Source organism: Camellia sinensis, chromosome 1, assembly GCF_055761805.1.
Source record: "Camellia sinensis isolate YWXY chromosome 1, ASM5576180v1, whole genome shotgun sequence".
In the NCBI taxonomy this organism is placed as follows: domain Eukaryota; kingdom Viridiplantae; phylum Streptophyta; class Magnoliopsida; order Ericales; family Theaceae; genus Camellia; species Camellia sinensis.
In genome coordinates, this window is record NC_138961.1 from 72,539,389 (window position 1) to 72,683,567 (window position 144,179).

The window sequence follows — 144,179 nt, forward strand, 5'->3', positions numbered from 1 at the left end:
ATTTTCCTTATTATATAAAATAAGGTTCATAAATTAAAAATGCTAATATAATTTATAAAACACAATTTACATAAAATAAACTATGGTAACTCAAAACATACGTAAAACATATAAGGGTAAATTACAAACACCTCCTCGAGGTTTGGTGAAAATACAGATTCCCCCCTGAGGTTTGAGAAATTACATCCCGCTCCCTTAAAATTAATACCTTACTCTTTCCTTCCACTATCAAAGACCAACATATAATTTGCCCAACATATAATGGTAACTCAATGTATAATATAACTCACCTTAAAATTAATACATTACTCTTTCCTTCCACTATCAAAGACCTTCTTGATTTTCAGTATTTTTTTTTTCCCTTTCTTAGTTTGTTTCCCTTATTCTCTTCAGAGCACCCCTTCTTCTTTTATACTAGGAAGTACTACTTGCTCAGCAAGTTTTGGGACACGTAGCCACACCACGTGGCCTTGCCATCATTATGCACTAAATTCAAGCTTATCCCTCAAATGAATAAGTTTAAATAATTACATTACTATATTTTTTTTTTAATACAATGACCCTGATGTAAATAAATTACACTTTATTTTATTTTACTCTTACAAAATATTTAATTAAATATTTAAGGTTTTTTCTCATTTATAATTAAACAATACGAATATAAAATTTAAGGGGCAACTTAAATTTGCGGGCACTTGCCACGACCCGCTTACCCAAGGGTTAAACATCGTGATGGCCAGTAACTAAAGTTACCTGCGGGCAATTCTTGAACAAATTACCAAACGGGAGCGGAAAAAAAATATTTAAGTGAGGGTACCAAAGTAATCATTGGAGCTTCTAAATTTATAACAAAATTTATTGACCAAAAAGGCCGATATTTACATGTGAAGAATAGAATTATAAATACTATAAAAATGATGTGTGTGTCTATTCCGCAGCCCCATGTCTAAGACTCTCCAAAAGCTATTTCTGAATTGCATTGTTTTCCGAAAATTAGTAAACAGCTATAAACACATAGCAGAGTGAGCAATATTATACTAAGGGCATAAGGGCATAAAATTCACTATGAATAACTATTAGCTAAACAAAGCTTGACATTAAAATACAAAGTATATAATACAGAGATCATTTGATATATAATATAGAAAATCATATAAACAAAATAATCATAACCACGGTACAGAACGAAACATAACAGATGTATAGACTCAAGAGGTGGCTCGTACAAACTCTAGAGGTGGCTCCCACCATAGTGTAGCACTTAGTTTCGTACAGCACTTTGCTCCACACTATAAATCATAACCACGGTACAGAACAGAACAGATGTATAGACTCAAGAGGTGGCTCGTACAAACTCTAGAGGTGGCTTCCATAATAGTGTAGCACTTAACTCTGTACAGCACTTTGCTCGATACCAAAAATCAGAGTGTTAGTGCATCCATGACAGACAGAAGGTCACAAAGTGACTAATCAGAGGGCCAATGGTTATTTAAGTCCCCAAGGCATGGGACCTCCATGATGGTACTTATAAAATAATTACTCAAAACACATTTTAATAAATAATTATATTCATAGGTTTTCCTTATTATATAAAATAAGGTTCATAAAATAAATAATATAATTAAAACACAATTTACGTAAAATAAATTATGGTAGCTCAAAACATACGTAAAATATATCATGATGACTCAAGGTATAATATAACTCACCTTAATATCAATTCTATTTTTTTTCTTTTTTTTTTCTCTTTTTTTTTTTTTTTTTTTTTGCATTTTGAGGCCTTCCTCCATGTTGCCTCTCCTTCTCACATTCATTGTTTATTATTGTTGGCTTGTGCTTATTCATTCTCACCAATCTCCTATTTATAGGAATGGTGAGCAAAGCTTACACCATTGATCATTTGCCACGTAGCAACTCAATAGATATCTTACTTCTAGACTTGAGTAACCCCCAAGTAAATTAAATATCTTATTATATTTTGGCCCATAAATTAAATTAATTACACTATTGACTTAAATAATGACCTCAACACATAATATTTGTACTATGATCCTAAAGTTTCTTAATTATAAAATTACATACAAATTGCACCTTGATCCCAATTAATCGTATATATAATTATATTCTTCTCATTTATAATTAGATAATACTAATATAAAATTTAAGGGACAACTTAAATTTTTGGGTTGTTACAATCTTCCCTCCTTTTAAAAATTTCGTCTTCGAAATTTGTCATACGTGTAAGTTAAGGGTTAAGTATCATAATGGCCAACAACTGAAGTTACCCCCGGCCAATTCTTAAACAAATTATTAAACGCGAGCAGAAAAATATTTACATGGGGGTATTAAAATAATCATTGGGGCTTTTATTTTTATAACAAAAATTTATTGACCAAAAGGCCGATATTTACATATGAAGAATAGAACTATAAATGCTAGAAAGTACTTTGTGTGTCTATTTCACATCCCCGCTTCTAAGACTTTCCAAAAGCTATTTCTGAATTGCGATGAGTTACAATGATTATAGGTTTTTGGGTCAAAATGAGAAATAATGGATGACTTTAAAAACTTTTCATTGGTTTTGTGAAAAATTATAAATTTGAACCCACTTCTAAAGAGTCAAAATGATTTTTTTTTTTTTTTTTTTTTTTGTCAAATGCTACGGAACATATAATAAGGAATTTTTTTATTTTTTTGTAATTGTTTTTTTTTCTTCAAATTATTTAGCATATACATGAAAGATATGCACAATTATATATAGAGTAACAAATAACTCATCTTAGCTACACAAATAATACAACCTATAATCTAGCTCAACGTTTCCCCCATCCTATTTGTGCATGTTTCTTATGCTCCAAAGATTTATTATTATTATTATTATTATTATTATTATTATTATTATTATTATTATTATTATTATTATTATTATTATTATTATTATTATTATTATTTATTAATCATCAAATATTTATCAAAGTGCGCAGCGCATAGCTTACACATATGACAAATTTCGAGGATAAAATTTTTAAAAGGAGGGAAGATTATAACAACCCGAAAATTTAAGTTGTCCCTTAAATTTTATATTAATATTATTTAATTATAAATGATTTGAAAAAATAATTTTAACTTTATATTATTATTCGAAATTATTTTCTGAGTATTATGATATTTTTATTATATTTTTCTCTATATTTTTCCTAGACTAAAATACACTGAAATATAATATTTTCTATACAACAAAATACTTGTGCCCCAAGCAGTCTTGCTCCGCACGCCTTCTTGACTATATATAGCTATCCATCAACAGCATCCTCATCAACACTCTTAATCTCTCTCTCTGCCTCTAATTGTTTGGTTTATATATAAAACTTTGAATTTAGTTTGGAATGTTTAATGAGTCGCAATGAACGAAAGGTAAAAGTTGGAATTAACATTAAGATGAGTTATATTATACCTTGAGTCACCATAATATATTTTACGTATGTTTTGAGTTACCATAATTTATTTTACGCAATTTGTGTTTTATAAATTAGATTAATATTTCGATTACGTTGATTATTTTCTAAACTCTATTTGCTTAAATTGAAACCCATGGATATGTTTGTTTAAATTTTATTAATTATTTGACACTGATTTTATAAGTAATTATTTTTTGTAAGTACCACCACGGGAGTCCCATGTCTTGGGAGACTTAAATAACCATCGGCCTCTGTCTGTCATGGATCCACTGACACTCTAATTTCTAGTGTGGAGCAAAGTGTTGTATGAAACTAAGTGCTACACTATGGTGGGAGCCACCTCTAGAGTTCGTACGAGCCACCTTTTGAGTCTATATATCTATTCTGTTTCATTCTGTACTGTGGTTATGATTTCTAGTATGAAGCAAAGTGTTGTACGGACCTAAATGCTACACTATGGTGGGAGCCACCTCCAGAGTTCGTACAAGCCACCTCTTGAGTCCATACATCTGTTTTGTTCTGTACCGTGGTTATGATTTCTAGTGTGGAGCAAAGTGCTATACGAAGTTAATTGCTACACTATGGTGGGAGCCACCTCTAGAGTTCGTACGAGCCAACTCTTGAGTCCATATATTTGTTCTATTCCATTATATATAATAGTGTAGCTCAACTTTTCGTGCTCCTTTCAAAAAACGAATAGCCTTACAGTTCGGACTCCACTTGTGGTTTTGAATCTGATTTCACAAGTGCAATATGAAATAGTGAAAACACAAAAAGAGTCCAAATCTAGCAATTCTTTTTGGAAAATCAAAGTTTGAATCAAATGCCAAAAATGGACTACTTTGCCAGATTACAGAGTCGCCACCTAAATATTTTTGAAAAATTTAGGAAACCCAAGACTCGTGCCAAAGGCCATTAGTCTGTCATCACCAAAGTGTCTCAGCTCGAGAACCTAGGTGCGAGAGAGGAAGGTCAGGAATTGAGCACCCCACTCGCCCAATGAAAGATTGGCCTCTACTACTCATGATGTGTTTCTTATTTACATTATATGCTCTTGTTCCGATTAATTAGACTAATATTACATTACTATGTATTGCACACAAGTATAGACTAATTTTGCAAGATTTGGAACATTTTATTTCACTGTTTGTTTTTGAAAAAAAGGAGTTTGTGAATATGCCATTTGAAAAGGTGGGCTTAAAATGGACATTAATCAAACTATCCCAATTCAAGCAACTAGCCTTCATCCATAGGCATTCAAGCATTTAATCATTTAAGCACTTAGCCTCATGGCAAGCATGTTAGACATGGCAACACTCATGCTCATGCGATATGCTAAAGCGAGTAAAGGCTCACCTAGTACTCCAAGCCAAACAACAACAAGCTAATTAGAAAACATGCATGTCCCTAATCATTGCACCATGACTATGCGATATGCAACTAATAGGCTTGGCTACTAATTTATGACATGTGAATCAATTTGCTAACATGCGGTCTAAGCACATATTCAAAGAATTATTTAAATGACAATGCAAGTTTGAATGATGAACCCAGCCTCGGTGCATGCAATACAAGTGGATGCAAGGCATGAGAATGCTAATGAAACGTGATGCTCTATACTAACCATCGTAAGTGAAAAAATAAAATGGAGAAAGACATACAAATTATTACAACGTTTGATCCCTCATGCAGGAAGGTGCGAATCAATGTCCGAAAGTCCGAATTAAACTAATTATTACAAAGTCGAATGGATGAATAAAATATGCTAAGCTAATTAACTAGCTAATTATGCTATCTATGTTATTACAATGAATAACCAAGATTATTACAACAATTACAAATAGACAATAATGAATAATTACAACACTTAATAATTAACGAGACTAATTACAACAAACAACGTTAAATTAGTTAATTATAATAATCATAATATAAGCGAGGATACGCAAGAATTGCATGCATGCACATGCACATGCACAATGTTCAAGAACAGCCCTGTCTGCCCCAAGCTTGCTCTGTTTCACCTCAGCCACTGCTCTCTGTTCTCTACAAAAATACACTGCTGACTAATCTTTGAGGGCCGGCCGGGCCTTCCTCAATGAAGCCCGGCCAGGCATAGAGAAGGCCGGTCGTGCCTCAGTTTTGTGCAAAACTCTGTTCTGTGTTCGGAAGTGAAAATAGTGCAGACAGAGTTGTTCAAGCTCTATTTGTCCCTTTCTTCCTTCGCTGTCATGGAAAAGCCTCGAGAGAAGGTTGAAATTGATTCCAAAGCCATCAATGAGCAAATTGATTGCTTGATGATCTCGGATACAATTTTGGACAAAAATCAATGAAATGCAATGAATATGACCATCCCTCCCTCTTGTCATGGAGTGAACTCAAAGAGGGTGGTAGAAACGCTTCAAGAATCATCAAAATGCCATGAATTAGTGCATGATCACTCTTGACTCGATAAATTTGGCACAACGTCCGGCCAAGTCTAAGCAGTTTAAGCCATTTTCTTTATGTGTGTTGATCCAATTTTAAACCAATTTGTTTAGTCATTGCCATTCATTAGTCCATTTGTCCATGAGGATGTTAAAATCCGCTAAACAAGAAGTAATGTCAAATGAGAGGTTCTTCTAAAACATGAGTGAAAGACTATATCGTTGACAATGAATCTCCGAAAAGATTAAGCCATTAAGTAGAAATCTCTCTTACATGTTTTGAGCAACCTCAATCGGTTGAAATCATTCTCAAGAATGAAAGAGATAGATGGTTAGATGATTTGTTAGAGTGAGACTCTTAACATGAAAAGTAAGTAAAGGAAAGTTTAGAACAACATTCAACAAGTTATGTATGCTAATTCATGAGACAACAAAGGAACTTAGCTTGAACCAATTTAAAAGGCTAGGATAGCCCTAAAACAGCCCTTAATAAATGAAAAACATAGGCTTAAAGCTCACAAAAAAAAAGGGTTAAAAGCCCACAAAATAAGCCTAAAAGAAGCTAATCAACAAAAGAGGAAACAAGGCTAGTAAACAAGAACAATGAGGGGGGCTAACCCCTCCATTTTTGAAACCCCAAAAACATGATTTTAGCCCTTTTTTAACTCTGAAAATCAGTGTAGAGAACAAAGGAAAAGAGTGGAAAAGTAAGAGTTTGAGCTATAGGTAAAGATGTAGAAAGAGCAAACTCTCTCTACTCTTTTGATAGCTCTCCAAACCCAAACTTAAACACTTAAAATATGATCAAAACAACACAAAATGATAAGAACTAGATAGCAAATAAATGAGTTGAAAGCAAGAGGGAAGAACAAGCTTATACCTCTCAAAGAAATTAGCTCTTGCTTGTGATCCAAACTAAGTATCGACACACCCTCAAGCTTGAATTAGGCTTCTCAAAGATCAACCATGGCTCTAAGATGATGAGACAAGGTTGTGTATGGTGTATGGAGATGACATAAGGAAGGTAGGCTAACTCAAAGGTTGCTTGCCATGGAAGAAGGAGGAGCTCTCAAGGTGTATATAAGCTTTTTAGAATTTTTTTCAACCTCCAAAATAGCGGCTGGACCTCGTTTTTATAGAATTTGAGCTCAAAAAGTGATAAATATCTTCAAAAATGGACAGCTGGCAGGCTCCCGCCCAGTACAGTGTTTCTCGCCAATAAGGCCCGGCCGGCCATTCATAGCCACGGCCGGCCTTCACTGAGGCATAGTCAGGCATGCATGCCCTTCCCTATTTTTTGATTCAAACTCAACTCAGGTTGGCAAAAGGTCCAAAAATGAGACTCGAAAATTCAAACAAGGTAAATGGTAACAATTTGAGGTTATTTTGAGAGCCTGACTGAATCCAAATTGCTATGAATTCAAAGCACACAATTCAACTTTCATCAGTGAGTGTATCGAACCAAGCGCCTAAGTCTTGCGGGCGATCAAAATGGGGTGTCTACACGTGGTTATGATTACTTTGTTTATATGATTTATGTATTATATGTCAAATGATCTCTGTATTATATACTCTGTATTTTAATATCAAGCTTTGTTTAGCCAATAATTATCCATGGTGAATTTTATGCCCTTATGCTCTTAGTATAATATTTCTCACTCTGCTATGTGCTTATAGTTGTTTACCAATTTTCAAGAAACAATGCAATTTAAAAATAGCTTTTGGAGAGTCTTAGACGCGAGGCTGCGGAATAGACACACACAACACTTTTATAGTATTTATAATTATATTCTTCATATGTAAATATTGGCCTTTTTAGTCAATAAATTTTGTTATAAAAATAGAAGCTCCAATGATTATTTTGGTACCCTCACTTAAATATTTTTTTCCGCTCGTGTTTAGTAATTTGTTTAAGAATTGGCCGGAGGTAACTTCAGTTACTGGTCATCACGATGCTTAACCCTTGGGTACGGGGAGTGGGTCGTGACATATACACGTGTATATAGAGTGTGTAACTCACACATTTATTCTCCATCAATTTTGTGCATTACTCCATCAGTTTTGTAGGAGTAATTGGCTGCATTTCTTACCAGCCTTCATGGCTAGAAGCTCCTCCTCTCTTCCTCATTGTGTATAAAAGAAGACCATCCTCTTTGGTTGGAGTTGTGAGGCCCCTGACTTTTTTGTAAACCTTATTAGGTCCCTAAATTTTGAATTATTATAATAAAGCCCTTAGTTCATCGATTAATCGCAAATTAGCCCTAGGACTGAAAACGCATCACGGGCGAATCCATACAAACCATAATCGATCCTGGAAGCTTAGAAATCACTTCTAACACTCTAATATTAACTACTTAACTCTCAAATTTTAGATTAATAGCTCTAAACCTTAACTTTCAATTTTTACTGCCATCGTTCGATTATTTACCTTTAAATTCAAGTAAGATAATACAAACTGAATTATTTTACACTTGAAATAGATACTTTAATTGAATCCAAGCCCGCACATTTTTATTAAATCACAAATTGACCCCAAACAAGTACTATTATATATTTATATATATACACTTTTACCCAAAAATCTTTTTTTATAATATATTTTACAACTTTCAAGATTTGTACAAAATATATATATATATATATATATAACATGTCCATCAATTCACCATCACATGGCTAGCCATCATACCCCCCTAGACTATAATCATTGTACTTTAAAATCTCTTGAAATCTTGGAGCAATAATGACTTTGGTACCTATAAAGATTTGCTATATATATGTGTACTTCTAACTAGAAGATATTTACATTAGTCCTAGACCTAACTAGATCATAATTAAATACATCATTAAGGTTCTAATCCTCCTCATTTCATTACATTTAATGTGAAGCCCCGGAAAAATGTATTTTCCTTAAAGCCCCTCAGTTTCTTAAACTATTTCGAATCTTGCCAGATAGCATTTTTAATTTTTGTCGGAACAGGAATTTCACTAGCCGGATTAGGTTCCCTAACCTAATTTAATTTAATTCTACATAAGTAAGGTTCCAATACATGAGTTTAATTCCAAGCCCTCACTTCTTTATTTAAATTCTAAATTTACTCCAAACTAGTACTTGTACCTTGAACCTTGGTATACCATCAATCTTGCAATATATATATATATAGGTATATATACACCTTGAGGGATGTGCCTAGGACCAAAATTAATTATAATAACAACCCATCACACTTCCCCAAGACTATGATTAAGATATTCTAGAGAAATACAACCTAGTGACCTATCTAGGATACAAAATCCAAGAATTAGTTTTATTACAACTAGAGGTGTCCTAAACCAATGGAACACACCTCCTAAGTCCCTTCCATTTCCTTAGAATCCAAGCAAAATCCTAACTTTCCATCCAATTCCAACTAAAGGGCTTTTATGTCCTTTTACCCCAAATTTGCCTATATATATACCACACCCTCCCTAGCTTGCAAACATACACACAACACACTCACTCACACACATTTTGGTTAGAGAGAGAGAGGAGAGCAAGGAAGAGGAGTCTAGAGGAGGAGAGGGAAGAAGAAGAGATTTTCTTGTGCAAAGCTAGAAGGTAAGCCACAAACACAACTTCTCTTTTATTTTCCTTCTTTCAATACATGTCTCTAAATAATGTGTTTCATATCTGTCATTAAAGATTTCTTATGTTAAAAATACTAAGATTTGAGTATTGATTCCATCTCTCTTGTATTTTCCCCATTTTGGCACAAACCATCTTCTTTTTGTACGAATCTCTCAACTTTTCAAGGGCACTCTTTCAAAAAAAATTTCTGAGTTAAACATGTGATAGTTAGCATATTTTCCTCACAAAAGAAATGAAACTTTCCCATGGTGGAACCCCCTTTTTATAAATTTTCTTGTTTTGGGCATTCTACCTTGAAACCTGTTTTTGCAGTCAACTTTCAAAAATTCCAGAAAAATGTACAAAAATATTCTGAACCTATATTTTATGTCAAAACCTTCCTTTAGAAGTTAGATTTCAACTAAAATTTGTCTCATCAAAAAACATTGAGCGGTTTGCAAGAAAATCAAGTTTTCGTAACAGTCGACGGATCTGGACAAATTCCGGACAGCACTGGACTATTTTTTAAATAACGTAAAATCTGGAAAAGTAATCCCATTTTAGAAAAATGTTCTAGAAACTAGATCAAATTCTCTACGAACCATAGGAAAACCGAGTCCGGTGGATGAACCTAAGTAGTCCTTCCATATTAACCTTCATGTGATGTTAAATCTGGAAATTTGTTATGTTTGGATGTTTTATACCCTTGTATTCATGAAAATGTTTCATGGCCTATTATCATATCTTGGCATAATGTTGTATGGGTATGTTATGTTAATTATCTTCTTATCTTGAGGAGGCATGCTTATGTGAATTTTATTTTATCGTTTAGTTGGACTAACCTTGACTTAAAACACTTAATTCAACGGGAAACCTAATTGGGTGGGTATTGGGTTTTCGAACATTTGAGTAATGAAAATATGAGAATATGTGGTATGTGGTATGATGGGATGCGTTCCCTATTTAAAAGTTAAAGTCTTGCGCAAGTGGTTTTCGGAACCCTTGAACGGAGCGGTTGTATTCGGACCCTAGGTGGTTTGGTGTAAGGAGGGATTCGGGCAAGGCCCTATTTTACCGTCTCTTTTGAGGCCCTGCGGTTGGCGCTACACGGTATATAACCGTTGGTAGGCATCTGAGGTTAGGTCTGCAACAAAGCAGCAAAAGAGGGGGCATACCGAATAATCCGCGTCCGATTCTTGTGGTTGGGAGGACGAAATCTCTCTGGGGGATTTCTAGTTTGCTAACATCTAACTAAACCCTTATTTATTTAATTGAGTATCATGCTTTATTACTTGATGTTATGGTTATGACTATGTATTGGACTGGGAAAAAGGGGTAGGGTGTGTGTGTGTGTTTACTGGGCATTCAAAGCTCACGGCGTATCATGCCAGGTGACGAAGCGGAACTCATAGCGGAAGACGACGAGCCGGAAACCTTTGAAGACTTTTGGCTATCTTAGGAATACTAGAAATTTCCTTTTTGTTATTTTGTAAGACTCATATGAAGTTTAAAACTTTCTTTTTGGGATGTAATGTAATGGAACAATCTTTTGAAACAAGTATATTGTGGTTATTATGTATTTATATTCTATGTATGAACCTTATCGTTGCTTATGAGACCTTGTGTCAATGCCTTGTAAGATCTGTCAAAAAGGTAGTGCGTTGCCTAAGAAAGCTGGACTTAGAAGGGAGGCTATTTTGACTCCTCCGGCGATCTGGGATCTTACTTGGTTATTGGCCATAGGACTCACTAGTGACTCTCCCTTGACTGCAACCCATAGTGTAAAATCGGGGCGTCACAGTAGTATAGAAAATTCTTTCATCTAAAGTGATAGTCGGTTTGCTCCTAAATTATTCTTCTTGTGTGAGAGAGTGTTGCCGTTTTCAGTTCCTCGGAACTAATCAGAAGGTGCTTTTACATTAGTGGGTTTTAAACCGCCATATCTTGGGAGACAGACGCCGACGTACCTCCAGCACCTATGGTGAGGTGGCGAATTTGTTTTAAGGAGATTATAATATCACACAGGTTTCAGTTTGCTTTCTTTTACAATTTTATTTTGTTGAATATTTATGTTCATCATCATGTTGTTTAGTTTTATGTTTTTTTGATGTGTAATTTAAATTATTAAATATGAATATGTTTTTTATATTTAAATATCCAATTTGTACAACAATATTTGGTCGTAATCTTTGTTTAAAAAAATAGTTTGGCAGTTAATTTTACTTAATAATCAACTTTTGGGACATTAGCAATGTTCTAGAGGATGTGGGTTACAGTACTCAATTCTGTATTCTCTTTGTAATAATGCTTCTTTGATTTATATGAATGAGCCTCTTTAATGAATTTTTTTTGAAGATAGTTTGTCTTCTTGTTGCTTCAGGTATATTGGCCTTGGATTTTTTTTTTTTTTTTTTTTTTTGGTCTCTTCTTCTTTTGAGATTTTGTATATATGGAAACAAAAATCATGCCCCACTGTAAATTACACATGTTCCACTTAGGTACTAATCTATATGCCAAGCAACAACATATTGGCTCAAAAGGCTCTTGTTAGATAGGTTAGTTTACACTCTGGAGCCCATTTACATGAATGAGATTGAGAGAGTCAATATGGTCTAGTCTCAGACTCATTAACATATAGGTATGTCATGTCTTGAGAACTTCTTGGCCATTTAGGATTACTTGCTTTTGTTGAATATTTCTACTTTAGTTTGCCTTACATGTGCTTCATTGAATCAAACCAAATTTGAAGGCCAGGTATTGCAGATTTATTTGCTAGATTAAAAAAGTAGAGTCATACATTTAAATAATGGGTATATCTGAATTATGATATGGCATTATTGTTTATTATGTACTCATATGTGTATGATACTTGCAAATATACAAGCAATCGCATGCTTATATTTTTTATTTTATTTTATTTGTTTTGGTTCATTTGCAAGTTGATAGCTCTGATCTTTTAAGTCAATAGACCACTTATCATGAATTTTCTATTTTTCCTTATCTATCCAATTAATGTATTTGTGATGCTGTTACCCCTACATTTAAATTTCAAGTCTAGTTGATTAATTCAAATTCTAAAATCCTATGGACCTTTTAGAGACTTTTTTTTCCCCTCAATTTTTGCTTTCTTTAATTTTGAACAAACGAGTAAGTTTATTCTTATGTTTCTAGTAGCCACTGAACTAATTTATTTTTTCATTATTCAGGTCAGAAATTGTTTGGAGATATGCAAAATATGGTCAAAGAAAATAGAACATTCAAGAACTTTGAATTCTTCTTGTTTTTTTCATTTTTTGTAATGAGATTTTTATTGGGTAATCATAGTAAAAAAAACCTTTTATTTCTTAACTTTCTTTGTATATATTTTTATAACATTCGACTTTTATTTATGAAATATTTGAGATTATTAGTTATTTATATGAAGCAATTGCATGCTTGTATTTTTTATTTTATTTTATTTGTTTTGGTTCATTTGCAAGTTGATAGCTCTGATCTTTTAAGTCAATAGACCACTTATCATGAATTTTCTATTTTTCCTTATCTATCCAATTAATGTATTTGTGATGCTGTTACCCCTACATTTAAATTTCAAGTCTAGTTGATTAATTCAAATTCTAAAATCCTATGGACCTTTTAGAGACTTTTTTTTTCCCTCAATTTTTGCTTTCTTTAATTTTGAACAAATGAGTAAGTTTATTCTTATGTTTCTAGTAGCCTCTGAACTAATTTATTTTTTCATTATTCAGGTCAGAAATTGTTTGGAGATATGCAAAATATGGTCAAAGAAAATAGAACATTCAAGAACTTTGAATTCTTCTTGTTTTTTTCATTTTTTGTAATGAGATTTTTATTATGTAATCATAGTAAAAAAAAAAACCTTTTATTTCTTAACTTTCTTTGTATATATTTTTATAACATTCGACTTTTATTTATGAAATATTTGAGATTATTAGTTATTTATATGTGGTCAATTTTGTGATTCAAAGGATAGTTAATAAATGTGATCTTATACATTATTCAAATGTGTACAAATAATATTGATTATAGTTTAGATATTAGTTGTGTTCAGATTTTAATCACCGTTTATATGTTGTGATTGATAGTCGCATTTTGTAGCCCAAGACTTTTTTATCACACGCACTAACCGTGATGAAAAATGGTTTTAAATCTCATTGCTAATCACTGATTACTTAAGTTCAATCTCAGGTTTTATTGGTTATTAATCACACTTAAAATTAGTGATCTAAATATTTATTATTACGGTCAAAATACGTGATAGAATTATCTTTTAATAACGGTCAACAAGTGTGATCGAAAATGACCCCTGACAATCACACTCTCAAAGATCACGCTTTAACAAAATAAAAATACTTGTGATTAAATAACATACATCACACTTAAAATTCATGATATATTTATGATTTTGTAGTAGTGTTTGTTTGTTCACTTTCTTTCTTGTTATATTATGTGTTTAATTTTTCTTTGAATAAAAAATTTATATTATATTCTTTTACTGAAGTACCTTTATTGTTGGGAATTGTGTTGTACAGAAACTCCTGTTTACCACTCAGAAACTCTTGGGGATGCAAACGCGTAGACATGTGTTTATATGTTTGATTGTGGGCATACCAAAACTTGTGAACTTAGTTCAAGGTGTAGGAATGTTCGATTTATGACTTCTAAAACAAAGAAATAACTGTGTGTGACTTAGAGGAATCACCACTGGTTCGGATCTTGCCCCAATGAAGATGACTTTTACTAAATTTGCTAGGTGCTAAACTATAATTGAACTTTCATTGATTGACAAATGAGGTACAATTGACTAATATAATTGAGCTTAGAAGCCAAGTTAAGTCACAGCTATGAAGCTATGATAGATAAAGCTATGAAGTTAAAATAAATGTATTGAAAGACTATTAGTCAAGTTTTTTGGTCGGAGACCCTTTGAATGTTGCACTTAGAGCTCTTTATATAGTGTTGAAGAAGTTCTTATTTTTGCTTAGCTGCCAAGAACGTGGTAGGCTCTTCTGGTGACATGGGTCTTTAATCCTTAGCTTGAAGCATGGTAGGCTCTTTTGGTGACATGTGTCATTGATCCTTAGCTTGACCCCCAAGAATAGGAATGGTTTTGACCTCCATGGATAATGCCTATTTTTATAAATTTGACTTGGTCCATCAAGCTCCTTGAAGCTGCCATGTGTCTCTCAAGAATCAAATTTGAATTTATTTTGCATGATTTAGGAAAAATGCTCATTTGGATTGATCCTCAAAGCCTCTTCTTTTGATGTGTATGTTTATCCATAAGAAACTCAAAAATCCAATCTTGCATCATTTAAGTTCCTTGATTGTAGAATATTGTTGATCTCACATATCTTCATAAGCTGACACGTGTCCCATAAAAAACCCCATTCACTACAAAAAAAATTGTTTTTTGCGACGGCAAAACGCCGTCGCAAATAATCCAAACGCCGTCTCAAAAGCTATTTGCGACGGTATTTTTTTTTTTTGCGACGGCACGTGGGGGTCGCAACAAGGGGGGTTGCAAAAGACCTTTAGCGACGGCACTTGCCGTCGCCATTGTTTTTGTGACGGGAATATCTCTTTTTTGCGACGGCAGATTTCTGTCGCCATTATGGATGAAGATCTGGGCTTTTTTGCGATGGCACAATCATCCCGTCGCTAAAATAGATATTTGCGACGGCAAAATTCCATCGCAAAAAATGCCGTCGCAAGATATGTCGGCGTTAATGACTATTGGCGACGGCAACTTCACCGTCGCTAAAGCCTTGTTTCTCAAATAAATTCCACACCTTTTGCAACGGTATGGCTGCCGTCGCAAAAAGTCTGGCACAGTTTTTTTTTTTTTTTTTTTTGCGACGGGGTGTTCTGCCGTCTCAAAAAAAATTAAAAAAAAAAACCCTGTTTTAGAATTATTTAAAATATAAAAATAACCTGTAATGTTGGCAAATGATATAATAATATAAATACATAAATAAAATAACTAATGTTGGCAAGTGAAAAATAGCTAAAAAAAAATCAAAAAATTACATAATAATATAAATCCATACATAAACAAAAGTTGGCAAATGATAAAAATTCCTAATGTTGGTCACATAATACATACATAATGTTGGTCACAAATTTAAATAACATAAATCAAAATCAAAACCAAAAGTTTTCATCTTGATTCTTTCGTGAGTTACAAAAACAGAAGTTGGTCATAATCTTTACGCGCCCACATTCCACACGAAGCAAACTGCTACTCAGGAAATATCTGAAAAAAACAAAATAAAAATAATTAATAACAATATAATGGTGTTAATATTTTAATTACAGAAAAATATAAAAAAATTAACTACCATATAATTAGAAAGATTGTTTAGTGAATAATTTTGACTAGAGGAACTAGTTTGCTTGAAGTGAAATCCGGCTCTAACTCCCAAACCGGGAACCCGATTCGAGCCCCGTCTTCTCCCACAAGTCTCCCGTGCCTAGGCGGTCGTGTGTGCCAACTTTCGTGCTAAACCGACGCCGTTTGGTGATTTTGGGGCGTTAACTCCTCGAATTCAAGTTTCTTAAGGAACTAGTTTGCCCAAAGTGAAATCTGGCTCTAACTCCCAAACCGGGAACCCGATTCGAGCCCCGTCTTCTCCCACAAGTCTCCCGTGCCAAGGCGGTCGTGTGTGCCAAGTTTCATGCTAAACCGACGCCGTTTCGTGATTTTGGAGCGTTAACTCCTCGAATTCAAGTTTCTTCAAGAACTAGTTTGCCTAAAGTGAAATCCGGCTCTAACTCCCAAACCGGGACCCCGATTCGAGCCCCGTCTTCTCCCACAAGTCTCTCGTGCCTAGGCGGTCATGTGTGCCAAGTTTCGTGCTAAACCGACGCCGTTTGGTGATTTTGGAGCGTTAACTCCTCGAATTCAAGTTTTTTAAGGAACTAATTGCCTAAAGTGAAATCCGGCTCCAACTCCCAAACCGGGAACCCGATTCGAGCCCCGTCTTCTCCCACAAGACTCTCGTGCCTAGGCGGTAGTGTGTGCCAAGTTTTGTGCTAAACCGACGCCGTTTGGTGATTTTGGAGCGTTAACTCCTCGAATTCAAGTTTCTTAAGGAACTAATTTGCCTAAAGTGAAATCCGACTCTAACTCCCAAACCGGGAACCCGATTCGAGCCCCGTCTTCTCCCACAAGTCTCTCGTGCCTAGGCGGTCGTGTGTGCCAAGTTTCGTGCTAAACCGACGCCGTTTGGTGATTTTGGAGCGTTAACTCCTCGAATTCAAGTTTCTTAAGGAACTAGTTTGCCTAAAGTGAAATCCGGCTCTAACTCCCAAACCGGGAACCCGATTCGAGCCCCGTCTTCTCCCACAAGTATCTCGTGCCTAGGCGGTCGTGTGTACCAAGTTTCGTGCTAAACCGACGCCGTTTGGTGATTTTGGAGCGTTAACTCCTCGAATTCAAGTTTCTTAAGGAACTAATTTGCCTAAAGTGAAATCCGGCTCTAACTCCCAAACCGGGAACCCGATTCGAGCCCCGTCTTCTCCCACAAGTCTCTCGTGCCTAGGCGGTCGTGTGTGCCAAGTTTCGTGCTAAACCGACGCCGTTTGGAGATTTTGGAGCGTTAACTCCTCGAATTCAAGTTTCTTAAGGAACTAGTTTGCCTAAAGTGAAATCCGGCTTTAACTCCCAAACCGGGAACCCGATTCGAGCCCCGTCTTCTCCCACAAGTCTCCCGTGCCTAGGCGGTCGTGTGTGCCAAGTTTCGTGCTAAACCGACGCCGTTTGGTGATTTTGGGGCGTTAACTCCTCGAATTCAAGTTTCTTAAGGAACTAGTTTGCCCAAAGTGAAATCCGGCTCTAACTCCTAAACTGGGAACCCGATTCGAGCCCCATCTTCTCCCACAAGTCTCTCGTGCCTAGGCGGTCGTGTGTGCCAAGTTTCGTGCTAAACCGACGCCGTTTTGGTGATTTTGGAGCGTTAACTCCTCGAATTCAAGTTTCTTAAGGAACTAGTTTGCCGAAAGTGAAATCCGGCTCTAACTCCCAAACCGGGAACCCGATTCGAGCCCCGACTTCTCCCACAAGTCTCTCGTGCCTAGGCGGTCGTGTGTGCCAAGTTTCGTGCTAAACTGACGCCGTTTGGTGATTTTGGGGCGTTAACTCCTCGAATTCAAGTTTCTTAAGGAACTAGTTTGCTGTAAACACCCCATTTTTGACCGACCTTAAGACTCACCGATTGAGCGCTTGGTGATATTACATAATGTGCTCGTTCAGAAGTTTTAGAGTCGCGGCCATGAGCCCTGCCTCCGGATTTCTGAACCCTCTTCTGTGCCTTGTCTCGGTTTGCGAACCAGACTCGGTTTTCTCTGTTTCTTTTCCTGAGGGGGGGGAGAGGTCCCGTAGACCATCTCCCAGTGGCCGTGGGCTACATTTTGTGGCCGCATGCTGTTTTGCCCATTTCGGAGTCCAGTTTCCGGTTTTTCGGGACCGTTGGCCGTGTGCCTCGGTTCGGGACCGCCTAACCATCTCCGTTTGTTCTATTTTTTCGGCATACTTCTTATTTACTGCCTTTTGAGGGACACTGGGGTCTGAGAGACCCACTTCGTGCCCGAATGCCACTTTCGGTGCTTACTAGGCAATTTTCGGGGCCTCGAACTGCGCGTTTTGGCCCCCGAGCATTCGTTTTGCATCGATTTTTGTTCATTTTTGGCAGGTAACTCTGTTTTATCACCAGGAAGACCGTAGAAGGGTGGGAGGCCAGCAATTGTCTCAACAACCAGTTTTTACTTCTCCGGCGCCCTCCGACGCCCGTTTTTCTCACTTCCGAGCTGATGTTGAACAACCTGGAGCCACTTTCTTGAACTTTTAACCACATACTTGTGTTGTACACACATGGGAGGACCCTAAAAGTTGGTGGCCGGCCACTAATTCCATTTGACCCTTTTGAACCCCTCCTTCTGAGCCAATGTTGAACAACCTGGAGCCACTTTCTTGAACTTTGAACCACATACTTGTGTTGTACACACATGGGAGGACCCTAAAAGTTGGTGGCCGGCCACTAATTCCATTTGACCCTTTTGAACCCCTCCTAAAAATGGCTTGTTCTCTCTCCTGTTTTAGAGTTTCCAAATTCGAACCACAGGGTTGTGAAGAGGAGACCTAGGAGGCCACCTTTTTGTGGTGGCCGGCCACTAAAGCAATTTGACCTTTTTGACCCCTAGCCGGCCGGCTAGGGAGGGTGGCCGGCCGGCCACCTGCAGCTCCAAAAGGTGGCCGGCCATGTTCCTTGCAACACACACTTTACAGCTGTATAGCTGTATCCCCCAGAAAATATCTCAATCCGGGGGATATTTTTTGAGGGAAAACTTACCTCCTTTTCCCCCACCTTTACACCCTCTTTTTGTTCCTTATAACCAGCTGCAAGCATTTGTATTAGGGGTTAGAAAAAAAATCCTTTGAGCCTCTTGCATTATATCCCCTCTCCTTCTCTCATTTTCTACCCTAAAACACCCAAGTTTCATCCCCTTTTCTTCACTACCACCTAACACTACCACCACCACTCCATTTCCAGCAACAAGGAGGGCTTCTCAACTTGGTCCAAGAAGCAACCAAAGAGTGGTCTACAAGGGTGAGTTGTCATTCCCCCCTTTTTGAGCTTATTTTTGTAACATTTCTTAACCATATATGCTTTTCGCTTTGAGCTCCGGCCATAACTGAAAGTGGCCTTATTTTGAGCTCTTTTTCACTTTTTCTTAAGGGCTCAACCCTATTTGAGCCCCCCATCTTGCACTTGCTTCAATATCTTCCTTAAATGCTATTTTCTTGCATGCTTTGGCAGCCTATTATGCTTCGGTTTTTGGCCTTTTTACAGCCCTGAAAATAGTCTTATTTTGCTCCATTCTTCATGTTTTGTTAAGGGCCTTTCATGGTTTGGGACCTCCACATGCTACTTCATGTTATATCCCTCCTTGGTCCCCTTTTCTTGCATGTTTTGGCAGCCTATCATGCTTCGGTTTTTGGTCATTTTACAGAACGAAAAATAGTCTTATTTTGGCCCATTCTTCATGTTTCATTAAGGGTCTTTGGCTGTTTGATGAATATTTTGTATACTTTGTGTTATAGCCATTTTTTAGCCTCATTTTGCATTGCATTTCTAGCATGTTTGTATACTGTTTTGGGGTTTTTACAGTTCTATAAATAGTCATATTTTTGGTCCCTCTTCAATGTTGTAGAAGGGAATTTTTCAGTTTGGGCTTTTCATATACCACTTGCCTCTTTGGCCACCTTTTGGCCCTTTTTCTTGCATAAGAGCTTAGCCATATCTATGTTTGTTTTTAGGGTTTTTACAGTTCTATAAAGTGGCTTATTTTTTGCCCCTCTTCAATGTTGTTGAAGGGCCCTAACCTATTTGGAGTTAGCAGCTGTGAGTTGCTTCATAATCTCATGTTTAGGGCCATTTTTGCATGCCATTGTTGCCCTATCTTTGCTTGCTGTTTGGCCATGATTTGTACTGTAAAAATGCTTATTTTGAGGCTGCCTTGCTTCTTTCTTTTCATCTCGTGTACCAATTATGCATGCTTTGTATAGCTGTAGTTCATTCTATGCGCCTAATTTGCATTTCGGGAGAGATTCCATGCATCGGGTGTGTTTTCGCCTCATTTCGGGGCTGTTTTCCCCCATATTTCAGTGCTGAAATTCCATTAGCATGTCTATATGTCATTTCCATGCTTTTGCATTGCGTATGCCATTGCCTCGGTTTGCGTGCCCGTGTGCACGCATTTCGAGGCACTTCATTTTCATCTATCGGCCTCTTATGTGAGTGTGGCTGAGGCTCTCTCATGTTAGTATAAGTCCATGTTGCATTCTATATGCCATTTCCATGCCATTGCATTGCATATACCATTGCCTCGGTTTGCGTGCCCGTGTGCACGCATTTCGAGGCACTTCATTTTCACTATCGGCATCTTATGTGAGTGTGGCTGAGGCTCTCTCATGTTAGTATAAGTCCATGTTGCATTCTATATGCCATTTCCATGCCATTGCATTGCGTATGCCATTGCCTCGGTTTGCGTGCCCGTGTGCACGCATTTCGAGGCACTTCATTTTCATCTATCGGCCTCTTATGTGAGTGTGGCTGAGGCTCTCTCATGTTAGTATAAGTCCATGTTGCATTCTATATGCCATTTCCATGCCATTGCGTTGCATATACCATTGCCTCGGTTTGCGTGCCCGTGTGCACGCATTTCGAGGCACTTCATTTTCATCCATCAGCCTCTTATGTGAGTGTGGTTGAGGCTCTCTCATGTTAGTGTAAGCCCATATCATATTTCTCTATCATTTGCATTGCGTATGTCACTTTCTCGGTTTGCGTGCCCGTGTGCACGCATCTCGAGGCATCTCATTTTCACAGCATAGTACATACTAGGTTGTATCTTAGATCGCATTCATGCATTTCCTCGGCTTGCGTGCCCGTGTGCATGCATTTCGAGGCATGTCATTCCATAGCATTGTGTATGTTAGGATTGTATCTTAGTTGCATTTCATGCATGTCATGCATATTGCATCGTGCTCGGGATAGGAGTTAGCCCGGGCACGGGAAACGAGGTACATTTCGTACTCCGAGTGACGGAATGTGTCTCAATTCCCTAGTCACCGACACTCCGGATCATCCATGATGGAGTTAGGTTCTTGTTGTGTTTATACGTGCATCCATTCTATATTGAGTTGTGCAATTCGACTCCTCGGCCATCATGCCTCGGTATGCGTGATTGGTGGCACGAGGATCGAGGCATGCATATATTTGTGAAAATACATTGCTATGCCCCTTTCCTGCTCTCTGTTGCAGCAAAATGAAGAATCAGCAACTTTTTGGGACTTGGCACGCGTTTCAAGAATAACTGCTAAACAGAGGCTGATTGGGGCATCCCGGTGGATTTCCGCGCAAGGCAGCCCAGACATGCATCATTCATCAGAAGCAAGGCAGTCCCTGGCTTGCATGCCAGTTTTACAGTTTTCTTAGTTAATTTGTTAATTAATTAGGAATTTGTATATTATTCGGACTGTAATATTTGGACTGTAATATTCTTTTATTCGGGACTGTATTATTTATTCGGACCCTCTGCGCGAGGGCACAACTGTAATAAGTGTGCGTGAGTGTGATGTATGTCTTCCAACCCCACGTCTTTCTTCCCTTTTATTTATCTGCTTATGATGGTTAGATTAGGGCATATTTCAATTAGCATACAGTATGACAGCATGTTTGCATCATTCATCTGTATTGCATGCACCGGGCTCGGCGCATCATACTAACTGCATTGTACTTTCAATTCCAAATTGAATACATGATAGTTGTAGCATTTCATATGCCATCTTAGAATAGCCGAGCCTGCTATAGTTGTATTTTGCATGTGTTGCATTAGGCATTTCTGTATACTTAGGATTCATGCATGATTTCTAATGAGTTTCTGTTTTGGCTTGGAGTACTCGGTAAGCTTTATGCTTTAGCATCCTTGCATGCGTGTGAGTGACTGCCATGAATAGCATGCTTACCATGAGGCTATGTGCTTACGTGATATAACTGCCTGAATGCCTGTGGGTGAAGGTTGGGTTGCTTAAATTGGAATAAATCATCAAATGTTTTTTTTTAAGCCTACTTGCGAGTAACGAACCATCTTTCAAATAAACAAGCATGAAATGTTTTGTTCCAATTCAGGCGACCCAGTCTATACTTATTTGCTGTGTGCATCACATAGTAACCTAGGCTAATAACCGGAATAAGGACACACAAAGTTTTCAAAAATTAATATCATGGTTAGTAGAGGCCGATCTTTGATCGGGCGAGCGGGGGTGCTCACGAAGTGACCTTCTCCAATCGTACCCAAGTTCCCGAGCCGAGGCAACTTTGGTGATGACGGACACGTGGTCTTTGGCACCGAGTCAGGGTTTCCTAAATTTCCCATTTTAAAAACATTTAGGTGGCGACTCTGTATCTGGCGAAGCAGTCCATGTTTGGCACTTCTTTCAAAAATCAGTTTTCTCAAAACGATTTTCCGGATTTGGACTCTTTGGTTCAGACTTAGAACCGTGGCAAATTTGAGAGTCCTGAGCTGTAGTGACCCCAATATGAACAGAACGGGAGCTCACCCTCCCGGGGCGTTCCGGGGACGTCTACAGTTTTCTGGCGACTCCGCTGGGGATTTAGAGAACTTGACTCGAACTCGTGATATCTGTTTTTGACTACACTTGTGTGATTCTTTGCATTGCATTTGCATTGGTGCGCCTAGGACACCGTGTTTGCCATATGTTATTCCTGAACGGTTTGCCGGAGGCTTGTCTTGTCAAGGCATGACCATAAGGCTGACCGGTTGTGGGCTCTGCCAGTGTGGGAACACAAACCCCGGTTTTACCGGGGTACCCTCTTTGACCATTCGACCTAGTGCATATTCGGATCCATAGTGACCATTCCAAACTAGGACAGGTTGCTTACCCGTTTATAGGTTGTTTGAAACCGCTGTGTGCGTAGTGAAACGCTAGCTCCTGACAAAATATGACAGGGAAACCCTACCCCAACATAGGGGTGTTTTGGCTCTCACTTATCTGTTATGTGCTTTAGAGTGCGTCTCTACAGGAATGCATGTATCAGTATATGAGTTTGGGCATCAGGCCTGCGGGCATCAGTTCAGTATTGTCAGTATCAGGCCTGCGGGCATCAGTTCAGTATTATGGGTATCAGGCTTGCGGGCATCAGCCAGTATTTGAGAATTAGTTATCTGCGGGTATCAGATTCTGTTTTAGGGGACAGTGATACAGGGATAATAATCAGTGTTTGAGGACAGTGTGTATTCAGCTTATTAACTGTGTGTTATGCCCGGCTGTGTGTCATGCATTTTATTTTAAGCTGTTATGCTGTCCGTTTATCTGTTTATTTATTTCCTTTTCGCTTTATTTATCTTTTGCTAGGTCAGTTCTAGCACAATTGCTTCCAACCCAGCAAGCATTCCCCAAGCACTTTGGACACGAGGTCGTCGACTCAATCGATCTGAGGATCTAATCGACGGACAGCCAGTGTTCCATTCTCTACCCCCCGTTACCAAAAGAAAGCCGAAAAAGCGCAGTGTGTCAGAACAGAGGTTGTCAGAGCAGTGGGTTACTTCATCAGAGGACTATAGGACTGAGGTCTCAATTACTGCTGTAGAAATAGACATACCAGTTAGACAGATGGATCAGCAAAATACATCAGGGATGGAGGCTCTAATGCGCCAGATGCAGGAGAGCATGAGACAGATGCATGATGATGCCGCCCGTCAAGCGGAGTTCTCCAAACAGCAGGCCGCGATCATGGCCCAACAGGCCGAACTAATCACCAGACTGCAACAGCAGAATGCGGCATCTGCTTCACACCAAATTCCTCCTCCGGCAAGGGCTCCATTACCTGAGCAAACGCCTACTGTTCAGAACGCTCCGCCAAACACCCAGAACGCTGTGCCAAATCTCCAAAACTTATAAGAGGACACGAATCTTCCAACGGGGCCAGCTCCGCCCCCGCTTCCGCCACAACTGTCCAAGGTCCATACACCCAATCACCCGGACTCTCCCTTCGAGTTCGAGGTTGATCATACAGCTCTGAAATTGAGCAAACTTGAGAAGCTCTTCAAGAAATCCCAAGGGGTCAAGGCTATCCCGGATATCGAGGATGGATATACCGACGTGGCCGTAACATTGCCCGATAGGTTCAAAATGCCTTAAATTGACCGCTTTGACGGGTCCGGGGATCCCATGGTCCACCTCCGACTGTTCTCAGACATCTTGCGGCCAATGGGCCTAACACGACCACAGAAGCTTTCATTATTCGGCCGAACCCTGTCAGGTGTGGCCGCCCACTGGTACGCAAAGTTAGAGGATGAAGTGAAGAAGAATTGGAATGAAATGGCTGAGGCCTTTGTCGCGCAATATTCGTACAACACTCAGATCGAGATTACAACTCGTGATCTCGAAACGACAAGGCAAGAGCCCAAGGAAAATTTCTCGGACTTTGTAATCCGATGGAGGGCAAAGGCGTCAATGATGACTCTAAGGCCCACGGATAAGGACCAAATCCGGATGATTGTGCACAATCTCCACCCAAAGTTGATGCAGAGAATGATTGTAATCCCCTTTCATACTTTCTCAGATTTACACGAGATGGGGGTGCAAATCGAAGATGCAATGAAACAAGGTCTGTTTGACCACGATAGGGAACAACCGAGGAGGACTTTCAACCGTAACAACAATGCGGGCCCGAGTGGCGCTACAAATACAAGAACCTCGGAAGTCAGTATGGTCACCACCACTCCCCCTCCCCCTCCAAGGCCCATGGCTGCCACACACAAACCACCAGATTCCAACCTCGAGGCCAAAGAACCTTCACCCCATTATATATGCCCCTGTCCAAAGCTCTAGGGGTATTGATCAGGAAAAAGCATTTGAAACCCCTGGAGCCGAAGCCACTACCGAATCCACTCCCTCCCTCTCATGACCCAGCAAAGTACTGCGCGTATCACCAACAACACAGTCACGACACCGACCGTTGTTTCAGATTGCGTCATGAGATCCAAGATCTTATCGACAAACAGGTGATCGCGCCTCCCGATAAACCCAATGTCACAACCAACCCTCTTCCACCACATAACCAAGCTCCCCCTCCCAACAGAATCAATTTTATCCAAACTGGGGTCACATCTTACGATCCCAGTATCTATATCACCCCATCCCACCTACCCAAGCCGGAGGTGTTCCTCCCCGATTGCACTGACTTCTTATGCATGGTGGACATCTCCAAAACCCAACCAGAACCGACGGTGGTGACCGTCGAAGATAGGGCAGGGCAGATTTCGGGAGAGAATGAGATTGTTGAATCTGGGACTGGACAGAGTTTTGCTGGGGGAGCCTATGATCCAAGCGAGTACATCCTATCAACGAGCCGAATTGGGCTAGGTATAGAATTGCCAGAGACAGGAGAGCTGTGCATGATCCGGGGGGATGGATCTGGGCTAGGGGCAGATGATCTGACAGCCGTAGAGGAGGACTTTGCCAACCTGCAATTTTTCGATGACCAGGAACCGGGGGATGCGTCAATCAACTGGTTCGACTATGAGGAATCGGCGGAGGCCACTGGATGGCTCGAAGATCAACCAGATGAAGTGGGGGAAGCCCAACCAGAACAGAGCCCGGCAGGGGCAGGAGTATCAGCTGTGGCCGGAATGGCCGGAAGTCAAGTTGTATCGCCGGAGAGCGCCGGTGTTAAGAATTCCGCTCGAGACTTGGGCATTATGGATACAGGAATTGTTGAACAACCAGCTGTACCAACGCAGCTGGAACAAGAAAAGTTTGAGGAGGCTGAGAGAATTAGGAAAGCTAAAGGCCCTGAGGGGACTGAAAGTGCTGTGTGCACGAAGATAGAGAATGCTGCGAGCATGTGGGCAGGGAGTACTGCGAGTGCAACTAAACCGGAGCCAGACAGGTGTCTGTTGGCTGCCGACGGAATGTGGTGGGAAGACGATGACTTATGTCTTGCCCACACGGATGAAGACTGGGGAAATAATCAATCGGATGACACTTGGTACCTCGATGAGGTTGACCATATGACGAGAAGTGGGCGGTACTTCAAACCCCCACACCTGGACCAACCTGAGGCATCCGGGAAGGATAGAGAAGCGGAGAAACAGAAGGAGAAGCAGATTGAAGAGGAAGCTGTGCTGAAACAGTTAAAAAAGATACAAGCAGACATCTCCATCTGGGGACTGCTAATGGCATCACGAGTACATAGGGAAGCTGTCCTGTCTGCTATGGACAAGTCCAAACTCTCCATAGACACCACGCCTGAACAGCTGGTTGGGCTGGTTTTTCCGGGAGGAGGTTCCCCGGCATTAACCTTTTCGGACAAGGAACTACCGCCTGAGGGCACAAATCATAAAAAACCTCTCTATATTTCTGTGGAATGTAGAGATAAGTGGATACCGGTGGTACTTGTTGATACCGGGTCTGCGATTAATGTCTGCCCGACCAGAACGGCATATGCAATCGGGTTGAAGCCCGTGGACTTCGTCCCAACTACTCAAGTGATCAGAGCATACGACAATACCAGCAGAGAAGTGATGGGGACTGTTAAAATTCAAACCAAGGTTGGTCCAGGACAACACAGCATTGAATTTCATATCTTGGACGTTCCCGCAACCTTCAACCTACTTTTAGGGCGACCGTGGTTGCACCAGGTCAAGACAGTCTCTTCCACTCTACATCAGATGCTAAAGTACCCTCACAGGAAAGGGGTAGCGATCGTTTTTGGGAATTCATCAATCCATCTGCCGCCGGAAGTGTCCACACCTGTCTTGGAGATCGAGCACGGCACGGAGGATGTGTTTTTATCGGGGTTCACTTTGGCCGAGGCTCGAGTGGTGCAGAATGTCATGGCTGTGAATGAGGGTATGTACGTCAGTGCTCAATCTGTCTACCTCATGAACAAGCTACAACATATCCCCAGAATGGGATTAGGCAGAAGCGACCGGAAGGGCGTCGCGGTATCGGCCGAAGTGCCACACAACCCTCACACCTTTAGACTGGGTTATCTGCCCACCAAAGAGGACTGGGTGAGGAAAGGGAAAGAAATGGCCGGAAGGGCCAGAGCAAAGAAGGCTGGAAAGCCATTTGAGTTAATGCATAGGCCCATCTGGGGTACCCTAAATGGACGCTTCGTCCGGGAGGGGGAAGACTTTCCATTATGCGGCTTCCCAGAACCATGGCTGAACGCGGAGAGGAAGCGCGTGCCTGGTTTTGAAATCTTCTTCGACTTACAATTACTTGGGGATGACGTTGCCGAAGCGCAGACAGACCCACCAACTGAGGTTGAGCAGTGTAAAGCAGTAGATTCTGAGAGCACCGAGCTTGAAATGGGGGTAGCACTGGCTTGTCTACTTTCAGATCCTCCGATCGACCAAGAGTGCTTGGGGGATAACTCTTCAGTTTCCATGATTGGAGATGAAATAGCTGCGGGCTTTCCAGCGCCGATCTTGGATGCATCTATCGCACCTTCTCTCATCTGGCAATATGAAGAAGGCTTTTTATCTAGCAGCCCTGGGTCAGGTAATGAGCCGGAATCTGATTCCACCGAATCTTGTGCGTCGGAATCAGGTTCCAGCTCGGCTGAGTCTGAGTCCGGTATTCCTGGGGGTGATAACCCGGATGCCACAGTCCTGTCTAGGTCGTCATTTTCATTTTCTTTTGAGTCTGTTGTAACAGAGGAATCCGACGGCTTGGAAATATTTAATGAGAATGATGTGGATGTGGTTTCTGAGTATTTCTCTGTGCCTTTGATTTATTGCTTAAATCAGCATTTTCAAAATTTTGATGAAAACAACGAGGGAGAAATTCCTCCGGTTTTGCAACGGTTAATTGATTAAGAGCAGGAAAGATTTGTTAAACCCTTAATGGATGAAATCACTACCGTGAATGTTGGTACTGAGAAGGACCCGCGGCTGGTCCAGATCGGGTCCACGTTGTCTTCGGAGGAACGCGAGCGCTTAGTCGCTTTATTAAAAGATTTCAAAGATGTTTTCGCGTGGTCCTACGAAGACATGCCTGGAATCGATCCTGAGATCGTACAGCACCGGATCCCTCTTGACCCCGAGGCCCGACCTGTCAAACAAAAACTCAGAAGGATCCGCCCGGACTGGGCTCTCAAAATTAAGGAAGAAGTCACCAAGCAAATTGACGCAGGTTTCCTGCTGGTATCCGAATACCCAACTTGGTTGGCCAACATTGTTCCGGTGCCAAAGAAGGATGGCAGAATTCGGGTCTGTGTAGACTTCAGAGATTTGAACAGGGCCAGTCCGAAGGACGACTTTTCCTTGCCACACATTGATGAATTGGTGGATTTCACGGCAGGACACGCCTTGCTTTCGTTTATGGATGGTTTCTCAGGCTATAATCAGATAGTAATGGCACCCGAAGACCGAGAGAAGACTGCATTCACTACCCCGTGGGGTACATATTGTTATAGAGTGATGCCATTTGGGTTGAAGAATGCTGGAGCTACTTATCAACGGGCAGCAACTACAATATTGCATGATATGATCCATAAAGAGGTCGAGGTGTATGTGGACGACATGATTGTCAAGTCCAAAGAAAGAGAAGGCCACTACACCGCCTTACAAAAATTCTTTCAAAGGATCAGAGAGTTTCGGCTGCGATTGAACCCCCAGAAGTGCACGTTTGGTGTTACAGCAGGGAAGATGCTAGGGTTTCTGATTACACAAAGGGGCATCGAGGTCGACCCTTCCAAAATCAAGGCCATCTTAGAAATGTCACCACCAAGGACTGAAAAGGAGGTGCAAGGCTTTCTAGGTAAAGTGCAATTCATAAGACGGTTTATCTCTAAATTAACCTTGACTTGTGAACCACTTTTTGGTCTCCTGAAGAAAGGAAAGAAATTCCAATGGGACGGCCGATGCCAAGCAGCTTTTGAACAGATCAAAGAGTATCTACAGAACCCGCCCGTGTTGTCACCACCAGAGCCGGGGAGACCGTTGATATTGTACCTTTCGATAACTGAGACTACCATGGGCTGCATGCTCGCGCAGGAGTCAGAAGACAAAGTGGAAAGGGCCATCTACTATCTGAGTAAAAAGATGCTGGATTACGAGACCCGCTATACACCGCTGGAGAAGGCTTGTTTGGCCTTGGTATGGGCTACCAGGAAGCTGCGGCACTACCTGTTAGCTCACTCTGTAATGTTGGTTTCACGATTGGATCCCATCAAATATCTTTTCGAGAAACCAGCACTTACGGGTAGGCTAGCTCGTTGGCTGCTGTTGCTCTCCGAATTTGATTTGAAGTATGTAACGCGCAAGTCAGTAAAAGGAAGAGCGGTAGCAGAGTTCCTTGCCGACCACCCGGTTGAGGGGGATGAAGCGGTTGAGTACCTATTCCCAGATGAAGCCATTCTGCACATCGAAGATGAAACTTGGACGATGTACTTTGACGGAGCGTCAAACCAGTATGGGTATGGGATAGGGGTGTTGCTGATAGCGCCTGACGATTCCCGTATCCCTTTAGCATTCAAGCTCCGGTTCAAAGTCTCGAACAATGAAGTAGAGTATGAGGCATGTATTGCTGGCCTGGAAGCAGCCCTAGAACTAGGGGCAAGACGGTTGGACGTCATTGGGGACTCAAACCTAGTTGTATCTCAAGCAAAAGGAGATTGGAAAGTCAAGGAGGAAAGGATGATAATTTACCACCAAACCTTAGATTTGTTAATTCCTCGGTTTGAGAAGCTAAATTTCACCCACCTCCTAAGAGAGAACAACAGGTTCGCAGATTCACTAGCAACTCTATCTTCTATGATAGACATCCCGTCCGGAGTCCGGATGCGTCCAGTCATTATTGATCAAAAGGTTGCGCCAGCATACGAGTCGATTTCCGCCATAGATAAGGCTCAAGACGGCAACCCCTGGTATTACGACATCTGGAACTTCTTGGAAAAGGAGACGTATCCACTAGGGGCAAATGCCAGGGATAAGAGGGCCATCAGAAGAATGGCTGCTCAGTTTATCATCTGCGGAGGTAAGCTGTACAAAAGAGGTCATCTGGGAATGCATAAGCTCTGTGTAGAAGCTGAAGAGTCGAAGCGCCTGATGGAGGCCATCCATGGAGGGGAGTGCGGTGCACATATGAATGGAGTAATGCTGGCCAGAAAGATCCTCAGACAGGGCTACTACTGGTCAACCATGGAGGAGGATTGTATTAGTTTTGTTCGGCGATGCCACAAGTGTCAAATTCATGCAAACCGCATGAACATCTCGCCGTCAAAGCTGTACAACATGACTTCGCCATGGCCTTTTTCAGTTTGGGGAATTGATGTGATCGGAGCTGTTACCCCGAAGGGGTCAAACGGGCATGAGTTTATCCTGGTAGCGATAGATTATTTCACAAAGTGGGTCGAGGCCCAATCATACGCAGTGTTGAAGGCGTCGCACGTCGCAAAGTTCATCAGAAACAACATCATCTGTCGCTACGGGGTGCCAAACGAGATAATTTCAGATAATGGTTCCCACTTCAAGAAAGAAGTGATAGACTTGTTGGAAAAATACAACGTGGCTTTCCATAAGTCATCTACATACCGACCGCAAACCAACGGAGCGGTCGAGGCCGCCAACAAGAATATCAAACATATACTGCAGAAGATGGTGGGAACCTACCGGGATTGGCCAGACAAGCTGCCATTTGCTCTGTGGGGCTACAGGACTTGAATCAGAACTTCTACTGGAGCGACTCCGTATTCATTGGTCTATGGAATGGAGGCTGTTCTACCCATCGAGATTGAGGTTCCATCGTTACGAGTATTGGCTGAGTGCCAAATAGCCGAAGCAGATTGGCAGCAGAGCAGATTTGAAGAACTCATGCTCTTTGATGAAAGAAGACTGAAAGCACTGTACCACATCCAAGGCTATCAACGCAGAATTGCCCGGGCTTTCAATAAGAAGGTTAAGTCCAGGAATCTGAAAGAAGGAGATTTGGTGCTCAAAGACAACCGAGCTCCCATCCACGACCCAAGGGGCAAGTTCAAACCCAATTGGACTGGTCCTTACATCATCAAAGCTATCTGGTCAGGTGGAGCTGTGGTTCTGATGGATCTAGATGGCTTGGAGTTCTCACAACCGATCAATATGGACAAGTTGAAGAAATATTACCCTTGAGAGGCTTGCTAGGCCGAAAACCCGAAAGGGCGACCTAGGCAAAAGTCAGAGCACAAAAATTAGAAAATATAAAAACTGAGCTCGCAAGGTTGAAAACCCGCAAAGGGCGGCCTTGGCAAAAGTTAGAGCGCAAAAGGAGAGTGAAAATACTCGAGTGAACCTTGGCCTGAACTACGTAAGGCTTGATTCCCATCTTTGGGATACGTAGGCAGCTTCACATTGAAGTTCAGCCATAAACTTTTCCCCGATCAACTCTGTCCATTTTGATCATCTCAGTCATCTTTATCCATCAGCATTTATCGCGATCTCCGGTACAGTGCTATTCAGACTAGGGGCAACTTTCCGTTGCCATGAAGTGCCGCATTGTTCTTCAGACTAGGGGTAACTTTCCAGTTGCAGGGATCTGGGGTTGTGCATCTCAGTGACAGATCTTCGGCGTGTCCAGTTCTGATCCACATTGAAAATAGTTTTGAAAAGTTTTAATAAAAGTCGACTTTGTTCAAATTAATCTTTTTACGACTAAGACCATTTTTGGACCAAAGCGGAAAATTTTCAATACCACAACCTTCAATTTCATTGATTTCAAAACAGAGTTCTCCTGCTCTTGCATACAATCGAGGTTGCTTTTTTATTACATTCATAAAGAAAACTTGAAAATACTAATAAAGCAATAAATTTGGGGCATAGTTGAGTCAAGTATCTCTGCGCCCCCTTCCAGAGCTGGACGAAGCATCTGATGCCAAGCTAGGCCCAACCTGCGCCTCCTCGTTGAGCCAATCCAAGCACTCGTCAGACAAAGTGCAACTGAAAGTGGGAGCAGGAGCCAGGAGCTCTCTAGTCCTCCATGCTGTGGCATATCGGGCAAGCTGTGCACCTCGGACCGGGAAAGCAGCTAGGTACTCAATCCCCTCCAGTGGGCAGATCTGATCGTGACCAAACTGGTACAGGAACCGGAACGGAAAATAGAATACGCAGTGGGTTAGACCAATCAACTGGATCCCAATCAGCCGGGACATATTATAGCTCATTGCCGGGAGGTTGAGCCAAGGACAACGCCAAGCAATGCGGTCTGCGGACAAATTGCACATCCAATCAAACCACCACCTTTCGTCAAGAGCATTGACTAGGCGCTGCCGAAAGAAGTAACCTCGAGCTGAATAGGCCGGGCAAGAGTCCACAACCTGCAATTTGTCCATTAACCATACCTGGGGGAGCGATGGAAAATGAGAGAATAAAGAACAGAGAGATGTACGATGAGAGAAAAGTAAGACAAGGGTTTTGTGAGAAAAACCGAGCCTGAGGGTCGAGTGATGTGAGCAAATATATATGTAAGGTTGGGTGGGAAACATTACCTGCAGCAGCAGTGGACTCCCAGCAAACCTATTCGCCTCCCGGCGATAGACAGAATCTAAACCCATCAGCGTCTCGGCCAAGGTCATAGCGATGCAGCTCTTTCCCTCTCTCAAGCCTTGGGCAACTTCAATCAGGCGAATGCTAGCTCCACCGAAGCCCGAGGAAAGCAGAAAGTGAGACAACAAACACAAGCAGAGGGCGTGTTGCCGAAAACCCTGCCAATAATGGTTGCTGCGGTCACCGGCGTCGGAAAAACGATGGATCAAGCCGAGGATGTCCAGTTCCCCACTGCAGATCAGAGATCGAGCATCATGCGCCGTGAGCCCACACATCCACCCTAAAGCCTGGGCATAGCCAAAACGGAGCTGGGGCAAGATCACTTCAGAGCATTCAGACTCCATCAAAACCTGAAAATCTTCGAAAGTGGGACATACCTCTTGGCCGCCGAAGCTAAAAACGTGCGTCACTGGGTTCCAAAACCTTGCCGCGACATGGAGAAAAGGGAGATGTAGCGGAGTACGGCTCAGCGTGAATAGTGCATTCAAACCGAAACCCCGGAAGTTCAGCTTTTCCGAGCCATCTAGAGAAGAGATCCAAGAAGTGAGATTTTCCGCAAGAAACGCCTCCATCTTTGTGTAAAACTAAGATGAAATGAATGTTCCCGAAGTTGAGGCTTTTATAGAGGGAAAAACACTATTCACGGGGACACGTGTCAAAAACTAAGTGGCTGCAGGAATAAGTGGCCGGCCGGCCACCTTTTCTGGCTGGCCGGCCATTTGCTTTTTACAAAACTGGCTGGCCGGCTCCCCCTCTCCATAAAATTGGCCGGCCGGCTCCCAAAGGTGGCCGGCAATGCTCCAGTGTATCTCCTTGGCCCTGTTTTACCCTTCGAGGGAAAGTTTCAAGCATTTCCATGCAACGGGAGAGTCAAAGGCCTTCATTTCCCTCTGTTTCGGATGCGTTCCGGTGCCCAGATCGTCCGAAGTACACTTTGTTGTTGTTGAGTTTTGATTATCGAGTTGTTGTTTTGATTATCGAGTTGTTATTTTGCTTATCGAGTTGTTTGTTGAGCGGACGTGTTTCACGTTTTTGAGTCATTGCTCTCTGTTTAAGCAATCTTTGTTTAAGTCTTGTTTATTTGCGTTGTCAACGTTATTGTATTTTGATTATCGAGTAGTAAACTTGCTGGGGTTCTGTTATATCTTAGTAAGTTGAGTTGCTTAGTTTGTTGCGTCGGTTCACTACCTGACTTGGTGATTACACAATGCACATTCCCATTCAATTTTATTTTTTTGCGAAATAAAATGATTGCGATACGATGCTAAAAGTTTAAAATACAAACACCTTTTCAAAAGCTGTTTCATTCCATCATGTTTTACAACGAACAAAGGTACAAGTTTTACAAAAAATAAAACTGCCTAACAATGTGCAAAGTGCTACAAACTACTACCAAAAAGAAAAATAAAGCAGGAAACAGCAGCATCAATGTCCTCGGGAGCGGGAATGAGAAGCACTCCTCATCCTTTTCTACGGGACAACCTCTGCACCATCATCATCATCCGGGTCGGAGCTGTCGTCCTCAGGATCCCCCTCAGCCTCGCCTCTGTTCCCCGAACCAAGACCGGAGCCCCCCTCCTCAGCAGATGTCTCTGACTGGCGGTCGGTAACCTCCTCCTCCTCCTCCTCCTCCTCGAGTTCCGCCTCTACAACGTGTGCCCTGCGTCTGCGGGAGGACCCTCCTCGAAAAGGCCTGGATGGCCCAGCTCCTCGGAAAGGCCTGGATGGCCCAGCCCCTCGGAAAGGCCTGGATGGCCCAGCTTCCTGAAAAGGCCCAGATGGCCCAGCTCCGTAAAAAGGCCCAGATGGCCCAGCTCCCCAAGGAGGCCCAAGTGGCCTGGCCCGCGGCTGAGCATATACAGGAGGCATCTGAAAATGAAAAGTTCAATACATCAGTTCAAATATGAAAATCAGATACGAGTACAGTATGTGAGTGGGGTGTGTGTCGGATGTGCTCTACAATATAGAAGAATGCTCAAAACCAGTGTGTCATCAGAAGTGTGATGAATACAAGAAAAATGAACGGTACCTGCACACCCATAACGGATAGGTGTGTCTCTCTCCGAAGGACCATGCCCTCAAGTGCGGCCATCACCCCGAGAATCTCGTCCACATACTCAACCGGAGGCTGCAGATACAAAGGCAAAACTATCAGTAAAGGAATGAATGTCCAAGTACCCGACTGATAAATCAAAGCTATAAATCATACTGGTGGTGAATCAGGATCCCTGACATATCTATGGTCAGGAAGTGGAGGCTCTAGCGGAATCGGGTAAGAAGTCCCAAAACGCCATCCCGTCAACTCGGACGGCATGTCCGGCCATCCAGGATGAGGATAAGTCGGAGGAGTCGGAGGAACCGATCTACCCCCACCTCTCGATGTACCAACCCTACTAGTAGAAGGGGCGTCTGCAGCCCGAGCCCGGGCCTGGCTCGAAGATGACGTACCAGCAGACCTCGTCATCGGGGCGCAAGCCCCCGCCAGTGGAGGCATCAAATATGTATGACGGTAAGTGGCATAGTCCCCCTCCTCGAGGTGCAACAGGGCATCACTACCCAGCATACCGCCGACTATCTCCTGGTGAGAGAGCCTATCAGCAATCCGCATACTGACTGGGGGTGCTGCGGGAGGGTCCTGAGAAGTATACCCCCATACCTGACGCAGAAAGCGTTCCCCCAGAAACCATGCTCTACCAACAGGTCCTTCGAGCAGGAACCTGTACTGGGAGGTACCCGATCCTCCGGGATACTGAAATTGGAGACCATCGCCCAAGGGTGCCCAAGGCTGCCATGTAATCTGCGGATAACAAGTGAATAAACCAATCAGAAATCAGGAACGTGCAGGGAAAATCAGAGATAAAAATGGGAAGAACTGAGGGTTCTGAAGTACCTCTGATGGGCGCACAGTGTCAAAATACTGTCGCAGATAAATGAGAGTCTCTCGGGGTCTCGGCCGGTGCGGGCCCTCGAACACCAGAGAATATGGGGTCATGGGGGGCCCTGCCACCTCCAACTCTGGGGCTAATGCTGGGAAGTATACGTAGACCCATAGCTGAGAAAAGCAGTGCAGAATGTAAGTACAAAGTGCTGAGAGCAAAATACAGACTGTAAAGGGCGCTGTGTGTGCAATGTACAAGTAATGAAGAGCAGAAATGTAAATCAAGGGGACAGAAAAGTACCTCCCAGGCTCTCCAATAACCGCCAAGTAAGTCTCCCCGCCCGCGGGAGGTCGCGCTCATATAGTAGTAAAGGGTAGCCAGGCCGGTGCCACCCCAGTCATATCGACTGACCTGTGATAGGTCAACCAGAGCGCTCAGCAGGTATAGCCCGACTGTGTTCCCTCTATCGGCGAACAGGGTAGTCCCGAAGAGGAACATAAGGAAACCACGGGCGTACTGCTCCGTCTCCTCAGGAGTCTCGGGCACCATCTCCGCCCGTCGGAAGTGGGAAGAGAACCAAGTATATCGGACTCTCCCAGAAACCCTGTCAACAGGCGGGCGAGCCCCCAGCAGATATGTCCAAGCGGCCTCCCACTCGCCCATGTCCACATCATAGGGGATGGACCAACCTCCTATGTCCAGGCCGGTCAACACAGCAAAGTCCAAAGGGGTCATAGTCATGTCCCCGGTGGCAGAGAAATGAAAGGAGTTGGTGGTGTCCCACCATCTCTCTACCAGTGCCGCCATCAGTGTCCTCCTGGCAGGACAACGTGACAACCCAATGCAGAAGGCCCCGAACCCTGCCAAGTCTACTAAATCCCGGACAGCCTCCGGGAGCTCAACATACCAGTCCCGCGCGGCGGTGGAGCCATACCCCCGTACACTGCGAGAACCAACCTGCATTCAGAATGAATATATGTGTCAGTATAAAATGAATGAGCTGTGTGCCAATGAAATGAATGAACTGCGTGCTCAACTCTCAATTAGTGTGGGCTGCGTGTTCACTATCAATCTGGGCTGCGTGTTCAGGAAATTTATGTTTGGGCTGCGTGTTCAACTTTCAATCAGGGTGTGCTGCGTGTTCACCTTCAATATCTCAGTATTTGGGCTGCGTGTTCAACTCTCAATCAGTGTGGGCTACGTGTTCACTATCAATCTGGGCTGCGTGTTCAGGAAATTTAAGTTTGGGCTGCGTGTTCACTATCAATCTGGGCTGCGTGTTCAGGAAATTTAAGTTTGGGCTGCGTGTTCAACTTTCAATCAGTGTGGGCTGCGTGTTCACTATCAATCTGGGCTGCGTGTTCAGAAAATTTAAGTTTGGGCTGCGTGTTCAACTTTCAATCAGTGTGGGTTGCGTGTTCACTATCAATCTGGGCTGCGTGTTCAGGAAATTAAAGTTTAGGCTGCGTGTTCAACTTTCAATCAGTGTGGGCTGCGTGTTCACTATCAATCTGGGCTGCGTGTTCAGGAAATTAAAGTTTGGGCTGCGTGTTCAACTTTCAACTAGTGTGGGTTGCGTGTTCACTATCAATCTGGGCTGCGTGTTCAGGAAATTAAAGTTTGGGCTGCGTGTTCAACTCTCAATTAGTGTGGGCTGCGTGTTCACTATCAATCTGGGCTGCGTGTTCAGAAAATCAGAGTTTGGGCTGTGCGTTCTACTCTAAGTCAGTGAGTGCTATATGTTCACCATTTTAATTCGGGCTATGTGTTCGACAAATCAGTGTTTGAGCCGTGTGTTCACCTCTTAACTAATGTGTACTGTGCGGTCGCAATCAATTAATGAGCCGAGTGTTCAGAAATTCAAGTGTTTAAACTACATGTTCAGGAGGCAAGCAAAGTACTATGTCATAAGCTAAACTGTGTGTTCAAGCATGGCAAAGGCACGAAATGTACGAAAAAATGCAGAAAATGAAGTAAATACCTCTTGGGCCTCATGGGAGAGGTGATGCTCTGGCTCTCGGAGAAGTAGATCCCCAGGTGCTCGCTCATCAAAATCAGTGAAATGACGAAAAACGGCACGAGGAAGGACATGTGCTGGCGGAGCGTACCTCCCGGGAATAAAAGGTCGGACCCTCGGGGGCAAAGTCATGGGATCAAAATCATCCCCAGCACCTGGAAAACCTCCACCATGAGGAGAGTGACCAGCCATTTTCAGAAAATCTGCAAAAGGAGCAAAAAATGAGCAAAAATGAGCCAAAATTGGAAAAAGTCAACAAAAGTCAACTCTCAGGAAATAAAAAGTCAACAAAAGTCAACTCCTGAGAAAATCTTCCAAATATTGAGACAAACTCACCTCAAGTGGCGAAAATGAGAAAAGAAGCTCCGAAACCAAAATTTAACCAGTTCAAGGGGCTTGAAACTGAATATTTTTGCGAAAACAACTTGCGTGGGGCGTTGGAAAACGCGTATGGAACTCAGATCTGGAGAAGAAAGTGGTGTAGGAGGCAAGAGAAGAGAAGATCTCGGCTACATTTATAGGCTCAAACTCTTGGGATGAAGGAGCATAAAGAAAGGAGGTGAAAGGACCAAAATGCCCTCGGATTTCGGCAGATGGCCGGCCGGCCACCTTTTCCAGCCGGCCAGCCATTTCCTTTTTGCAAAACTGGCCGGCCAGCCATTTCCTTTTTGCAAAACTGGCCGGCCACCTCCCATCCCTCATAAAACTGGCCGGCCATGTCCCCCACATGCCCACCTAGCTCTCTGCAAATTTTGAGAAAGATTGGAGTTCCCGGGACCTGAAAAAGTTCAAGGAAAGTACACTTCCGGTCGCGAAATTGCTCCGCCGGAACTTCAGCTTCAAGTTCTGACATGTGTCTCATCATTATTCATCAAAATCGAGATGTATCCTTTTGAATATGTTGTAGTCTTTCCAGGAAATTGAATCGAAGGCCGTCATCGAAGTCGCCTTCGCCGAAACACACGTTTCCTTGCTCGTCATTTCGTAACAAACGGGCACCCTGATTTAGGCTCGTTTTGCACTATCATGCACATAACTTGCATTCTCATGAGCATACTTGCATTATTATGCACATTTCTTGATGTTGCCATACTTCTGTGCTTGAGCATGCATTGTCACGCACGTTCCTTTTTCGCATCGCGATGCATTCACTTGCCGACACTGCGTGTGTCAAACTTTCAGAATCACATTGAATATATGTTGTTAGCATATTGTGCTTGTTGAATTTCTCTCTTTTACAGGCACGATATTGTATGTACGGTTCATTTGAGGCTGGTGCGACCAGACGAATCGCGCAGGTATCGTACCTTCTCCGTGTGAGACGCGACGAGAATTGAACAATTCTTCACATTCTTAACTGCATGAAATGTAGTTGTTGCTTTGCATTCTTGCTTAAAACTGTTGCATCTATTTGCGAATACTTGCTTCATTACAGCTTGCTGCATTTGCATGATCATTGAGTTATGTTCGGCTTCTTGCACATCGCTTTGCTTTTTGCCCCCCTGCCTGCGGGCACATCTCTGTTTACTTTGTACGCTTGTCTAAGTCTTCGGCCTTGTCAAAAATGGGTCGTCTCTGGGCTTTGACATTCACTCCCGTCACTTGTGACTTCCGAGTTCTGTCAAAGAGGGGCAACTGTAGACACCCCATTTTTGACCGACCTTAAGACTCAGATGTCACCGATTGAGCGCTTGGTGATATTACATAATGTGCTCGTTCAGAAGTTTCAGAGTCGCGGCCGTGAGCCCTGCCTCCGGATTTCCGAACCCTCTTCTGTGCCTTGTCTCGGTTTGTGAACCAGACTCAGTTTTCTCTGTTTCTTTTCCTGAGGGGAGGGAGAGGTCCCGTAGACCATCTCCCAGTGGCCGTGGGCTACATTTTGTGGCCGCAGGCCATTTTGCCCATTTCGGAGTCCGGTTTCCGATTTTTCGGGACCGTTGGCCGTGTGCCTCGGTTCGGGACCGCCTAACCATCTCCGTTTGTTCTATTTTTTCGGCATACTTCTTATTTACTCCCTTTTGAGGGACACTGGGGTCTGAGAGACCCACTTCGTGCCCGAATGCCACTTTCGGTGCTTACTAGGCAATTTTCGGGGCCTCGAACTGCGCGTTTTGGCCCCCGAGCATTCGTTTTGCATCGATTTTTGTTCATTTTTGGCAGGTACCTCTGTTTTATCACCAAGAAGACCGTAGAAGGGTGGGAGGCCAGCAATTGTCTCAACAACCAGTTTTTACTTCTCCGGCGCCCTTCGACGCCCGTTTTTCTCACTTCCGAGCTGATGTTGAACAACCTGGAGCCACTTTCTTGAACTTTGAACCACATACATGTGTTGTACACACATGGGAGGACCCTAAAAGTTAGTGGCCGGCCACTAATTCCATTTGACCCTTTTGAACCCCTCCTTCTGAGCCAATGTTGAACAACCTGGAGCCACTTTCTTGAACTTTGAACCACATACTTGTGTTGTACACACATGGGAGGACCCTAAAAGTTGGTGGCCGGCCACTAATTCTATTTGACCCTTTTGAACCCCTCCTAAAAATGGCTTGTTCTCTCTCCTGTTTTAGAGTTTCCAAATTCGAACCACAGGGTTGTGAAGAGGAGACCTAGGAGGCCACCTTTTTGTGGTGGCCGGCCACTAAAGCAATTTGACCTTTTTGACCCCTATCCGGCCGGCTAGGGGGGCGCCGGCCGGCCACCTGCAGCTCCAAAAGGTGGCCGGCCATGTTCCTTGCAACACACACTTTACAGCTGTATAGCTGTATCCCCCAGAAAATATCTCAATCCGGGGGATATTTTTTGGGGGAAAACTTACCTCCTTTTCCCCCACCTTTTCCCCACCTTTACACCCTCTTTTTGTTCCTTATAACCAGCTGCAAGCATTTGTATTAGGGGTTAGAAAAAAAATCCTTTGAGCCTCTTGCATTATATCCCCTCTCCTTCTCTCATTTTCTACCCTAAAACACCCAAGTTTCATCCCCTTTTCTTCACTACCACCTAACACTACCACCACCACTCCATTTCCAGCAACAAGGAGGGCTTCTCAGAGGCTAAAGGTGCTGCAACTTGGTCCAAGAAGCAACCAAAGAGTGGTCTACAAGGGTGAGTTGCCATTCCCCCCTTTTTGAGCTTATTTTTGCAACATTTCTTAACCATATATGCTTTTTGCTTTGAGCTCCGGCCATAACTGAAAGTGGCCTTCTTTTGAGCTCTTTTTCACTTTTTCTTAAGGGCTCAACCCTGTTTGAGCCCCCCATCTTGCACTTGCTTCAATATCTTCCTTAAATGCTATTTTCTTGCATGCTTTGGCAGCCTATTATGCTTCGGTTTTTGGCCTTTTTACAGCACTGAAAATAGTCTTATTTTGGTCCATTATTCATGTTTTGTTAAGGGCCTTTCATGGTTTGGGACCTCCATATGCTACTTCATGTTATATCCCTCCTTGGTCCCCTTTTCTTGCATGTTTTGGAAGCCTATCATGCTTCAGTTTTTGGTCATTTTACAGAACTAAAAATAGTCTTATTTTGGCCCATTATTCATGTTTCATTAAGGGTCTTTGGCTGTTTGATGAATATTTTGTATACTTTGTGTTATAGCCATTTTTGAGCCTCATTTTGCATTGCATTTCTAGCATGTTTGTATACTGTTTTGGGGTTTTTACAGTTCTGTAAATAGTCATATTTTTGGTCCCTCTTCAATGTTGTAGAAGGGAATTTTTCAGTTTGGGCTTTGCATATACCACTTGCCTCTTTGGCCACCTTTTGGCCTTTTTTCTTGCATAAGAGCTTAGCCATATCTATGTTTGTTTTTAGGGTTTTTACAGTTCTATAAAGTGGCTTATTTTTGGCCCCTCTTCAATGTTGTTGAATGGCCCTAACCTATTTGGAGTTAGCAGCTGTGAGTTGCTTCATAATCTCATGTTTAGGGCCATTTTTGCATGCCATTGTTGCCCTATCTTTGCTTGTTGTTTGGCCATGATTTGTACTGTAAAAATGCTTATTTTGAGGCTGCCTTGCTTCTGTCTTTTCATCTCGTGTACCAATTATGCATTTTTTGTATAGCTGTAGTTCATTCTATGCGCCTAATTTGCATTTCGGGAGAGATTCCATGCATCGGGTGTGTTTTCGCCTCATTTCGGAGCTTTTTTCCCCCATATTTCAGTGCTGAAATTCCATTAACATGTCTATATGTCATTTCCATGCTTTTGCATTGCGTATGCCATTGCCTCGGTTTGCGTGCCCGTGTGCATGCATTTCGAGGCACTTCATTTTCATCTATCGGCCTCTTATGTGAGTGTGGCTGAGGCTCTCTCATGTTAGTATAAGTCCATGTTGCATTCTATATGCCATTTCCATGCCACTGCATTGCATATACCATTACCTCGGTTTGCGTGCCCGTGTGCACGCATTTCGAGGCACTTCATTTTCATCTATCGGCCTCTTATGTGAGTGTGGCTGAGGCTCTCTCATGTTAGTATAAGTCCATGTTGCATTCTATATGCCATTTCCATGCCATTGCATTGCGTATGCCATTGCCTCGGTTTGCGTGCCCGTGTACACGCATTTCGAGGCACTTCATTTTCATCTATCGGCCTCTTATGTGAGTGTGGCTGAGGCTCTCTCATGTTAGTATAAGTCCATGTTGCATTCTATATGCCATTTCTATGCCATTGCGTTGCATATACCATTGCCTCGGTTTGCGTGCCCGTGTGCACGCATTTCGAGGCACTTCATTTTCATCCATCGGCCTCATATTTCTCTATCATTTGCATTGCGTATGTCACTTTCTCGATTTGCGTGCTCGTGTGCACGCATCTCGAGGCATCTCATTTTCACAGCATAGTGCATACTAGGTTGTATCTTAGATCGTATTCATGTATTTCCTCGGCTTACGTGCCCGTGTGCACGCATTTCGAGGCATGTCATTCCATAGCATTGTGTATGTTAGGATTGTATCTTAGTTGCATTTCATGCATGTCATGCATATTGCATCGTGCTCGGGACAGGAGTTAGCCCGGGCACGGGAAACGAGGTGCATTTCGTACTCCGAGTGACGGAATGTGTCTCAATTCCCTAGTCACCGACACTCCGGATCATCCATGATGGAGTTAGGTTCTTGTTGTGTTTATACATGCATCCATTCTATATTGAGTTGTGCAATTCGACTCCTCGGCCATCATGCCTCGGTATGCGTGATTGGTGGCACGAGGATCGAGGCATGCATATATTTGTGAAAATACATTGCTATGCCCCTTTCCTGCTCTCTGTTGCAGCAAAATGAAGAATCAGCAACTTTTCGGGACTTGGCACGCGTTTCAAGAATAAATGCTAAACAGAGGCTGATTGGGGCATCCCGGTGGATTTCCGCGCAAGGCAGCCCAGACATGCATCATTCATCAGAAGCAAGGCAGTCCCTGGCTTGCATGCCAGTTTTACAGTTTTCTTAGTTAATTTGTTAATTAATTAGGAATTTGTATATTATTCGGACTGTAATATTTGGACTGTAATATTCTTTTATTCGGGACTGTATTATTTATTCGGACCCTCTGCGCGAGGGCACAACTGTAATAAGTGTGCGTGAGTGTGATGTATGTCTTCCAACCCCACGTCTTTCTTCCCTTTTATTTATCTGCTTATGATGGTTAGATTAGGGCATATTTCAATTAGCATACAGTATGACAGCATGTTTGCATCATTCATCTGTATTGCATGCACCGGGCTCGGCGCATCATACTAACTGCATTGTACTTTCAATTCCAAATTGAATACATGATAGTTGTAGCATTTCATATGCCATCTTAGAATAGCCGAGCCTGCTATAGTTGTATTTTGCATGTGTTGCATTAGGCATTTCTGTATACTTAGGATTCATGCATGATTTCTAATGAGTTTCTGTTTTGGCTTGGAGTACTCGGTAAGCTTTATGCTTTAGCATCCTTGCATGCGTGTGAGTGACTGCCATGAATAGCATGCTTACCATGAGGCTATGTGCTTACGTGATATAACTGTCTGAATGCCTGTGGGTGAAGGATGGGTTGCTTAAATTGGAATAAATCATCAAATGTTTTTTTTTAAGCCTACTTGCGAGTAACGAACCATCTTTCAAATAAACAAGCATGAAATGTTTTGTTCCAATTCAGGCGACCCAGTCTATACTTATATGCTGTGTGCATCACATAGTAACCTAGGCTAATAACCGGAATAAGGACACACAAAGTTTTCAAAAATTAATATCATGGTTAGTAGAGGCCGATCTTTGATCGGGCGAGCGGGGGTGCTCACGAAGTGACCTTCCCCAATCGTACCCAAGTTCCCGAGCCGAGGCAACTTTGGTGATGACGGACACGTGGCCTTTGGCACCGAGTCAGGGTTTCCTAAATTTCTCATTTTAAAAACATTTAGGTGGCGACTCTGTATCTGGCGAAGCAGTCCATGTTTGGCACTTCTTTCAAAAATCAGTTTTCTCAAAACGATTTGCCGGATTTGGACTCTTTGGTTCAGACTTAGAACCGTGACAAATTTGAGAGTCCTGAGCTGTAGTGACCCCAATATGAACAGAACGAGAGCTCACCCTCCCGGGGCGTTCCGGGGACGTCTACATTTGCCCAAAGTGAAATCCGGCTCTAACTTCCAAATCGGGAACCCAATTTGAGCCCCGTCTTCTCCCACAAGTCTCCTGTGCCTAGGCGGTCGTGTGTGCCAAGTTTCGTGCTAAACCGACGCCGTTTGGTGATTTTGGAGCGTTAACTCCTCGAATTCAAGTTTCTTAAGGAAATAGTTTGCCTAAAGTGAAATCCGGCTCTAACTCCCAAACCGGAAACCCGATTCGAGCCCCGTCTTCTCCCACAAGTCTCTCGTGCCTAGGCGGTCGTGTGTGCCAAGTTTCATGCTAAACCGACGCCGTTTGGTGATTTTGGAGCGTTAACTCCTCGAATTCAAGTTTCTTAAGGAACTAGTTTGCCTAAAGTAAAATCCGGCTCTAACTCCCAAACCGGGAACCCGATTCGAGCCCCGTCTTCTCCCACAAGTCTCCCGTGCCTAGGCGGTCGTGTGTGCCAAGTTTCGTGCTAAACCGACGCCGTTTGGTGATTTTGGAGCGTTAACTCCTCGAATTCAAGTTTCTTAAGGAACTAGTTTGCCCAAAGTGAAATCCGGCTCTAACTCCCAAACCAGGAACCCGATTCGAGCCCCGTCTTCTCCCACAAGTCTCTCGTGCCTAGGCAGTCGTGTGTGCCAAGTTTCGTGCTAAACCGACGCCGTTTGGTGATTTTGAAGCGTTAACTCCTCGAATTCAAGTTTCTTAAGGACCTAGTTTGCCTAAAGTGAAATCCGGCTCTAACTCCCAAACTGGGAACCCGATTCGAGCCCCGTTTTCTCCCACAAGTCTCTCGTGCCTAGGTGGTCGTGTGTGCCAAGTTTCGTGCTAAACCGACGCCGTTTGGTGATTTTGGGGCGTTAACTCCTCGAATTCAAGTTTCTTAAGGAACTAGTTTGCCCAAAGTGAAATCCGGCTCTAACTCCCAAACCGGGAACCCGATTCGAGCCCCGTCTTCTCCCACAAGTCTCCCGTGCCTAGGCGGTCGTGTGTGCCAAGTTTCGTGCTAAACCGACGCCGTTTGGTGATTTTGGAGCGTTAACTCCTCGAATTCAAGTTTCTTAAGGAACTAGTTTGCCCAAAGTGAAATCCGGCTCCAACTCCCAAACCGGGAACCCGATTCGAGCCCCGTCTTCTCCCACAAGTCTCTTGTGCCTAGGCGGTCGTGTTTGCCAAGTTTCGTGCTAAACCGACGCCGTTTGGTGATTTTGGGTCTTTAACTCCCCGATTCAAAAAACGTCTTCTCCACAAGTCTCTCTTTAACTTAGAATGTCTAAATTATGCAAAGATACATTTTAGCTTAGAATGCAAAGATACATTTTATACCTGATCTTCTGGTGGTGGGGTATATGGATTCTCATCTTCTGCAGATTCCCTAAATGCCCGGTGGCCACTCGATGCATCAGGAACCTATGATAGTCAATACATAATGTGTTAATCATATTCGAATTTTATACATAATCTTGTGTGAAAATTGAACTATCAAACAATTTAATTTATATCGAACCCGTCTGTTGGGATCCACACTCGCCCCCTGTGACACTAAGGCCATCATCTCAGCTCTCATCTGCTGTAAATGTGTAGAGAACTCTGCTCGCAGCTCCTCCCTCAACTCATCCCTTAGCTCTGCACGAACCTTCTGCCTGATCTGATCAATAGTCGATGGCTGGGGTGTTGACTGTGATGGCCGAGCACCAGCTTTATACACCGCTCTCCGAGGCACAATTCTCCCGTATGTGCGACAATATCCATGTCCGTCATGACCTATCAACTCATGAAAAATGGCATTCCTAGCCTCCAATGTCCGACCATCCTCATGTAGCATAGAGAGTTGACGATTAAACTCATCCTGTATTGAATAAGACATACAAGTATATGCCAAATTAAGATGGTTGACACACAAAAAATAAACTTTAAATACAATCAAAGGTGTTTGGAAACTACCAAGGTCTGAATAACCTCTGGGTCATCTACTCTACGTGTCATAAGCCAAACATTCATCTTATCAGTAGACTCCCCCTTACTGGTCATCTGCATTTTTTTAGAAATATGAAAATTACAATCTAAATAATTTGTAAATATACAATGTTTATTTATATACAAAAATAAAACAATCAAATGTAAACCTCATGCCGTATCTGAGAGAAAGTAGTACGCCCTGTGGCATGAGCTATGCCGTGAGCTCGTCGATTTTTAGCGTTCCTACTTGCAATTTTCTATAACAGGTTCGACAAATGTGAGTATGTAAATATGATTTGTATGTTTACATATCATAAATATAACTTATTTGTATACCTCAACATCGGAAGTACGCCAATACTCCACAAGTTCTTCCCACTGACTTGGCACAATGTGCATAGGAACATCATCCTTCAGATTAGGATCAGAACTTCTAGGCTTGAAATACTTAGCCTTAAGCTTGTTCTTGTGATCCTTTCATATGTTGTTGCAGTTTTTCATGCAGATTGGCTTGTACTCCTCTGGACATATATTCAAATTGTCCTATAAAACACAATTTCAAAGTTTAAATAATAATAACACAACTTTGGAATTCGAATTTGTGGACAAAAATATACTTTTACCTTCACATCCTTCCAGATAGCATCAATAATATCATCGGGCACATTGTTCCAGTCAAGAAAAGTAAGAGGAACAATGTTACCATTCCGCACAATAATGCCAAGTTGAGTAGTTAACTTAGCCACGTTATCCCCTATTGGGCAGTAATTTCCATCAAATTGTATGTCTAGCTTTTTACCAGTACCCTACTCTTTAATGCCCTTGGCACATCCTCTACCACACCTAGTCGAGGTTGATGAAGAACTAACATGACCTGTGAGATACCATAACAATAAACAATATGCAATGGTAATAAACAAATGCAAATTTAAATAATGTGAATACAAATCATATCAAATAAACCTGAGGTGGGCTGTGAAGAAGTCGAAGGGTCTGCAAAATACAATGAGAATAAACAAGTTATATATAATGAGCATAAATAAATGTATGCTTCAATAATTTTCATACAAATCAAAGCAAATTTATATACCTGCGGATGGCTCATAAGCTGATGATGATAGCTGCTGTGGTTCCACTGATGGTGGACGCACCGATGGTAGGCGTGGAGGCTGAGTACATGGTAGCTGTTGTGGTGCCACTAAAGGCCCCTCCGATAGTGGCCGATGTGATGCCTCCTCTGATGGTGGTGCTACTGATGTCCTGTTATGTAGCACATCAGACATCATGCGCCGGGGATGATCAGGCTTCCTCTTCCTTCCCATAATAATCTGTAAGCAATATAACATTAATTGACATTAGAAACATAGACAATGATTTGTCGTCAACTATAATATGACATTAATTGAACTAATACAATTACAAAGATAAAGTAAATTACGAAATTGATGATTAACTACAACCTTGGCCTTAATTGAATTACTAATGTTTCCACCACTATCAGCCTATTTGAACATCAACTGTTTCCCCTTTTGCGGCTTCCCTCACCCAACCAACTTCTTCATCACGAAGCATTATATTTTCGTCCAATTGTTGGCTCATGTATGGCTCGATTTGTGGATCAGTCGAACTCATATCAAATAAACCTCTTTGAGACATCTTCACCACGACTTGCCAGTCTGGTTGTAACGGGTCTGCAACATACCAAACTTGCTCTGCTTGGGACGCCAAGATGAAAGGTTCATTGGTAATTCGATCATCTCGGTACAACAAATGATTGAAGTTCACCAACGTGAAATTGAAGACATCTTCTTTCTTTCCGTGAATGTTGTCAATCCAATCACACTTAAACAACACATGTTTCTTCTCATTGGAATATCGAATCTCAACAATATCTGTCAATTGTCCATAATAGTACACAGACCCCACACGAGGATTCTTGTCTTTTCGACTAGCATAACTTATGGTATCTGCCTTCAAAGCTACACCACAATTTTGTGTGGCTCGACGATCATCCATGGCCTTTACTCGATACCGAAACCCATTCAGTATATACCCGTTGAACCACCTTGCCAAGTTATGAGGACCATTTGCCAATAGAATAATCTCTTCAGAAAATATGACATCAGTAGTCCTTCGCAAAGTTTGGACCTATTTAACACGAAAATGTAAAATTTAAAATGTAGTTCGACTTAAGTAACTAGAATCTATAGAGTTAAATACATACGTGTTCCTTGAACCAAGTGTGAAAAGTTTCAAAATGTTCACGCCGAAGCTGATGATCGTCAACACGAGGCATTTTGAGCTTAAGTACTTCAAGGTGTTCGCTGTGTAAATTGAAATTTTAGCAATACAAAAAATTTTGTAGAAAATTCAATAAAACATAATAAAATATTGAGTGAGTGACTTAACCTACTTTATGAATGGTTGAACCGCGCCTGTATTGAATAAGATGTACCGATAAGCTTGTACCCAAGAAGTATTATCAAGATAAAAGCTTGTGTTTTCACCAATAGCATGACCCAAATTATCAGCACCACTATAGTTCCTCACGGGTCGACTAGATTTGGTTTCCACATCATTGAGATATTGTGCACAAAAATTCATGCATTCTTCCATAAGATATCCTTTAGCAATTGATCCTTCAGGATGAGCTCTATTACGCACGTATTGCTTCAAAGTAAGAAGATACCTCTCAATTGGATACATCCATCGAAACTGAATCGCTCCACCCAATAAGGCTTCATCAGCTAGATGTATAGGCAAGTGCTCCATTATATCAAAAAAACTCGGAGGAAATATTTTCTCTAGATGACAAAGTGTTATAGCGATACGATCTTGAATATATTGCAAATCCGTCGCACGATTCACTTTTGAACACAATTGTCTAAAGAAATTGCTCAATTCAATCAAGGGTTCAATTACATTCTTCGGTAACGATCTTCGAATAGCCAATGCATCAGAATATCACTATCGTGGCTCTTAAGACCCCCAATACTTCTATCATGTGAGCGCACACGACGTGATATATTGGATGAATACCCGTCGGGAACTCTTACTCCCTTCAACACTTTCAAGAACAAATCTTTCTCATCCTTGGTCATCGTGAATTGTGCTGCTGGTAAATAGGCTTTATTCGACCCTCTTAACTGCAAATGTAGGGGTTTTCTAATATTCATATCTTGTAAATCACGCCGAGCATTAACACCATCCTTCGATTTTCCTGCAACCCCTAATATTGTCCACAACACATTGTCACAAACATTCTTCTCTATATGCATCACATCGAGGTTGTGTCTTATTAGATTGTGCTCCTAATATGGCAATTCATAAAAGATACTCTTTTTCTTCCAACTGTGGGTGCGATGTCCAACTTTCTCCTTCTCTACCTGTCTCTTATGCCTCTCCTTAAGGTCATCCCTCTTGTATTGGGTTAAAATACCCTCAGATTCTAATTGTAGCAACATCTCAGTTCCAGACAACAATTTGGGTTTGAGTCGGACTTCCCGACCACCATCAAATGATACTTTATCCTTCCGGAATTTATGGCCAGTAGGTAAAAATCTGCGATGACCCAAGTATGATTGTTTCCTACTATGCTTCAACCAACACGATGTAGTTTCCTTATTGCAACAAGGACATGCATATTCGCCTTTAGTGCTCCATCCTGACAAGTGTGCGTATGCAGGAAAATCACTAATTGTCCACAGTAAAGCTGCATGCATTTGAAACATTTGATTTGTTGATGCATCAAATGTTGACACACCCTCATTCCATAGTTTTTTCAACTCCTCAATCAACGGTTGCATATACACATCAATCTTGTCACCAGGTCCTTTTGGGCCGTCAATAAGCACGGCTAAAATTAGAAATGGTTGCTTCATGCACATCCATGGCAGCAAGTTGTATGGAACGAGCACAACAGGCCAAGTGCTATGAACTATGTTCATCGTTCTGAATGGGTTAAAACCATCAGATGCTAAGCCAAGCCTTACACTTCGGCAATCATTACTGAAGTCAATATTCCGACGGTCAAAATCTTTCCATGCAAGGGAGTCAGCAGGATGCCTGAAGACACCATCATCAGTTCGTTCCTCTACATGCCATCTCATTAACTTGGCCGTCTTGGATGACATAAACAACCTCTGCAACCTTGGCTTTAAAGGAAAATACCTCATCTGTTTTGCAGCTATTCGTTTGCCACCTTTGTTAGGACCATTTGAACCACCATCACCATTTGATTTCCATCTACAACTGTTGCATATGACACATTTATCAAGATTGGCGTCCTCGTTTCGAAACAACATGCAACTGTTGGGACATGCATCCCACGTCTCATACGTGAAGCCCAAATCTGTTGTGACCTTTTGAGCTTTATAATATGAGTCCGGGAGTTTCACACCCAACGGGAACGCCTCATTCAATAACTCAAGCAGCATGTCAACAGACTTGTCTGTCCACTGATTAAGCACCTTCAAATGTAAAAGTCGAACAATGAATGACAAAGATGTGAACTTCTGACAACCCGGATACAATTCACTTTGTGCATCTTGAAGAAGTTTGAAATACTTTGCAGTCTCTGCATTTGGACCGAGCTGGGGTTCAAATGCATGGGGATCAGGCCCCTGTGGTTCATTACCCTCAACACTTGTACCGGCATGTGGATTTCCCATAGCCCTTTGTATCATTCCAATCATATCATCCCCAATGTCTAAATTAGCTAATGTTTCATTCTCTCGATTACCATGCAGAGATACGTAAGATTCCCCATGATTAATCCAATGTTTGTATTTTTAAAAAAAACATTCAAAATCAGATGCTCCCGTACACCCTCTCGTACAAGATAGTATCGATTCTCGCACTTCCTACACGGACAACTGATCATCGAACCTTCAACCCTATTGGTGTAGGCAAACAAAAGGAATTCATCAATCCCATTAATGTATTGGCTCGACATCCTATTTGGCAAATCAATCCAACTCTTATCCATCATCTGTACACATCCACAAAAATATCTCATCAAAGTAACTCTAAATATAATACCTACGTATTCATGTACCATGATACCTATCCGTCCAATTTCTCTCAAATAGGTAGGTGGTCTTATCCCAGTTAGTTATTTACCGATTTGAGGGGAGAACATAAAAAATGAAATACTTATCCCAGTTAGTTCAATGCAAGGTGAATTACAAGTCCAAGAGAAATTGGAAAAACTAGACATAAAAGTGGAAAATTATAGATGGAGATGTAATAGACAAGCATTGAAAAGAGAATTTATGTGAACATGTTTGGTTTACGATAATTTTCCAATAACCTCCATTGGTTGGCAAAGATTTTTTTGCTTTAACTCTCCCACATGATTTTTCAACAACTTTTTTTGGTGAAGTAAAATTTCACTCTTAATATCACCGTAAACAAACAAAAGCAACAAATTCAAATGCGAAGACAATTTAAATCAACAAAATAGAACAAAATATTTCAGTTGAGCTTTAAATAAAAATCAATGAAATATTTATATTATTTCAACACAAGAAATTTCTCTCACCTACACTATGCCAAACACAGTGCAATTTAAGGCTAAATCAAAATTTTCTATTTTTCAGTGAAGTTTCATTCAGTTGTTTCAGTGAGATTTCTTTGTGTTTTGAATTACTCAATCAATTCATTTCAAATTCATTAATAAGTTTATTTATGTAATTCATAACTTGGTGAAATTTCTATTTGACAGTGAAAATCAACTATCATAGAGTGAAGTTTTGCATTGAAATTTCACTATCACTGTGAATATTAATTGTGCAAAAATGAAATCACAATATTTTGATAGAAAAAAAAATATATATATATATATAGAGAGAGAGAGAAAGAAAATAGAACAAAGAGATATATGGAGAGAAATGTATACAAATCCAAACTGGCAAATATATAAAAAAAAATATATATATATATATATATCTATATAACAATGGAAGGGTTAGTTTGAATTCAAGGATTGAAAATATATATGTGTCAAAATTTGGACCTTTAGATTGCTTCAATCCAAGGGCTGAAAATATCTTACTCTTATTTGTCCTATTTAGACATTTCAATGATTGAGATCAATTACAATCAAGATCTAATGGTTCAAGATGTCTCTCACCTCAGCTCAAGATAATGTGGCTGGAAATCTCTCTCTCACGTGCTCCTCTCTGCTCAAATCTCTCTCTCTTTCAATTTTCAAATTTTGAACACACACCTCTCTCTCTTTCTCTCTCTCTATCAGAGCCCATTCCCTTGCTGGAGACCCAAACCCAATCTTCATCTTCTTTCAAGGAGAATCTATCCTCCTTTCAGAAGCTCCTTGAAGAAGGGGTTTTTTTATGTTTCTTTGTCAAGGGTGAAAACTGAAGACTGTAGGACATTGAAGAAGCTTGCATTATGTAATTTCACAAAATCAAAGTGGGTGGAACAATATAATCTGCTCAAGGTTTGAACTAATTTTGAAGAGAATGAATATTTTGCCATGATTTATATTTGTAAATGACTGTACAACTGTATTAATACTAACATTCTATTCTGGTTGTAGGATGTAAAAGGTAAAAGTAGTAATGGAGGGTCAGTAGTTCCGGGAGGACCTAATGCGATTGTATCTGGTAGTTCCACAAGTGTAAAGAGATCACGTGACGGCCAATTTCAAAATTTTCCAGTTTAGACCATATGTTTCTTTGAGAGTAAATCATTAGATGGTTTAGAGTCAGTTTACACAACTTCCTATTAAAAAAGAAATGCAGTTAGAGGTTGAACCGCAAAATGAGTTTTAAAGTTGAATGAGTAGACTTAGTTTTTGTTATTTAAATGAGCAAGTAGAACATAAAGGACAAAAGGATTATGCATAAGTTCATAATTTTTTTGTTCCAAACCGTAATCATGAATTTTTTTTGCTCTTTTCCTAAATAACATAGACTAATTCAATTGTGTTGGTTGTGTAAAATGATAATTGAACGGAAATCTAACTTGGCAATTATTTGCATGATTTTTCTCAGAACATCTTTTGGTATACATTGTATTTAAACTTATTTTTATTCATCTTAACAAACTTATTCAAGAGAAGGTGGAGCTGAATATTCAAGAGAAAGAGAATATTTGACAAAAAACATAATTTTTGACATAAAAAAATTATTTTTTATTTTTTTATTGATAAATTAAAAATTGTTTATCAATCCCATCTCTGATTTTTATTTTTTATTTTTATTATATATTTTTTGAATAAGGGAGAACAGTTTTTCTTTATTTATTTATTTATTTTTAAATTTTACATTTCGTTCGAATGGCTGTCCATTTTTTCTTCCATTTAATTTTTTATTATTATTATTATTATTTTTTTTTTTTTAATTGTTGGGTTTTGATTGTTGTGAAATAGGATGATGAGTGACTATAAGGTGGAGAAGTTCTATGTGGATTTTCATTGACCCAAACAGTAAATCATCTATACCCATCTCTGATTTTATGTATTTACTTATTTAATTTTATATTTTTTAAATAAGAGAGAACGATTCTTTTTTTTTATTTTTAATTTTACATTTCGTTTGAATGGCTGAGATTTTTTTATTTTATATTTTATATTTTTTGAATACGGGTGAACGATTTTTTTTTTTAATTTATTTTTAATTTTACATTTCATTTGAATGGCTGAGATGATTCCTAATCAATATCTAACGGTTGAAGTATGTGCAGTGATTTTAGGATTGGATCTGTGTTCTTCTTTAATTTTTAATTGTTGTTGGTCTTGTGATGATCTGGGCATTGTGAGTGCATATTGTTGTTGTTGATGATGAATGATGATGAAATAGATAAGATACATGTATAAGACTTGATCTGTGCAAAGTAAATTTTTGTAACTAAAATTTGTACATATAAAAAGCTCTGATTTGTCCAAATTGATGATCATGATGAAGAGGTCGAAGAGTGTAGTAAAGAGGTCGAAGAAGTACTTGGAAGAGGCACATACAAATCTGTTTTATTTTTAATTTTTAAATTTTATATTTCATTTGAATGGTTGCCCTTTTTTTTCTTCCATTTAATTATTATTATTATTATTTTAATTGTTGTGTTTTGATTGTTGTGAATTAGGATGACGAGTGACTATAAGGTGGAGATGTTCTATGTGGATTTTCATCGACCCAAAGACAGTAAATCATCTATACCCATCTCTGATTTTATTTATTTATTTATTTAATTGTATATTTTTTGAATAAGGGAGAACGGTTCCTTTTTTTATTTTTAATTTTACATTTTGTTTGAATGGCTAAGATTTTTTTATTTTTTATTTTATATTTTTTGAATACCGGAGAACTTTTTTTTTAAATTTATTTTTAATTTTACATTTCATTTGAATGGCTGAGATGATTCCTAATCAATATCTAACGGTTGAAGTATGTGCAATGATTTTAGGATTGGTTCTGTGTTCTTCTTGCAGATTAATTTTTAATTGTTGTTGGTGTTGTGATGATTTGGGTATTGTGAGTGCATATTGTTGTTGTTGATTTTAGGATTGGATTTGTGTTCTTCTTGCTGATTAATTTTTAATTGTTGTTGGTGTTGTGATGATCTGGGTGTTGTGAGTGCATATTGTTGTTGTTGATGATGAATGATGATGAAATAGATAAGATACATGTATAAGACTTGATCTGTGCAAAGTAAATTTTTGTAGCTAAAATTTGTACATATAAAAGGCTCTGATCTGTCCAAATTGATGATCATGATGAAGAGGTCAAAGAGTGTGGCAAAGAGGTCGAATAAGTACTTGGAAGAGGCACATACAAATCTGTTTTATTTTTAATTTTTAAATTTTACATTTCATTTGAATGGTTGCCCATTTTTTTTCTTCCATTTAATTTTTTATTATTATTATTATTATTATTATTATTATTATTATTATTATTATTATTATTATTATTATTATTGTTGTTGTTGTTGTTGTGTTTTGATTGTTGTGAAATAGGATGATAAGTGACTATAAGGTGGAGAAGTTCTATGTGGATTTTCATCGACCCAAAGACAGTAAATCATCTATACACATCTCTGATTTTATTTATTTTTTTTTTAATTTTATATTTTTTGAATAAGGGAGAACGATTCGTTTTTTATTTTTAATTTTACATTTTGTTTGAATGGCTGAGATTTTTTTATTTTTTATTTTATCCTTTTTGAATACGGTAGAACGGTTTTTTTTTTAAATTTATTTTTAATTTTACATTTCATTTGAATGGCTGAGATGATTCCTAATCAATATCTAATGGTTGAAGTATGTGCAGTGATTTTAGGATTGGATCCGTGTTCTTGCAGATTAATTTTTAATTGTTGTTGGTGTTGTGATGATCTGGGGTGTTGTGATGATCTGGGGTGTTGTGGTTGTTGATTTTAGGATTGGATCTGTGTTCTTCTTGCTGATTAACTTTTAATTGTTGTTGGTGTTGTGAGTGCATATTGTTGTTGTTGATGATGAATGATGATGAAATAGATAAGATACATGTATATGACTTGATCTGTGCAAAGTAAATATTTGTAGCTAAAATTTGTACATATAAAAGGCTTTGATTTGTCCAAATTGATGATCATGATGAAGAGGTTGAAGAGTGTAGCAAAGAGGTTGAAGAAGTACTTGGAAGAGGCACATACAAATCTATTTCGTTTTTAATTTTTTGATGTTTTTTCTATGATGATGAACAAATAGGATTTGGTGATTATGTTGTTGATTAACAGATAGGATTAGGTACGTGCTTGGGTATGATTTGGATTGGTGTTTGTGTTTCCAAATTGGTGAGCAACTTTGTATTTGTGTTACGAAGATAAGAATTAAAGGAGATGTGAGGTTGCTAAAAAATTAGTAGAGCAACTTTATTGAAATATTTAGGTGGGTTGAAAGAGTAGTTTTTTTTTTTTTTTTTTGGGGACTCATTTTGTGGTATGGTATACAATCTGATCCTTCGGTTTGAAATAATAATTGATCCTCATGAAATGGTTTTCAAATGGATTTTAACACATTCTTAAGTGATTTTTCAAATGATTTTTAATGTTTCATTGTGTTGGATTTGTGTTATTTATTTATTTTTTTTTTTGTTGATTAGGTTGTTTTTCTACGATTTCGGTTTCGGTTTGTGTTTGTGTTTCTAATATTTATGTTTCTAAGATTTCTGTTTGGGTTTGTGTGATTAGGTATGCAATCAATGGAACCACTGAAAAAGTTGGAAACAAAGCTTAAGAGACACAAAGTATTGGAACAGAGCATTAAAAATCATTATGTTTCTTTTCAATCAAAGCCAAAGAGACATCAATTTGGGTTTGTGTTTCTAAGATTTGGGTTTGTATTTGTGTTGTCAGGCGAGGGTCTTGACATTGGTTTGTGGGACTGTTGACATTGGTTTGGGTCTCAACATTTTCTTTTTTATTTATTTTTTCTTCAACCCGTATGTCTCTCACGGGTCATTATTTTTTTTATTTTTTTTTATTTTTATTTCTATAACCCAATTTAAATTTTCATTTATAATTCATGGACTATTTCTTCATTTGTTAAAGACTGGTGAAGAAATTGAAAAGAAACAGAGTAAGGAAAGAGATAGTAGTTGGTTTTCTTAATTGTGCTACACATTCAAATGCTTGGCCACTATCATATTTTTATTTATTTTATGTGCTATTCAAATTGTGTTGATATATTATTATTATTTTTCAATAGGAATGCAAAATGTGTTGATATATCATTATTTTTTTCAGTAAGAATGCAAAAAAATATGTGAAAGACAGACCCCGCAAAAGACTGATGGCTACTTTTTTCTACCGACAAATTGCTTGGATTGTTAATGGTATTTATTTATTATTTAGTAAAATACGTAAAAGATCTCAGATTGTTCAGATTGAAAACATGCAAATAGTTTAGATTAAAAATAAATCAGAAATTTAATATTTAAATTTCTAAAATTAAAAACTCAATAGTTTATTTTTTATAAGTATTAAATTCTAAGTTTTATTTTTTATTTTTGGTAATTTTTTCTAAATTTTAATGATACCTAAAATTATTCAAACAAGATTGGCTTATGTGTGGTGGCAGCATACAATGTTTCTAATATATTCATATTCCCCAGGATTACTTAAATGTTGAGGATGCATTAAATTAATTAATTAATTGACATTATACGTAAAAATGATAACTGTATTTTAATCCCAACATTATTTACACCGTGCCTTCAAGCACGGGCATACACTAGTATATATATATGGAGAGATATATGAACATTGAGCAACAATGGAGGTTTGGACTGATAAGGGCACAAATCTACACAGCTATATATTATGCACAAGGGAAAACAGAAAGAGAGAGAAGCTGCTTCACGTGATTAGAGGGAGAGAGAGAGAGAGAGAAAGAGAGAGAGCATACGCTGAGTGAGATCGCTGTCGTCGTCGCCAGTCCGGCCCTCGCTGTCGTCGTCGCCGCACCACCGCACCACCCCTACCTTGGTCGCCGTTCGTCGCTTGTCCAGAGGGGGAAAAAGTTCGTCGTTCGTCGTTTGGAGATTTCGAACATTTAGGGATTTCGACCCAAATGTGACCGCCAAGATGAAAGGGAAGAGTGGCAAATGTTTTTCACTTTTTGCGACGGTAAATTTTGCCCCGTCGCAAGTGATAACTTATTAGAGCTAACGACACCGTTTTAATAACCTTTTTTGGCGACGAAAATTTTGCCGTCGCAAATGAACCACTAATTTTCGTATTTTTATCCCTATCCGTGTAGTTTTATTGCCGACAGTAAAATGCCGTTGCTAAAGATCTTATTTGCGACGGTACAAAACGCCGTCGCTAAAAATCATTTTTTGCGACGGTAATCTCGCCGTCGCAAAAACTTCCGTGTTTTTTAGTCCCTTTTCTTGTAGTGATTTGACTTGAGTTGGGAAAAAATAGTTTCACCGTTATAGCATTGTAGTTGATTTGCTCAATCTTTCAAATCTCATGCAATCTTCATCCATAACAACCACTTAGCAACTAATTAGGAGATGTAACGCCCTCAAAATAGTAACATTAAACCCATCAAATAAGACATTCATTGACATATGAGATAACCACAATCTTTATTACAACAGAATTTCATTACAAAAGTATTACATGTTAACAACAAAAGCAAATGCCCTATGGGCTTACAGCTTTCCAAGTTAACACTTGGTTACAACAAAGGAGTACTAACTCATACACATTAAGCCCTTGGCCTGAATTTACATGTAATACATCAAAAAGTAAAACGACAAAAGTATGTCCGCCTCTAGCCTCCCAAGCTATGTCCTTGGAGGTGGCATGCTACCTGCACCTGAAAATGATATTCCCATATAGGGTGAGCCACAGCCCAGTAGAAATACACTAAACCAACCATGAACAATGACTAAAATATTAGCAATTGATAGATGGCCAACACTGATACATTCACATAAATCACATATTTATGTCATACGACTTATGATTCCAAGTTACTTTTCATTTTCCCTTTTTCAACGGATAAGCATATAAGCACTAACCACATTCTCAACAGATATGTATAACAACAATATCCACATTCTCAGATAAGCATATAAGCTACGTCCACATTCTACAACAGATATGTACAACCACAATATCCACAGATAAGCATATAAGCTATATCCACACTTCACAAAGATAAGCATATAAGCTCTATCTTCACTTCTTTAGACAAGCATATGAGCTGTATCTACGGAGTTCATCCCCTATCTTCTCCCAACACTATCCGGTTTAGAGGTACATCCCCTATCTTCCCCTAAACCGCGGAGTACATCCCCCATCTCCTCCTCTACACATAACGTATACAAACACATTGGTTCTATATACAATCACTCAATACATACAGTTAATGTATTCTATCAACCGTCAAATTCCATGACACATTCCATTGATTAGTTTCCGTTTGCCTAATCATCATGCATTGTCTACAACAATCACGACTATCCTCCACCGATAGCCCAAAGCAGTTATTTCTAAATAGAAAATAAATGCACAATGGATATTCAATCAACATTTCATTTCCTCATTTCTCACAATTAATTATCCCAATTAATTAAACAATGTAATTAGGTTGTTATCCATAATTACCATTTCAACCCTTAGGTCCCATTTTCATCAATGATTTAACATTTATTCCATTTCTCTATTCCAATCATGCATCTAGGTTTATTATGAATAAAACCCCAACTTTTGTAAAATTACACAAAAGCCCCCAAACTTCCACAAAATTACCAAACCAACCCCAACATCTCAAAATACTAAAATTTAAAGACAAAATCCATAGAGAGGAGTAGGATATCCCTACTGTAGACGCGCCCGCGTGGGCCTCATGCTACAGTTCGGACTCTCGATTTTGTGTCGCGGTTCTTAATCTGAACCAAAGAGTCCAAATCTGGCAAATCGTTTTGAGAAATAGATTTTTGAAAAAGTAGTGCCAAACATGGACTGCTTTGCCAGATACAGAGTCGCCACCTAAATATTTTTTAAAATGGGGAAATTTAGGAAACCCTGACTCGGTGCCGAAGGCCACATGTCCGTCATCACCGGAGTTGTCTCGGCTCGGGAGCTTGGGTACGATCGGGGAAGATCAGCTATGAGCACCCCCTTTCGCCCGGTTCGAAGACCGGCCTCTACTAACCGTGATATCCGATTTTGAAAACTTTATGTGTTCTTATTCCAATTATTAGCCTAGAATTACTATGTTATGCGCGCAGCAAACAAGTATAGACTAGATTGCCTAATTTGGAAATAAGCATTGCATATCCGTTTGTTTTGAAAATGCTTTGGAATTTGCTACTCGCAAGTAGGCTAAAACACGGATTTCAATGAGTTTTTCCAACTCAAACAATCCAACCTTCACCCACAGGCATCCAAGCAGTTTATAACACATAAGCATCTAGCCACATGTTTAAGCATGCTGACATGGCAACATTCACACTCATGCAATATGTTAAAGCGGAAATACTTACATCGTACTCCGTGCCAAAACAAAGAACTCGTTAGCAAACATGCATGATCCAAGTCCATGTTAAGTGCCTAATGCATCGCATACAAAGTGTTACTAGAATAGGCTCGGCTATCCTAAACATGGCATGTAAGAATGCACAACTATCACATATTCAGTTTAGAATTTGAAGTACAAATGCAGTTAGCGTGATGTACCGAGCCTAATGCATGTAGTACAAATGCATGAATGCACGCATGCATAACATAAGGTATGCTAAATTAAACGTGCCCTAATCTACCATCATAAGCAGGTAAATAAAAGGGAAGAAAGACGTGAGGTTGGAAGACATACACACACTCACGCACACTTATTACAGATTCACCCTCACTCGGAGGGACCAAAATAATAATACAAATTAATTAACTACGCAAGCTAATTAAATATTACAAATTGTTTAATTAATTAACAAATTAACTAAAATAAAGAAAAACAGTAAACCGCCTCGGGGCGAGGGCCAGATGCAACACATGCTCGGGACTGGCTCGGAATCGCACTGCCATGCATAGTTTGCCTCTGTTTTCCTTGCTCTGCTCCTCTGAAAACTGCCAAAGTCTCAGGGATGCCTCTCAGGACACTGGGGGATATCATCGGCTGAGCAGAATTTCCACCGGCAGTAGCATTTAGTCACCGGCACAAAATAGATCCACCGGCCATCGATTGACTGCCGGTCGGCACTAAATACTGCCGGCCGGCAATAAATTCCTGCAGAACCTGCAACTCACAGCAGCAAAGGACAAAATCTTGCATGGCAATGCAATTCAAGCAATTTATGCACCCATCACATTCCTTATCATGTTAATGACTCAAAGGAGGATGTGCCCCAATTCTCGGACCACCAATCACACATTTCCATGCATGATGGCCCAAAGAATCAAGTGTGCAACTTCAATTTCAAAATGCATGCAAACCAAATAAACACACAAGGAGGCCTAACCTCTATCATACTCATCTCAAGAGGCAAGGTGATGCATGCAAGATGCAATGCAACTTAGGCATACGAGCTAAGGATGCAACATGCCGATACAAGCAAACATGCAAGGTGAGCATGCAAATAAGCAAGAGATGGTCTTAAACATGAATTAGGCAGCTCTAGTTAGGCCCAAAACAGTAGCCAATAATGCCCAAAATGGATGCTAAACACACATGCACACATACACATGTTATGGTCCAAACCTTAGGCACAAATTGAACAACCCTCAAACACATTTGAAAGGGGGAATCATGGACTAATTAGCATGCAACATGAGCATTGAAAATCATGTTAGGATGGTGCCAAACCAAGCAACAAGATAAGCTAACATTCACATGCAAAATGATCCAAATGTTCAAAGTAAGCCAATGAGGCATTGAACTACACTGAGTAAGACCAAACATGGCATGAAAGGAAGGACCAAAATCAGAGGTTTAGCATGTTAAAACAAAGCTAAAGGACTACTTAGATGGCATCTAAGTGACTCAAAAACAAAGGCATGCATAAACACCAAAACATGGAGCATTGCTACACAAGCTTCCAAAGCATTAAAGAGGCATGCAAGGCAATCAAACAAGCATGGAAATGGGACTGAAATAACATATAAAGTGACCTCAAATCACCAAATCGATGCAAAGATGTCATGCTATACCTTCATATGCTCAAGGCCAACAAGCCCAAATACAAAGGAGCTATACCAAGCATGCCAAAATCAACCCGAACAACCTAGGACAGACCTAGAACATGGCAAAACATGCACAAAATCTTCACAAGACTAAGCCTAAAACATGCTCCAACAAAGGCTAACAACCTAAGGCACATTAAGGCATAAACATGGCATTACAAGGCAACTATGCTAAGCATGCATGGAGTACCAAAACCAACTTAAAATCATGTTATATTATGGATATATAAGCATGAAAAACAACCTAAACATGCTCAACACACACTCAAGCATAATGCTCTCTCAAGAGGCCAAAACATGCCCTTTTCAAGGACAACAAGGAGAGGGGGTGGCCCTCTCCTTCTTGGGACTTCAAGGCATCATCTTCACCACTAAAATCCTTCAAGATTTCAGTGGTGAAGAGACCCCAACACCAAAATCCCGGAGCTAGCACAAAATGGCCTAAAATGAGGCCTTTCAAGGCTTAAGGGGGGGTCAACCACCCTCAAACAACAAAACACTCTTAATAAACAATAAAGAGGGCTTAAAAACAGAACTTTTTTGTATTATACAATAAGCACAAAAACAGCTCTAAGATAGGTAGAAAATCAATGCAAAAATGGGGAAAAAGGAGACTAGGTTCTCACCCTTGAAGACCCCTTCACAAATGGTGCTCCAATGGCCTCCTTTAGCTTGAATCCAATGCCAAAACTTCAAAACCAGTCCCTTAGAACCTCAAGAGCCAAAGGAAGGTGAAACACTAGGTGTTTGTGTGCAATAGTATGAACTAAACACTATTTCACACACACAAGAGGGAAAAAAAAGAGAGAGATAGGATGTGTATCTAATCCTAACCCTAAAACCAGAGCTTGGTCTATGTTTTTCTCCCCCTCCAATGTCCAAAATCTCCAACCTTTTTTAACAAGAGAGAGCCTCTCTCTATATATCTTGTAAAGCTTACAAGACAAGCTAAACTAGAGGGCCATCCCTCCATACACGTGTATGGAGGGAAAGTCACTGCAATACAGCTGCCTAAAAATATCTCAAAAAGCAACTGCACAGTAACCGGCCGGCCAAAAATGCCATCTTGGCCAAAAAGAGTGCCGACCGGCACTAAATAGTGCTGACCGGCAACAAATAGTGCCGGCCGGCAATAAACATTGCCGGTGGCAGCAAACACCAGCCGGTGGCCTCTAGCCACTGCCGGTGGTGGGTGGGGATGGTCTACAAGCCCTACCCTGCCTCTCAAGGGCAAGATGCAAGTGTTTGGTGCAAAACCAGACACTAAACGGTCGAGTTCGGGGATCCTGAGGCAAGGCGGGCGAGCCGAGACCTCCGGGAACTCCAAACGAGCACAAACATGGATAATCACCGAGTGTTCAATCGGTGACGTCCAAGTCTTGAGGACGGTCAAAAATGGGGTGTCTACAGTTGCCCCTCTTTGACAGAACTCGAAAGTCATAACAATGACGGGAGTGAATGTCAAAGCCCAGAGACGACCCATTTTTGACAAGGCCGAAGACTTAGACAAACATGCAAGACAAACAAGATATGCGCCCGAAGGCGGGGGCAAAATGCAAGACAATGCACAGAGCCAGACATAACTTATGATCATGCAAATAAAGCTGTAATGAAGCAAACATGCGACAGTTTTAAGCTAGCATACCAAACTACACTACAATGCAGAAAGGATGTAAGAGAATTATGGAATTCTCAATACGTCTCACTCGGAGATACAATACCTGTGCGGCTCGTCTGGTTACACCAGCCTCAAATTAACCGTACATACAATATCATGCCTGAAAAGAAAACAAACTTAACAGGTACAATATCGTTAGCAACATGCATGACAATGCAAATGTGGATGCAAAACGAAATGCAATATATACAAAACAATGTATAAATAATGCAAATGAAGATGCAATGTAATTGAAACAATGCAAGCTACATGCAAAGCATTTGAATCGTGATCCAATCACGAGCGGTTCGAAACCACACCTATGTCAAATAGATTGATGGAGATAACAAGTCTGTCTACCATAGAACGGTCAACTGAACTATAAGCATTGTAGACAGACGCAAGAACAAGTATTGGGTGGAATTGACATAAGTGGGGAAACGACCCGCTGGAGAAAGGACTACGATCCTAATGCCGGATGCAAAAATTACACTACAATGTAATACATATGGATATGCTAGGAAGATGGCAATGGATATGGCACGCAGGCCAAACCAAATCTTGCCTAGGAAAGGTATGTACGCATACAGGTCATGTGTAACACAGAAAAGGTGCCGCAACCCTCAACCAACATATCAGCGTGGAATCGGCGCGATACACATGCAGAACTGTGTTTTAACATGAAAAGTAAGGGCACATACCGGACCAAGCTCAACCTGGAAAGGCGCAAGCCATAGGCCGAAGGTGATGCAATGAATGCATGCAATCTATAATGCGATATCTACAAATATGCAATGGAGTGGATATGGATACAATGGATATGGCACGCAAGCCAAACCAAATCTTGCCTAGGAAAGGCATGTACACGTACGAGCCATGTGTAACGCAGAAAATGTGCCGCAACCCTCAACCAACATATCAGTGTGGAATCGGCGCGATACACATGCAGAACTGTGTTTTAACATGAAAAGTAAGGACACATACCAAACCAAGCTCAACCTGGAAAGGCGCAAGCCATAGGCGGAAGGCGATGCAGTGAATGCATGCAATCTACAATGCAAATGCATGACAATGAACTATGATGCAATGACTATGTTTGAGGTTTTCCCTATCTTACCAATAGGGCGATATACTAGGTTGGTTCAGTATCCAGGACTGAGGCGCAGACAAGCTGCCTCAATCTATGGGGTTTCCATACAGATTTCAAGCCGAGGATACACCCCTGGGTATTTAAACCAGACTTTAGTTCGGAACTCCTGAACCTTTGCGTTCTAGGCATAAGCCATTCGAACTCTAGTTTCCACCATCCCAGTTGGTCTTCTAGGAACTCACCGCGAACATAGGCAGGTGGCTTTACCAGACCACCAAAAGTCGTTCGGGCACGACAAACACCAAAGGAGTTGCACCTTTAGAGGATTTAAGGTCTCCTAGACCGGAATGCAAAATGTATGCATGACTATGCATGTTTTTTTTGTTTTTGTTTTTTTGAAATGCAAATGATGCAAGTGATGCATATTGCATGGAATGCGCGACAACACGCGGCTTAAGACATGTACAAAGCAATAGTGTGCACACCAATGCATTAAAGGTCTTGCACCTTCCAAGGATTTAAGGTCTCCTAGACCGTACGTGTTTAAGGTCTCGCCAGACCATGCGCAAAATGTAAGTGTGATACACATGCCACACGGAATGCAAAATGAAACGAATGAGACACGTGTGCCTCACAAGATGCAAAAAAAGATATAAGTGGACTTACACGCTGCGCGAAGCCGGTTTTGAAAGTTGGACTTATACGCTACGCGAAGCCGGTTTTGAAAGTTGGACTTATACGCTACGCGAAGCCGGTTTTGAAAGTTGGACTTATACGCTACGCGAAGCCGGTTTGTGTTCAAAACAATGCAATGTACTAACAAGTACAAGTGAGGTGCGCAAAATAGCGCGAACAATTTTGAAATGCACAAAACAGTGCGATGGATATGCGATACACATGGGGCAACTTTTGGACCTTGCAAAAGCCAAAAGGATACGAAAAGGATACACCTTGCATGGGTTGAAGTGCTACGCACGGCAGATGCAGTCCGAAGTCAGAACGGAGGCCGGTCGAGCGTCGGGAATGCACTTTCTTGCACTTTCTTGAGCTATGAAGACCAAAAACTCCTCACATGGCCTAAACAAGGCTGTGGGAACATCACCGGCCGGGAGGGGAGGCCACCGGCTGGCCGCCGGCATCAAAATAAGTCCATCGGCACAAAAAAGTGCCGGCCGGCACAAAACATTGCCGACCGGCAGACAGTTGCTGGTTCGGGGCAGTTGCGACTTTTCACCTTGGGTGTTTTAAAATAAGGTTTTAAACCCTATTTTCTCATTCCTCCTCCGCCGAAATCCCTTGCTCTCTCTCTCTAGAGTGTTTCTCTCTCATTTTTCGCCCGTTTCTTTGCGTTCTACGCCCGTTTCGTCGTCGGATTCGCGATTTTCTTCGCGTTTCGGACATTTTCCACCGATCACATTCTTGTTTCGGTGCCTCGTTTGGCGTTCCTGCCTTTTCGGGGTTTGTTCCCCCCCACTTTCCTCTTCATTTCCGTGCCTTTTCACATTCCGGCCTTCCCGGCCATTTCCGACCCTCTTGGGAGTTGACTTTTCAGTTGACTCTTCGTATTCCGGCCCGGTTTTCCTTTTCCCGGCCATTTTCTCATCATTTTCGATATGGCAGACGGCATTCCACGTGGCGGGACTCCCCTGGACCACGAGATGGATCCCGGGGTCGAGCTCCTACCGTTGAGCGAGCCCCCGTTCGACCCGGCGACCTACCAGCCGGCGATCCATGTTCTGCCCCCCGACGGCCTGCGTCAGTTCCGGAGCTTCGAGAGGCATGTGGCGCCTGAGCTACTACTGCGTGAGCCTACCTCCCACCTTTCATTCGGCACTTCCGAGGTAACTCTCTTTCTTCTGCTTTACTTTCCGCAATGTAGGATACAAAACTGTCATAGTTAGTTGTATTCTTTAACTGCTGAAAACCGATATGCTGTAGACTGTAGTTGACTGTAAACATACATACAACTGATATCTGCTTGAGACTGACACATGCACACACACTGCACTAGCCCCGAATCATTCAAACACACTGCGCTCACTGCATTCTACTGCATACACACCGGCACCCAGTATTTGTCTGAATCTGTTAGATTTGCACACAATGCTATATCTGTTCTGAAACACCCAAACACGCTGACACAGCACACGTATTTCACTGCAAGCATACCGGCACCCGGTATTTGCCTGAAACTCGTCAAACTTGCACACATGCTTTATCTACTTTTTTTTTCAAAACTGCATTTTGAATGTTGTCTTGCAATTGTTATTTTCTGTTTACAGGAGGGTTCCCATACCATTCGCGGGTATGGGAATACTGGTGCACGGGAGTGGTATGATGAGCTCCCTGACGCAGTCCGACGCATCGTAGACCGGGCGGGCTTCGGCACCTTCTGCCGAAGGCTCTCCAGATTGTCCACATGCAGACCTCTCCTCGCCGCTCTGGCGGAGAGGTGGTGGGACACCACCGATTCTTTTCATTTCTCTGCTGCAGGCGATATGACGATGACCCCTCATGATTTCTCGATGCTCACTGGCATCGGGGTAGGGGGGGATCCGATCCCTTTTGACATAGACATGGATGAGTGGACCGCCGCTCAGGTCCATCTACTGGGGGAGGCGCCACCCCTAGCTCGCCCAGGTTTCGTCCGATACTCCTGGTTCAAGGTCCAGTTTCGAGTCCAGCCCGTGTTGGAGGAGGAGGCGCAGATGACCCCGGAGGACGTGGAGAGGTATGCTCGCGGCTTCCTCATGTTCCTGTTTGGGACTACCATCTTCGCCGATCGGGCGAACACCGTGCCTCTTTGTCTTCTCAGCGCACTGGTGGACGTCCGGGATATTCTGCACTATGATTGGGGCGACGCTGCTCTGGCCACCCTTTACGGGTACATGAGCTCGACTTCGCGCGGTAGCGGCCAGCTACTTGGAGGTTACTGGCGGGCTTGGGAGGTACACTTCTTCTCCGCTTTTTCATTCCTGTCTCGTACTTTCTGTACTCTGTACACTGCACACACTGTAGTCTGCTCTATACTTGTTGTATACTGTACACCCGGCACACACATACATTCTGCTTTACACTGACTGTACACTGCTCACACTGTACACTGCACACAATACACTGCACAACACACGGCTCTACCTTTTCTGCTTTATTCTGCCGGTCATACTGACATCTGTTTTGCAGTTGTGGGTTTACGCCTACTTTCCTAGGCTTGCCCCCGTGCCAGTTGCGGAGACTCCCCTGGCCGTCCCGTTTTCGAGTCGTTTCGACGGGAGATGCACCCGGCGACCACGGGAGACATTCGGCTTCTTCCGCCGATATTTCGACACCATCACCCCCGCGGAGGTATGCTTTACTTTCAGTTCATTTAAGCTTCGCTTTCCAACTGTATATTTCAATAACAGTAGATAACAAACTGTCTGCCATTTTCAGATCACTTGGCGGCTGTCGGCTCCTATGCCGGCGGCGATGCGGGGTCGGTTCCCTGGTGCGGAGGAGACCTCGCGTTTCCGGATTCTGCTTGAGGGCCCGGTCTGTCGGGCTTGGTACCTGGGGGAGCGTTTTCTACGCCAGACCCTAGGGTTACCTGAGCAGATAGTCCCGGTTCCCCCTCCTACAGACATGAGGGAGACCGAGGGGCTCACCACTGAGCAGCTGGATGATTACTCCATCGGTTGGGAGGAGGCCGGCTTCCGAGGCACTGGAGACTATCAGGAGTACGTGCGGACGTACCTGATGCGCCCCCTGAGCGGCCGTCAAGCAGAGGGGGCCAGGCCTGTGGCATCGGCGGCTGGGGCCGGAGCGGGAGCTGGAGCTGGATCTTCGAGGAGGGCCCGGGTCCGTGGTAGGGGTGGAGTGCAGGGAGGACGGGGAGCTGGCTGGCCTGCCCTGCCTGCTGTACTGACTTTCCAGGGGCAGGGTGGGTCGACCTATCAGATCCCACCGGCTGGTCACGAGTTCATTGATGTCCCCGACTTACCTTCGGTACGTATTACTGCATTTTTGTACAGTTATTCATCTCAGTTTACTTGATATTCCACAGAATATTGATGCATCTGATACTTTTGCAGGCTTCTTCTGGGTACACCCGTCAGTCGTTGGCGATGAATGCCTCGATGATGGGGATGCTCCAGCGGACATTTGATCTCCTAGCCCTCTACAGCATACCGGTATGTCCTTCTGACATTGGCCTCAAACCACTTATACACTGCTTTGCATAATCTGATGCACGGCACAACACCCGATCCACTGATCTCACAGTATCTGACACACTGCATACACTGCATTCTGCACCGTACTCTGTACTGATAAACTGCTCACGGCATTCTCATACTGCACTCATATACTGCATTCTGTACTGTTAAACTGCCTACGGCATTCATACACTGTACTCACACGCTGCATTCTGCACTGATAGACTGCTCACGGCATTCACACTGTACTCATATACTGCATTCTGCACTGTTAAAATGCTCACAGTATACTGATGCATTTCCCTTTTATGTACTTTTTCAGCCTCCTTTCCAGATTCCCATGGCAGGAGGTGCTCCAGCGGGACCTTCTGTCCCTGCTCGGGGGAGAGATGAGGAGGGCAGGATATTTCCCCGTACCAGGGGAGGGCGTACTCACATCGGGAGCAGCTCGCGAGCTCCAGTCCCGGATGATGATGATGACGAGGAGTCAGAGGCGGAGGCAGAGGGAGAGTCAGAGTCATCAGAGGAGGAGACCGGAGACGGTTCTAGCTCGGGCTCTGACGACGACGCTGATGATGCTCCTGGACCCTCGTCCAGGAAGAGGACCAGGACGGACTGACAGCCCTCCGGAGTGCTCGACAGAGATGCGGATTTTTGTTATCTTTCTTCTTTCTTGTACTTTTCTTTTTGTTGGTAGATAGATTACCTTGTACTGCCACAGGCAGATTTTTGTTTCCAAAACTTGTACATTTGAAAAGATAATGAAATGAAACGGACTCTTTATCTGAAAAAGTGTTTACATTTACACATTTCATGCATTGCATCGCATCTCATCATGTTACACCTCAATGTAAATGAAATTGATTGGTTGTCTGAAAATTAAACACTTGCACTGTAATAATCAGATAACTTAAACAGCCAACAGCAAAATAACCTAAACAAACCACTGCCTGATTCTTGGACACACAGCCCTTACTCTGTTGGGGATTAATCTGTATTCAGCCCATAACACAGCATTCGGTTCATTCTGCACACGGCAATTCTCAAACAAACAGCCCAATCTGACAGGACGGACCTCAAAGATGGAACCGGTTGGAGTCGAAACACGCTCAAATGTAGAGAATGGCACAGCATTCTTGAGCATAAATGATTTTTGAAATCGAATGAGGGTTTTTCAGACCGGGATGTCGAGCCTACAACTGAACACAGCGGGGAGGACTCAAATATAGGTGCACGACCTAAACACAACGAGACACGCTCGGAAAAGACTAAAAACAAAAGACGAGAGCGTCAAATCAAAGAAACACGACACACAGACGCGTTAGCGAAGGTGGGGGACCTCGGACCACGAGGAGCCAATTCAACCTGGGTATTGTTTCCCACCCTTTCTGATTTGTGATTCTCACATCACTCGGCTCTCGAGCTTGGATTTTCTCTCGAAACCCTTGTCCTCACTTTTCTCTCAACTTACACCTCTCTATTCTTCATTCTCTCATTTTCCATCCCTCCCCGGGGTGACTGATGAATGAACAGGGAGTTGCGGGTTCACGCCCGATGCCGTTAGCTCACAGCTATTTCTTCTGGCGGGTAGAGCGCCCTTCTGGCAAGTACGTCGATGACGGGGGAAAGACAGAACGCCTGGCTCGACTGTGCCCCTAGTTCATCATTTTAACCATTCTTTGTTTTTGCTTTCTACTAAAATAGTTTTGATCAAAATGAGAGTCGGATTAACGTACTTGTTCGATTTTTGATTTGAAAAGCATGCAAGTCAGGCAGCAAGCACTGAAAGTTTTCCTTTTTTGGGTCCAAGACAATGGTCCAGTTTTGGAAAATGGAATAGTTTTCGAGAAAATAGTCAACCTTAGTAAAAATTTTCAAAAACTATTTTTGCAAACGGCTGATGCTTAACGAGCATGGAACTTACTCTTCGAGATGCGCAACCTTGGATCGGAGGCAATGGAAAATTGCCCCTGGTTTGAAGGGGGGTGGGAGGCAACGGAAAGTTGCCCCTAGTTTGAATGGCGGCTCACGGCGGCTCGTGGCAACGGAAAGTTGCCCCTTGTTTGGGTGGTGCCGCAGCAGTCTGCAAACAGTCTTCATTGGCGGTGGTCGAGCTCTTGGACACAGCGATGACGAAGACGGTCACAACACATATATGGACACAATCACCTTGAAGGGTGTTGGCCACTGGACTTTGGGGATGAAATTGAAACCATTGCATGGACTAAGACGCTATGAAAACGTTGGGGGCTGGACTTCATGATGAAGTTGCCTACATATCCCAAACATGGGAATCAAGCCTTACGTAGTTCCGGTTAAGGTACACTCGGGTATTTTAACCTTCACTTTGTTTGGCTCTCATTTTTGCCAAGGCGCCCAATGTGGGTTTTCGTCCTTGCGAGCTTCTTTTCATTTTCTATTTTCTTTTTTTTTTGCATTTTTCTTTTTTCTTTTTTTCCTCTCTTCTTTTTTTATTTATTTTCTTTTCTTCTTTTTTTGTTCTTTTCTTTGCATTTTTTCTTTTTTGTATTTTTCTCTTGCTCTAACTTTTGCCTGGGTCGCCCTTCTGGGTTTTCGACCCAGCGAGCCTCTCAAAGGGTAAAAAGTGTAGCAAGTCCATGTCAAATGGTTTTTTGGAATTGAAGCCTCTCTGTGTCCAGGAGAACGGCTGTTGCACTGATTTGCGGAGAATTCATCCCGGTTACTCCACAAGCTTCTTCCGGCGAGATCCGCTCCTTCCGATTCGGCTTTGGTGCCTCTTGCTCGAGGGCTGTTTCGAAACTGGCCATACAGACCTTTCACGGCGTTTGTCCGTTGAACTTTCTGAACGTTCTGAACGGGTTCAAAGTCGGAAAACAAATAGGTTGAATCTTGAGGCTGAGAGCGATCCTAGGCTGCGCGACCTCAAGAGGGATTCCACACAAGTCTTCACAGGGCCGCGCAAAACATTTGTTTTTGAAAGTTTTTAAGAAAGCGACAAATCGCTCGCGCCGAAGATAGTGTGGAACCAATCTGGATCAGGCCAGGGTCCTTCTCAGTACTCACGCCGACAAGCAAGGTTTCATTCATAAAAGGCTTAGCACGCCTTTCTTTCTCTCAAAACGATCAAAATTTTGCAAAACCCGAGGAATTCCTTCCTCTTCGTTTTTATCACCGCAGTGTTCGAAAGTTTTTTTTTTGAAAAACTTAGGTTAATGCAATGAGTTTGGCGCGTAGGAGAGCAGGCGAGATGTACTGTCAGCCCAATCAAATTTTCTGGCACTTATGCTGAAAGCAAGCATGAAGTTGAGATAGCAACAGCTGTTTTGTTCGGATTTGATTGGTGTAACTGGCTCCTTGGCAGAAACAGACTCAAAACAAAAACCGATAATAATTACAAAACAAAATGGTGTTCGGGACAACAACCCCAGAATCACCTGGTATTATAAACAACGGGGACTGACTCGATACAACCAGACAGACCCTTAAGCAAAAAAGACTGACTCAAGACAAAGAGGCAGACTCAAAACAAAAGACTGACTCGACATCCAAGCCAGGATTTACAAAACTCGGTTTCACCGATGCTCAAAAATGCGTGCCAGACGCTTCAAAAATACACCAAATGTTGCCCGCAGGCGGTCCACTTCACATACTCGCGGTATTTGAGCCCTCGAAATCCAACAACTGGGTGGTGACGGACTTGGCCGGGGTGGGTGGAAGGATAACCTTATTATCAATCAAATCCTGCACTTCATAACGAAGGCGGGAACATCCATCGGTACTGTGGCCGGACTGTTGGTGGTACGCGCAGTACAAGGTAGCATCATGAGTGGCGGGGAGATTCTTCGGGAGTGGCCGGGGCTCTAAAGGCTTAAGATGCCCATTCTTCGCCAATATCAGTAATGCCCTAGACAAAGGCATGTGGAGGTCGTGAAAGATCCTGCGCCCTCGGGGCAGGTACTTTGAAGTTTGAGGATTCTTGCCAGATGCGCTGGCGAAGGGGTCGGCTGGCGCCGCCTTGGCTTTTTGAACCTTTCCCGGTGCAGGGTTGGGAACTACAGGAATTGTCTGGGCATGACGGGGCCCATCCCGATTTTCTACCTGGCTTGAACTGCCTTTGATTGGAGTGGGGAAAGCATCATCCACAGCTTTGATCACGATTACGGATGTTTGTTGCTTGTTCATCCCTCTGACTTTCAGAGCCTCGACTGCCCACAACAGTTGTTCAATAGGGTCGGCGTCTACCTTTGCCTTGTCTTTTCCTCTGGCCTCAGCCTGATCAAGGGTCTGGGTCGGTGCTGGCATGTCACGGCTGTAGCTGGAAGCCACCTCTGGCTGGCTGAGCTCTATCACAATCCGCCCCAGCAGCGGGGGCTCCTGTGGCACGAAATTCCCGGCATATGGCGCCGCTGGCGGTGAAGTCGACATTCCATAGGCCAGATCGGCCACGGTCCTCTGGAGGTCCCCTATCATTCCCATCAATTCGAAGGTGGTGGGCTCACGAGCCTGATATAACTGGGGAGCCCAAACCGGGTGCACAACGGGCGACCTGGGTGGGTGTGATATACTGATGCTGGCCTCATTCTGCGGAGCGGTCCCCTGCTCCAATGCAGCCGTCATAACCACAACTTCTTCTAGATTTTGTGCCGCCATAAATCCTGCCTCAGCAAGGGGAGACACTGGCTATTCTGTATCAACTCTGCCACTCTCTGAACTGAAAGGAAAAACAGGCAGCATTTCAGTCCAAACTGATCGAATACGGGCGTAGCCAAACAACTGTACCCTACTGCTGATCACTGTTCCCAAATTTCTGTTCCCAAAATACTGAATCTGATACCCGCGGATAACTGATTCCTGATAACTGATTCTCAACAATATTGATTCTGGTGCCCTCGGGCCCAATACTCAAATTCGCAAACTGGTATATGCGTCCCTGTAGAGATACACTCTAAAAGCACATAGCAAGTAAGAGAGAGCCAAAACACCCCTATGTTGGGATAGGGTTTCCCTGTCCTATTTCGTCAGGAGCTAGGGTTTCACTACGCACACAGCGGTTCTCAAACAACCTAACATCGGGTAAGCAACCTGTCCTAACTTGGAATGGTCACTATGGATCCGAACATGTACTAGGTCGAATGGTCAAAAGGGGTGCCCCGGTAAACCGGGGTTTGTGTTCCCATGCTATCAGAGCCCATAGCCGGTCAGCCTTATGGACATGTCTTGACAAGACAAGCCTCCGGCAAACCGTTCAGGAATGGCAGATGGCAAACACTGTGTTCCTAGGTGCACCAATGCACATGCAATGCAAAGAAACACATAAGTGAAATCAAAACAGGATATCATGAGTTCGAGTCAAGCTCTCTAAAACTCCCCAGCAGAGTTGCCAGAAACTGTAGACGCGCCCGCGTGGGCCTCATGCTACAGTTCGGACTCTCGATTTTGTGTCGCGGTTCTTAATCTGAACCAAAGAGTCCAAATCTGGCAAATCGTTTTGAGAAACAGATTTTTGAAAAAGTAGTGCCAAACATGGAATGCTTTGCCAGATACAGAGTCGCCACCTAAATATTTTTTAAAATGGGGAAATTTAGGAAACCCTGACTCGGTGCCGAAGGCCACATGTCCGTCATCACCGGAGTTGTCTCGGCTCGGGAGCTTGGGTACGATCGGGGAAGATCAGCTATGAGCACCCCCTTTCGCCCGGTTCGAAGACCGGCCTCTACTAACCGTGATATCCGATTTTGAAAACTTTATGTGTTCTTATTCCAATTATTAGCCTAGAATTACTATGTTATGCGCGCAGCAAACAAGTATAGACTAGATTGCCTAATTTGGAAATAAGCATTGCATATCCGTTTGTTTTGAAAATGCTTTGGAATTTGCTACTCGCAAGTAGGCTAAAACACGGATTTCAATGAGTTTTTCCAACTCAAACAATCCAACCTTCACCTACAGGCATCCAAGCAGTTTATAACACATAAGCATCTAGCCACATGTTTAAGCATGTTGACATGGCAACATTCACACTCATGCGATATGTTAAAGCGGAAATACTTACATCGTACTCCGTGCCAAAACAAAGAACTCGTTAGCAAACATGCATGATCCAAGTCCATGTTAAGTGCCTAATGCATCGCTTACAAAGTGTTACTAGAATAGGCTCGGCTATCCTAAACATGGCATGTGAGAATGCACAACTATCACATATTCAGTTTAGAATTTGAAGTACAAATGCAGTTAGCGTGATGTACCGAGCCTAATGCATGTAGTACAAATGCATGAATGCACGCATGCATAACATAAGGTATGCTAAATTAAACGTGCCCTAATCTACCATCGTAAGCAGGTAAATAAAAGGGAAGAAAGACGTGAGGTTGGAAGACATACACACACTCACGCACACTTATTACAGATTCGCCCTCACTCGGAGGGACCAAAATAATAATACAAATTAATTAACTACACAAGCTAATTAAATATTACAAATTGTTTAATTAATTAACAAATTAACTAAACTAAAGAAAAACAGTAAACCGCCTCGGGGCGAGGGCCAGATGCAACACATGCTCGGGACTGGCTCGGAATCGCACTGCCATGCATAGTTTGCCTCTGTTTTCCCTGCTCTGCTCCTCTGAAAACTGCCAAAGTCTCAGGGATGCCTCTCAGGACACTGGGGGATATCATCGGCTGAGCAGAATTTCCACCGGCAGTAGCATTTAGTCACCGGCACAAAATAGATCCACCGGCCATCGATTGACTGCCGGTCGGCACTAAATACTGCCGGCCGGCAATAAATTCCTGCAGAACCTGCAACTCACAGCAGCAGAGGACAAAATCTTGCATGGCAATGCAATTCAAGCAATTTATGCACCCATCACATTCCTTATCATGTTAATGACTCAAAAGAGGATGTGCCCCAATTCTCGGACCACCAATCACGCATTTCCATGCATGATGGCCCAAAGAATCAAGTGTGCAACTTCAATTTCAAAATGCATGCAAACCAAATAAACACACAAGGAGGCCTAACCTCTATCATACTCATCTCAAGAGGCAAGGTGATGCATGCAAGATGCAATGCAACTTAGGCATACGAGCTAAGGATGCAACATGCCGATACAAGCAAACATGCAAGGTGAGCATGCAAATAAGCATGAGATGGTCTTAAACATGAATTAGGCAGCTCTAGTTAGGCCCAAAACAGTAGCCAATAATGCCCAAAATGGATGCTAAACACACATGCACACATACACATGTTATGGTCCAAACCTTAGGCACAAATTGAACAACCCTCAAACACATTTGAAAGGGGGAATCATGGACTAATTAGCATGCAACATGAGCATTGAAAATCATGTTAGGATGGTGCCAAACCAAGCAACAAGATAAGCTAACATTCACATGCAAAATGATCCAAATGTTCAAAGTAAGCCAATGAGGCATTGAACTACACTGAGTAAGACCAAACATGGCATGAAAGGAAGGACCAAAATCAGAGGTTTAGCATGTTAAAACAAAGCTAAAGGACTACTTAGATGGCATCTAAGTGACTCAAAAACAAAGGCATGCATAAACACCAAAACATGGAGCATTGCTACACAAGCTTCCAAAGCATTAAAGAGGCATGCAAGGCAATCAAACAAGCATGGAAATGGCACTGAAATAACATATAAAGTGACCCCAAATCATCAAATCGATGCAAAGATGTCATGCTATACCTTCATATGCTCAAGGCCAACAAGCCCAAATACAAAGGAGCTATACCAAGCATGCCAAAATCAACCCGAACAACCTAGGACAGACCTAGAACATGGCAAAACATGCACAAAATCTTCACAAGACTAAGCCTAAAACATGCTCCAACAAAGGCTAACAACCTAAGGCACATTAAGGCATAAACATGGCATTACAAGGCAACTATGCTAAGCATGCATGGAGTACCAAAACCAACTTAAAATCATGTTATATTATGGATATATAAGCATGAAAAACAACCTAAACATGCTCAACACACACTCAAGCATAATGCTCTCTCAAGAGGCCAAAACATGCCCTTTTCAAGGACAACAAGGAGAGGGGGTGGCCCTCTCCTTCTTGGGACTTCAAGGCATCATCTTCACTACTAAAATCCTTCAAGATTTCAGTGGTGAAGAGACCCCAACACCAAAATCCCGGAGCTAGCACAAAATGGCCTAAAATGAGGCCTTTCAAGGCTTAAGGGGGGGTCAACCACCCTCAAACAACAAAACACTCTTAATAAACAATAAAGAGGGCTTAAAAACAGAACTTTTTTGTATTATACAATAAGCACAAAAACAGCTCTAAGATAGGTAGAAAATCAATGCAAAAATGGGGAAAAAGGAGACTAGGTTCTCACCCTTGAAGACCCCTTCACAAATGGTGCTCCAATGGCCTCCTTTAGCTTGAATCCAATGCCAAAACTTCAAAACCAGTCCCTTAGAATCTCAAGAGCCAAAGGAAGGTGAAACACTAGGTGTTTGTGTGCAATAGTATGAACTAAACACTATTTCACACACACAAGAGGGAAAAAAAAGAGAGAGATAGGATGTGTATCTAATCCTAACCCTAAAACCAGAGCTTGGTCTGTGTTTTTCTCCCCCTCCAATGTCCAAAATCTCCAACCTTTTTTAACAAGAGAGAGCCTCTCTCTATATATCTTGTAAAGCTTACAAGACAAGCTAAACTAGAGGGCCATCCCTCCATACACGTGTATGGAGGGAAAGTCACTGCAATACAGCTGCCTAAAAATATCTCAAAAAGCAACTGCACAGTAACCGGCCGGCCAAAAATGCCATCTTGGCCAAAAAGAGTGCCGACCGGCACTAAATAGTGCTGACCGGCAACAAATAGTGCCGGCCGGCAATAAACATTGCCGGTGGCAGCAAACACCAGCCGGTGGCCTCTAGCCACTGCCGGTGGTGGGTGGGGATGGTCTACAAGCCCTACCCTGCCTCTCAAGGGCAAGATGCAAGTGTTTGGTGCAAAACCAGACACTAAACGGTCGAGTTCGGGGATCCTGAGGCAAGGCGCGCGAGCCGAGACCTCCGGGAACTCCAAACGAACACAAACATGGATAATCACCGAGTGTTCAATCGGTGACGTCCAAGTCTTGAGGACGGTCAAAAATGGGGTGTCTACACCTACCTCGAAGTTTGAGCCAAAAAGGAGATGAAGACTCGAAGATCAACGTGCTCCAAATCCAAACTTTTTCAGATTAAAACAAAGCTCTCAACGCCCTCTATCTTTTTAACAAAGGCCCTAGGCTAGATTCACACTCTAGGGAGATCAATTCTTTAGGAGAGTGTAAGTTTAGAGAGAGAGGGTCTCGAATCTAGGGTTTGATCAAAAAAGAAAGTGAAAAAGTGAAATTCAAAATCGCTACTGTCCGCTGATATAAAACACGCTCGCTCGAGCGAAGACTTGGTCGCTCGAGCGACCAGACACAGAAACTCTCGCTCGAGCCAAGGAACTCTCGCTCGAGCCAAAAACTCAGAAGTGCGCTCGAGCTAAGGAATGCTCGCTCGAGCCAACAACTCAAACCCTCAAGTCTGTAACCAGAAACACGCTCGAGCGACAGACCTCTCGCTCGAGCGAAGAACAAACCAGACCGCTCGAGCCAAGAAAAGCTCGCTCGAGCCAAGAAACACAACTCTCAGGTCCAGAACCAGACGCCATCACTCGCTCGAGCGAAGCCACTCTGGCTCGACCCACCAGACACAAACTCAACTCTCGCTCGAGCGACCAACTCCTCGCTCGAGCGAAGGTCCAAAAATCTGGGCAGCAACACTAGGCTCCCAAACACAACCAACCTGAAACAAACCTGCCCAACACATCCTATAACTCAATATACAAAGTAAAGAGGATGCAAACAAGGTGATAAATAACTACCAACAACCACGGACACATGTCCGGATCACTGTACAACAAGGGTAAAAACCCGGGATCGCTATAGGAGATAAGGCATTTTAATAGGAGATAAGCCTCAACAACTTCCTAATGCTTAGGAATGATTAAGGCTCACCTTATCCATCAAATCTAAATTATTTTATTTATTTAATTAATTAACCAAATAGCTTAGTTAATTAATAAAATAATTTGTCTTTGCTCAGCTGCTATTTCCCTTCTCTTCAGTGGGTCCCAACAAATCTTTGATTCTATATTTTCTATTGCCACGTGGCACAAACAATTTGGAGAATTTCCGCGTGACAATTTTTGCCAAAAAATGTACGAACGCTTTCAAAGATATATTTAGAAGCTCTCAACAATTTAATGTATTCATTTATTCATTTATAGGAATTTGTTAGCACCTAACAAGTTCACAAAAAAGACACCTTTAATTTTTATTTTTGTTTTTTGTTTTTTCTCAATTTTTAATTGAGTAGGGCACAAGAATGTATTTTGATCATTCAATGCAAAGGTAGTCCCTATCATTTGTCAAGCATTTTTAACATGCATGAATAAAACATATATTTTGATTAGTTTAAAATTATAAAACTCATAAATTTAAATAAAATTAATACATTTTCTAGATATGGAGCCTATAATTTTGAACCACTAAGATAATATATTTTGTTTACACTCTAACCATGTATGAACAAAATCATATTTCCAAAATAGTGTGAAAGAACAAAAATAAAAAATAAAATTCCAATCAAATGTACCAATGAATTCTGAAGGATATTTTCGTCCTTTCACTTTTATTTATTGTTTTGGTATCTAACTGGTAAATATTAAGTTTCATAGTAAGTCAAAAATCTACAATTAAGTTAAGATATAAATTAAATGTTTCAAGAACAACCATAAAAAGTTTGGTGTGGCACGGTGGTAAAACAATCTTTGTTTTCTCTCAAGGTTTAGGGTTCGAGTCCCGCTCTCCAATTTTTTTCCCGTATTTTTTTCTCTATCGTTCGTCTTCTACGTACTGAAACTTTGTGCAGATCATTTGATTCTCTTTCGGTCTTCTTCACCTCTAATTTCACTCTGTAGAATCGTAATTTCAAGTCTCAAACTTCATGGATCCAGATCAAACCCGCTCTTCTGCGCCAAGAAAAGTTTGTTAAATTTCATTTTCCATTCCTTTTCTTTGATTTCATGCAAATTTGAAGATTAATTTTTAAATTTTTTTGTTAATTTTTTGAATTTCTTTATTCTCTCCTGGTTAGGTTTCCTCCGAAAGCCCCTCCTCGCAGGAATCCGAAGCCCCCTGATCCCAAAACGTATTTGCTTTTTGATTTTTTTTTATTTTTATTTTGGGTATGGCTTCTGTCCAGTCTGGGATCCCAGACTGGACCGTACTGTTAGGCCCGTGGGAGCCCATCACGGGTCCCGTTTTGATAATCTGAACCATTCAATATGTAGAAATCGTCGAGTACTATATACTTGTAAAAAATCACGTTGATCGGATATCGATAACTATGTGATCAAAATAATTTTTTGTCAACCGTTAATTTGTTCACCGTCCAATTTTTTTAATACGAAACTGATTTGATCATATAGTTATCGATATCCGATCAACGTGATTTTTTACAAGCATATAGTACTCGACGAGTTCTACACATTCAGCGGTTCAGATTATCAAAACAAGACCCGTGGTGGGTCTCTACGGGCCCAACAGCACGGTCCAATCCGATCCCAGACTGGACAGAAGCCATACCCTTTATTTTTTTTTTGGATTGTTTTTGTGTTGAAATTATGTATAATGTAATGCCTCTGATATTTGCAGTGAAGTGGTGGATGATGCTTGTAGTCATGACGAAGAACTCTTGCGTCGTGTCAATGTAAATAATTCTCTCACAGTCTCTCTCTACTATTATATATATACTAGTGTATGCTCGTACCTGAAGGTACGGTGTAAATACTGTTGGGATTAAAATACAGTTATTAGTTTTACGTATAATGTCAATTAATTAATTAATTTAATGCATCCTCAACATTTAAGTAATCCTGGGGAATATGAATATATTAGAAACATTGTATGCTGCCACCACACATAAGCCAATCTTGTTTGAATAATTTTAGGTATCATTAAAATTTAGAAAAAATTACCAAAAATAAAAAATAAAACTTAGAATTTAATACTTATAAAAAATAAACTATTGAGTTTTTAATTTTAGAAATTTAAATATTAAATTTCTGATTTATTTTTAATCTAAACTATTTGCATGTTTTCAATCTGAACAATCTGAGATCTTTTACGTATTTTACTAAATAATAAATAAATACCATTAACAATCCAAGCAATTTGTCGGTAGAAAAAAGTAGCCATCAGTCTTTTGCGGGGTCTGTCTTTCACATATTTTTTTGCATTCTTATTGAAAAAAATAATGATATATCAACACATTTTGCATTCCTATTGAAAAATAATAATAATATATCAACACAATTTGAATAGCACATAAAATAAATAAAAATATGATAGTGGCCAAGCATTTGAATGTGTAGCACAATTAAGAAAACCAACTACTATCTCTTTCCTTACTCTGTTTCTTTTCAATTTCTTCACCATGTCTTTAACAAATGAAGAAATAGTCCATGAATTATAAATGAAAATTTAAATTGGGTTATAGAAATAAAAATAAAATAAAATAAAACAAAAATAATGACCCGTGAGAGACATACGGGTTGAAGAAAAAATAAATAAAAAAGAAAATGTTGAGACCCAAACCAATGTCAACAGTCCCACAAACCAATGTCAAGACCCTCGCCTGACAACGCAAATACAAACCCAAATCTTAGAAACACAAACCCAAATTGATGTCTCTTTGGCTTTGATTGAAAAGAAACATAATGATTTTTAATGCTCTGTTCCAATACTTTGTGTCTCTTAAGCTTTGTTTCCAACTTTTTCAGTGGTTCCATTGATTGCATACCTAATCACACAAACCCAAACAGAAATCTTAGAAACATAAATATTAGAAACACAAACACAAACCGAAACCGAAATCGTAGAAAAACAACCTAATCAACAAAAAAAATAAAAATAAATAAATAACACAAATCCAACACAATGAAACATTAAAAATCATTTGAAAAATCACTTAAGAATGTGTTAAAATCCATTTGAAAACCATTTCATGAGGATCAATTATTATTTCAAACCGAAGGATCAGATTGTATACCATACCATAAAATGAGTCCCAAAAAAAAAAAAAAAAAAAAAAAACTACTCTTTCAACCCACCTAAATATTTCAATAAAGTTGCTCTACTAATTTTTTAGCAACCTCACATCTCCTTTAATTCTTATCTTCGTAACACAAATACAAAGTTGCTCACCAATTTGGAAACACAAACACCAATCCAAATCATACCCAAGCACGTACCTAATCCTATCTGTTAATCAACAACATAATCACCAAATCCTATTTGTTCATCATCATAGAAAAAACATCAAAAAATTAAAAACGAAATAGATTTGTATGTGCCTCTTCCAAGTACTTCTTCAACCTCTTTGCTACACTCTTCAACCTCTTCATCATGATCATCAATTTGGACAAATCAAAGCCTTTTATATGTACAAATTTTAGCTACAAATATTTACTTTGCACAGATCAAGTCATATACATGTATCTTATCTATTTCATCATCATTCATCATCAACAACAACAATATGCACTCACAACACCAACAACAATTAAAAGTTAATCAGCAAGAAGAACACAGATCCAATCCTAAAATCAACAACCACAACACCCCAGATCATCACAACACCCCAGATCATCACAACACCAACAACAATTAAAAATTAATCTGCAAGAACACGGATCCAATCCTAAAATCACTGCACATACTTCAACCATTAGATATTGATTAGGAATCATCTCAGCCATTCAAATGAAATGTAAAATTAAAAATAAATTTTAAAAAAAAACCGTTCTATCGTATTCAAAAAGGATAAAATAAAAAATAAAAAAATCTCAGCCATTCAAACAAAATGTAAAATTAAAAATAAAAAATGAATCGTTCTCCCTTATTCAAAAAATATAAAATTAAAAAAATAAACAAATAAAATCAGAGATGTGTATAGATGATTTACTGTCTTTGGGTCGATGAAAATCCACATAGAACTTCTCCACCTTATAGTCACTCATCATCCTATTTCACAACAATCAAAACACAACAATTAAAATAATAATAATAATAATAATAATAATAATAATAATAATAATAATAATAAAAAATTAAATGGAAGAAAAAAAATGGGCAACCATTCAAATGAAATGTAAAATTTAAAAATTAAAAATAAAACAGATTTGTATGTGCCTCTTCCAAGTACTTATTCGACCTCTTTGCCACACTCTTCGACCTCTTCATCATGATCATCAATTTGGACAGATCAGAGCCTTTTATATGTACAAATTTTAGCTACAAAAATTTACTTTGCACAGATCAAGTCTTATACATGTATCTTATCTATTTCATCATCATTCATCATCAACAACAACAATGTGCACTCACAACACCCAGATCATCACAACACCAACAACAATTAAAAATTAATCAGCAAGAAGAACACAAATCCAATCCTAAAATCAACAACAACAATATGCACTCACAATATCCAAATCATCACAACACCAACAACAATTAAAAATTAATCTGCAAGAAGAACACAGAACCAATCCTAAAATCATTGCACATACTTCAACCGTTAGATATTGATTAGGAATCATCTCAGCCATTCAAATGAAATGTAAAATTAAAAATAAATTTAAAAAAAAAAGTTCTCCGGTATTCAAAAAATATAAAATAAAAAATCTTAGCCATTCAAACGAAATGTAAAATTAAAAATAAAAAAAAGAACCGTTCTCCCTTATTCAAAAAATATATAATTAAATAAATAAAATCAGAGATGGGTATAGATGATTTACTGTCTTTGGGTCGATGAAAATCCACATAGAACATCTCCACCTTATAGTCACTCGTCATCCTAATTCACAACAATCAAAACACAACAATTAAAATAATAATAATAATAATTAAATGGAAGAAAAAAAAAAGGGCAACCATTCAAATGAAATATAAAATTTAAAAATTAAAAATAAAACAGATTTGTATGTGCCTCTTCCAAGTACTTCTTCGACCTCTTTACTACACTCTTCGACCTCTTCATCATGATCATCAATTTGGACAAATCAGAGCTTTTTATATGTACAAATTTTAGTCACAAAAATTTACTTTGCACAGGTCAAGTCTTATACATGTATCTTATCTATTTCATCATCATTCATCATCAACAACAACAATATGCACTCACAATGCCCAGATCATCACAACACCATCAACAATTAAAAATTAAAGAAGAACACAGATCCAATCCTAAAATCACTGCACATACTTCAACCGTTAGATATTGATTAGGAATCATCTCAGCCATTCAAATGAAATGTAAAATTAAAAATAAATTAAAAAAAAAAATCGTTCACTCGTATTCAAAAAATATAAAATATAAAATAAAAAAATCTCAGCCATTCAAACGAAATGTAAAATTAAAAATAAAAAAAAGAACCGTTCTCCCTTATTTAAAAAATATAAAATTAAATAAGTAAATAAATAAAATCAGAGATGGGTATAGATGATTTACTGTTTGGGTCAATGAAAATCCACATAGAACTTCTCCACCTTATAGTCACTCCTCATCCTATTTCACAACAATCAAAACCCAACAATTAAATAATAATAATAATAATAATAATAATAATAATAATAAATTAAATGGAAGAAAAAATGGACAGCCATTCAAACGAAATGTAAAATTTAAAAATAAATAAATAAATAAAGAAAAACTGTTCTCCCTTATTCAAAAAATATATAATAAAAATAAAAAAATAAAAATCAGAGATGGGATTGATAAACAATTTTTAATTTATCAATAAAAAAATAAAAAATAATTTTTTTATGTCAAAAATTATGTTTTTTGTCAAATATTCTCTTTCTCTTGAATATTCAGCTCCACCTTCTCTTGAATAAGTTTGTTAAGATGAATAAAAATAAGTTTAAATACAATGTGTACCAAAAGATGTTATGAGAAAAATCATGCAAATAATTGTCAAGATAGATTTCCGTTCAATTATCATTTTACACAACCAACACAATTGAATTAGTCTATGTTATTTAGGAAAAGAGCAAAAAAAATTCATGATTTCGGTTTGGAACAAAAAAATTATGAACTTATGCATAATCCTTTTGTCCTTTATGTTCTACTTGCTCATTTAAATAACAGAAACTAAGTCAACTCATTCAACTTTAAAACTCATTTTGCGGTTCAACCTCTAACTGCATTTCTTTTTTAACAGGAAGTTGTGTAAACTGACTCTAAACCATCTAATGATTTACTCTCAAAGAAACATATGGTCTAACCTGGAAAATTTTGAAATTGGCCGTCACGTGATCTCTTTACACTTGTGGAACTACCAGATACAATCGCATTAGGTCCTCCCGGAACTACTGACCCTCCATTACTACTTTTACCTTTTACATCCTACAACCAGAATAGAATGTTAGTATTAATACAATTGTACAGTCATTTACAAATATAAATCATGGCAAAATATTCATTCTCTTCAAAATTAGTTCAAACCTTGAGCAGATTATATTGTTCCACCCACTTTGATTTTGTGAAATTACATAATGCAAGCTTCTTCAATGTCCTACAGTCTTCAGTTTTCACCCCTGACAAAGAAAGATAAAAAAACCCCTTCTGCAAGGAGCTTCTGAAAGGAGGATAGATTCTCCTTGAAAGAAGATGAAGATTGGGGTTGGGTCTCCAGCAAGGGAATGGGCTCTGATAGAGAGAGAGAAAGAGAGAGAGGTGTGTGTTCAAAATTTGAAAATTGAAAGAGAGAGAGATTTGAGCAGAGAGGAGCACGTGAGAGAGAGATTTCCAGCCACATTATCTTGAGCTGAGGTGAGAGACATCTTGAACCATTAGATCTTGATTGTAATTGATCTCAATCATTGAAATGTCTAAATAGGACAAATAAGAGTAAGATATTTTCAGCCCTTGGATTGAAGCAATCTAAAGGTCCAAATTTTGACACATATATATTTTCAATCCTTGAATTCAAACTAACCCTTCCATTGTTATATATATATATATATATATATGAGTAATGATAGGGATTTTAAATAATTTATCAATTTTTTTATCAAAAATACTAGAGGTCCAATTATTTTATCAAATGTTTCATATGGGTGGAGCCCATACAATGTGGGTATGACTGTAAGACATTTAATAGAATATTTGGGATCTCTAACATTACTCATTTTTTATCAAGCCTCTCACATGTAACCACACACAAGTAGCTTTGTATCATATGAGAGGTTTAGTTTAAAATTATAAAACTTATAAATTTAAATAAAATTAATGCATTTTCTAGATATGGAGCCTATAATTTTGAACCACTAAGATAATATATTTTGTTTACACTCTAACCATGTATGAACAAAATCATATTTCCAAAATAGTGTGAAAGAACAAAAATAAAAAATAAAAATTCCAATCAAATGTACCAATGAATTCTGAAGGATATTTTCGTCCTTTCAACTTTATTTATTTTTTTTGGTATCTAACTGGTAAATATTAAGTTTCATAGTAAGCAAAAAATCTACAATTACGTTAAGATATAAATTAAATGTTTCAGGAACAAGCATAAAAAGTTTGGTGTGGTACGGTGGTAAAACAGTCCTCCTTTTCTCTCAAGGTTTAGGGTTCGAGTCTCGCTCTCCCATTTTTTTCCCGTATTTTTTTCTCGATCGTTCGTCTTCTACGTTCTGAAACTTTGTGCAGATCGTTTGATTCTCTTTCAGTCTTCTTCACCTCTAATTTCACTCTGTAGAATTGTAATTTCAAGTCTCAAACTTCATGGATCCAGATCAAACCCGCTCTTCTGCGCCAAGAAAAGTTTGTTAAATTTCATTTTCCATTCCTTTTCTTTGATTTCATGCAAATTTGAAGATTAATTTTTAAATTTTTTTGTTAATTTTTTGAATTTCTTTATTCTCTGCAGGTTAGGTTTCCTCCGAAAACCCCTCCTCGCAGGAATCCGAAGCCCCCCGATCCCAAAACGTATTTACTTTTTGATTTTTTTTGATTTTTTTTTTTTTTTTTGGATTGTTTTTGTGTTGAAATTATGTATAATGTAATGCCTCTGATATTTGCAGTGAAGTAGTGGATGATGCTCGTAGTCATGACGAAGAACTCTTGCGTCGAGTCAACGTAAATAATTCTCTCTCACTCTCTCTCTACTATTATATATATATATATATATATATATGAGTAATGATAGGGATTTTAAATAATTTATCAATTTTTTTATCAAAAATACTAGAGGTCAATTATTTTATCAAAAGTTTTATATGAGTGGAGCCCAGACAATGTGGATCCGACTGTAACACATTTGATAGAACATTTGTACCTCTAACATTACTCATTTTTTACCAAGCCTCTCACATGTAGCCACACACAAGTAGGTTTGAGGTTTAGTAAAAAATTTAATAGATTATTTAGAATTTATAACATTTTTATATATATATATGTATATATATAGGTGTGATTATATAATGCTACCGCTCGTTTATTGGTTACTTAAATGATTGTGATAAACAAAAAAAATAAAATGATTTTGTGTTTATGTAAAATAGGAACATGAATGAGATTTTTTATTTTTTATTTTTTATTTTTTTTAACTTCACTTGGGAATCTCAATATTATAAAAAATACATAATTAATCAGTTTATTTATCACAAAATCTTTTTCGTGAGAAGTGGAACTTGTTAAATATGACCTACATTTCTTATCATTATTTACTTACCTCACTTATAAATCAAATATGAGGTAAAAAAAGCTCTCTTTCTTCTTGTTTTTATTATTTCTCACCTCGCTCAAAACGGATTGTAACAATTTTGATCTTTGCTTTTAAATTTTGACTCAATTTGAGTATAATTGATAATTTTCATTAAGATTTTTTTGACAAAAATTATGCACAATTCACACGTGACATATTTTCCACCCAACATAGTGAGTTAACTCACTCAAAAACAATCATTATTTTATATAATATGTATATGTGTATTATAAATGAGTATTGCTATTTAGGTCAAAAAATTAGACATACTTTCTAGACTTAATGATGGGTCAAAAAGATGATTAGTTGATATAATTAGAAAATATTTAATTATCAACTAATCATTTTTTTACACATCACTAGGTCTAAAAAATAGTCTAAAATGTGAACTTATATATCGTTTTCCATTATATATATATGAGAGAGAGGAGAAAGAGGAGGCAACAGGGAGAGGGAGAGGGAGATGGGAGATGGAAATGGTAGGGTGACTGCGGAAAGGGAGAGTGGTGGTACAGACGACAGACAGAAGTGGTGGAGGGTTTTGGGGGTGGATGGTGGTGGTACAGGTGGTTGCTTGATGGTGGTGGTTTAAGAATTACAAATGCTTGTAAAATGGTAGTGCATTCGTGTTAGACATGTCCAAATATGTTCTATTATTTTTGTAAGATTTTAGATGCAGACACGTGTTGGATATTTAGGAATAAATGTGTCCATCACATAGACACTTGAAATGAAACAAATTATAAGTGTAATCAAAACTATTTATATTTACATATATAATATATAATAAATATATAAAATTATATATTTTGTGTGCCCTTGTTACAATCTTAACTATTTTATATTTTATGTTGGAATTATCTATTAGTTAGGAGGATTAATAGATATGTTTATAGGTATTGTAATAGTAGTGGGATCTCTTAAGTAGGTAGTATCTTTATTGAGTGGTATTATATCTCCTAATATATCATTTTTATTTTAACCTCTAATGAAGTGGAAGAGGGAAAGAATAGAGAGAGGAAAGATGAGGAGTAAAGAGTGGGGCCTACTCCATATCATTAGCAATGGATTAGGGGTGCTCAATTAGAACTCCCAAGCATTTTTCATCTTTAGTTCTTGTATCGTATTTAAATAATTTATCTACTAAGAAATAAATATGTCGGATATTTTTCTTAATCAACTTATGTGAAGTTACGTAATTCTAGTTTTATCTTGAATTGAATCAGCAAGACGTCCTCCCCTCTCGATGTGGGATTATTTTCCTTCTTTTTTCTATTTTCATTTTATTTCGTGTTTGTCCTCCATGTGTCGTATCTTGTACTTCTTGATAATTGCTATATCAATGTGTCCGTGTCATGTCATGTTTTTGTGTCCGTGCTTCTTAGTTGGTGGTGGATTCCAAGGGTGGATGGTGGTAAGGTTAGGGATGAGAGCTTGAAGGTCATGGAGCTGGAAACAGGAAAGATGTTGTTGGGGAAGGAAGAAGGCGGTGATGGGGCCATTGGATAGGGAGTGGAGGGGGTGGGGAAAAAGGGTGTGAAGTGAAGTCCCACATCACCTAGATACAAAAGAGATGTATAATGTATGAATGTGAGAGTACCATTGCCTCACTTCACAAGCTAGTTTTTGGGTATAAGATCAACTTAAGATCATGTCACATGGTTTTAGAGTTGGACTGTGGGGAGAGGTAAGGTGCATGCCATATCGCTTGGGTACAAAGGGAATGAATCTGAAGTGTATAATAAGAGTGAGAGCACCCTCACCTTATAAACTAGTTTTTGGAGTTGAGTTTCATCAAGACCGTATCACAAAGAGAAGTGGTGGTGGTGATAGGGGTAAAGGGGATGAGGGTGGGTTTGGTGGAGTAGGGTGGTGGTGGTGGTGAGCCACCAAAGGGCGTACATGCAAAGTCATTTACTTAATTTCCATCCAAAAATGTAACTGATACCATCGATTGGACCAAATCAGTACAAAATTCAAAATTAAAAGAAAAACTACTACAATTAAAATGTAAGGACTAAATTAATATAAAGAGCAACGCACATGAATTGCCCGTATAATTTTTCCTAATTTTTTTGTATTTAGTCTTGACTTTTTTTTGGGGGGGGGGGGTCTTTTTTTTTTTTTTGTCCTGTGTCTTGAGACTGTTGACGTGTTATGGAAAAGGTTTATTATTACTTAGAACTTTTAGTGGGTTATGGGTGTCCAAATGTGGCATTATATATTTCATGTTAATGGGACAAATTATTATGGACTAATGTTGTATCATATATGAAAAATAAGCAAATGGAAATTTAACTAGAATTTTGCTTACACAACAATGTGATGCATTTTTTATTTTTATTCTTTTTGAAAAGTGGCAAGACACATTCATTTAATTTATAACTTTTCTTCACTTATATACTAAATATTTTTCAGAATTGGTTTTATCCCATAAAAAATAATAAATAAATGAATAAAACTGTTTGGATGCAACATATTGTAAAAATGCAAGGCAATTATGTGAATTTGGCAGCGCGAATGACGTAAAGCTGAACAATTTAAAATTTTCTTTTTAAGGCTGCACATTTAGATTTCCATCTCATTGAGAGGAAATTAAAATTTTGAATTTCAATTTTTCATTTTGTAGATCAGGGGTGGAGAGCATGGGCCTATGCCCCTCCTCAACTTTATAAAATTTATTTTTCAGTATATGTTTATAAACTAGTTGCTCCATTTTTCCCTCTAAAATTTTAATGTATACTCTTTTTTTCTTTATTTTAAAGAAGTTCCTATAATTTGTTCCCTCTAAATGTTTATTTTACGACAAAGTCTCTTTTATTATGATGTAAAGTCCACCTATACAAAACAAATGCTTGCAAATTTATTCTTATTGGTGAATAAAAAAACAAAAAAAAAAATTTAATAAAAATGCTTGTGTGATTAACATGTGCTGAAGTATGTAGAATGCTTACTTCTTGTTTAAAGAAATCTCTCAATAAAATACTTGGTTCTTTCTTATTGTCTCTTCTTCTGTCAAGCTGTATGAGGTAGGAGGTGGAGACAACCATTACAGTCCAAGTCAGTGTTGTGGTTAAAGTTGGGGATTAAGTGCATTAGGAGTGAGACATGGCCGGGTGGGACACACTATTGTAGGCATAACATTTTACCTTACTAGTGCCCCCTCTGTGCCAAAATCTTGACTCTGCCTCTGATGTCAATCATGGGAAATGATGAATATCATATCAACTTGTGCCTAATATGAGGGTATTTTTTAGTTCAATCAGAACAAAATTACTATAAAATAAGACATGAGATTCAAATTTCTTCTTTTTTTTTTTTTCATTTCCATCTTTCCAAGTTACCAAATGTGGCTGGTTTTGTATGGTTGAAGATCAGAAACTGTTGAGGAAAGCTTGTTAATGATATTGAAATGACTAGAAGTTTCTCGTAACTTCTTTTTATTGTGAAAACATGTTTTGTATTCGACCCGTTGAAGGGCTGGCATCGCTTCCAAAATATGTTCAGTTGCTTTCTTGTGAGAGTACATGCTTTAGCTTCACCTATAAGGAAAGATGTTTTAAGACTTGGATTTCCTCCTTCCCCTCATTTCCAATGCAATGACTGCTTGTCATTGCCATGTTAGAGTTTGTTATGTGAAATGGCAAAGAAGGGCTCCCCATTCAATAAACCTTTCTAAAGGTGGGAAAAAAATGTTTAACCACAGTGCAAGGCACTAAGTGACAACAATTATCTTGGCCTATTCGGATTTTGAGTTCTGGCTTCTGATATTGTAGTGGACAACAAGAACTCAATCCCATGTAAAGACCAAACGAATTAAGGATAGAAATAAGTAACTCCAAATTACTTTCACACAATTCAACATTTGGCTACCCACCTTACAACTATATTTTTTTATTTTTGTGTTAAATATCATTGAACTGTTGTCTCTGTATGTACAGAAGCATCTGGGGAAACAAGGACCTCAAGTTGAAAAGAACTGTAAGTTGTTAGATTGCACTTCCTAATTTATGGTTTGAGTAGATGTTGTTAGTTTTATCTAACTAGTATATTTATATCAACTAGTTGTGCCGTCTTGCATATTGATATATAGAACATGACATTGTTGAGGTGGCATGCAATTCAGTAAGAACCCAAAACTAGTGTCTATGAAAATGATATTAGATGTCCTGGCTGCACACAAATAAAACAAAACATATCTAACAGTAGAGACTGGCAACTGTTCCATAAAATAGTAGACTCGTGTGTGCACTAGTGTTTGATAACTGGGTTCAACAATGGGTAGGAGATGGAAAGTTATAATTTGTTGAATTTCAATTTGGGAGGTCTGCTTGTTTTTTTCTATGTTCAGCTGTATCAATTGAACCTTCACATCTATAATGACCAATTTCATAATTCAAATTTGCTTCATAGTTGATATTGAACAGGACATTGGTAAGAATGGTCATGAGTTGTTTATAATGAAGCCATAAATGTCTATTTTGATGCAGCTTTACTAAAGTAAATCAAAATTCTATGATTGAAGAAATGAAAGGAAAGAGTAGTAAGTTCACCAATTTTGTTGTTCCATGTATCCCTTATCCAGATAGGTCCTTATTGTCTTTGGATTATTGTAGTAAAAGAGTTCTGGCATACATAAATGTATAGGTTTCAATAACACACTGGAAGCATTAAAACGAGTTGGTACGTGTCCCTGAAATATTATTTTTAAAGCTACAAATTCTTATTTGGAATAATTCATAGTCAACTATGTTGGTAACTCCATCACATTTTGCTGGTAAGTGGGATATCAGAAGTACCTGAGGCATGATATAGATGATTGACATCATGTAATTGACATACTTGATGTGGATAAAAAAGTTAAACAGACAATGTTTTTCATGCAATATTTCAGATACAGATGAGATTTTGAATATTTGGGATAATAAAACGGCAACACTACAAAAGAAAGCAAGTACTTTGGGGCTAAGAAAAACATAGTTGTATGTATATATATGTGTAAGGGGCAATATATATGATTGGAATATTTATCTGGAAATATCAACTATATTGGGTAATGATGTCTATTAATGAGAACGAGACTAGGAAATACAACTGTGTAAAATAAGAAGTGGCTTTTTGATGAAGTGTCGTGGGTGAACTCAGTCCCACATAATTGGAATAAAACATAGCCCTAATAGGATGGACTAGTTGATCAGTTTCAGTGTTACCTTTCCATATACTTGGGATGAGGAATGAATGAGGACTTATGAATTGTCTCTATCATGATCTTGTGAGCATCTTTATTACTATGATTATTACGATCATTATAATGATAGTTGTTCTTAAGATCATGTTTGGTATTCAAATTTGTAGCTTCAGTGCAAGTTACATTTGGAGCTGCATCATCAGATTCCATAAGGGCATATGGCAGACGTGGGGAAGGGAATACTGGTAGAAGTAAGGATTCAGGCTTGAAGGATTCTGATTCTGGTGATGAGCAAATCGTCTTTTCTTTGCCTTCAACTGCTAAACCAGATGGAACCACCAGCAGTTCTGCAAATGCTGTGGATGCATCATATCAAAAGAAACAGAAAAACTACAAAGAACCTTGGGTGAGAAGTCTGGGCTGTTCATCCCCTTACACCTCTCTCTCTCTCTCTCTCTCTCTCTCTCTCTCTCTCTCTCTCATATGCATTTCTTTCATCAATGCCAACACAGGATTACCTCCACTCTAACCATCCTATTTCTCTTCCTTTGAGAAGGCCTAACTCTGGAGACCCAGGTTTGTTTTCAATGCATTGCAGTGTTAGTCACTCTTATTTTTAAAAAAATATAATGTCTATACCCTTGAAAATTTGTAAAAGTGTGCTCGGTTTTCAGGTGACCTTTCATGGTCCAGCAATAGCTGGTCTGAATATTAAAAATAAAATAAAAAAATGTATAAATGATTTTTGCATCAGTTTAATGCAATTGCAGTTTATGGGTGACCTTGCAGGGTTCCTCACAAATGATGTGTAACATTAGCTTCATACTTCTTTCTAATCTGGAAGAAATATTGTGTTGGTCTCCTTGTTTTACATGGATTTTTTTTATGCATTTAGGAGTGAAAGTCGTTTTGCTTTTGCCATAGCAATTTAACGCACAAACTCATCCTCTAAAATTGGGTTTTACTCAAAAATAAATGTAATAATAACATACAAAATTATAAGAATAAAATGAACAAAGAGAAAAAAAAAAGGTCATTAGAGAATGGATATGTGCCGAAAAAATTCCATAGCCCTAAGGTGAACTCTGAAGCTTTAAAAGCTACAGTGTCAGTAGTGCCATAATTATTCATCAATTTTCTTCTTCTTCTTCTTCTTCTTCTTCTTCTTCTTTTTTTTTTCTCCTCTCTTTGTGATGTTCATTGTCCAATATGGCTTTCTTGCTTTTGCATTCAGAACTTCTTGATGAAGCAGAATTTGGGGATGCTGCAATAAACTTGGAGTATGATGAAAAAAATGTAAATCCAGCTTTGGAGCTTGGGCTGCTGGTTTGTTATCTAATAAATGAAATCTTGAAATAATGTCAAATCCTTACCCAATTGACAATTTTGTTAGTATTTGCCACTTAACGTACACGGGTTAATGATGGACAGGAGGAAAATAACAAACCACAGATGTTCTTTCTTCAATTTCCTGATAATCTGCCCCTAGTTAAGCAATCAGCAAGTGCAAATGGAAAAGAGAGAACTGACAGTTCGAAACCATCAGGGAGCACAGGTGCTTCAGCCGGTGCAAAGGGGAAAGAGATAGCTGGCAGATCAACAGTTGGGGATACTTCAGTAAAAGGGAAAGAGACAGTGGGCAGCTCTATGCCATTGGAGACAAGTAATGCTTCCATGATGGGTTGTAGTTTGAATGAACTGCCTGGAGGATACATGGGCAAGATGTTTGTTTACAAGAGTGGAGCAATCAAGTGGAAGCTTGGAGAAGTCATCCATGACGTAAGTTATATTGCATCTTAACGTTGAACTTTTATACTTAGCAGAATATTCGGCTTCTCTCTCTCTCTCTCTCTCTCTCTCTGATCGTGATGTCTTGCTTCAGAGGTCATGAAAGGAGATTGTGCAATTTACAGCTACCAACAACAAAAACATTTATATTGAAGTGGACATAAAAGAACCCTTGCACCTAAAATATTGCTTACCATTTCTAAAGAAACAAAAGAACCATCTTCATGACCTCCCGTGCAAAACCAAAACCCCCAGGAATGAAAGAAATAAAAATTGATTTCTTGAAGAAAGCATATAACACTAGCATCAAGTTGTGCAAAATCTACAGAGGTTTAAAGTTGCTCTATGTCATTGTGCCTAAAGGTTACAGAAGAGTTTCCTTTTGTTCCTTCACCCTTGTTATATTTATTTCTTGAAACTGGTTAGCCTTCATTTAGATGTGGAATCTTTGATTGCCGCAGTATGAATGGCTGCGTAGATTCATCTACCTAGGTCCACCTCAGTCTTGGGGACATTTGAAGGGTTCAGCTGAATTGCCTTTTAGTTTATACTTTACAGTGATTGCAGTGTCCTTTACGCTATGTTTGGTTGGGGATTTGGGAAGAGATTTGAAAAAGAAAAGGAAAAAGGTAAGTGAAATGTGAATATAATATACCTACATTTTACCTAATTTTACACACCTTTTCCCTTTTCCTTTCTAAATCCCTTTCTAAATTCTCCAACCAAGTACAACGTTAACGGGAAATGTTTAGATCTTGAGGCCTTTAAGATTACCTTACAAGGCTGTCACAAGTGTTCCATTAATACTTGCTGCCATTTGTCCTGATAATGAAAAACATTGTGTAGGCTTATATATATTGTATTAGAGCCATCAAATACTTGAAGAAAAAGATTATGATGACTGTCTTACCATTTCAAGAATTTTGTTCACACTTTCCTGAACTGTGCCAATTTTTTGTGTGTTTGCACCACAAACCATAGAAATATATTTTCTTTTTGTCTTCACAATTAGTAACTTCAGAGAGAACTCATTGAGGTCACGTAAGTTGTTTGTTTGGACTTATAAACTTAGTAATGTAACTAAAATGATTTTCAGGTATCACCGGGTGTAAGTTGTAAATGTTTTCAAGATGTGGTGGCAATCAACACTGCTGATGAGAACTGTTGTGCGGTTGGAGAAATAGGCAAGCGGGCTGTTGTAACTCCAGATATTGATTCCCTCTTGGACAATGTGATTGAGTTGGAGTAGATGTTACTGGCCATTTTGACCATACAATATAGTGCTTGTATATTTCATTAGAACTGATACGTAAATATGTAGCCAGAGTAACTGACAACGCCAACTTGTTAGCATCTAAGATCGGTCTGTTAATGCATAGGAGCATCTAAGATGTTTAGCCAGTAGTTATAGCTGTATTAAGAGCTTTGTTGTACCTAGGTTTTCAAATTCCCAAACCTAGACGAGGAGCAATATTATGGTATAGAGTGAATTGCCTTAAACTAATTTTGTTGGGTGTCTTGTAGTTTGTTTGTTGATACAATTATTGCTTATACGTGAGTTGAGTCGGGTTGTGGGGCTCGGAATCCACTATAGATCCAATGTGAAGGGTTTTCCTAACTGTACAAGGAGAAATATGATACTTATGAGAAATCTAGGGTTTTTGACTGTTTTTTATCTCATATTTTTGTGGTGCAACAAAAGCTTAGTCCATCATAAATAATGGATTTAAACGAAAACCTAAAATGAAAGAACAGGCCCTAGGAACTGTTTGGTGCAACTTCTAGCAAGTTAAAAATATCATAAAAAAACAGAAATCAATAACATTTCTCCACCAACTTCTCAATACTCGGGTTTTTTCAACCAATTTAAGTTATTTCTGCCTTATTAACTGTAAGCAAAAATTAAACCAAAAATTCTAAATAAATAATAATAATAAGTAGCTCCATAAACTACACTAAACAGCCCTTACTCAAGCAGAGAAGTAATATTGGAATATTCAAAGAAGCTTTAACAAGAAGAGAAGTTTGACATTTACTTTTTCCAACAAACACAGCCTTCCATTTATACATTCCCCATATCATACACAAAACCAGCCAAACCCAAGTTCAAATTTATATATTTTACAGTAAACTTAACGTAAAACCAACGTTCTTCAATAATTCAATCATCAACTGGGAACTAAGTGAGTCAATGGAGGTCACCTTTGTTGTGTCGTCAGATTAAGATCAAGCCCTATGGGCTCGACTCACAACCACAATCAAGAGGACCACAATGGAGAGCATGAACGAAGTTTGCAGTTTTTCCTGAAATGAGTCCGTGGCTGCTCCTCCTGTTGTCTTCTTTTCATCCTCTGGAGGTTGAAACAACTCATTCACTAGCTTCATAACTTTATCGATTAGTTCCATCACTTTCGCCTTAGTATTGTCAAAAATCCAACTCAGTATGTTTGTTGCTGCTTTGGAGCCGCCATCAGAACAGTCATCCAGGTTCTCAAGTACATTGTTGTCAGCTGCATATACATGCCTAATGAAATTATCATGTGAATACGAAAATGATATATGTCAAGTATAGTTAGATTTCCAATCTGCCACATAATTTCAGTCTTCGTTATTCATGGTTTGTTACATATAAGTAGATATTCAATGCAAGGGCAAACTATACCAACAGTTTCTATATTTTGGTCTTCATGTCATTTTAATCCTTATAATTTCAATTGGCTCGATTTTGACCCTTAATTTATAATTTTGTCTCAACTTCCAATTGATTACAACCGTCAACAATTTTTATGGAAAATGTCCACACGAGCAGATGTGTCAATTCTTTTATGCTGTGTTTGGTTGAGGAATTTGGGAAAAGATTTGGAAAAAGAAAGGAAAAAAATGTGTGAAACTATGTGAAATGTAGTTATATTTTATTTACATTCCACCTACATTTTTCATTTTCCTTTCCAAATCTCTTCCCTAATCCCACAATCAAACACAGTATTAGAGACAAAATTGTAAACTTGGTCAACTCAATGAGTTAACCTCAACCAACTTAGCAATCATTTTCTATCAAAAACCCTAACCGACGTTATCAATTGAATTGAATTGATACAAAATCAAGCCAATTAAAATTATAGGAACCAAAATTATACAAGTACCAAAATGCAAGGACTACCAGTGTAATTCGTTCTAAACACAATGATTTGTTAGTAGAAATCTAGATTGATAATTTTTGGTGGGGTTGACATGTCTTGTTAATTAACCTTTTTATTCTTATTTTTGGTGAAGTGATGAGCATAACCCTCAATATTCCATATTGTGAACCACTTATAATGTGAATCAAATTGGAATCTAGAAGCAGCATCTTTATAACATTTCTCCAATAATAACCACCATGATCATTAGGGAAAATAAAGTAACAGAAATTGGAAACTACTTAATGCATATTTCAAAAAGAGCCCAAACAAAATCTATATATTATTGGGTGAAGAGTTTCAAAAGCATAATGAATAAAATGACGAGAAGAAATGCTCTAAACAAGAAAGTTATTTCCTTGAGCAACAAATAGGGCATCCCGAGTTTCTTTTCAAGTAAAGAATTTCATTAGTATTGCCCACCAATAATTTCATAAGAAATAAGTGAGCTAAATGAAGAGGAAGAGTGGAGAGAGAGATGGGGGCTGCTCAATTTGGCCACCAAAAAAAGAAGAAGATGTGTTCGTAAAAGATAATCATTAATCATATTTATATGGTTTCAAACAAACCTTCACTTAGTGACTCTCTGAGCTCCCGCACCACCTCATTGCTCAAAACAGCATCCCAAACAGCTTTATCAGATGATAATGAAACGACCATCCTCTGCACATAAAAAATTATTAAAGACAAAAAACAAATTTAAAAAGAAACGGGAAGACGAAATACATAAAACTTGAACAAAATTCAATCTGACCTTGCATATGTCAAAAGAAAAATAATAATCTGTTTACTAAAACTTTTGGGGATCAGAACAACTGAGTTTAACTGATCCAAAAATAATAATAATAATAATAACGCGCTATATATTACCCTACCAAACTGAGGGTTCAAATGTAATAACAAATGCAACGTTCAGCTTTATTTTTATGGGAACTCCCATATGTTTCTATGTAAATGCATTCGAATAACATCAAACAGCACGAAAAAAATAAAAATTTTTAAAAAAAGCTGTTATCTTGAGCAGTTCTTCGAGCCGCCCCTTAAAAGGAGGGGCTGCAGGGTTGGGGGTGTAACTGTTACTATGAAGTATGAACAGAGAAGAAAAATTATTAAAAATAAATCTTCAATGTTCACGGGTAATATATAAAACAACAACTCCACAGGTTCACTTTATTTGTTCATATATTACAACACAAGCACAATTGATTCCACTCCTTGACATCAAAACTCACAAGCAAAAGTATTTATTTTTTAAACTTTTAGCCATTATTTATGTCTATTATTCCATAGCCAACATGGTAGTTAAAAAATTGTTAATGGAACTATTGGTCGAGAACATCATATAATTTCGCTCAAAGAAAACTAAATGTAATAAAATACAATAAAAATAAAAATTTAAAAAAAAAAAAACTAGAAAGAAGAATGTTACAATCAAATTATATTATATTATATTATTTGAATTGCATGAAAGTAGGTTTTTTATTTTATTTAAAAAATCATCCATACATTAATACAAGAGAAGCTAATTTTATGTAGTGGGAGATTCCTAATAATAAATAAGTAACAGCTTTCATGGGAGTAAAAATAATTCTTGAGTTTTTTGCAGGAGATGATAAGCCATGTTTCTAAGAAAATAAAGCCAATACATGGTTCCTCCTTTATTGAATGTTTTTCCTTTTCTTGCAAATCAAACCTCTAAAAGACTAGATTTTTTTTTTCTTTTCCCATTTTCATTTTCTTTCCAAGACTTACATAACTAAATAGGGTCTATCAAAATTTAAATGAAGTCACATGTAGTTTAGATTTTAAGACATTTTTCCCATCCAATTTCAATTTTTATTTTTTTTTATAAAAAAATTACAAAACTGTCCACAAGCACAAACCATCCTTGTAAATTTTAAGAGTCAATGATGTGAAGCACCTGAATAGAAGGATCAGTCTGCAATAAATTGAAAGCATCATAAACTCTGTCAGATCCATGACGCTGCAACATCCTTGGATCACATAGTTGCATTGAGGGTTCAATCCAATCTAACTCTGTCCCAACTGAAGAAACTCGGGTCACCAGACCAGTTGGGCTAGTAATTTCATCTGCAACGTTGTTGTTGGAATTATAAGCAAGTCTATCTTTGATGAACTGTGAAAAGGAGGCTGGGTCAAGGACCCTACAAGTACAAAACATTCCCAGATAACAAAATTTATTAGGATGATCAGAGGGACCCAAGACAAACTTGATATTCAACTATTCAAAAAATAGTATTTTGTAAAAACACTTTCATCGACTAGCAATCATTTAAAAATAATTCCGGATAACATAGAAGAAAATCCAAATATGTATCTTTTTATACTTTTATAGAACTAGAGAGACTTGGAAAAGCTGTGTTCGGCAATACTGTACAGAAGAAAATAGATTCCCGAATTATTTATAACAAATCTCTCAAGGATCATCTAAGGATCACAATTTTCCCATTGTCAGCCCCAAACCAACTACTTGAAAAAAGAGACATCGATAATGAAAAAGGAATAGTTAGCTCACAATCCAAGTAGAACTGGAGAAAACTACAAGAAGACATACAAATCTAAATTTGAAATTCACCATTGGAATGGTAAAGCCTAGTGGTATGAACTCTCCTGATTATGTTTGAGATTCTTACAAAAGCAGAAAAAATCTTCTTCGTCATAATCACAATTTACTAATTATTTTATTACTTTTATTCTAGATAAATTTATTATATAAAATTGTACTCGTATTACAATTTACTATGTTATGTACTGTGAAGGTACAAAGAAATAAGTTTTCCAACACAACAGATCTCATATATAAAAGAAACAGTTCCATTCAGATTGCTCCACCTATCTTTTATGTAGTTGGTTCCATAGACTTTATTGTTGCACAAAGACAAGGAACAAGGGACAAGGTCTAACACGGTCCAGCTAGGTTTTGTGTGCTATGATCTCCTCTCTTCAGAACTTTCATTAAACACTTACTGATAGGCTTGGAGAGTGTTAGAAAGTTGAAACTCGCAGGTTTATTTGGTTTCAACTTCCATGTTATCATAATATTCACCATCGATTCAGCTATTAACAATTTAACATTAAGAACAATGTATATAGACTTAAGCTAAGTTGGCTTGTCTCTCTATTTTCACATTTCTACTTCCAATTCTCATTTTTGTTAAATGAAAACATGACTAATCTTTCACTTTTCTTGTCTTCTAAACAAATGAAGTTCAGAAAGTGACATTAAATATAAATAAACCAAGCTCAAAAACCATCCTTCTTGAGTAATGTTTTGATTGGAACCATAAGATTATCCTAATACATCACTATCATCTTTGCTATCATCGGTCTATACATTAAATATTAAAAAATAGAACTTGTGATAGCAATTATCAAAAAGAAAATGACTAGCTGTTCAAGGAATTCTGATACTGTGGGTAATCTAAGGCAATTGTCATATTCAATCATCATTATCAACAAGATCAGGACATTAGTATTAAAAATTTAAGTGTAATAAACCTGAGAAGTGGTACCCTATCCATTCATTACCAACACCATTGTCGCCATTAGTAATTTACCTTGGGTGCTAATTAATCTTTTGATAATTTTCTTTTTTCACCCAATTTAGTTGTATTATAAATTCTTGCTCTTTTTTTTTTTTTTTTCTTCTTCTCTTCCCTCTGCCCATCTAAAATTTAAACAAGAAACGCAAAGAAACTAACCAAATTCAAGAAGGAATATATATATACACATATATTATAAAACCTTCAATGCCTAAACAGAAAAATAGAATGTAATTACATTAGTCATTTACAATTACAAACATTACAATTGCAGCCGGATAACACAAAAAAAAACAAAAAGAAAAAAAAAAGGGGGTAAATTACACTGACAACCTTGAGGTTTGGTCTAATTACATTTCACCCCTGACATTCTGAAAATTACATTCTCACGCCTATGGTTAATAGTCCCATTTCATAAATCTGTTTAAATAAAAGGTAACAACTCCTACTAAAAAAAATAGAAAAAATAGAGGAAATTATATTGAAAAAAAAAAAAAAGTAAAGGAAAGGAAAGGAAAAAAAACAGAGGAAGTGTAATTTTCCAAAAGTCAGGGTGATATGTATTAAATCCAAACCCTAGGGTGTAAATGTAATTTACCCAAAAAGAAATACCACCTCAACATTCCTCCCCCCCAAATTGGTAAAGAAACTTCAGGAAAAAAAAAAAAAAAAAAACCATCAAAATCAAGAAGAATTAAATACCATAAAACCTTCAATGCCCAAACAGAAAGAAATTATAATCACTAACATTACAATTACAGATAAATAAGAAAAACATGAAGAAAATATCAACTTAACATTCCTTCTTTTTTTTTTTTTTCAAAATTAGTAAAGAAAATTCAGAAAGAGCAAAAATCCATTAAAACTAAGAAGAAATTAAGGCAAATGAAGAACTTACTGCTGAAGAGAAGAGAGAGCATGTTGAACTTCGTCCTCAGATGGAACGGACCCAAAAACAAAATCATCATAAAAAGCACATACACCTTTTTCATCTTCAATTCCATCAACACACTCCCACTCAAATTCATCACTGAAAGTAGTAGGAGTAGGAGAAGAAGAGCCAAGCCAAGTGGGTAAGTTGGAAATCGAAGATACAGTATGGTGAAATGAAGAAGAAGTTGAAGAGGAGAGAGAGAGAAGGTTTGAAGTGGTGGGTTTGTAAGTGGATCTGGTGGTAGTAGAGGAATTGGTGGCTGTGGAGTGAGAAAAGGGTTCTTGGGCTGAACCACCAACACCAGCCCTAACTGCCCTTTGAACTGTTCTTAGCATTCCTCCGCCACCGCCCATTCCTCCGTTAGCCCCAAATGACCTCCTCATGGATCTCTCTCTCTCTCTCTCTCGCTCTCTCTCTCCTCTTTGTTGGTTTCTCTCTCTAGATTACCTTTACAGAGAATTTCTTCGTTTGTTACGAGGAGAAGTTGTTATGCGGATAGGATGGATGGTACGTTTGATGTTTTTTTTTTTGGAAGGAAAATGTTAGTGGTACTAAATTTTTTGTCTAATAAATATGGAGTTTGTAAAATTGCGACTCGACACCTATGTGAGAGCCGGTTATTTGGTAGAAGAATTGGTTGTTGTTTGGTTTAACTTTTGAAGCACAATTTTTTTAAAATTTTGTTTGGTTGAAAATTTTTAAAATTATTTTTTCTTTTTTTTATATATTAATTAATTATTTTTTTTTTCTTTTTCATTCTCAATCATTTTTTTTTCATATACATTTATTTAATTATAACAAAATGTCAAATCATCTCAAACTCTCATACTCCAAAACTATTTCCAAAATACACAACCAAACAAATTAAAAAAAAATCTAAACTTTTTCTTCAAAATATTTTTTGAAAATTTATCTCTCAAAATCAAACCAAACACACCTTTGGTATCTCTAGCATTACTCTTTTTGGTACGGTAACAGCCCATTTGGATTGAATAATACTATATGTATGTATTAATATATGAGTTATGCTATGGATCCAAGTAAATTACCAAATAAATTACCAAATCTCTCACATGAGCGTGGGATCCACGAACATGTGATTTGTGTGGGTCCCACACCCATATAAGAGGTTTGCTAATTTATTTGAGATCCCTAGTATAACTCATATATTAATAGATGATGTGATATAATTTTTGAAGTTTTAGATATTTATAATTTGTATAATATGTGAGATCTATAATAATAACATAACATTACTTGATACACTAGTGTATATATTAATTGATACATTTGGATTCGGTGTACTATCGAACAGGAGAAAGGGAAAAAATAATTCATATGTTTTTTTTTGTTTTTTTTTTTTTTTTTGAGGAGGAGTGAAAGAGAGAAATAAGAAGAAATTAAAAGTAATTGATTTTTGAGAAAATTGTTGAAAAGTTCATTCTGGCAATTGTCTAAGGTATTATGTTTAGTGAATATTTTTTATTAGCGAGAAATTCACTCTTTGTGAAATAGTTTAGTAATAAGTCATTTTATTTGTTTTGAATGACATTTTAATTCTAATTTTATCTCTTAATTTATTTATTGACTTTTTTCTATCTATTTAATTTTTTTGACTATCTATTCAAATTATTTTTTATCTATTCAAATTTTATATCTATCTGTTCAATTTTTTCGCCTTATCTATTCAGATTTTATATCTATCTTTTCAATTTTTTTGCTTTATCTATTCAAATATCTATCTAAATTTTATTATTTGTTCAATTTTTTCATTTAAATCTATCTATCCAAATTTTATTATCTGTTTATTTTTTTCTCTTGAATTTTATCTGTCAAAATTCTATCTATTGACTGTCTGTTCAATTTTTTCATCTCACCTATTCAAATATCTATCTAAATTTTATTATTTGTTTAATTTTTTTCATTTATCTGTTTAAATCTATCCATTTCAATTTTATTATCTGTTCATTTTTTTTCTTTTGAATTCTATCTATTGAAATGATTACATCTTTTTAAAATTATTTATGTGAAATGTCATCTGTTTGAAATTCATATATGAGCCATTTTGAACAAGTCTGAACAAATCTTAGGCATTTTGAACAAATCTAAGTAAAGATAAATAAAACAAATATCCATCATTATTACACAACAGATTCATCATTAACAACAACAACAACTAAATCCTGAACAATAACAACTAAAAAAAAATTCAAGAAGCAAAAACAAATCTAACACACAGAATCAACTCTTGTGAATCTGATTACATCACCTTAACCTTCGACCATTGTCGTAGTGCTCGATGGTGCTCCACCACTCGCTTCTTCTACGGTACATTCAATGCCAAGATCCAGTGCCCAAAGGCCAAAATAAAGTGTACAACTCACTCACTCTATGAAAATCAAGTTGTTTTTGCAGATCTGCACGACGGCGACCATTAGGGTTTAAAGAAGAGGAAAAATATGGCAACTATGGTTAGGGTCTGAAGAAAAGGAAAACGGTGGACCATCGGTTGACTTGCAGATTTGGACCGACAGTTGGTTCGAATGTGGATGGTTAAATTAACCACGTTAACTCTGTCTTCGCTCACCTCGACCGCCTCATCACCGACGCCGATGTTCTTCACGACGACGGCACGATGCTGACATTCTTCACAAGCAACAGATCTAGTTTCAGCGATGGTGGAGAAATAGAGTGTTTTGGTCATTTAGTTGAAGCCTGTCCTTATCGACAAAATATTTTAGGGTGTGGACTTCTACCCAAACAAAATTCTAATTTGGATTTATGAACCAAGTGCCCTTAAATTTTCTTATAATTTACTTTTTAAAATGATTAGATTAGAGTAGAAAATAAATGAGATGATTATTAATTTAAAAAATTAATATAAAAAAATCGTTTATAAGTTTATGGCATTATACTCAATTATTTATTTATTTTGTTATTAAGGGCATGATAATAACATGTTTTCGAAAAAAAAATGACAAATTATTATTTTGAAAAAAAATTATTCCCATTTTCACCCTTGCGTTGTTACATCCTAACACACCACCATTGCCAGAAAAATTGTTGGTGCTAAAAAATTAGCCAACAATGATCGGAAGAGTTGTCAATGATGGCCAGTGTGGGCGGTGGTGATAGTGATAATTTGGATATATAGATAGATTAAGTGGGCAAATAGATGACAATTGAACAAATAGAAGTAATATGATCTTTCATATTGTTCTTATCCTTATAGCCTCAAAAGATTTAACATTGGGCCTAACGGCCGAACAAAGATTTATTCATTTAGGTACTAAAGAAATTGATTATGTCATAAGCAACTTTAGTTATGATTATAATTATGTCGAAGTGATCTTCAATTATCACTTAAATTTGTGTTAATTACAATTCAATAGGATTATAATCAATGACTCAAATTAATTTTTTCAAATTCAATAACTAAAAGTGAAACTTTTTTAAGAGTGTTTATAATAGAAATTTTCATAAAGATATTTAAGGTTGGTGTGGTTTGTATTTGCTTTTTTAAAATTTTTAGCTTAAGAAAATATATATATTTTTTGTTTTGAAGTGATAGAATACAAATAATCATATTACTCTCTATATATTTTTTATGTGTATATCTATAACAACCCTCACCACTGTTCACCGATAAACTACCGATTACTGCTAAACTGAGACTGATTATGATAAGTAATTGAACTGATTGAAATACTGAATTGACTGACTGAAATCTGAAACTGATTGATTGAATATATCTGTTTAAATTGCATTTCTATCTGTTGCCTGTTTGATTATCTGTTCATGTTTTTATGTTTAAATTACGAATTGAAGGCCTTATCGGCGGAATTGAAGGCCTTATCGGCGGCCGAACCGGAAATTGATTAGTGTTCCATGATCAGTAGAATTTATGTGATTTTATGGTGTATTTATCTGAAATTTGATTTGGTATGTTTAATTAGATTAAAATGAGCTTAATCCCATAAGTTGCATTATCTACCACTTTGCCATGCCTAGTGACCCACTAACCAGACACTTTATGCTTCATACATACTTGACCAAAACATCTTCTTCAGCCATTTTTCTTAGACTTAGCCGACTAGAGAGAGAAAGCTAGGAGAAGGACTTGATTTCAACCAAATTGCTTGGAAACTTGGTAGAATTGAAGAGAGAATTAGCAAATTAAGCTTCCTCACCTTGTATTGGAGACCTAGGTAAAGGAATTCAACCTCTCATTGTTGTGTTTAAGCTTGTTCTTGCATGGTTTTGAGCAAAGTTAAAGTCTAGAGCCAATTTATGGCTCAAATTGTTGAATTGAAGCTTAATTGTTGCATGCATGTATATATATATATATATATATTAAAGCTTTGAATGTCCATGTTTATGGCTCATAATTCCTCACATGCATGTCCATGTTTTAAGAGTAGTCCATGATTTCATCATGTTTTTAGAAAGAAATGGCTCAATTGAGCTAGCATTTGAAGCTTTGAATTGATTAAACTCATGCATGTCATGTTTGAGTTATGTTCTTGAGTTTTGGTTTGAAAATCATGTTGTTTGAAACACCCTTGGGCTTTGATTTTACAATTAAGCTTTGGAATCATGTTAAACTATGAGTTTTGGGATGTTTTCTGGAAAATTGGCTCAAGAGGATCGAAATTTATGTTTTAAAACTTGGTTTTGAGCTTGAGGTTCAAATATGGAATTTCCAGAATTTGGACTCACGCTCGAGCGGGGTGATTGGCGCTCGAGCGTGGAATTCATGCTCCTAGTGCTTTGCACTGTTTTGAATTCCGCTCGAGCGGAATAACTGACGCTCGAGCGGGACATTGTGTCTCATGCTCGAGCGGGTGTCGAGCGCCCAATCGAGCGTGATTTTCACCTATCCAACACTTTTGACTGTTTTGCAGAACGCTCGAGCGGGTAAGTATACGCTCGAGCGGAAACCTTTGTCTGCATATCCGCTCGAGCGGAGCTACCTACGCTCGAGCGTGACCCTTGTTTTCTGAAAATCCTGAAAATTCTTTTAAAGTGCATCTTTGCATCCTCGTCCCATCCTAGGCATTCTTAGGCCTAGTTTAAGACATCTTAATGAGGATATAGATGTAGAACCACACCGAGGCAAATTAGGGATTAAGTTATTATCTTTCCCAACTGTGTAGCTTAGTGTGTATTCAATCTGTAACTGTGTAGGGTTAGCGACTGGGGACGCGCTCTAGCTTTACTGTAGCCCAGAACTCTGTGAGTAACAACTGTGTAAAGATATGTTCAAAATGATTATCTTTTAAACAATTGAATTGTACTGCTTTCTGAACTGATACTGTTAATTGAATGAATGTATGTCCTATATTCTGAACTGTATTGTGGCATCCTTAGCAACTACTGTTACTGTTACAGAGATTTCTGTCGGTTCCCTTGTTGGAACCACTACTATTTACTGATTGATGGCCATCATTTACTGTTCGGCCTTTTAAGACCTACTGTTTACTGTACTGTTATGCTAATGGATGTACCACATATGACTGTATTGACTGAACGACTGAAATACTAATTTAATGAACTGTTTTCATTACTGTAAGGACATTCATTCTTAACCCCTTTACGCATTGTGTTATTCATTGGGCTTTAGCTCACTGCTCATATATATATATGTAGGTGTACAGGCACCAGACCGTGGTTAGAAGCGTCGGGGTAAGCTCCAGTTTTGTCAAGCCAACCACTGTGCCTCACTACGAGGTTTCGGGCCCGTCAAGTTATGGCTTAGGGGTGTTTTAGTCCCCCCTTCTGTCTCTGTAACCGTTTTGTTTACTGTATTGTACTGTTTAATAGGGATTAGGTCCCTGAACTGAAGGATTGTATATATGTACATACTGTTTTGTCCGACTGTATATATTTGAATGAAAAATCTTTTTGCATACAGACTGTCACAGCTCATTGGACATTGGCTATTTACTATATTGGCTTCCGCCAGCCCCTGTACTCTGTATTACTGTATTACTGTTAAGCAGGCCTTCGGTAATCTTGGATTACTGGCCGGTTACGGTGCTAAACCCATAGAGGCGGGTTTGGGTCGTGACAATATCATATCAAATTGTGATACTTTCTCTAATTTAACCAATTATAAAAGAGTGAAAATCTTTGAAAACATAGTAAAAACTTGTATTATCCATGTTATCCACCAAGCAAAGCTAGGGGAGGAAAGAAGCTGTCGGTGAAGGGGTGTTTGGTGGGACTTTTTTGAGCCAACTTATGCCTTCTGAATTTTAAAAAGTTATTTTGGACTCTTTGATTAAACTTATTTTAAACAGTTTCTGATTCTAACAACTTATTTCAAGTCAAAAAAGCTGATTCTGAGAAGCTGCTCACCCCTTGTTTCTGATTATCAGCTTCTACTGTGGACATGTTAATTCACGATTATACTCTTAAATTTTTTTATTTTTTATTTTTTAAAAAATAAAAAAGACCCAAATGGACTATAAAATATTATTATTATTTTTTATGAGAAATGTAGACAAATAGTGAATAATAAAAAATAAAAATTAATTGAAAAAATTATTTAACAACTTATTTAACAAACACTTCTCAGCAACTTAAATCTATAATCCAACAGTTATACCAAACAGATTAATAGCTTCTGATTAAAGTCATAATCTATAATCTGTTAAGGTATAATCTATAATCTGTTTTAACAGTTACACCAAACAGCACCATAGTAGCCCACTGGCTTTTGACTTATGAATTTAATATGCATCACCGCTTGGGGATGACAAGGAGACAAATTTAGAATGGGTTTTGTTTCAAACAAAATTATGAATTTAAGATTTAATTATTTATAAATTATTTAGAATTATCATCTTATAATTCAAATTTATTTCACATATAAATTGTATACCATACAAATTTAATTTTTATCACACAATCATCCATTGAAAAAAATAATAGTGAATAAGTCCGAAATCCTAGACTTATTATTTAAACTTTTGTCCCTCTCCTTGCCCTTGTAATACATTTTATATTTGATAATAAATCGTTCAATTAATTTTTTATAATAAAATTGAAGATAGTATAATATAGGGAACTTTTTTGATAAATTCATTTTCTAAGAGCTTTATTCCATCCAACCCATATTCTTTTTGACTATTCCATTAGGTCCAATTTGAGATAAGAAGACTAAAATACCCTTTTCATCTACTTATGTTCCATTTAGTTCACATTATTTTCTTATGTTTCAATAAGTCCTATGGATGACATAATTACTAAAATACCCTTAATGTGAATGTTCACACCGTCAATATAAATGTTTATATCGTCAATGTGTAGGGGCCCGGCTCATGTCGATCCTCGTGGGGGCCCGAAAAAATTCGAGTCGGGCCGGGCTGGCCCACAAGCCAAAAAAATAGGCCCGACCCGGCCCGTTGATAATATGAATATTCACATTAACAAGTTAACATTCACATTGATAGGAGTGTAAAATTGGCCTGCGGCCCGTGGGCGGCCCGAAACCAGCCCGTCGCCCGGGGCGGGCCCGGGCCGGCCCGTTCACAATATGAATATTCACATTGACATATTAACATTAACATTAACATTGACAAGAGTGTAAAATTGGCCCATGACCCGTGGGTAGCCCGAAGCCCAGCCCCGGCCCGGGCCGTTGACAATGTGAATATTCATATTGACATGTTAACATTCACATTGATAGGAGTGTAAAATTAGCCCGCGGCCTGTGGCCGGCCCGAAACCCGCCTGCGGCTCGTAGGCTGCCCTGGGCGGGCCCGGCCCGGCTCGACCCGTTGATAATGCAAATATTCACATTAACATGTTAACATTCACATTGATAAGAGTATGAAATTAGCCCGCGCCCCATGGCTGCCCGAAACTAGCCCAAGGCCCGTGGGCAGCCCGGGGCGGGCCCGACCCGGCCTGTTGACAATGTGAATATTCACATTGACATATTAACATTCACATTGATAAGAGTGTAAAATTGACTCGCGTCCCATGGCCGGCCCGGGGCGAGCCCGGTCCGGCTCGTTGACAATGTGAATATTCACATTGACATATTAACATTCACATTGATAGGAGTGTAAAATTGGACCGTGGCCCGTGGGTGGCCCGAAACCCGCCCGCTGTCCAGGGCGGGCCCGGCCCGGCTCATTAACAATGTGAATATTCACATTGACATATTAACATTAACATTGATAAGAGTGTAAAATTAGCCCGTGACCCGTGGGCAGCCCGAAGCCCGGCCCCGGCCCGTTGACAACGTAAATATTCACATTGACATGTTAACATTCACATTGATAAGAGTGTAACATTAGCCCGTGCCCCGTGGCTGCCCGAAATACGCCCACGGCCCGTGGGCGGCCCGAGGCGGGCCCGGCCCGGCCTGTTGACAATGTGAATATTCACATTGACATGTTAACATTCACATTGATAAGAGTGTAAAATTGACTCGCGTCCCATGGGCGACCCGAAGCCCGTGGGCGGCCCGAGGTGGCCCGGGTTTGGGTCCGGCCTACTCCGGGCCGCGGGCGAGCTTCGGGCAGCGGACAAGTTTTACACTCCTATCAATGTTAATGTTAACATGTCAATGTGAATATTCACATTGTCCCGAGTCGGGCCAAGCCCGCCTCGGGCTGCGATCGGGCTTCGGGCCCCTCACGGGCTGCGGGCCCCTCACGGGCTGCGGGCCAATTTTACACTCCTATCAATGTGAATGTTAACATGTCAATGTGGATATTCACATTGCCAACGGGCCGGGCCCGCCCTGGCCCGAGGTCGGGCTTCGGGCTGCCCACGGGTCACGGGCCAGTTATACACTCTTATCAATGTGAATGTTAGCATGTCAATGTGAATATTCACATTGTCAACGGGTCGGGCCGGGCCCGCCCCGGGCCGTCCACGGGCCGTGGACGGGTTTCGGGCAGCTACGGGGTGCGGGCTAATTTTACACTCTTATCAATGTGAATGTTAACATGTCAATGTGAATATTCACATTGTCAACGGGCCGGGCCGGGCCGAGTCGGGCCCGCCTTGGGCTGCTGTCTAGTTTTAAACTTTTATCAATGTGAATGTTAACATGTCAATGTGAACATTCACATTGTCAATAGGCGGGGCCGGGCCCGCCCATGGGCCGTGGGCGAGTTTCGGGCAGTTACGAGGCGCGGGCTAATTTTACACTCCTATCAATGTGAATGTTAACATGTCAATGTGAATATTCACATTGTCAACGGGCCGGGTCGGGCCTGAACCGGGCTGCGGACGGGCTTTTGGCCGCCCATGGGCCGCGGCCCAATTTTATACTCTTATCAATGTGAATGTTAACATGTCAATGTGAATATTCACATTGTCAACGGGCCGAACCGGGCCCGTCTCGGGCCGCCTATGGGCTGCGGGCGGGTTTCACGCCGCCACGGGACGGGGGCCAATTTTACACTCCTATTAATGTGAATTTTAACATGTCAATGTAAATATTCACATTGTTAACGGACCGGGCCCGCCCTGGCTCGCGGGCGGGTTTCGGGCCTTCCACGGGCCAATTTACATTCCTACAAATGTGAATTTTAAAATATGAATGTTCACATCATTAAATCGTTAAAAAAATATTTATAAGGGTATCAAAAATAAATATAAGGGCATAAGTGTCCAAGAAAATAGTATAAATCAAGAAAATAGACTTTATGGAATAAAACTATATATACATGGGACTAAATGGGTTAAAAAATTCCTTCATGGACTTCTTGAATTAAAACACTTCTAAATTGGACTTATCAATAAAAATTTCTATAATATATTATGAATGAAAATTTATAATTAATAATAATTAAATAATAATAAATAAATTTGTCTGTCTTTCACTTTATCGTTCCGTTTCCGCCGAGCAAACCGAAACGGGGTCTCACGTTGTTATTATCAACGTCACGTCTCCACCTTACCATGTCATTTTCCTACTTTTATTTCATTGCTACATCTACACGTCACGTATATGCATACATACAATCTTACCTACACTACATCTTTTATTATTAAAATTTACTATTATTTTAAAAATCTCAAGAGTACATACATTTTTTTATTTTTTTTTATATTTCAAAAATATTCTCCGAAATTATTAAATATCACACAACAATCTATATCTATCGAACAACTAAATACCTTTCGAAATTCAAATATCATTAAACATCAAACACCTTCAAGCATCATAAAATGATTATTTTTTAAATAATTATATTACTTTTCTTATACATCTTCAAACATCATAATATTATTATTTTTTTAATAATTTTATTCAGTGTGTCTGGTTTTAATTTTTTGAAAATTGAATTTTTTTATTTTCTGTGTTTTTTTTAGTAAATATTTTTAAATTTTAAGTAATTTTTTTTTTTACTTTTTTAAGTGCACCTTACTAAAAGTAAAATATTTGTAGAAAAATATTTCAAAAATATGAAAAATATACTGAATTTTCGTATTTTTTTGTATTTTTGGTATTTAATGAATTTTTTAAATATTTTTTTCACGAAAAATTATACTTTTTAAGTGTATTTTATGTTAGGTGCGTCTAAAAATTAAAAAAATTGCTTAAAATATTTTTAAAAATTCAGTAAAAATAAAAAAAATACAAAAAATAAGAAAGTAGAATTTTCTTAAAAGTGTTTTTAGAAAACCCAAACCAAGCAAAATGATTATTTTTCTACTTTTCTTCTATTTCAAAAATACCCTATTTATAATTGGATTCGAATGAAATGATAAGTATGAAACTTTCAAAGCGTCATAATATGATTTATTTTATTTTTTTATAATAATTCTACTACTTTTCTTCTATACTTTCAAACATCATAATATGATTATTTTTGTTTTAATAATTCTACTACATTTCTCTTTTCCTCTATTCTGAAAATACCCACTTTATAATTGGACTTGAATGAAATGGCAGCATGAAGCATTGCACATTTGAATGAAAAGGCATATACAAACCTTTGTTTCCATCTATCTACTACTATAATAAGAGAGTGACTTACTGCAGTTTATCAAAAAATTGGACTGTCCAGCCTTGTAAATGAGATGATGTCATTTCATCATTTTGTCTATTCAACGTTTTAGATTGCATTGAAGAAAAAAGGTAACGATTTTGTCTCTCGTAAGCACTATGTTTGGTGACGTCCCTCCCCGTCGTGGCCCTTTCTTCACTCACCTATGGTCAGCGCAGCATCGTTCCTTACCATGCACCCATTCCTCTCCATTTCACCACATTAAAAAAAAAAAAAAAAACCTTTGTTGAATATGAAGAGAGAAAATAATTGAAGGCATGAATGGTTACACCAGAGCATGGGTTGCAAATTAGTTGGTAAGGGTTTGGTTAATACTTGATAAGATTAACTAAAATATAGTAGTCATGACGTGTATTAGAAGGTGCTAAAGGAAATGGTATCAATTGGTTGCCTCCGACAATGGTCGGAGTTCAGATCTCAAGTGAAGGTGAGATGTCGTGATGGGTTACGATGGGTGGAGACGACACGGTTGTGAGTGAGCAGAGAGGACGTTGTGCAAGAGAGGAATATGATTTATCAACGACGAGGGGCTGCCGCGAAGTTCAGACGTGATGGTATCGACATCGTCATCCGATTCAAGAGTTATTACGACAAGTACCACATCACCACTGACAAGCAATACCTTCTCAATGTGACTGGTTCAAAAGTTTCTCAAACACTCTACAAAAAATTAGATTCGAGATAAGTTTCAAGTTCACTTGAAACTACGGTACGGTAACTACCTTCGCGAAAAACATTTATTTATTCAAATAATGAATGAGAAGTTAGACTCCCAAATTTAATCATTTACAAATATATATTTATTTTATAATCATGTTTAAATTTAAAATTTAAAATTATTTATAGTTACCAAAATGATTGAAAGTTTCTTTTTCTTTTATTATTATTTGATTTTTATTTTTTTAATTTTTGTGTAAAAGTTAGTTTGTTGTTGGAGTTTAATACATTATTTTCAATTGAATAGGCCTCTATTTATATCTCTTATCAAATTGACCCCAAAAAATATGGTCACTATATATATACTATAATATAATTGTGTGAGTAATTTTCCGATCACACTGCCCAACTCAATATTCAGTTGGAGAGAACTGGAAGAATAGATGACACCTGGCTGACCTGTCACAGAAAGAGAAGATTCCGGCGGTGGTTCGTCCAGCCGGGGACACTCCGATGATCAAGTCAGTATATCTCTCAAAGATAATCAATAGTGCTAAATTCACTGTTCAGAACATAAATTGCGTACCTTAGACCCATGGAGGTGCCTCTCTTTTATAGTTAACTCAACCATTGTCCCACTAGAAGGCTAGCTTCAATGGACTCTTGCTCAGTGCTTATCCTGGACTCTCTAATAGATAAAGATAAACTCCCTAAGAGTGTTATCCTTATCCATGCTGAAGTCCTTCATCATTCTAGGACTCTTGTCCCATATCCGTTTATCTTGGATTCCGATATCTTTGGAGATAACCTCGGCCTTGCGGAGATTACCTCGGCGTTATGACCTAGACACGTGACACCTCGGCTGACACCTCGGCGTCACCTTGGCCTCGTGTTGAGACTCAGAATATATATCCCCACAATTGCCCCTAGGTTCTATTACCTCGGCATTCTAAGGTGATGGAACCTATATCGGTACTTCCTGCCAGTACATCAGCGTAAGCCGAGATCATAATCACAGGCCGACATGTCTTCTTAAAGATCAAGATTTCCAAGAACTTCTTCACGCGCATGAGCTGTCATGCATAACAACTCAACTGTTTTTAGCCATGCGTCTTTTTCTTACTGGATCGTACCTGATACGCGTCGGTAAATCGAATCTTTCTTACGTGCGCCGCCTGGCGCATATGTTCTTCTAGGCACATTTATGACCCTTTTACCGCCGTTTCTGTTTTATCAAAACTTTCTTTCTTTCCCCTGTCTTTTCATTTTTCATCGTTCCTGAAGTTCTTTCTCTCTCTTGCTTTCCATCTCCTCCATTGTTCAAGCTTTCTGAGCTCTGTAACTCTGCTTCTTTTACCACCTCCGGCGTGATTTCCACCGATCTTCCGTCTCTGCAGCCGTCGTCAAACTTTGGCAAATCCCTTTCTGGCTTCCCTCTTTCTGGTAAGCCACTGTTCTTTCTGGTTCTTATTTTTTGTTGCTTTTTAAGAAATTTTTCTTTATTATTAGTTGTCATTGTTGTTTTACTCAAACATTTGATTCATGAATCATGCATCTGAATGTGTTTATTTCACGATTTTGCCTTTTGCCCATGTCTTGAATACTCTCGCTACTCACAATTTTTCTGCAATTTTGCAACTGTTCTTGACCTTGTACCCTTTCACACACTCTGCTACAGTGTTCTTGGTAGTTCACCCTTGTTCTTGATTCTGAAACACGTTCTTATTTTTTATTTTCTGTGTCTTTTCCAGATTTATGCCTCCAATCTTGCCCCCTTAGAGTTAGGATTTGGGATTTGTCTATAGAACCCACAAGTTTTTAGGAAAAACTGAAACGAACTCCTTTTAAATCCATACAAACCCTTACCACAGTACATTTTTAGTTTTTTTTGCCGAGGTCCCAATAACCCTTTTAAAACACCTTTCCGAAATCCAACCCCTTCAGTTAAGCCGATATCATGGGTATGTGGAAGCATAGGGTAGATACCCCGACAAAATTAGACTACTTTAGGTGAGAGTTTTCCATCCCTGCCGACGTCCATCTAAGGTTGGCTGGGGATGACGACTCCATCATGCCCACCACTGATTCTATGCCCTTCCCTGTAGTGGCCTTTATCGAGTGTGGACTTCGGCTTCCACTCAACACCCTTTTTCGTGAAATACTTCATTACTATAAGTTGAACCCTATGCAACTTGCCATCAACTCATACCGAGTTATTCATGGTATCATAGCCTTAGCAAAACAAGAAAACGCTAGGATCACCTTAGCCGACATCCAGTACTGCTACACCATGTGTGGCCTCAAAAAATATACGGGCTATATTTACTACCTTAAGCCGAGGTCCACAGAATACAAAATTGTAGCCGACCTCCCAGACTCCAATAAGGGAGCTGGAGACGATTACTTCATTACCTCGGGGAACTGGGAATTCACTCCAGACGAAAACCTCCATCTCTACCCTCTTCCTCTATCAATTTTTGTAGAGGGCAATAGTAAGTGCCATGTGTCCATATTTACTTGTTTGTTTCAAAGTCTTTGATACTCTTTATTTGTTTCTAATGTCTTTTTTTTTTCTTGCAGCTCTTCCTCAGCCTCCAAAGGGTTTCCGTCAGTTTTTCTTTCCCAGCAAAGACTTGAGGAGACTTTTGGATCTGCCAGTTCTCAAGCGGAAGGCCCCTCTGCTTCTCAACTTCATTCCAACATATAAGTCAGCTCTTCCCGACGTCCCAAAAAAGAAGAAAAAAAGCCTTTCTCCACCTTCTGCCACAACTCCACAAGTTGCGTCCACATCTCGAACAGACCAAGGATCAACCTCTGACCCTGCTGAGCAGCCGTCAACCTCGGCTCCATACCTGATCCCGATATCCCAACGACAACGTCGGCGACGAAACATTTTTTCTACTGAGATGGGCCGTCAAAAAGCTGTTGCAAAAGATCTCCTAGCCAGTATCCCATCAACTGTTGACGCTCAGCCAACGCAAACCCAACCTCCACCAAAAAAAAAGAGAATTAAAAAGGCTCAACCAAAGGCCAAGGTGACTCAGATTGACACTGAGGACACTTTGCCGATCTCCAAACTGGCTGAAAGTGACAAGTCCCAGCCTACCACAGAGAAGAGGCGTGCCGAGGCCCAGCCATCCGATTCTCTGAAATCAAAGAGGCCGAGGTCATCCTCTGCAACCACCTCGGGGTCCAAAAAACATGACGCCCCTGGGCCCCAAAAATCACCCTAGAAGATAAGCCAGTTATGGCTAATGATAGCGCTGATGACATCAACGTCGGTGTAGCCCTCAGTACTGCTCTACTTCTCCCCGGCGATCTTGGCCGAAACGCCGAGTTAAGCGAGTACGAAAACTACGCTCTGATGCTTCAACGCTCCGTTCAAGTAAGTGTCTTTATCTGTCAACTTTTTCTTTCTTTTTGTTCTTTCCATACTTGTAATTTTTTAATAACTTCTGTTCTGTTTATTTTCAAGCCATCCAGCGTGCCCATTCTTTCTCAATTCAATCTTTTGAGAACCGGGAGAGGCTGGCCGAGATGAAGAGGGAGGTCTCCAGTCTTCAAAAAGCCAACAAAAGTTTACAATCAAGAATGAAAAAACTGGAAGACCAGGCCGAGGCTGCCATTAAGGCTCAAACTGACGCCGAAGAAAAAGTAAACTCTGCTGAGGCTATCAAAAAGGTGCTTGAGGCTGAGAAGAAGGATGCCGAGGAGAAAATGGCCCAGGCCCAAAAGGCACTGCAAGATGCTCTGGCCACCAAAGAGGTCGAAGTCAAGGCAGCAGATGAAAAGGGCTACAACGAAGGGGTGGCGAATGTCACGGCGGACTACGAAAAGCAGGTCAAACAGGTATGCAACAGGGGTTTCACCCTTGGCTGGATGACCTTGCTGAAAAGGCTTGATGTCCCCGAGGACTCCCCTCTCAGGAATGCCGATGTCCTTCCTCTGCCATTCCCCCCAACTCCAAGCCAAACCGCCGACGACGACTCTGAGTCCGAGGAGGAGGTTTTGGTGAGGAAACCCAAGGAAGCTGCTGGGGCCAAGTCACCTACTCAAAATGAGCAAGTCCTAGACTTGACTCAGGATGAGGAGGTTGAGGAGGTTCCCAAGGATGCTGCACCTCAAAAGGCGATATCAGACGTGCCCCTCACCGACAAGAGCCTTGATCAGACTCTTCAAGAGATTGATGCTGAGCTTGCGGCCGAGAAGATAGCCGAGATGTCCTCCCAGCAGTCTTCTGAAATCTAGACCCAGCCAGCTAATGATGCTGAGGAATCATAGTTTTGATATCTTTTTCCTTTGTTTTTTTGTATTTTTGCTTTTCTTCTTTTTGGAACAATGTAAGCTTTGGCCGATATGTCAACTTTTTAATATAACTCTCTTTTCTGAATGCTTGTATGTGTGCCTTCTCTATATCACTCTTGTATGATTCCATACTTAGAAGAATTTTGTCTTCAAAAATGCTCTTTAGTCTTGTGCAACCTTCTCAGGGTGAAACACCTCGGTAATACAAGCTGATGATTTATCTTGGCAAGTACCCAAGTACCTTTCTAAACTTTTCATAAGTTTCAACAAGTGTTAATCATCATCTCGGTTTAACTTTAACATGTAAACTTTTTTCAAGTTTTAACAAGTTTAAACATCATATCGGTTTAACTTCAACTTGTAAACTTTTCTCAAGTTTCAACAAGTGTTAAACATCATTCGGTTTAACTTCAACATGTAAACTTTTCTCAAGCTTCAACAAGTGTTAAACATCATCTCGGTTTAACTTCAACTTGTAAACTTTTCTCAAGTTTCAACAAGTGTTAAACATTATCTCGGTTTAACTTCAACTTGTAAACTTTTCTCAAGTTTCAACAAGCGTTAAACATTATTTCTTCTCTCTGCCACCTAATGTGAACCTAAGTTCCACTTGGGGTGTCATTATGAACGTATTCCGAAACAACGTTATGTATCTTCATCAGGCACAAATATAGACGAATTCTGCTAAAATTTTATTCATTACGTCGGCAAATAACAAGGAAAATCTAATGATAGAAAAACTTCAGATTACAAGTATTCCAAGGTCTTGGAAACTCTTTGCCCTCACTATCTTCAAGTCGATATGCCCCATTGCCCAGTACCAAGATGATTCTGTAGGGTCCTTCCTAGTTTGGGCCAAGCTTGCCCTTCCTGGGATCCTGTAATAACCGTCACTACTAATTACTGATTAAGCTACTGATTACTACTAAACTGAGACTGATCATGATAAGTAATTGAATTGACTGAAAAACTGAACTGATTGATTGAATGTGCTAGTTTAAATGCATATCTATCTGTTGACTGTTAAACTATTTGTTCATGTTTTATGCTTTAAACTGCAAATTGAAGGCCTTATCAACGGCCGAATCAGAAATTGATTAGTGATATGTGTTAATCATAATTTATGTGATTTTATGGTGTATTTATCTGAAATTTGAATTTGTATGATTAAATTAGATTAAAATAAGCTAAATCTCACAAGTTGCATTATCTACAATTTTGCCCTAATAGTGGGCCACTACACCAAACATTTTGAGGCTTGTTTTATTGCATCTTGTGCATTATCTTGTTCATTCTTCTTGAGCCAAACCGAATTAGAGAGAGTGAGAGGGAGAGTGAGAGAAGTGAGTTCAACTTGTTTTCACCTTGATTTTTGCTTGGAGGCTTAGGGGATTTGGAAGTTAAGTGCATAATTGGGCTTCTAGACCTTTAATTCAAGACATAAGGTAGAGCTTTTACCTTCTTGTGTTTGATTTGAGTTACTTCTAGCATTTTTTAGAGGATTGTTAAAGGTTAGAGCCAAGACATGGCTTATAATGTTGTATTGTAGCTTAATTCATGCATGCATGTTGCCATTCTTGAGTTTTGAAGTTATTGTTCATGAGATTGCTTCATGCATGTTCATCTTTTGATCATAGTTCATGATTTTACCATGTTTTAGAAGAAATTGGCTCATTAGAGCATGTAATTGAAGCTTTGAATTAGTTTAAACTCATGTATGTCATGTTTGAGCTTTGTTCATGAAAATTGGTTTGAAATTAGATTTAATTGAACTACCTTTGGGCTTTGATTTCTCAAATTGATCTTCGAAACATGTTATACTATGGGTTTTGAAGTGTTTTCTAGAAAATTAGCCCAAAAGGATCAAATTTGGTACATTGAAACTTGGTTTGGAGCTAGAGGTTCAAATCTAGAATTTCCAGAATTTGGACTTCTGCTCGAGCGGGATTACTGGCGCTCGAGCGGGAAAATCGTGCTTCCAGCACTTTGCATTGTTTTACAATCCGCTCGAGCGGGGTATTGGACACTCGAGCGAGGACTTGTTTCACACGCTCGAGCGGGTATCGAGCACCCAATCGAGTGTGATTTTCACACATCCAGTACTTTTTCAGTACGCTCGAGCGGAGTCTTTTGTTTGCATGTCCGCTTGAGCGGGGAATCCCACGCTCGAGCGAGACCCCTATTTTCTGAAAACTCTGAAAATGTTTTCTAAGTGCATCTTTGCATCCTCATTCCATCCTAGGCATTCTTAGGCCTAGTTTAAGGCATCTTAATGAGGATATTGATATAGAACCACACCGAGTCAAGATAGGGATTAAGTTATTATTTTCCCAACTGTGTAGCTTAGTGTGTGTTCATTCTGCAACTGTGTAGGATTGGCTTTCGGAGACACGCTCTAGCTTATCTGTAGCCCAAAACTCTGTGAGTAACAATGTTGTGAAGATATGTTCGAAAATGACTATTTTCTGAATGATCAACTGAACTGTTTACTGTTAACTGAATGAATGTTTGTCCTCTATTCTGAACTGTATTGTGGCATCCATAGCAATATACTGTTACTGAACTGTTACTGCTACTGTTATAGAGATCTCTGTCGATTCCCAAGTTTGGAACCATTACTGATGGCCATCTTTGACTGTTCGGTCTTTCAAGACCTACTGTTTATTGTACTGTTCTGCTAATGGATGTACCACATATGACTGTTATGACTGAATGGTTGTTATACTGAATCAATTGACTGCTTTCAATACTGAAAGGACATTCATTCTTAACCTCTTTATGCATTATGTTATTCATTGGGCTTTAGCTCACTGCTCATATATATATGTAGGTGTTCAGGCACCAAACCGGAGTTAGGAGCGCGGGTTAGGCTCCCTTTTGTCAAAGCCAACCATTGTGCCTCACTACGAGGTTCTGAGCCCGTCAAGCCAGGGCTTTGGGGATGTTTTAGTTTTCCCCTTTTTGTATCTGTTATGTAACTACTGTTTAGACTGAATGTTTTTGTATTGTACTATTTAATAGGGATTAAGTCCCTATCCTAAATGATTGTATACATTGTACATACTGTCTTGGTACTGATTGTATATATATATGAAAAGTCATTTTGCATACAGACTATCACAGCTCATTGGACATTGTCTATTTACTATTTTGGCTTCCGCCATGCCCCTGTACTCTGTATTACTGTATTACTGTTAAGCAGGCCTTCGGTAATCTCGGATTACTGGTCGGTTACGGTGCTAAACCCATAGGGGCGGGTTTGGGTCGTGACAGAGTGGTATCAGAGCAATACTTAACCACGAGTTATACCGTACACAGTCCAAATGAGCTATAAGATGTCCTAGAAAAGTGATTAGGGCATTACATGAGCATGATAAGTATGTGTGGCTAAGATATGAATATAACTGTTAATGTGATAATCTGTCTAAGTATGCAACTGCCTATGTTTTTAATTGTTATAACTGCCTATAGTGAGATGGACAACGCAAGAAATGCTGATGAAACTGAATCCTCTGAGGCTAGAATGGCGAGGTTGGAGAGAATGGTGGAATTACTAACTCAAAGACTAGTGCAACAACAGAACCCACAGCCCCCACCTCCTCCAGTACAACAAGAGCCACCTGTTAATGATGATATCATAGCTCTGACACAGAAATTTAGCAAGATGAAACCGCCATCCTTTTAGGGAGGCCTTGAACCCTTAAAGGCTGAAGCTTGGGTTCTTGAAACAGAAAAATTGTTTGAAGTGTTTCTGTGCTCTGAAGCACATAAAGTGTTACTAGCTACCTTCACCTTACAAGAAGAAGCTAGAAGGTGGTGGATGCTAGTCCGTGACACCAATACTGCTATGGATTGGGCTCAGTTTAAGGGAGTCTTCTTCGAGAAATACTTTCCTTAGTGTGTCAGGGACAGAAAAGTGACTGAGTTCGAACAACTGAAACAGGGTACCATGTCGGTAGCTGAGTATGAATCTAAATGTACAGAACTTGCCCATTATGCACCACACATGGTTGATACAGATTACAAAAAGGCCAGGAAGTTTGAAGGCGGCCTTAATGTTGAAATCCTTGATAGGATCAATGTTTTGAAACTATTGAAGTATGTGGATGTCCTTGACCGAGCCATTATGGCCGAAGCAAATATCGAAGCTTTGAAACAGACTGAAACACCCGCAATTGAGTGGCGCGGGAAGAAACGAGGTTTTAAATTCAAGAAAGGCAGAAACAACCCACTGAATAAAAAACAAAACTCAAGGACAACCACCAGTTCCAGTCAGGGAAGTGGTTCCATACTGCCCTGTTCTGAATGTGGTAAGAAACACAAAGGGGTTTGTTATAAATTATCTGGTACGTGTTACAGGTGTGGTAAGGTGGGCCACATGGTCAAAGATTGCCCTTCCACTCCTTAGGGCAATAGTAAAGCTGCAGCCAGCGGCGCAGCATCAACTGCTCCACTTAAACCTAACCCCAAAGCGACTGGAAAAGAGCCTATGAGGCAAGGCTGAGTGTTCGCACTCGTATCGGGAGACGTACAAAATACCGAGACCATCGTGTCAGGTATCCTCTCTATTTGTTCCCAAAATGCTTATGTACTGATTGATTCGGGGTCTACACATTCATATGTATCGCATGCTTTTTCGCGAAAATTGAATAGACCATTAGAACCCATGAATTATTTGTTAGCTGTATCTTCACCTGTTGGGGGATCTATGACTTGTGCTTATATGTACCCTGTATGTGAAATTATTGTTGGGGATATGCATCTGTATATTGATTTACTGCCATTGAACATTGACCATTTTGATGTAATATTGGGGATGGACTGGTTAACGAAATATCATGCCACCATAGACTGTGTAATGAAACAAGTTGTTTTTTGTCCACCTGGTTTGCCTGAATTTGTGTTTAACGGAGTAGGAGTAGTACCTCCCCCATATCTGATTTCATCTATGAAAGCTTGTAAATTGATTAGAAAGGGGTGTAAAGGGTACTTATGTTCTGTATTGACCGTACCTACTGATGATAATACTGATATGAACAGTATTCCTATAGTCAGAGAATTCTCAGATGTTTTTCTAGATGATCTGCCAGGGGATTTGATTGACAGGGAGATTGAGTTCACCATTGATGTGATTCCGGGTACACAGCCAGTATCTGAAGCTCCTTACCGAATGATTCCGACTAAACCGAAAGAATTGAAAGTGCAACTGCAAGAGCTGTTAGATAAGAAGTTCATCAGGCCCAGTACTTCGCCATGGGGCGCACCTGTCTTGTTTGTGAAAAAGAAAGACGGCTCATCGAGACTTTGTATCGACTACCGTGAACTGAACAAGGTAACTGTGAAAAATAAATATCCATTGCCACGTATTGATGATTTATTTGATCAGTTATAGGTGCTCAAGTGTTCTCTAAGATTGATCTCAGATCCAGATATCATCAGCTAAAAGTTAAACCAGAGGACATTGACAAAACTGCTTTTCGAACGAGGTATGGACATTACGAATTCCTAGTTATGCCTTTCGGAGTTACCAATGCACCTGCTGCATTTATGGACCTTATGAACAGAATTTTTAAACCATTCCTCGATGACTTTATTGTTGTATTTATAGACGACATTCTGATTTATTCTAAAAGTAGAAAAGAACATGAACATCATCTGAGACTTGCCTTACAAACCTTAAGAGAACAGAAACTGTATGCTAAACTGTCTAAATGTGAATTTTGTCTTGATCATGTTATGTTTTTGGGACATGTTATTAGCAAGGATGGAATTTCAGTTGATCCGCAGAAAGTTGAGGCAGTAGTAAATTGGCCTAGACCAACAAATGTTACAGAAGTCCGAAGCTTTTTGGGATTAGCCGGGTATTACAGAAGATTTGTCAAAGACTTCTCCAAAATTGCCTTACCACTGACACAGTTGACTCAGAAGGGGATATCATTTGACTGGACTGACCAAAGAGAATTAGCATTCCAAGAGTTGAAAACTCGACTTGTGACTGCACCGATTCTTACCCTACCCTCAGGTACGGATGGTTTTACCATTTTTAGTGATGCTTCTCATAAGGGTTTGGGATATGTTTTAATGCAGAATGAGAAAGTTATTGCCTATGCTTCCCGACAACTGAGACCGCATGAAAAGAACTACCAGACTGTCACAGCTCATTGGACATTGTCTATTTACTGTTTTGGCTTCCGCCATGCCTCTGTACTCTGTATTACTGTATTACTGTTAAGCTGGCCTTCGGTAATCTCAGATTACTGGCCAGTTACGGTGCTAAACACATTGGGACGGGTTTGGGTCGTGACAGATCCTTCTTGTTGCCGACGACTTTTCTCAAGACTAGGTCGCCGACTTGGAACTCCCTTGGGTTGACTCTTTTATTATAAGCTCTGGCAAGCTGCTGCTAGTAGGCTGCGAGCTGAATTGCAGCTTTCTCTTTTCTTTCTTCTAGTAGATCCAAATCTCGGGCTAAGAGTACATCATTAGTCCCATTTTCTACTCCCAGGGTTCTGATCCCAGGGATGCCGACTTCAAGCGGAATGGCAGTTTCTGTGCCATAGGTCATGGCAAAGGGGGATTCCCCTGTTGATCGGCGTAGTCCAATATGCCCAGAGCACATTTGGTAGTTCATCCACCCACTTTCCTTTTGCTGCTTGCAGTCTCTTCTTTATCCGATCTAGGATAACTTTGTTGGATACTTCTGCTTGTCCATTGCTTTGAGGAAAGCTTGGGGTTGAAAAGTAGTTCTTGATCTTGAACTTTGCACAGAAGTTCTTGATTAGTTTTCTGTCAAATTATGTTCCATTGTCAGCAACTATTGCTCTCGAAATTCCAAATCTGGTGATGATGTTCCTCTATAAGAAGTTCTTGACGTCTACATCTCGGATCTTGGCTAGGGGTTCAGCTTCTATCTACTTAGTGAAATAGTCTGTTGCTACCAGTAGGTACTTCCTTTGTCCAGTTACTTGGGGCAGTTGCTCAATGAGATCCATGCCCCATTGGGCAAACGGCCAAGGACTAGATACTGGGTTTAGGTCTGCTGCTGGTTGGTGTCTCAATGGTGCAAACTTTTGGCATTTTTCACATTTCTTTACATAGGCTTCTGCATCTTTCTGTATGTAGGGCCACCAATATCCCTGGGTAATGGCCTTATGGGCAATTGATCTGCCCCCAGTGTGCCTTCCACAAATTCCTTCATGTATTTCATATAAAAAAATCTTCAACTTGTGAAGGATGTACACACCTCAAAAAGGGTCTAGTGAAGGATCTTCTGTAGAGATGTCCTTTCACTGTCAGACTGAATCTTGCCGACTTCAATCTGATCTTGTATGCCTCCTTGTGGTCGTCTGGCAACTTTCCTTCTTTCAAGAATGCAACAATTGCATCCATCCAGCTTGGTCCCATGTCCACACACATTACTTCACGCTCTGTGGTCAGTGGTTCAATGCTCGGGCTCAACAAATAGTCAACCATTATGGTCCTTGCATTTCCAGGTTGTATCGTACTAGCTAGGTTGGCCAACGCATGGGCATGGCAGTTATCATCTCGGCTTACCTGAAGTAGTCAGCAGTTCTGAAACAAGGCTGACAACCTGATGACCTCATTTGCGTAGGCCGACATTCTTTTATCTCGGGCTGCAAACTCACATGTTGTCTGGTTAACTATAAGTTGTGAGTCACAAAAAACTATTACCTTATCTGCTTGTACTGCTGCTACCAGCTTCAGTCCTGCAATGAGTGCTTCATATTCTACTTCATTGTTTGAGGCCTTGAACCCCAAACAAATTGACTGTTCTAGTATCTGCCCATCTGGAGATACTAGTACTACTCCTGCCCCCGCTCCCTATTGGTTGGAACTCCCATCAACAAACAGTCGAAAGGAGTCGCTGATGTAAATGCTACAGGGTCTGAGGTTTTCCTGTTTGCTTTGTTCTTTCGCCTTTGTCTGGGCTCCTCCTTGCTTGTTTGGACATTGTTCACCTCGGCTCAACGGAGCTCGATGTTCGATGGATTCTGGTGTGAACTTCGCCACGAAGTCGGCCAAAACTTGGCCCTTGATTGCTGTTCTGGGTCTAAACTCCAAGTCATATTGTCCCAAGGCTACTACCCATCTGGCTATCCTGCCAGTCAGATCTCCTTGCTGCAGCAAGGACTTCAAGGGGTGTTATGTTAGTACCACAATTTTATGGGCCTGGAAGTAATGGTTCAGTTTCTTTGAAGCCATTACTAAAGCCAGTGCCAATTTTTTTAAGGGTAGATACCTTGTTTCTGCATCGGCCAGGGTTTTGCTTACATAGTAAACAGCCCTTTGCTCTCCTTTTTCTTCTCGGATTACCACTGCACTTATCGCATGTTCTGAAACTGCTAAGTACAAAAACAACTCCTCTCTAGGTTCTGGATTTGAGAGGACTGGAGCTGTGGTCAGATACTTTTTCAGGTCGGTCAAAGCGGCTTCGCACTCCTCTGTCCATAGGAGGTCCATGGCTTTCTTCACTAAGTTGAAAAAAGGTTTGCATTTGTCTGAGCTTCTGCTGATAAACCTGTTCAGGGCTGTGGCCCTTCCAGTTAACATCTGTACCTGTTTTGTCGACGTCGGGCTCTTCAACTCCAGGATGGCCTTAATCTGATCTAGGTTGGCCTCAATGCCCTTTCTGGTCACCAGGTACCCCAAGAACTTACCAGATCCCACTCCAAATGCGCACTTTGATGCATTGAGTCGGAGCCGATATGCTTTCAGGATGTCCTTCTGGTTCCTTGGTCTTCATGACCATGTCGTCGATGTAGACTTCCACTGTTCGGCCAATCAGGTGTCTGAACATCTTGGTTACCAGTCTTTGGTAAGTTGCCCCTGCATTTTTCAACCCAAAAGGCATCACTCTGTAGCAGTACAGACCTTTTGGGGTGATAAATGCAGTCTTCTCCTCATCTGGGGGATACATGGCTATCTGATGGTATCCCCTGTAGGCATCTAGGAAGCTCATCATTCCATGCCCCGAAGTGGCGTCTACCAGCTGGTCAATCTTAGGTAGAGGAAAATTGTCTTTGGGACAGGCTTTGTTCAAGCTGGTAAAGTCCACGCAGACCCTCCATTTACCATTCTTTTTCTTCACTACCACTGTGTTTGATAACCATGTCGGGTAATCTATTTCTCGAATGGCCCTGGCCTCGAGAAGTCTGTCTACTTCTTCTTCTACTGCTTCGACGTGTATCAACGTCGGTCTTCTTGCTCGTTGGATTACAGGTTTGGCCGACCTGTCAACGTTCAACTTATGGCAAGTGACCTCGGGGTCAATGCTTGGCATTTCGTAAGGTGTCCACGCAAACACCTCAATGTTTGCTCTCAAAAAAGCTTCCAACTCTTTTTCCTCTTCTTCGGCTAAGCCGGAGCCGAGAAGAAAGAAGCGTTCTTCATCCCCCTCCTGGAAGAGGATTTTCTTCAATGCTTCTTCACTCTTCTCGGCTGGCTCCGTGCCGACATCCTCTAGGACCTCCGCGTCCTCATCTTCAATCTCTGCCTTCTCTGGTTCTCGAATGCTGCAGGTGGATTTCATTGCTGCCATGGAGCAATTTTTTGTCTGCAGTTGGTCTCCTCTGATCTCTTCAATCCCATGCTCTGTTGGGAACCGCAATAGTTGATGCAGTGTTGAGGGAAAAGCCCCCATTACATGCAACAATGGCCTTCCCAAGATGATATTGCAAGGGAAGGGTGTGTCGATTACGGTGAACTCTGTTATTACCCTCCCGGTGCCTGCCTGCACCTCCAAGCTGGTTGTTCCCAGTAGCCATGTCGGCGTTCCATTGAACCCGACCATTGGGCTATTGGATTGCTCCATATCGTCTGGGTGAAGGCCGAGCTCCTTGTAACATCGAATGTATATGATGTCGCAAGTGCTGTCTTGATCAATCAGGATGCGTTTTACTTGGCACTCCCCAACCTAGAGGGATACTACCAAGGCATCATTATGCGAATGCTGTACCATCTCAAGGTCAGCTTCTGAAAAGGACACTATTGGTCCTTGGCACTCCTCTGCCCGGTGTCTCTTCTCCCCGACTTGGTAGACATGTTGCAGGTGCTTTACCTTCTGGGTCTCCCCCCTAAGTTCGTTCTCGTTGACCTTCGAGTGAATTACATTAACTACCCGAGGTGCTTCGCGTGAGGTTGCTGTGCTGGGGGGTGGAGTTGCTGGCGCCTGAGGTAATCTTGCTTGTTCTTCCCTTGTCCTGGCCTCATCGACAAGGTCTCTCAGATGGCCCTACCTCACCAGGTCTTCCAAGTGTGCTTTCAGGGCTCTACAGCCCTGAGTCATATGTCCATCTTCATTGTGGTAAGCACAACGCCTACCAAGGTTTCTTCCCATAAATTCTCTTGGTGCCCTTGCTGGAGCTCTGAAATAGGGTTGATTCCGAATTTGATCCAGGACTTTGTGAATTGGGATTCGGAACACAATTGTCACTGCCTGTGTAGCCCTAAGTTCTGCCTCTTGCTTGTTCGATCCATTGTTGCCTCGGCCTCGCTTCGGCGAGCCGTTTCCTTTCTCTTGTTTTATTTCCTTAGTCCCCGATGTGTCTTCCTCGGCTCTAGCATATTTTTCAATTCTTGCCATGAGCTCTTCCATGCTTTTTGGAAATGTCTTTATCAAAGATTTTCGTAGTGGGCAGTGGTCTTTTAGGCCGTTCTTGAAAGATACGACTGCCACCTCTTGATTACATTCGGGTATTCGGTTGAACACCTCGTAGTATCTTTTTGCATAGGCCTTTAGGCCTTCATCTTTACTGATCTTTAGAGCCATCAATGCGTCCACCCTTAATGGCTGCAGCTTGTTTGTCACGAACCCAGCCACAAACATCTCGGCCAAGCCTTCCCAAGTCTTCACACTCCCCTTTGGTAGTTTGTGAAACCAATCTGATGCAATCTCCCCGAAGGATGAGGGAAACACTTTGCAGAGCAACGGCTCGTTCCCACTATATAATGCCATTGAGTTCAAATATAATCCAACGTGGAAGTTGGGGTCTGACTTACCATCGCATATTTGGAATCTCGTCATACTGAATCTCTTCGGCGCCTCAAACTTATCCAACTCCACCGAGAATGGTGTCCTTGGCTTATTTGGGGAGTTTACCTCAACTTCGACATTTTGTTGCTTCCTTTTGAGGTAATCTCTCAAGTCCTCCTTTGTCCGCCCAGGAGCTCGGCTATCTCCTGATTTCAGTCTTTTAGGTGCACTGATCTCAATTTCGTTGTGAGCCCTCTTTGACCCTTCTCTATGAGTTGTGTCGAAGCACAGTGCCTGCCCCTGAACATGCCGATGTCCTTTGGGGTCTGCCTCCTTTGTGCGATGCGTCCTCCTCCGTGATTCTTCCTTTCTTGACTCTCCTCGTCCGACCTCTCTGGAAGGTGGGTGAGAGTGTCTTTCGCTCCCGTTATGCTGAGGAGCTATGGGGATTGTTTTCTGCCCTCCTTTCTGGGCATTGGCCGCTAGAATTGGCGTGTCCTGCAGCGGGAATGGTGGCTGCATGACGTTATTTTGCATCATAAAATTGACGACCGACTGTAGGTCTGCCAATTTGTTTGCGAACTCTTTTACTTCTTCGTCCCTCCGCAGGCATCTATCCTTCCATACCTGGAGTTCGTCCTCGTTGTAGCAGCCACTTCGATCTGGCTTCTTTGGTGCGTCGCCATCTTGGCCGGTATCTTTCTTGCTGTGATTCTGGTCACGAGTTTCTGTGTTGCGATTGTCTCCTTCGACGTCAAGGTCGATAGGTCTGCCACTCCCAGCAAAAGTGTTGTCCCCAATCTTTTCCTTCTGTCCGTCACTGGCCATCTATTCTCCTTTCTTTTCCACAGACGGCGCCAAATTGTGTGAGTGATTTTTCGATCACACTGCCTAACTTAGTATTCAGCTGGAGAGAACTGGCAGAATGGATGACACATGGCTGACTTGTCACAGAAAGAGAAGATTCCGACGGTGGTTCATCCACCCGGGGGCACTCCGACGATCAAGTCAGTATATCTCTCAAAGATAATCAATAGTGCTAAATTCACTATTCAGAACATAAATTGCGTACCTTAAACCCATGGGGGTGCCTCTCTTTTATAGTTAACTCAATCCTTGTCCCACTAAAAGCCTAGCTTTAATGGACTCTTGCTCAGTGCTTATCCTGGACTCTCTAATAGATAAAGATAAACTCCCTAAGAGTGTTATGCTTATCCATGCTGAAGTCCTTCATCATTCTAGGACTCTTGTCCCATATCCGCTTATCTCTGATTCCGATATCTTCGGAGATAACCTCGGCCTTGCCGAGATTACCTCGGCGTTATGACCTGGACACGTGGCACCTCGACTGACACATCGGTGTCACCTTGGTCTCATGTTGGGACTCAGAAAATATATCCCCACAATAATATAAAGGGGTTAAATTTAAACTCAAACAAGTGCACCGATTATAACTTACAATAGACATGATTTGACTTATCCAAAAAAAAAAAAAAAAACTTGCAGAGTTTGATATATAAACAGACTTTGCCTTCAAAATAAATTCTTTTCATTCTCTTTTTGTGGTTTGATACGATTGCATAAAAAAATCATGGCTGTGTTTGGAGGAGCTTTTGAAATATGATTTCACCCCTTCTCCTGAACAGTCTGTTTGGATAGAGTGTTCAAAAATTAATTCCACCACAGTTTTCAAAACACACTTCTATTTCACGTTTGGCAAAACTGTTTGCAAGCCAAAGCTCTCACCTTTTCGTATATACGCTCAGATTCGTCTTCTCCATTCTAAAAAGGTTCACGTGCCAAAGAAAAGCAAAGTTGAAGATGCTTCAGGGGTGAACTGTAACTCTTCAATTGCTTCCTCCTCTCTTTGAACGAATATCTAACCTTCAAATCCAAACAATGTCTGCAAACCGATTCCTTCCCATCTATAAATTGGCATCGATGTGCTCCTACAAATCAAGTGATTGTCAATTTGTGCATTGTGGTCGATTCACCCTCCAAGCAACGAAACAACAACAACAACGAGGTACAATGTTCATAAATTTCTGTCGACAAATATATATGGGTTCTACAACTGATTCATTCTGTATTTACTTTCAAAATGTGTCTATCTTAGGTCAAAGTTGTAAAGCCTTTTCTCAAATTAGAGGGCGTCCGAAGCAACATAGATCAATCAGCTATACCCACTCCGTTACCGGTGACAATTATTCAACTCCTGCTCATGTGGTATGTATGTCCTTCAATCAATATATTATGGAATAGCTGAGAAGTGTAATGGGTTATCTTTGATCTAGGCAAAAATTGGCTGAGCCGGTCATCCACCAAGACATCTGGCCAATCGTCCACCCAAACTTCCGGCCGGTCAACTGGCCAGTCGACCGCCAACTAAGTGGTTCAGCTTTTGGTTCAGTTGTTTCTTGTTATGCTTTTGGTTTCTTCTTCTGCTCTTATTCTGCTTTCTTATAAGAATGTTTAAATTTCGATTTCCCAGCACTCTTTCAATTTTGTTGTGATTAATCTTCATTTATCATATTTAAATTTCAATTTTCCAGCACTCTTTCAATTTTGTTGTGATTAATCTTCATTTATCATATTTGAAGTTTCATATGATTTTATTGCCTTTTTAGTGGTGGATGAGGTTCGATGGAAACAAGTTTCTTAGGACTTATGGAGAAGTTGATTAAATTTAGTTCTATTTGTCAATTTCTTGCGCTCGAGCGAACTGCCCTATTTTTGAAATGTTAACTAAGTATTTCAACTTATATTTTGGCATATTCATTGCATCTTAGGCATTCCTAAGCTTTAATTAAGACATAATAAAGAGGATAAGGATTAGAAACACACCAAGATAGAAAAGAAATGAGTTAAGTGTGTTCCGTGTGTGTGTTTCAATGTGTATCTGTTATGTATTTGTGTAGGTCACAGGCCATAGGCTATCTGATCCGTCTGTTCTGACAATTCTGCACTAGAGCTATTTGTGAGTAATAACTCTGTAAAGCTATGCTTGACTTCAATTGATATGAAATGATCTGTTTTTTGAAATGCTATTTTCTGAATCGGTGAATGATTGTTCAGATTTCTGAAATGTATTCGTGGCATCCTTAGCATCATGTAATCTCTATTAACTGATTTGTATATGTCTCATGTAATCATGAGTCAACTGAATGTCTCATGTCATCATGAGTCAACTGTACGTTCCATGTGATCATGGGTCAACTGTTATGGATCCTTATGAACGTCTCTGTGCACATGAGTCAACTATTTACGTCCCATATAAATTGGTCAACTGTTCTGTTAGTGCTATTGGATGTACCACGTATGAATATCTGTGGACTCTGAATATGAATATAAATCAGTTTCTAACTTTGAACCATGATTTCTGAATCTGCTATGGGCATCATTCATTAAAACCTTTACTCTGTAATTATTCACCGGGCTTCAACTCACTGTATTATTTATGTATGTAGGTGACCATGCGTGTGACCAGGCTTAGTGATGATTGCCTGGAGATCTGTCTATTACCCTTGTGCCTCCCAAGAAGGTTCCCGTTTTGAGAAGTGATTAAGTTTTTGTGAATCAAGTTTAAGACTTTTGTTTTCTTTTGTTTTGTCTGAACAAGTTTCTGTTTTGTCTATGTATTGGGCTAAAACCCAGTTTGATTTATCTATATATGAAATGATGTCATAATGATGTGAATCAAGGCTAAAATTTTTGTCTCATGTATGTCTGCACAACTCTATAGACATTATATTCTGACATTTGCTTCCGCTAGCTCCTTACTTTTCTTTAATTTGTTCAGAGGCCTTCGATAATCCCAAGATTACTGGCCAGTTACGATGCTAAACCTATAAGGGCAGGTTTGGGTTTTGACATCACCACTGTCAAGTGATACCTTCTCGATGTGACTGGTCAAAGAGTTTCTCAAACGCTCCACAAAAAATTGGATTCGAGATAGGTTTCAAGTTCACCTGAAACTACAGTACGATAACTACCTTCGCAGAAAACATTCATTTATTCAACCAGTGAATGAAAAATTAGACTCCCAAATTTAATCATTTACAAATACATAATTTATTTTATAATCATATTGAAATTTAAAATTTAAAATTATTTATAGTTACCAAAAAGATTGAAAGTTTCTTTTTCTTTTATTTTTTATTTTTATTATATTTATTATTATTTTAATTTCTTTTTTTTTTTTTTGTGTGTAAAAGTTAGTTTGTTGTTGGAGTTTAATATATTATTTTCAATTGAATAGGTCTCCATTTATATCTCTTATCAAATTGACCCAAAAAAATATGGTCACTATATATATATATATATAATCTAATCTAATCTAAAGGGGTTAAATTTAAACTCAAACCAATGCACCAGTTACAACTTACAATCAACATGCAGAGTTCGATATATAAATAGACTTTGCCTTGAAAATAAATTATTTTCATTCTCCTTTTGTGGTTTGATACGATTGCATAAAAAAATGATTATTTTCTATTTTCTATTTGGATACATATGTTACTCACAAAGTGATAAATCAAATGATAACCAAACATCATGATCAAAACTTAATGGTGCAAAAGTAAGTCCATCACATTAATTATTTGATAACATATAATTGCTTATGATTCGTATAAAAGATTTTGATAATATAAATTGACAGTGAAGTTGAATACTTATAACAATGGGTTTATAAATATCAAGAAATTACTTATGCAATATCTATATGAATCGAAACGTTAAGATAAAATTTCCTTTTTTACAAAATAATTGTATACATTTTCTGAATGAACCATGAATGATTCTTATGAATAATTTTGTCTTTCTCATTATGCAAGATGTTCCACTGCAAAGAAAACCAGTCCCAAAAACTCTTTATTTTTTTTTCTTTTTCTTTTTCCTTCTTTTTCCTTCTCTTTATTTGGTCCCTTTTTTTTCTTTTTCCTTCTTTTTCTTTTTCCTTCGTTTTTTGTCTATGCAATATACTTACAAAGGAGTGCATTACTTAGTACTAGTAGTCGGGCACACACGATGCGTGTACTAATTTATTTGGAGTTATAATATGAAATTGACATTTTTTTTAATAATATACATATGTATAACTATGTGTAATATAACATTTGATATTAATATATTTGATATTTGATAAATAAACTATATATATATTAACATATGTACAAATCTTTAATAAACACACACACACACACACACAAAATTAAGCAAACAAACAAACCAATTAAGAAACTAAAAATTAAAAGCACTTAATAAAAAAATATACAAATCCAAAACACATCATTGAATTTTTTTTATTTTATAAACACACACACAAAAGTAAAGAACGAAACCAAATTTTTAAAAAACAAACAAAAGTTCAACAAAGTGAAGTGGAAAAAATCCCAAATTGTTTAAGTCTAAATCTAAACAATTGCACACATTTTATGTTTCGCAATTTTTTTTTTTTAAATTGAATATAAAAATACAGAAGCACACAAAATAAAAGAGTACAAACCCAAGACACTTAGAACACTCATAGTCAAACAGATTTGATAGACATTGTGGGAAAGTATTTTGCAAATGGCACCACGTGGCCGAGATAGCCTTGAGATGTCGGCTAAGGTGCCACGTGGATGAGTCATGTTGCCGAGGTGATTACGATATTGCTGAGATGTTACACAGTAATGCTAGAATCCCAAGGTATCCGGATAAGAGATAAGAGTCCTAGAACAGGGGAGGATCTCAATCTGGATAAGGATAAGGCTCATGAAGGGTTTATCCCTATCTAACTGAGAGTCCAGGATGAGTATTGAGCCTGAGTCCAAGGAAGTGAGGCTTTTGGGGGATCAGGTCACTGCTTGTTATAAAAGCAAGGCACCCTCGTGGGTCTGAGGAAGGTTTTTTTCTTAGGAGTTTAAGTATTATTTGCTATCTGTGAGAGATAAAGTTTACTGACTTGATCGTCAAAGTGTCCCAAGTAGATGAACTACCGCGGAATTCTCTTCTTTTTGTTGGCAGGTAGTTGGCTCATTCTATTTTGTCGGTGCTCTCCAATTGAATCATGTGGTCGGAAATCAACACCCATAATTTGGCGCCGTCTATGGAAACTTAAGAAGAATAAATAACCAACAATAGGCAAGAAGAAAGAATTGGAGATGACATCCACAGTAAGGATGAAGAACATGTGGACCCTAATGCCAGAGAAGAAAACCGTAATGACGAAATACATGAACCGAATCCTGGGGCGAATGATGCCGGCAAGGGGTGCAACGACCCGAAGAAGGGAGGCCGATATGAATACTACAATGAAGGTGACCTCCAGGTATAAAAGAATAAATGCCTGAGGAGGGATGAGGAGATGAAAGAAATGGAAAACAAATTGACAAGCCTACAAACTGTAGTCAACTTCATGATACAAAACAACACGATGCAACCATTGTTCCCGTTGCAGGAGACACCGGTGCCAGCAGCCAAGACTGATGCTCTGAAAGGAGTACAAAAGACAGTACCAGTTGTCCCGTAACAGGACAAGGAACAAGGAACTTCACATCGGCCATCAAAGGATGTCGGGCATACGGAGTCAATATGAGGAAAGTCACAGAGGACACTAGGGACTAAGGGGACCTTTTTCAAAGGATCTCGACAGATCCAAGGGCAAGGTCTCTGTTTTGATGCAGTGGACGAAGGGAGGTCCAAGAAGATGCACAATTTCACTGGGAAACAGTACGCCGAAGAGATTGAAGTCTGATGATAGTCGAGCTCCTGGTAGAACGAAGGAGGATTTGAGAGATTATCTCCAGAGAAAGAGGCTCACTGCCAAGATCACGTCAAATGTTTAGCCGAGAATGCCATTCTCAGTGGAGTTGGATACATTTGAGGTCTCAAAGAGATTCAACATGCCGAGGTTTCAGATCTACGACGGTAAGTCTGATCTAAAATTTCATGTTCGTTTGTATTTAAACTCGATTGCTTTGTAGAGCAGGAATGAGCAGCTGCTATGCAAAGTATTCCCCTCATTCTTTAGGGAGATAACATCGGATTGGTTCCATAAGTTACCGAAAAGAACTGTGAAGAGTTAAGAAGGCCTGGCCGAGATGTTTGCGGCCAAGTTTGTTACGAACAAGTCGTAGCCACTGAAGGTAAACTCCCTATTGACTTTGAAGATTAGCGATGGCGAAGGCCTTAGGGCTTATGCCAAGAGATACTATGAGGTGTACAACAGAATTCCTACTTGTAACCAAGAGCTGGCAGTCATGTCTTTCAAAAATGGCCTGGATGATAAATGCTCGCTTTAGAAATCAGTTGCAAAAACCTTACCAAAGAGCATGAAGAGCTCATGGCACGGATTGAGAAGTATGCTAGAGCAGAAAAAGACACACAAGGAGCGAAGACTCCAAAACTAGAAAAAATAAGCAGCTCACCAAAATGAGGTCGGGGGAATGTCGGTGTTGACGGGAAGGAAACAGGAGTGAGGGCTATGTAGGCAGTCAGTACAGTATTTCAAATCCCGATCTATAAAGTCTTGGAGAGGATGAGGAACTAGCCGTACTACAGAACCCCGGAGAAGATCCCTAGCGAGTTCATAAGCAGGAGCACTGGGAAGCATTGTGCCTACCATAACAAGGATGGACACCTGACTCAAGGATGCTGGGCTCTGAAGTCACACTTGGAGGATCTGGTTAGATAGGGTCACTTGAGAGACCTAGTGGATGAGGTAAAGACAAGGGAAGAGCATGCGAGACTACCCTAGGTACCGACAGCGCCACCTCCACCACCACCACCATCCAACAAGCAGAGGGACCTAGGGTAATCAATGTGATTCACTTAATGGTCAATGAGAATGAAGTTCGAGGAGAGACCTAGAGAATAAGGCACTTGCAACATGTATATCAGGTCCAATAAAAGAAACCCAGAACAAATGAATACCAAGGACCAATGATTTCTATTACTGAGGCCAACCTGGATATGGTGCAATATCCGCACAATGATGCCCTGGTAGTAACTCTGAAGATTGGAGATTGCCAGGTGAGGCGCATACTGATTGACCAAGGCAGCTCTTATGACATCATGTATGTCAGATGTTACAAGAAGCCTGGCCTCCACCCGGAAGATTTAGAGCAATCTGACAGCTCTATGGTCAAATTCAACGGGACACCGACATGGCCTCTCGGAGCCACAAATCTAGAGATGTGTGCAGGGAGCAAAAAGGTAATAACGGAGTTTACTATGATGTACACTCCTTCCCCTGTAATATCATTTTGGAACGACTTTGGTTGCATGCGATGAGGGATGTTTCCTTAACGCTGCACCAATTGTTATGATTCCCAACTGATCAGGGGATCGAAGAAGTAAGGAGGGAACCAAGTGCATTCAAAAAATTCCTCCTTGGCAGCAATAAAGTACACTTATAATGTAAGGGAAACAGGGAGTGCAGAGATTGAAAGCGAAGACCACGAGTTCTTGGATGATGTCAGCAAAGAACCTGCCGAGAATAGTGAAGAACCACTAAAAAAGGTTCTGGTGCAGGAAGGAGATGATGAACAATTCTTCATTCTTGGCTCTGGTTTAGCCGAGGAAGAAAAAAGAGAACTATAGAGGCTTTCTTAACAGAGAACATACAGGTGTTTGTCAGGACACCTTATGAGATTCCGGGGATCAACCCCGAGGTCACCTATCACAGAGTTAACATGGACAAGTCAGAAAAACCGGTTGTTCAGAGAATAAGAAGGCCAACATTGATATATGTGCAGGCAGTCGAGGAAAAAGTAGACAAACTATCAGAGGCACAGGCCATTAGAGAGGTAAATTATCCCACCTGGTTGTCTAATACAATAATGGTGCAGAAGAAGAATGGGAAGTAGAGGGTCTGCGTGGACTTCACAAGCCTGAACAAGGCTTGCCCCAAGGACAGTTTTCCACTACCCAAGATTGATCAGCTGGTAGATACCACTTCGGGGCATGGGAGGATGAGTTTTCTAGACGCATACAGAGGTTATCACCAGATTGCAATGTATTCCCCAAACAAAGAGAAGACGATAATCATCACCCCTAAAGGACTCTATTGTTACAGAGTAATGCCTTTTGGGTTAAAGAATGCAGGAGTGACCTACCAAAGATTGGTCACCAAGATGTTCAAACATCTGATTAGGAAGACAGTGAAGGTTTACATAGATGATATGGTTGTTAAAACCAAGGAACCTAGAAACCATCTGGCCAATGGTGGTCTTTGACATCCTGAGGTCGTATCGACTTCGATTCAATGCCTTGAAGTGTGCATTTGGAGTTGGATTTGGTAAGTTCCTGGGATACTTGGTTACTAGGAGGGGTATTGAAGCAAGCTCAGATCAGATCAAGGTCATCCTTGACTTGAAGAGCCCGACAACAGCCAAACAAGTCCAGATTTTGACTGGAAGGGCAGTGGCCTTGAACAGGTTCATTAGCCGAAGTTTGGATAAATGCAAGCAGTTTCTTGGCTTATTTAAGGAGGCCACTAACTTTCTGTGGACAGAAGAATGTGAAGTCACCTTGGCCGACTTGAAGAGGTACTTGACAACCCTACCAGTGTTGTTAAACTCGATACCGAGAGAGGAATTGTTTTTGTACCTGGCAGTTTCAGACCACGCCGTGAGTGCAGTGGTAATCCAAGAATAAGGAGGTGAGCAAATGGTAGTGTACTATGTCAGCAAGACCCTAGCAAGTGCGGAAACCAGGTAGGTGCCTTTGGAGAAGTTGACATTGGCCGTGGTAATGACCTCGAAAAACTTGAACCATTATTTTCAAGCCCACAAGATTGTGGTCCTAACTGAATATCCACTAAAGTCCCTGTTGTAGCATGGAGACCTGGCAGGCAAGGTAGCTCGATGGGCAGTAGTTTTAGGTCAATATGACTCACAATTCAGGCCGAGAACAGTAATCAAGGGCCAAGTTTTGGCTGGCTTTGTGGCAAAATTTTCTCTTGGCGTGATCCCAAGGCAGGCACCGATGTGCCACAGCCTAGGATGTCTAGGAGAGGAAAAGGAAAACCAACTAGGGCAACGGCACCCCACGTCAGCAAAATAGAACAAGACAGAGGAAGGGCTAAAACCCTGTGACATTTACATCAGCGACTCTTTCCACCTCTTTGTCGATGACAGCTCAAACTGACAAGGGATGGGGGCAGGATTAGTTTTGGTATCACTGGATGGGAAAATGATAGAACAATCCATTCATTTGGGGTTCAAGGCCTCAAATAACGAAGCAGAGTATGAGGTGCTGATTGCTAGACTAAAATTGGCAGCGATTGTGGAAACCGACGAGGTGGTAGTCTTTTGTGACTCCCAGCTCATTGTGAATCAAGCAACGGGTGAATACGCAGCCCGGGATGAGAGGATGATAGCCTATGTCAAAGAGGTTGTCAAGTTGCTAACATGTTTTCAAAATTGCCAGCTGCAGCAAGTTAGCCAAAATGATAACAGCCATGCCGATACACTGGCTAACCTTGCCAACGCAATGAAGTCAGGTAAAGCAAGAATAATAATGGTTGATTATTTATTAGGCCCAAGTATAGAGCCCCTAATAACAGAGTACGAAGCAATGTACGTAGAGATGAGTCTGAGCTGGATGGACGCCATAGTTATGTTCCTCAGGGATGGTAGGCGCCCAGCAGACCGAAAAAAAGTGCACAAGACTAGATTGAAGTCAGCCAGGTTCTACCTGTCGGCAAAAGGCCATCTATACAGAAGGTCCTTCACTGGACCCCTTCTGAGATGTGTGCATCCATCCCAGGTCGAGGACTTTCTGTACGAGATCCATGAGGCTGTATGTGGAAGCCATGCTAAGGGCAGATCACTTGCTCATAGGGCCATATCTCAAGGATACTGGTGGCCCTACATGCAGAAGAATGCTGAAGCCTATGTGAGGAAATGCGAGAAGTGTCAGAGGTTTGCACCATTGATACACCGGCCAACTGTGGATTTGAATCCAATTTCCAGTCCCTGGCCATTTGCCCAATGGGGCTTGGATCTTGTTGGGAAATTGCCCCAGGCCACTGGAAAAAGAAAGTTCCTACTGGTAGCAACTGACTACTTCACGAAGTGGGTAGAGGCAGAACCCTTAGCCAAAATCCGAGATGTGGACATGAAGAATTTCATCTGGAAAAAAAAAATCACCAGATTTGGAATTCCAAGAGCCATAGTAGCAAATAATGACACTCAATTTGACAGCAAGTTAATTAAAAACTTTTGTCCAAAATACAAGATCAAGAACTATTATTCTACTCCTAGCTTTCCCCAGAGCAATGGACAAGCTGAAGCGTCCAACAAGACCACCTTGGATGGAATCAAGAAAAGGCTAGAAGCTGCCAAGAGGAAGTGGGTGGAGGAATTTCCCAATGTCCTATGGGTATATTGGACTACGCCGAGAAGATCTACTGGAGAATCACCCTTTGCCACGGCATATGGCACTGAAGCAGTTATCCCCGTAGAGGTCGGTATCCCTGGAATCAGAACCCAGGGAGAGGAGAATGGAACGAACGAGGCATTTCTTGCCCAAGATCTTGATCTAATAGAAGAAAGAAGGGAGAGAGCAGCAATTCGACTGGGGGCATACCAGTAAGAGCTTGCTAGGGCATACAACAAAAAGGTCAATCCCAGAGAGTTTCAGATTGGGGATCTTGTCCTTAGAAAGGTTGTCGGCAATAAGAAGGATCTCAGAGAGGGCAAGGTTGGCCCAAACTGGGAAGGACCATATCGAATCATCTCGGTCACTGGCAATGGTGCATATCGGCTGAAAGACACTGATGGCAAGGAGTTGTCAGGACCTTAGAACACAAGCAATTTAAAAATTTTCTACCATTAATTTATGTTTTTTAAGATTTATGTAAAGATTTTATTAGTCGTAGTATTAATAAAATGCTAATTTGATTTTGTTTTTATGAATTATTGTTGAAACTTGTGCGATAGGACTGAACAATCTTATGAGGATGTTCCCATGGTGAACATGACGAATAAATTAGACTTGCCATATTGGTAGAGTTGAACTAACTTTGTGATGTTTCAGTATGAAACATGACGAATAACTTAGACTTGCCATATTGGTAGAGTTTAACTAAGTTTGCGATGTTTTGGTATGAAACATGACAAATAACTTAGACTTGCCATAATGGTAGAGGTTGAACTAAGTTTACGATGCTTCGGTATGAAAATGATGAATGACTTAGACTTACCAAATGGTAGAGTTGAACTAAATCTACGATCTTTCGCCATGAAAGTGAAACTGGCCATGACTTAGTTAGTTTGAAAGAAAAACCGAGGAGTATGGCACTCTCAGTGCACTAAGGTTAAGCCTTGAATGCTTCGTTTGGATGAGCCAAACATGATGATCTCAGTCAAGAATGTCTAAGAGAGAATTGGGCGATGACCATGTGATGCGTCCTTAATGTGAACATAAGTGATACTTAGGTTCACATGAGAGGGAAGGAAGTGAGAATGAACATAACACTTGTGAAATGTTTTCAAAAAATTTGCAAGTTGAAGTTATGCAAGATCATTGACGGATGATACTATTTAGATAAGTCAATTCGAGATGACAATACTATACTGTACCCGAAGTATAATTGAATATAGTACTACCCGAGGTATTTCTACTCGAGATATCTAACCAGGTTGTTAGACTTGGAATGGCGAAGTTTTGCCAGAAGACAGTTAGTGCAAGTGAAGAAACAACACTTGTAAAAATTTGGTGAGAAAATTCTGTAAGTATTGTTCCCCGGGATAAATAGCACAAGTTGTTATCTGAGATGATTAGTATGTTCAAACTCCAAGGTGAGGAACCAAGTTGTCAGACTTGGAAGGGTCAAAAAAATTCTAAGTGTGAAAAAATATGCAAAGCATGAAAGAAAAGCAATGGGCATACATGAGAGAAGCATTCAAAACTTAGAAGAAAAGAGAAGACTTGCATTGACAAAAGTAAGACTTGCATTCATAGATGAAGTTTGATTATAGCAAAAGGCATATCGGCCTGACATAAAAGATAACTTGTTCAATTACAAAAGATGGCATTTCGGCCCAACAAAAGCCAAAAAGATGACAACTACTGAAAGGGAAAAAAATCCTAAGTATGGGGGTCTTCAGCATTTTCCTCTGACTGCCCTGCCTCGACAATTGAAGTTGTTTCAGCCTCAGCAGGTAGCTGGGCAGACTTCTCAGCCGTAATCTCAGCATCGATCTCAAGAAGGGTCTGGTCCAGACTCTTATCGGCAGAAATGATTTCGGCCTCAAAGGTAGCCTTCTGGATAGAGGTGTCTTTGGGAACCTTATCTTCCTCCTCTCCAGTCAAGTCCAGGAATTGATCATTAAGAGTTGGGGACTTGAACCCCGCAACAACCTCAGCCTCAGTTACCGCTTCGGCTTCGACCCCGTCTGCCTCGTCGACCTTGGATTCAGAATTGTTGGGAGAAGGAGGGAAGGGCACCTCCAGTTGAGTGATATCTTGAAGTGGCGAGTCAACGGGAACCGCCAACTTGTTGAGAGGCCAAATTGAATTACGCCTTGTACTGGTCGCAAATGTCAACTTGGCCCTCGGCATAAGCCTTCTCATTGGCAGCCTTAACTTCGGCCTCCTTCGTCTCCAGCACCTCTGCTAGTTTAGCCTCGGCTTCAGTAACCTTGACCTGGGCCTCGGCGTACTTCGCCTTGGCTGTCTTAGCTTTATCCTCGACCTTTTTCGTTGTAGCCTCGGCTTTGGGCTATGCAGTCTTGGCAGCCTTGGCCTTATCCATCTGACTTCGGTTACTGGTCTCAGCCTTGTTAAGTGAAGAAAGGAGATTGGCAGCTTCCTGAGTCTTCTTCACCAAATCCTTTTTCATCATCTCAGTCTTGACCGCATAAGAATGAACATGCTAGATAGCCTGCAAGAAAAAGAACAAGTTAGGAAACTTTGGCTAAGTGTTGGAAAACTAAAGTGGAAATAGTAAAGAAGAAGTTAAGAAACTTACCAAGACTGAGTGCTGCATCATAAGGGCAAAGTTCTCGTATTCATGCAGCTCGACCATTTGGTTCATATCGGTTGGAAGGAGCACGGCCGTAGAAAAAGCGGCGCCAACCTCTACGCTTTCAATCGCGTTGTCACAAGCCCTCAAAGGTTGGTCACCAACCATGACCTCGAGGGCCTAGGTCTGGTCGCAGGGGAAGCCGTTCCTACCCTCTGGGAAATCAGACCTCGGCTTCTTGGATGGTGGGACGTCAAATGATGCAGCCTCGATTGACCAATTCTCGATGTCAGCGATTTTGGATATTGGCACCGTGTCCTCAGGGTCTTTCTCAGAATCAAAAGGAATCTGAGTCACTGTGGCCTTGGCCTTGGCTTGTTTTTACTTGCTTTGGTTTTGGTTTGGGTTGAGTTTGAGAATGGGAGGACTAGACCGTCACAACCCCTGGGATGCCGACGAGTGGGTCCTCGGCAACAGCTAGTTTCTGACCCATTTCCTTGGCTATCGCAGCAACAGTAACTCTGCTACCGAAGTTAATGGCAGGAAGAGCAATGGGAGGATTGGCTGGGTCATAAGCCGATGCCTCTGAATCTCGGCATCTTCAACTTCGTGTTCTGTCAGTAAAGGCATTGAGAACTCGGCAACAACGTTGGCGCTGTGATAGCGGAATGAGTTGAGCTGGAACTGAAGTGGATGGTTGGTCCACTGGGTTAGATGAGGAGGCTTGGTTAGGCCTCAAGGAAGAGGTTGCAGGTTAAATGGCTGCCGATGTTTTGCTCCTTCTTGGAACATCGAGGAGCGGAGACCAGTTTGTTGGCACGAAATTCAATAAAATTAGTGCTTTGCATTTCTAAATTGGCAAGTCCAAAAGCCGTTTGAGATCTCGGCTTGGGATGTAGGACTACCGGAATGATTTACTTAGTTGAGGAAAAACTGCAATAACCAGAGAAAAGCATCAAAACAGCTATAAGAGATAAATTGCTAAGTGTTAAAAAGAATAGGGACTTTGGGATGACTAGATCCTTAC

General features: G+C 39.9%; 5 protein-coding genes and 2 long non-coding RNA genes across 10 annotated transcripts; 2 read left to right on the forward strand and 5 right to left on the reverse strand.

Annotated features, from left to right (window-relative positions):
• Positions 1–15,578: 15,578 nt before the first annotated feature.
• LOC145789780 (uncharacterized) lies at positions 15,579–46,902 on the reverse strand. The gene is made up of 7 exons (XM_082867163.1): positions 46,700–46,902; positions 46,413–46,619; positions 46,244–46,333; positions 46,062–46,148; positions 45,625–45,966; positions 45,444–45,527; positions 15,579–15,765 (listed from the first exon to the last, which is right to left on the reverse strand). The coding sequence occupies exons 2-7, from the start codon at positions 46,473–46,475 to the stop codon at positions 15,751–15,753; spliced, it is 681 nt and encodes a 226-aa protein (XP_082723289.1). The 5' UTR covers positions 46,476–46,619; positions 46,700–46,902; the 3' UTR covers positions 15,579–15,750.
• LOC145790803 (protein MAINTENANCE OF MERISTEMS-like) lies at positions 34,831–36,169 on the reverse strand. Its single transcript, XM_082869572.1, has 3 exons — positions 35,807–36,169; positions 35,518–35,679; positions 34,831–35,424 (listed from the first exon to the last, which is right to left on the reverse strand). The coding sequence occupies exons 1-3, from the start codon at positions 36,167–36,169 to the stop codon at positions 34,831–34,833; spliced, it is 1,119 nt and encodes a 372-aa protein (XP_082725698.1).
• Positions 46,903–46,965: 63 nt separating the features above from the next.
• LOC145789781 (uncharacterized) lies at positions 46,966–48,272 on the reverse strand. 2 transcript variants are annotated; one of them, XR_014328112.1, is made up of 3 exons: positions 47,537–48,272; positions 47,167–47,404; positions 46,966–47,069 (listed from the first exon to the last, which is right to left on the reverse strand). XR_014328112.1 is itself a non-coding variant. In XM_082867169.1 (2 exons), the coding sequence occupies exon 1, from the start codon at positions 48,090–48,092 to the stop codon at positions 47,574–47,576; it is 519 nt and encodes a 172-aa protein (XP_082723295.1). In that variant the 5' UTR covers positions 48,093–48,272; the 3' UTR covers positions 46,994–47,404; positions 47,537–47,573. The 2 variants fall into 2 exon arrangements, 1 of the variants encoding a protein (XP_082723295.1); XM_082867169.1 differs by having other exon boundaries at positions 46,994–47,404.
• Positions 48,273–54,177: 5,905 nt separating this feature from the next.
• Positions 54,178–56,535, forward strand: LOC145789779 (uncharacterized). The gene is made up of 3 exons (XR_014328102.1): positions 54,178–54,238; positions 55,051–55,109; positions 56,265–56,535. It is a non-coding gene; the product is annotated as an uncharacterized LOC145789779 (long non-coding RNA).
• Positions 56,536–81,193: 24,658 nt separating this feature from the next.
• On the reverse strand, positions 81,194–85,666 carry LOC114319720 (uncharacterized). 2 transcript variants are annotated; one of them, XR_014328116.1, is made up of 5 exons: positions 85,284–85,666; positions 85,064–85,184; positions 83,575–83,633; positions 82,740–82,798; positions 81,194–81,575 (listed from the first exon to the last, which is right to left on the reverse strand). It is a non-coding gene; the product is annotated as an uncharacterized LOC114319720 (long non-coding RNA). The 2 variants fall into 2 exon arrangements; XR_014328115.1 differs by lacking the exon at positions 81,194–81,575 and having other exon boundaries at positions 81,863–82,798.
• A 720-nt stretch (positions 85,667–86,386) lies between these two features.
• Positions 86,387–96,029, forward strand: LOC114282663 (uncharacterized). 2 transcript variants are annotated; one of them, XM_082879459.1, is made up of 9 exons: positions 86,387–86,606; positions 86,713–86,771; positions 86,867–86,921; positions 91,491–91,530; positions 92,905–93,143; positions 93,250–93,313; positions 93,972–94,063; positions 94,169–94,516; positions 95,622–96,029. In XM_082879459.1, the coding sequence occupies exons 1-9, from the start codon at positions 86,568–86,570 to the stop codon at positions 95,772–95,774; spliced, it is 1,089 nt and encodes a 362-aa protein (XP_082735585.1). In that variant the 5' UTR covers positions 86,387–86,567; the 3' UTR covers positions 95,775–96,029. The 2 variants fall into 2 exon arrangements, with proteins under 2 accessions (XP_082735585.1, XP_082735586.1); XM_082879460.1 differs by having other exon boundaries at positions 93,972–94,033.
• A 462-nt stretch (positions 96,030–96,491) lies between these two features.
• Positions 96,492–102,814, reverse strand: LOC114282664 (Uncharacterized conserved protein (UCP012943)). The gene is made up of 4 exons (XM_028225407.2): positions 102,166–102,814; positions 99,626–99,869; positions 98,274–98,367; positions 96,492–97,035 (listed from the first exon to the last, which is right to left on the reverse strand). The coding sequence occupies exons 1-4, from the start codon at positions 102,582–102,584 to the stop codon at positions 96,752–96,754; spliced, it is 1,041 nt and encodes a 346-aa protein (XP_028081208.2). The 5' UTR covers positions 102,585–102,814; the 3' UTR covers positions 96,492–96,751.
• Between the last annotated feature and the right edge of the window lie 41,365 nt (positions 102,815–144,179).

Excerpts from the sequence above, each read along its gene's own strand:
- LOC145790803 (XM_082869572.1), bottom strand. The coding sequence starts at position 36,169 with ATGGGCGAGTGGGAGGCCGCTTGGACATATCTGCTGGGGGCTCGCCCG. Across the intron at positions 35,680-35,806 it reads GTTATTGGAGAGCCTGGGAG|CTATGGGTCTACGTATACTT; the intron begins GTACTTTTCTGT and ends TGCTTTTCTCAG. Across the intron at positions 35,425-35,517 it reads ACACTGTGCGCCCATCAGAG|ATTACATGGCAGCCTTGGGC; the intron begins GTACTTCAGAAC and ends TGTTATCCGCAG.
- LOC145789780 (XM_082867163.1), bottom strand. The coding sequence starts at position 46,475 with ATGCACATTGTGCCAAGTCAGTGGGAAGAACTTGTGGAGTATTGGCGT. Across the intron at positions 45,967-46,061 it reads CAGAGGTTATTCAGACCTTG|GATGAGTTTAATCGTCAACT; the intron begins GTAGTTTCCAAA and ends TATTCAATACAG. Across the intron at positions 45,528-45,624 it reads GTGTGGATCCCAACAGACGG|GTTCCTGATGCATCGAGTGG; the intron begins GTTCGATATAAA and ends TGACTATCATAG.
- LOC145789781 (XM_082867169.1), bottom strand. The coding sequence starts at position 48,092 with ATGGATGATCGTCGAGCCACACAAAATTGTGGTGTAGCTTTGAAGGCA.
- LOC114282663 (XM_082879459.1), top strand. The coding sequence starts at position 86,568 with ATGGATCCAGATCAAACCCGCTCTTCTGCGCCAAGAAAA. Across the intron at positions 86,772-86,866 it reads AAGCCCCCCGATCCCAAAAC|TGAAGTAGTGGATGATGCTC; the intron begins GTATTTACTTTT and ends TGATATTTGCAG. Across the intron at positions 91,531-92,904 it reads ACCTCAAGTTGAAAAGAACT|CTTCAGTGCAAGTTACATTT; the intron begins GTAAGTTGTTAG and ends TCAAATTTGTAG.
- LOC114282664 (XM_028225407.2), bottom strand. The coding sequence starts at position 102,584 with ATGAGGAGGTCATTTGGGGCTAACGGAGGAATGGGCGGTGGCGGAGGA. Across the intron at positions 99,870-102,165 it reads GCTCTCTCTTCTCTTCAGCA|GGTCCTTGACCCAGCCTCCT; the intron begins GTAAGTTCTTCA and ends TTGTACTTGTAG. Across the intron at positions 97,036-98,273 it reads CAGAGAGTCACTAAGTGAAG|CTGACAACAATGTACTTGAG; the intron begins GTTTGTTTGAAA and ends ATGTATATGCAG.